The 109,938-nt window shown below is 54.5% G+C and overlaps 9 protein-coding genes and 1 long non-coding RNA gene across 17 annotated transcripts; 5 read left to right on the forward strand and 5 right to left on the reverse strand.

Moving 5' to 3' along the window:
* Positions 1-402: 402 nt before the first annotated feature.
* BLCAP (BLCAP apoptosis inducing factor) lies at positions 403-8,054 on the reverse strand. 2 transcript variants are annotated; one of them, XM_064391041.1, is made up of 2 exons: positions 7,830-8,054; positions 403-2,021 (listed from the first exon to the last, which is right to left on the reverse strand). In XM_064391041.1, the coding sequence occupies exon 2, from the start codon at positions 1,934-1,936 to the stop codon at positions 1,673-1,675; it is 264 nt and encodes an 87-aa protein (XP_064247111.1). In that variant the 5' UTR covers positions 1,937-2,021; positions 7,830-8,054; the 3' UTR covers positions 403-1,672. The 2 variants fall into 2 exon arrangements, with proteins under 2 accessions (XP_064247111.1, XP_064247112.1); XM_064391042.1 differs by lacking the exon at positions 7,830-8,054 and adding an exon at positions 4,653-7,696.
* A 2,614-nt stretch (positions 8,055-10,668) lies between these two features.
* On the reverse strand, positions 10,669-16,795 carry PIGT (phosphatidylinositol glycan anchor biosynthesis class T). Of its 2 annotated transcripts, none has more exons than XM_064391517.1 (12): positions 16,592-16,795; positions 15,366-15,517; positions 14,314-14,441; positions 13,730-13,830; positions 13,487-13,573; positions 13,151-13,238; positions 12,979-13,076; positions 12,519-12,684; positions 12,229-12,429; positions 11,538-11,703; positions 11,337-11,420; positions 10,669-11,210 (listed from the first exon to the last, which is right to left on the reverse strand). In XM_064391517.1, exons 1-12 carry the CDS (start codon positions 16,649-16,651, stop codon positions 10,961-10,963), a joined length of 1,581 nt encoding a protein of 526 aa, XP_064247587.1. In that variant the 5' UTR covers positions 16,652-16,795; the 3' UTR covers positions 10,669-10,960. The 2 variants fall into 2 exon arrangements, with proteins under 2 accessions (XP_064247587.1, XP_064247586.1); XM_064391516.1 differs by having other exon boundaries at positions 15,366-15,543.
* A 1,219-nt stretch (positions 16,796-18,014) lies between these two features.
* DBNDD2 (dysbindin domain containing 2) lies at positions 18,015-25,347 on the reverse strand. Of its 2 annotated transcripts, none has more exons than XM_064391595.1 (4): positions 25,189-25,347; positions 19,954-20,109; positions 19,370-19,513; positions 18,015-18,605 (listed from the first exon to the last, which is right to left on the reverse strand). In XM_064391595.1, exons 1-4 carry the CDS (start codon positions 25,235-25,237, stop codon positions 18,397-18,399), a joined length of 558 nt encoding a protein of 185 aa, XP_064247665.1. In that variant the 5' UTR covers positions 25,238-25,347; the 3' UTR covers positions 18,015-18,396. The 2 variants fall into 2 exon arrangements, with proteins under 2 accessions (XP_064247665.1, XP_064247666.1); XM_064391596.1 differs by lacking the exon at positions 25,189-25,347 and adding an exon at positions 24,643-24,792.
* Positions 25,348-28,794: 3,447 nt separating this feature from the next.
* On the forward strand, positions 28,795-34,996 carry LOC135282054 (neuritin-like). The gene is made up of 3 exons (XM_064391545.1): positions 28,795-28,960; positions 29,359-29,506; positions 32,057-34,996. The coding sequence occupies exons 1-3, from the start codon at positions 28,918-28,920 to the stop codon at positions 32,280-32,282; spliced, it is 417 nt and encodes a 138-aa protein (XP_064247615.1). The 5' UTR covers positions 28,795-28,917; the 3' UTR covers positions 32,283-34,996.
* A 1,102-nt stretch (positions 34,997-36,098) lies between these two features.
* SYS1 (SYS1 golgi trafficking protein) lies at positions 36,099-38,573 on the reverse strand. Of its 2 annotated transcripts, XM_064391543.1 has the most exons (3): positions 38,377-38,571; positions 37,699-37,766; positions 36,261-37,139 (listed from the first exon to the last, which is right to left on the reverse strand). In XM_064391543.1, exons 1-3 carry the CDS (start codon positions 38,536-38,538, stop codon positions 36,899-36,901), a joined length of 471 nt encoding a protein of 156 aa, XP_064247613.1. In that variant the 5' UTR covers positions 38,539-38,571; the 3' UTR covers positions 36,261-36,898. The 2 variants fall into 2 exon arrangements, with proteins under 2 accessions (XP_064247614.1, XP_064247613.1); XM_064391544.1 differs by lacking the exon at positions 37,699-37,766 and having other exon boundaries at positions 36,099-37,139; positions 38,377-38,573.
* Positions 38,574-45,106: 6,533 nt separating this feature from the next.
* Positions 45,107-61,979, forward strand: SDC4 (syndecan 4). 4 transcript variants are annotated; one of them, XM_064391473.1, is made up of 5 exons: positions 45,107-45,266; positions 58,366-58,507; positions 59,372-59,424; positions 59,651-59,834; positions 61,041-61,979. In XM_064391473.1, the coding sequence occupies exons 1-5, from the start codon at positions 45,192-45,194 to the stop codon at positions 61,190-61,192; spliced, it is 606 nt and encodes a 201-aa protein (XP_064247543.1). In that variant the 5' UTR covers positions 45,107-45,191; the 3' UTR covers positions 61,193-61,979. The 4 variants fall into 4 exon arrangements, with proteins under 4 accessions (XP_064247543.1, XP_064247540.1, XP_064247542.1 ...); XM_064391470.1 differs by lacking the exon at positions 45,107-45,266 and adding an exon at positions 46,917-47,075; XM_064391472.1 differs by lacking the exon at positions 45,107-45,266 and adding an exon at positions 47,118-47,216.
* A 4,124-nt stretch (positions 61,980-66,103) lies between these two features.
* LOC135281837 (uncharacterized) lies at positions 66,104-69,810 on the forward strand. The gene is made up of 3 exons (XR_010348299.1): positions 66,104-66,242; positions 68,131-68,192; positions 69,472-69,810. It is a non-coding gene; the product is annotated as an uncharacterized LOC135281837 (long non-coding RNA).
* Positions 69,811-72,872: 3,062 nt separating this feature from the next.
* Positions 72,873-93,390, reverse strand: RBPJL (recombination signal binding protein for immunoglobulin kappa J region like). The gene is made up of 12 exons (XM_064391942.1): positions 93,346-93,390; positions 85,546-86,063; positions 79,574-79,699; positions 77,619-77,689; positions 77,262-77,377; positions 76,260-76,434; positions 75,783-75,920; positions 75,245-75,354; positions 74,529-74,669; positions 74,063-74,218; positions 73,777-73,880; positions 72,873-73,367 (listed from the first exon to the last, which is right to left on the reverse strand). Exons 1-12 carry the CDS (start codon positions 93,388-93,390, stop codon positions 73,094-73,096), a joined length of 1,974 nt encoding a protein of 657 aa, XP_064248012.1. The 3' UTR covers positions 72,873-73,093.
* Positions 85,504-101,122, forward strand: MATN4 (matrilin 4). The gene is made up of 11 exons (XM_064391603.1): positions 85,504-85,661; positions 94,809-94,925; positions 95,833-96,402; positions 96,728-96,850; positions 97,284-97,406; positions 97,507-97,629; positions 97,765-97,887; positions 98,344-98,757; positions 99,073-99,225; positions 100,038-100,142; positions 100,309-101,122. Exons 2-11 carry the CDS (start codon positions 94,853-94,855, stop codon positions 100,365-100,367), a joined length of 1,866 nt encoding a protein of 621 aa, XP_064247673.1. The 5' UTR covers positions 85,504-85,661; positions 94,809-94,852; the 3' UTR covers positions 100,368-101,122.
* Positions 101,123-106,396: 5,274 nt separating this feature from the next.
* On the forward strand, positions 106,397-107,521 carry LOC135282332 (caltrin-like protein 2). The gene is made up of 3 exons (XM_064391978.1): positions 106,397-106,471; positions 106,936-107,097; positions 107,253-107,521. Exons 1-3 carry the CDS (start codon positions 106,408-106,410, stop codon positions 107,255-107,257), a joined length of 231 nt encoding a protein of 76 aa, XP_064248048.1. The 5' UTR covers positions 106,397-106,407; the 3' UTR covers positions 107,258-107,521.
* The last annotated feature ends 2,417 nt before the right edge of the window (positions 107,522-109,938 follow it).

Consider the following 109,938-nt stretch of genomic DNA (forward strand, 5'->3'; position numbering starts at 1 on the left):
GGAACAGGCTGGGGTGAAGTGGTGTCATGGGATGGGCTTACAGCACCCAGCAGACACTTTTACTGTCACTGGGGATCAGCAGCTTCCAGGACACAGCTCGGGGGTTTCATTTCCTAAGCAGCAAGAAAAAGGGGAATCTGTCACAGAAGTGCAGGCACACACAACACAGGAGGTGCTCTGCTTGTGAGATGAGGCTGTTTGGGAACTGCCAGTCTGGCTCCCAGTCAGCCTAAACAGTCAAGAAGAGTCAGTAATGGGAGCTACAGGGCAAACAGGCTCTGCCTCTTGCTGGGGACTGCTGGGGCTGCTGTGCTGGGAACAGAACAATGCAGGGACACGTGACTGCTGGGCTAAGGCATCCACAATGAGCAGCCAATGCATCATGCTGGGCAGGAGGCCATAGACCAAAGTTTATAAAGCTTTATTAAACATTTTGAACAGCTGTGCAATGAACAAACAATACTCTGGAAGTTTCACAACCTCATAGCTTGAACTGCCTCAGGACAGCAACAGCCACTTCTGCTGCTCTCCACCAGAAGACTGAAGGAAAGACAAACAGATGGCAAAGGGGAGGGAAACCTTCAAAGTTTAGAGGTAAGTGTTTTGTGTTAACCTCTAAAGCTTCTTACAAACCAACCTCTGCCCCAGGCTGTAGGCCTGACCCACCATCACCTTGGATTTTTGACATCCTTCTGCCAGGGAAACTGGAGACACCAGGCATTTTTCCAGCTTCTGCCCTTCTCTAGTCAGTAGCACCAGCACCTTCTGTCACCTCTGGCCCAAAAACATTATCTCTGAAAATGGCTGAAGCATTTACTGCTTCAAGCCATCCCTCCCCCTCATGGATCCTCTCCTGCCCTGCCCACACTCAGCCTTTCTGGCTAGCATGAGTTTTGTATAAAGTTCACAGTGGCTTCCAAAACCAAAAGTGTCTTGCAGCATGCTGGTTCCTTCTCCCAACAGTCAATACCTTGGTAAACCCAGGATATGTAGAAGGAGGAGAAGAGAGAGTCTCTACTGCCTGTCAGGCTTTATAAAAGCAGCAGCATAACTGAGGCTTTCAGGCTGGGATCTCGGAGCAAAGAGTTCAGAAAGCACTCGGGCAGTGCACACATCTCTTTGGCAGGCTGAGCAGGAGGAGATGACTCAACTGCCTCTGGCTCCAGCAGCTTTTGGCCAAGTCCATTTGTGAGCTGTTGCACTCACCCTTGATCAGCAAGGTGGGAAGGCTGGCTCCCCACAAAGAGAGACTGAGAGAATGTTGTAGCTATTCAAGCAGGATCAGTGGGCCAAGAGCCCTGAGTTAGACCACCATGGCCTAATGCAGACAAGTGACACACAACTCCAGCACCCCCAGCTGGGCAGGGGCCAGCAGCTCAGGCTTCCAGCAGTTCTCAGCTGAGAGGGCTGGTGTCTGCTCCCGGTGATACGGGAAAGAAAGAAAAGACTTCTGCTTCTAAAAAAGCAGGTGGTGCTGCCAGAGTTCACACAGTAAACGAGTCGAATTTCACAGGCAGAGTGGGAAGAATTTGCCACTCCAGTCCACGCACAGTTACAGGAAATAGGTTGTCCTTACTCCAGTCCCACACCCAACACCCAGCTCCTCCCCAGCCCCACCCCTTTTTTAAAAAGCAAAACAAGAGCCCTCATCAGACTGGAAGATTATGATTTTCTAGGTGCCCACTATGCTGGGATCATGAGCTGATTCCGGCAACTGGGATCCTGTGCAGTGATACAAGAAGCAGTTCCCCCAGCAGCTGTAGCAAATGAGGAATAGAGCTGCCAGGAAGACCAAGGCACAAATTGTGCAAGGTTTCCGTTCCAGGAGAAAACTGAGCAGGTAGAATCCCATGAACATCGAGTGACTGAACCACAATGCTGGGTTGAGGGGCTTGGGTATGAGCAGGACAGGTAGCAACCACTGAAGGCAGTACATCGTGGCTGGCTGGGGCCTCGCTGGCAGTAGCAGTCAGATGTGCTCCAGAACAGGCTCCAGCAACTCCTCCGGAGGGCAGGCTGCTCTGTAGGGAGGAGGAAATGTCAGACTCTCAGAGAAATGCAAGGAAAATAATCAACTGACATGCTTCTAAAGCTTCATTTACTCCCAAGCATCATACGCTGATGGTTGAACTCCCAGTACTGAATTCTGATGTGTCTTGGAGCTGCTGGAAAGCTTTCTGAACCACTCCTCTGGGGACAGGATCAGCTAATGATGGTATAGAAGCATATCCTGTGTGCTCTGTCCCTCAAGCTAACAAGTGAGACCTTTTAGCACAGTGCAGGAACAGAAAGGGAGAGGTGGAAATGGGAAACAAGCTGCCACAGCCTTCCCTACACACATTGATCCGAGACAGTGCAAAGGCTTGAGTGATGATATGAAGAAATGCAGTTGAAGGGTAATCATTATTGGGTGCTACAGAGAAGTGTTAAGGGAGCATTTGTGTAAGGAATTGCTCTGCACACAAACAATGAGGTCTCCCAGCAGGACAGCACCAGACCAGCTACACATCAAGCTACCTAGGAAAGCCCTAGCAGTGTCCAGGCTGTAAAACAAAGGGGAGGACAGTCCCTGCTTGAAGATTTATAATCCTTGCCAAACAGCTGAAGTCAGATAAGAGAAAGTATGTGAATAGATCAAACAGGGGGACAGGCTCAAAATGGCAATTTTCATAAGTGCTGTAAACACAGGATTTCCTCACTTGGATTATTATAAAACCCTCTGGAAATTGAGCTTTAAGGGCTTTCCTAGGCAGGGATGGCAACACGCTACAAGTCCAGAAAACCTGCTCCTACCTTTAGCAATGACATTAAGTGTGTGCTTTTGTTTTTTCCTTTGGAGCACTAGAAATCCCTTCAAGAATTTCAAATGGCTTTAAAAACAATAAACGCCTCACCCCCACCTAGAAGAGTCTGGTGGGGACAGCTCCTTGCAGCAAGCCTTGGATGTGCAATTACTCAATGGAGCAGTGCTCCCTCAGAAGGATGAAGGGCTCAGGCGAGCTGTTAGGATTACAGCTGGGGGGTGGGAAGGTTAGTAGGATGAAGGAGTGAGAATGTAAACAAACAGCACATTCCACCGGCTCCTGTTGGCAGGAGAAGGGATTTCCTGGCAAAGGGAGGGAGAATGAGGGATTGCAGAGAAAAGCCAAGAGAAAACCACAGGAGGTTCTCTTCCAAAAGAACACTGAGGTCAGACTTGTCTCGCAGGTAGCAATGGGCTCTGCTGCCAGCAGCAGGAAATGCTGCCATCCTGAGCAGCACCATCTATTTTACTTTAATATTAGCAGGAAAATGCAGGCCAACATCTCCACCAGCACAAACATTATGTGGGGAATACATTGTGCTGGTGCTCCTGCAAGGGAGTGTTCTCCAGCAGAGAGAGCAGCTGGAGCTCAATGAGTAAAACTAAGCTACAGCTCAGTAGCCAAAGAGTAAGGAAAAAGCTATTTTATGCTGCAATACAGATAAAGCCAAGTCACAGGAATAAAGCTCCAATGTTAGTCCTGTTTTAGGCAGGTCACTCACTCGCATCTTTAAGGGCAAGTCTAGTCCCAAGCCTTCACCCCATCTGTAAACTGGAATTAGCTATTACTCATTTGATAATAAAACATGCTGCCTGCTTGCCTTTGTGAATTGCTCAGATGTCTCTGGAGTAAACAATACCACAGAAATACTAGAGAACTTTTTTCCAAGGGGAAGAATGAAGAGAAAAAAAAATCCAACAACAAATATTTGAATGGGAAGGTAATTAAATCCCATCATCCAACATTTCAGTTCAGATTGCATTGAATACAGCAAAGTTGTACTAAATCAATGATTTACAGCTGCCTTAATCCTCCTGATATGTTCCTTTCTTGAAGTTTCCTGCATTTTTTTTCTCACAACTTCTCCAAACACCGAGCATTAAAAATCAGTGCCTAAACACCATGTTATGTTTTTGCTACATCCAGCACTAAGTTGTATCATCTTGACTTCTGTGGCAATTTGTGCCAGCTGTTCTCAAAACTTTAAAGTACCTACTTTGCTTTGGGTTTTCTGTCTCCAGAGTAAAGAAATGGGTAAAGAATGTGTCTGTTAAGTAGCACAAGGCTGAAACAAAGAACTAGAATTTTTCAGGACTAATGTCACAAATCTCTCAGCTTTAATAGGGCCATATGTCACTATTGAGCCTTTAGCCCCAAACTTTACACCTGACTACAGTTAGAAAAGAATTATAATTTGTGTTGTAGAAACACTTTGTACTTCATGGTCTGGCCTCCTTGCTCCTACAATGCTCTTAACAATAACACTCCAAATACTGAGTTAATTTTAAGTGTCTAAGCTTTACTTGAGCAGCTCCTACAAACACAAAGCCATCTCACAAGTTACTCATTTTTAAATATTAGTATTTGAGGCAAGAACCAGCTGCTTGTAGCAATCAATGCAACCACTGCAGAATAAAGAACCATTTAATAGTAGTTATTCTTACTATGAAGTTTCAATGCCAATGCCCTTCAACCTGCAAACCTCTTGGATTTCTGCCAAATGCAGCCATTCAAACAGCTGCTCTTTGTATCTGTAGTCGGTTTGTTTTTATTCTCACGTGTGCCAACCAGTTAAAGGCTGAGGACCCTTTGCTGTATCCCACAGCTGATCCCAGACCAAGTACTTACTACTGGAGGCTGCTACAGCTCTGCCTTCCTCAGGGGACTCTCCAGGAGTAAGATACGTGCTCTTCACCAGAGATTCTCTGGACAGCTGGCATCGACACTGAGCTCTCTTTACACTCTATTGATCCAAGAGAAACAGCACCTCCTGCTATCAGCTCTTCACTGAGCAGGGAACATTCTCCTTCGTGCCCAGGACATGCAGATCCTTCTGGAAGTCACAACAATATCTGGTTTTGCCTGGTTTCTCAAGCAAGGTGAAATTTGCAAATTAAAGATTCCTACTTTGTTGTCTTTGTCCCCTCCTCACAATCCAAGCCAAAGATTACCACGTTCCAGAGCAAATAATAACCTGTCACCCAACAGGACTGGTTTCACAACTGCATCCTGTTTTCCCTCAACCAGCTGCTCTTGTTCTCCCCTGCCTGACTCACCTCTTGCCTCAGCCAGCGCCGTGTCCCGCTATCCCCAAACTGCTCCTGGTGGCCACTCATGTTTACCTGACAGCTCCTTCCCACTTCCTCCTTTCACCCTCCACAGCTCTTGGAGCCACTTGAACTCACTTCAGACCCTCAGCAGCAGAGCTGCTGATGCTCCCACTGTGGCCCAGCCTGATCTCCACGTGCTGCCAGAGCCAGTTCCTGCAGGCAGAGGAGGCTCCCTGCACACCTCCTTAATAAGCAAGCACCAATACTTTTCCACATGCTTATTAGCTGGCTTCCATTGCACTGCCAGCCTGCCTGCTGTCATCTTCCCTCCCAAAAACATTCAGGTCCTACTGGTGTATGTTTGCGTGGACGATTTTGGGATTCCAATGCAAAGGCAGCAGCAGACCTTTCCCAAGCAGAAACAAAATTTCAATTCTGACAAGTCTAAAGTGAGTAGCACAGTAATGGATCAGACACGTTCTGGAATAAATCCATCTGAGGAGCTAGCAAGCTGTTCCTTCATATTCTACAGACTAACTCAGCAATCAACACACTGAGAGGTCCTACACCATGGGTTTGGCACATCAGTATGTCAATACCCAGTCTGTACCTTTCTCAAGAACGTTTGAATTCTTTACCAGTCCATTTACCCTGGAAGGGGAGAATAATCAGCCAGCTTTCCTTACCACTGAAGGGTAAGCTTGTTCAGACCTCACAAAGGCAGCCTTTAAGGCAGTGCTGTCCACACAGAACTCCCCCAGCAGATGCTACAGAAAGAGTCTCCCAGGCTGAGAGCTGAAAGGTCTGCAATAAAACACTGAGTAACCTTTTTATTGGGGCGTGCTGGTATCATCCTCCCCCTCTGCCAAAAGCTCAAGTCTCTGCTTGTGATGAAAAGCCACACTGGTTAGATTAAAGTCTCTCAAGTTATCCAGTGCACACAAACTGAAGAGGAAGCCTCAGGGATGTGTTTCTTACCTACAATGCTTTTGTTTTAATCAAAAACCCTGTCACAAATTCTAAGTGATGTGTGTGGGCAGTGCCTCACACTGCCAGCGTGTGCTCAAAACCAACTCAAATATCACACAGCACCCAAAACAGCTGCTGAAAAACACACAACATCTAAAGCACTGGGACAAAAAGAGAGGGGAAGAACTATCAAGTGACAAGTTTGAAGAGTTCAGCTAAGAAAAGCAACAGCAGACCAGCTTCCCAGATGCCAACGCTCTGTCGTAAACCCAAGAACCATAACTGCTCAAACTTTAAGACCTATTTGCAGCAGGGATTAACTTCTCTAGGGTTTTTTTTTTAGCCTTGCCACTATTATTTCAATTTTTTTAAAAGCTTTATCTGCTGGTATGACTCAGCTGGAAAGAGTGAGTCTATACTTTTTGGCAAAGGCCTTAGCCTAGTCTTGGATCATGCTCTAGACACTTGATGTAGACTCAGAAATGGTGCAATGTAATCACAACAGTTTCCAAAAAGAGCAACAAATCCTTTACTAACCAAGCCTTGCGGTTAGTATTCTGATTTCTCAAGCTAGACACAAGCCAAAGCAACTCACTTGGTGAAAAGTGGAGGCTCTCTGTTGAGCCACTCTTGTCACCACTTCCAAAGCTGCCCTCTGAGCTTCATCCCTGATGGGGGATGGATGAGGCAGTGCCCACTCCATCTGGAATGCAATGCCCTCACAGCACCAGGGTGAATCCTTCTCCACCCATGAGCATTCAGAGAGCTTGGAATGGGCCTGGAAACCATCAGGACTCAGAGGAACAGAAGCTTAAGTCAGACATCTCTTCTGTGATGGGAAGAGATGTCAGCAGGCACAGCTGACATCTGAAGTATTACCACTTCCATTTGTACTAATTCATTCGTTTTCAGAGGTCCTCATTCCCACCTTCTGCCTTTGTCTAACTGCCACAGATCACAACTTCCAGGCCCATTCCGACTTCCCTGAGAAAAGCAGTTTAAATTTGGATCTCTTCTCTACCTTTTGTGCCTTCAGCAGGCTTCAGAGGTCCAAATACAGCCTGATAAGGGTGAGTTTTCTGCATCTCAGATTAGGAAAAGCAAAAATGCTGTCTGAGCAGCTATGAGGAGTTATGACCTACAGTTTGGAAAGACAAAGGTTACTGCACTATGACAGTATGACAGTACTTGCAAGGTCCATTGAAATGTTTCAGTACCAAGCAAGTATGGGAGAGCTCAGCATGCTGTGGACTGCATTTAAGAGCTTGTTTTTCCTTTTCTCTTGCATGTTTGGGCTATCATGAGCAATGCTCGTATGACAGAACAGCCTGTAAACTCACTCTGTAGCTGGCTCAAAGCATGTCTGGGTGCTCGGGGAGGGTGCCTGGCCGGACACAACAGCGCTGCAGAGAGCTGCATTCACAGCCTATCACCGATATCCCGGCTGGAAGGTGCCCACCAGGCCCATCCCAGGCCAGCCGCCTGCACAAAAGCTTGCCACAGCATTGTGTGCCCTGGGGACAAGCGGGCCGGGTTTCCTTTCAGAAGGCGCTAACGAGAGCCAGCGAGGCTGGCGGCCGAGGCAGAAGGAAGGAAGGGAGGGCACACACACAGCGCTGTTATTTCCATGCTGGCACCGAGCTCGGGGTGGGTTGAAGCCTTTCGCAGAGCTACGAGCGCGGGGCTCCCGGCGGGGGAAACCTTCCCCCTTTCCCCCCCGACCCCGAGGCTCGCAGCGCTGCCCCGCTCCGCCAGCCCCGCCGGCCGGGCCCCGGCCCGTACTCACCGCGCGGCGCCGCCGCCTCACGCCGCCATCCCGGGGCCGCCCTGAGCAGGGAGGGAGAGGCCTCCCGGAGGCGCGGGACGCCCCGCTCGCCGGGGGCGGGCGGCTGTCCCCGGAGCGCTGCCGGCCGCGGGGCGCTGCTGCTCCGCCGGCGGCGCGGGGGCGCGGGCAGCGGCCGCTCCTCAGGCGGGTCCCGGAGCCCCGCGCGGCCGCTGCTGCGCCTGCGCGGACCCTGCGCGGACGGCGCTGCGCCTGCGCGCGGGAGGGCGGCGCTGGGAGCCGGCCTCGGCCGGATCCGCGTTTTGTGAAAAGATTTTTGCCTTTATGGGCTCTTGTGATGAGCCGCGCTCGGGCTGGTCAGCCTGGAGGAGAGGAGGCTCAGGGCGAGACCTCAGCGCTGCTTACAGCTTCCTCACGAGGGGCAGCACCGAGCGCTTGGCTCTCATGAGCAGTGACAGGACCTGAGGGAATGGCCTGAAGCCGTGTCAGGGGAGGGTCAGGCTGGATGGTAGAAAAGGGTTCTCACCCAGAGGGTGCTCGGGCACTGGAACAGGCAGTGGGCACAGCCCCGAGCCTGCCTGAGTTCTAGAAGCGTTTGGACAGTGCTTTCGAGGGCACAGGGTGGGATTGTTGGGGTGTCTGTGCAGGGCCGGGAGCTGGGCTTGAGGATCCTCAGGGATCCCTTCCAACTCAGCATATTCCGTGGTTATTATTCAGTTGTGTTTGCACGCTCCACTGCACCTTGTGCTGTGCTGCCTCAGAGCCAGGGAGCACTGCAGGCCATCCCCCAGCCCCTGCTCCGCTGGATCCCCTTGGGGCTGGGCACAAACCACTGCGGGCCATCCCTGCTTCCCCTGCTCACTGGATCCCCTCAGCACAATGTTCTGGATCGTGTCCAGAGGGACAGGAATATCTCAGTGCAGCCTGTTCCACTCACCCATGCAGTGAAGTTCTTCATGTCCAGGTGGAAATTCCAGTGTTCCTGTTACTTCAGCACCACTGGGGAGAGCCTGGCTCCATCCTCAGAACACCCTCCCTGCAGCTGCTCACAGGCATTGATAAGCTCCCCTCTCAGTCATCTCCAGCCTAAACAGCCCCAGCTCCCTCAGCTTTTCCCTGTAAGAAAGATGCCATCTGCACAGCCCTCTCCTGACTCGCCTTGGGGAGCTCCATGTCTCTCCTGTACTGAGTAACCCAAGGGAAAGAAGAAAAATAGTCCATGAAAAACAAAACAAAAAACCACAAAGACCAACATTTGGCATTTTCACAACCATTTAAAACCAGTTGCAGGGCCACCCACGTTTCCCACAGTTTTCCACTTGGCTGGCCTGTGCATTTTTGATAGTTATGATAAGACCTGCTCTCCCACTGGCCCTACAAGTGAAGTGTATCCAGCCTGGGATAGTTTCCCTCTGCTCTGCCATTATCCTGGGCTGACCTCTTTAAGGGGCGTTTAAAATTCCTGGTTTATGGCACTGCACAGGAATGGCCCTAAAGCCTTTGGCTGATGCCAGCTCTGATGGTTCATAGTAAAAATAACTACTAGATGCCAGCTATGATTCCCATGGCACTCAGGGGACTTTCAGGATCCCACCCAACACCAGCAGCCAGCAGGCTTCACCCAGGGAACTGGGCTGCTCCGAGCTGCTCCAGCACATGCTGCTGGTTACAGCCTGCAGGATTGATACTGGATCCAACTGACACAACTTGAGGTCTGAAAATCCTTTTGCAAACTGCAATGTGGACCCTCATGCCTAAGACTGCTGTGGGAGCTGTGTGCTCTCTTGGGTTTTGGTTGTAGTTCCAGCTTTCTATAAGGAAATGCCATTTTGCACTTGAAGCCTGGCTGGCAGGGCTGTGAGCTCCCAGCCCTGTGGCCCCTTTTTCAGCAGGCAGGAACAGGGGGGATCATCCAAAACTCATATTTCAGCAGGCTCTGCAGGCTGCATGGAGCCATGCAGTGGAGTGGATCTGCAAGGAGCTGCAGAGTAAAAAGCATCTCTGGCATGGAAGGGAAAGGTAATCCCAGGCTAGTGGGAACAGCTTGTTCTGTGCAGGGCAGGAGGCCATGGGGTTTTTATGGCCTTTCTGTTCAAGCAGAAGCTTTTAAAGGACTTCTGGCTGTGCTCTGCTTTGGTTCTGGGGAGTATTTCTTCCAGTGACTTCCCTGTCCTTTGTTTAGCTGGTTGTAAGCAGTGTCTGTTGCAATCACAAAAGCCACATCTGAGATGGAAAGGGCGTAGCCCTGACAGCAGCACCACACTGGCCTCCCACTGCTCTGCGTGAACCACAAGGTGGCCATTTGTATTTTGAGAAAATAACTGAGGAGCACAGTGGTGCCAGTGTTCCTGCATTCCCAGCCCAGGGCTGGCTGCCCCTCAGCACTTGGGGTCTGCTGAGCCAAGGCTCCCCAAAGCTCCAGGGACACTGTGGGTGCGGAGGAGAATCCTGTGCTGTGGCAGAGGGGTGAGTAGGTGGAGGGTTTCACAATCCTGCAAGTAGAAGTTGTGAGCAAGAACAACTTTTTCCTGTGAAAGAAAATAAGTCCTTGCTGTTGGTGAGGGGGCAGACGTGCACTGTGCTCAACAATTAATTTGCAAACTGGCTCCAATGTGGCCAAGTGTGACAGGACACACATATGTGAAACATGGCAACTGTGAAAGGTGAGATGTTAGAGCAGATGAATCCTTCTCTTTTCTGCAGATCAAACCCCCTTGCCTGGTCCTGCCTGCATCAAATCCCAGCTGACCCAGGCAGTGTGCTAGAGTTGGCAGCTCAGTCTTAGAGGGTCAACTCTGCCCATGAGCTGGGAAAGCAAAACCAACCAGGAGCAGCACAGATATACAAAACACTCCAGTTTACTTGCAGCACCATTCCCAGCATGTAAGTTACACCTCTCCCAAACAGAAGTCTTTTACTTTTCCCAGTCCCACAGCAGTGCAGTTCAGTAGTCAATGGGCTTAGAGCCATTTCCCATCTTAGCAATGGAAGTGATCTCTCGGCTTACTGGATCCCAAAGAGATTTTCCAGCAGCAAAACACAACAAGCTGCTTCCAGCAAGACAAGAGGCAGCAGTGCCCTGCTGTCTGTCTCCCCAGAGAGCCCTGCAGGCAGTGCTGGCTGCCCTGGCTCTCTCAGATTGGGGGCACCCCCCTGAATTTCCGGATGACGTTGGCCAGTCGCTTGGCCAGCCCGCCCCGGCTGGGCTCCTCCACGTGGAACGTTCTGGTCAGCAGGTTGTAGAAGGAGCCGTAGCACACGGCCACCACGGTGCAGGTGAGGCAGATGACGTTGTAGGGCATGCTGAAGTCTGGTGTTGGCAGGTTCACCAGCAGCGGCTCCGTGTACAGGCGCACAAAATAGCTGGAGCCATCGGAAGGAAACCTGGAGAGTGGAAGAAGAAAAGGCAAGGTCAGCCTGCACAGAACCAGTGCTTTGTGCTCACCAGAGAGGATGAGAGCAGCCACAGCCCGCAGGCTGTGGCACAGCCCTGCTCCCCAGCACACTCACAGCGAGGTGAAGAGAGGGCTCTGCTCCACATCCATGTCCTTCATTGCAGTGACACTGGGCACCAGGGCACTGAGCACAGATGAACTAAGGGACAAAGAACATGTCAGTGTCAGTCCTGGCAGCAAAGACATCTCCAGAGACCTGGGCAGTAAGCCCTATGCAAAGCCCAGAAATGGATGAGGAGCTGGGGAATGTCATTACCCAACATAAAAGCCGTGATTGGGGTCAGGTGGGTACTCTGTCCACTTCAGTAAGGCCCTCTCAAACTGGATTGTGATCTTGGTGACAGAGTTGGCTGGCAGCTGGATCAGCATTTCCAAGAGGTGAGGCCGTCTCCGGTCCTGGGCTGGCTGGTAGTGGATGTAACCTAACCCCAAAGAGATTTCCACAATGGCACCAGGGAACCTTGTCCAATCTCACACTGCCTGGACATCTCCTATGAGGTGGATGCTCCTACTTCCACTGTCCTGAGAGAGGTTTTCTAACAAGTGAAGATGCAGCCATAGCAAAAAGCATGTGTTAAGGCTAAATTTAGCTGGTCTTTAAAGCTACTGACCCATGACAGTCAGGTATTCATAAGGAAAGGTATAAATACAAAATAAAACCCAATCATCAGCTTTAAATTGAGCTTCCTATGCTACAAAAAATAATTCAAGTTGGTTTAAACCCTTATTGGATTATGAAACACTATCCATGTGCCTCTTATAAAAAAAGCAGACTTAATGGTCTCATCTGCTGTGGGCACTGAACTTAGGGTTAGGAAAACATCCTAAAATGTTTTGTTTCACAATCCAGTTTCACTGGGGCCTGAGGGAGGGACTAAACCATCTTTGGAACGAGCTGCTCATGCCGAGGGAATCGGGTGGCACGTGCTGCTTGGGGGCTCACTCACTGGGCTTGTTTTCCTTCCCCTTGGTGATGATGGTCAGGGTGTGCACGTAGAGCCGCAGGTACCAGGGCACAGTCTCCAGCAGGATCACGGGGAAGGCGCGGTAGGGGTGGGTGTTGTAGATGAGGGTGCAGATCTGCCCGGTCTGCAGCCCGTACCCCCCCACGTAACGCTGAGCGTGGAGGGTGGGAATGGGCATTTCCGCTGTGGAAGAGGAAGGACAGCAGTGGGGTGATTTTCAGCCCTGGAGCCCTGGCCAGTGGTGCAGATGAAGTGAAGCTCTGCTCACTCACAGCTGTCTTGGGGCCGTTTCCACTTCAGCTGCACATTGAGGCTGCGAGATGTGTTGAAGGGCGAGGGGCTCAGCAGGTCATACACAGCGTAGGTTTTCTTGTCTCCCTGGACAATAGCTTCATGTACTGATGTTGGAGGGGGGGACACTTCCAGTAGCTCCTTTTCCTGAGGAAAGCAAATGGACCATGGAAGGAAAAAGTGCCCCTTTTGAAGAAACTGGCAGCACTGGGCAAAGTCCCTCCAGGTAGCCCTGAGCTTTGCCACCCAACAGCCAGCTCTGTGCTCCTGCTAACACCACCAGGCTCAATCCCTCAGCCCTGCTCAGAGCAAGGAAATCACCTCCCTCTGTTAGCCCCTGAGAGGCCAGGCCATGCAGAGGATGGAGGTGAGGATGTTTCAGAGCCACATGAAGTGGCTGAACTGAGGGAGCAGGGGATGCTTTCAGGCCCATGAGCTTACCTTGTTCTTAGGGGAGATGTCAACGTAGACTTTGCTCTGCGAGGCCAGAGGACACGCGTCAGTCAGCGTGCGAGAGAACATCTTGAAGAGGGACCAGTCTGTGGGAAGCAAGGTCAGGTGGCAGGTCAGGTGCTGCAGGCTGGGAGCACTCGAGAACAGCCACCAAGCTTACCTTTCTTTCCTTGGCCACTGGAAAAGAAGTCAAAGACCACAGTGAGGGTCTGTCTGAGCTCCCAGGACACAGCCAGGCAGGAGGCATCCTGGACAAGAAAGAGACAAGCAGCTCTGATCACACCTTCTGCAGGGGGAGGACACCAGGATGGAGCTGGAACTCCAGCAGGACTGCAAGATTTCCACTGGAGTTACCAGAGAAGCAGATGACAGCTGTGTTAGACACAGTGAACCTGTCACAGGGTGGCTGGGCAAACCAGTGTGATACCTTGCAGTGTGACACAGGGGATCTGGATTTTCTCTTGGGGTCAGGGAGGGAGCTGAGCCCAGCACTTACCCTGCAGATGGGGCGGATGTGCACGGCCTGGGAGTGGTAGCTGCTGTGGAACAGGCGCTCAGCCTTCAGCAGCACAGCCAGCCCGGCCTGCAGGGAACAAAGGAGAAACTCAGCCCCTGCCCTTCCTCTGCTCCCACCGAGAGGCAGGCCCTGAGGGAACCTCCCAGTGCGTGCTCCCAGACTGCTGCTGGGAGCCCAGCTCCATCAGGAGTGGCCCAACTGGGCAGCAGGACCTGTCTTTACCTTTGAGCCACATGGCAGCAGCTTCTTCCAAGGGGTGAGGTTCTCTGTGCAGACGACTTCCCGGGGCAGGACAGCGTAACGCAGGAGATGGTGATCTGTCCCTGGCAGGGACAGGGAGGAGAGCAGGCTGGGACAGCTGCAGGCATGAGCTCAGCAGCAGAGCTGCTCCACCCCAGTGTACCCCACATCCCACCACCCTCTCAGGATGCCTGAAATGTCGTGAGCTCCACCAGAAGTAAACCCCACTCTGTTCAGAGTGATTGGAAAGAATGGGTAAGGATACATCCTAGCAGATCTTTTTTGTGAGTGCCTTAAACCCTGTAGTCCTCACTGTTTTGTAAAACACTTTTCATAGAGATATATGAGTACCTGGGAGCATCGGCTATGTATTATTTTTGAGTCTCCCCTGTTTAATTCCAAGCCTTGTTTGTAGGGAGAGGAAATCCTTCCAGGAAGAGGTTAATAGATGCTGTTGTACACATCCAGACCCAGAGTCGTTGCAGGACCTGCACCTGGAATGCTGGCAGTGGCACGGGGCAGAACTAAAGTGAAAAGCAAGAGTGAGAGAGCAGAGCCAGGCTCACCATTGGCTAAACCCAGGGGTTTGAAGGATGCTGTTGGAATCACTGTGTTGGTCGAGTCAATGAAGTTGAGAGAAGCACAGAATATTCCCGAAAGGATGTTACTCAGTTCTTTCCAGGCTTTGTCAACACTGTGTGAGAACAGACACCAGAGATTACTCAGCAGCTCAAATCCTTGAAACAACAAGTGTTAAGTCAGTAACATTTAGAAAATACAGCAGGGTGACCACACTAGGCTACCAAAGCTGCATGGAGTGTGCAGAGAGACTGCTGGGCTGGCACTCCCCAGCTCTCTTGGTATTTTATTCTGACACATCAGATTTGAGGGACACGCAGCAGGGACACACAGCAGGGACTCACAGGCATCACACAGCCAAGGGACATGGCAGTGGGCACAGCTGGTATGTGAGGAGAGAGGCCAGGGCAGCAGGGAGCACACAGCAGGTGATGTGTGTGAATGGGGAAGGGGCTGTGACACCCAGAGCGATGCCTTGGTGCAGCAGACAAGAGATGGGACACTCGCAGGGAGGAGAGAGCTCTGTGAGTCCCCACAGGGCTGCTGCAGCTTGAACAGGGCTGGTGTGCAAGGGACATGGTGGCAGGTATTGGATGGGAGTCAAAGGAAGTGAGTCATGGATGACAGGTAGTACAGCCCCACTGTATCAGCACAGCAAGGGGCCCTGCAATCCCCCCTGAACCCTCATCCCCCGTGCTGTTTACCCCAATGACACACACACCCACTGCTTGGTTAGATCAGTGTTATTTCTCTCTCTGTGCATCATTAAGTGCTTGTCATCACAGAGCCCACAGGGGAATTACTTGGGCCTCTAGTGAACAAGGATTTGCCCTCAGCACCACATCCTGTCCTGTGAACAGACGGACATGTTCTGTGGGTTTTTAGAGCTACTCCTGGGCTCTTCTTCCCAGCAGACATTTTCCAGCCCAGGAGGCCGGCTCACACACCGTGGCTGCCTCAGGACAGACACACAACAGCTCCCGGGAGCAGAGGGCACAGAGGGGACCCGGAGGGACGGATGCATGGCTGCGGTACCTACTCGGTGACCGTGGGCTGGAACCAGACCCAGAGCTCAGCGCCAGCGGGGGCCTGCAGGGGCGGCTGCCCCCAGTAGCGGGTGCGCCAGAAGCCCTGGGTGAGCGCCAGGTGCAGCTCCCGCACGCCCAGCGCCGCCACCAGCCGCCCCAGCGCCTTCGGGAAGAGCCTGTAGTGAGACACTGTGGGCAGCGTTAGTCCTGCCCGCCGTGCCCGCCATCGCACCAGGGCCTGCCCGGCGCGGCACCACCCCACACGGCCTCTGCGCGCGCCATCACACGCGGCGCGCTGGCGTCACCGCCCCGTGACGTCACCACCCCGTGACGTCACCGCCCCGTGACGTCACCGCCCCGTGCCCGCAGCCGCGCCCTGCCCCGCGTCAGAACCCAGAGCATCTCTCTGGATGCCCTGGATGTCTCAAAGCCCTGGCAGGGGCTCGGAGACCCTGGCAGGAAGCCAAAGACACCTGGAAATTGGACCTTAATTCATGGAGCAAATTGCCAGCCTTATATGAAGAACTACAGGCCACAAAAGTTTAAGTAGCACAGTAGTAGGAATCACAGGGTGAAGGAAAAAATTTTAGAGCACTGCACAGGGGGGTTTTATATGTTGTACAGGGGGGATTTAGAATTCTGTGCAGGTCAGGAGTCCCAAAATGGAGGGATTTGGGCGTGCCCTGTCCTTCTTCTTTCTTCTCCTTGGCATCCATGTTCAGGATGATGTTGGCATGTGTGGATTGGTTCATAGGGGAAGTGCACTTGCCAACAAGGGCGAAAAGTATTGGAAATTAAAGGTAAATATCTAATACGTAGTTTTCACTATAAAAGAGACAACCGCCCCGTGGGCGGGAGAGAGTGCCCTTGGCTGTCTTGCTGATCAGACCTCGGCTGGACAGACAGAAAAACTTTGTAGATAAGGAACAATAAACTCAACTGAAGACCAAAAGCAAGAGTCCAGACTCCTTCTTCAAAGCGCGGCCTGCCCAGAACCACCTTTTCCCGTGCTGGGGCAGAGACCACTGACAGCCGACCCCGGCAGCCCCGTCCCTGCTCACCTCACCCCGCTCTGACGTCACTCGCGCCCGTGACGTCATTGCTCGAGGCAAACCATCACAACGCGCGGTCCTCCGCGATAGCCCCGCCCCTGCGCACCGCCTCAACCAATAGCAGCGCTGTCCGCCCCCGCGCCAGCCAATAGCGGCGCGGTCCGCCCCGGCCGGGCCCGCCCTACCTGCGCCCCGCTGCAGGTCCGCGTCCCAGCGCGTGCGGAACTGGAAGGTGGCGGCCACATCGCCGGTGGGCAGCGGGCTCAGCAGCAGCTCCTCCCGCAGCGCGTCCCGCCGCTCCCGCCCCGCGTCCGCCCGCCCGGGCCCGGGCCCTGCCGCCGCCAGCAGCAGCAGCAGCAGCAGCAACGCCGCCGCCATCCCACCGCCCGCCCCGCCCCGCCCCGCGCCGCCCCGCGCCGCTTCCGCTTCCGCTTCCGGCCGCGCCGCCCATGGCGCCGCTTCCGGGGCTGCGGCGGGGACGCTGTGCGCGCCCGGGCTGTCCCGGCCCGGCAGCGAGCGCCGGCGCTCGGCAGAGCCGCAAATACTCCGCGGAACGGACCCGCGGGGCTGACCGCGGCCGGCTCCGGGGCTCCGGGAGGGCCTGAGCGGTCCCGCCGCTCTGACACCGGGCTGCAGGGCCGCCTGGCGCTCGGCTGTTCCCCGCGGGGCTGCCGTGCCCGGGCGCTGCCAGGACCCTGCCTGTCCCCGGTGGCTCTCGTGTCCCTGCCGGGGGGCAGCGCCTGTCCCCGGGTGCGGAGCCCTCCGGGAGCCCCGCTCCCACAGCCGGGGCAGGGAACGCGGCAAGGCAGTGACGGGCCGGTGGAGCTCACAGCATCTCCTGTTCTCCCCGTGGTGATTGGAGTGTGCTGATGATTTGTTCCAGTAGGAAAGAAGCATAAAAATTACAGCAACCTGTGGTTGCCACTTACCAGCTGCTATACCTTGTCGATTACCCACTTGGTAACATCTAAGGTCCTCATGCAAAGTTGGAACTGACAATGTGATTCAGTATTTGTGAAGAATAAGGAGTTACTTTCTATCTCTTTTTCCCCTCTTGCCAAACTGTGCCCTTGGCAGGTGGTTCCAGGTCACGAGCAGCCCAGCCCTGCCCAGCCAGCTGTGGCTCAAGCTACGTCAGGGAGGGGATAGGTTGGATATTAGGAAAAAGTTTTCACCGAAAGAATAATAAAGCACTGGGATGCTCTTCCCAGGGAGGTGGTGGAGTCACCATCTCTGGATGTGTGTAACAAAAGGCTGGACATGGCACTTGGTGCTATGGTCTAGTTGAGGTGTGTTAGGCCATAGGTTGGGCTCCATGATCTTAGAGGTCTCTTCTGACCTCGTTATTCTGTGATTCTGTGATTGTGTCTGTGCTGCCTCTCCCCGCAGAGCCTGAGTGGCTCCCCATGGTGCCCTGCAGCCCTTCCCTGCCCTGTGCTGGGTGTTCCTGCCTGGGCACAGGAGCCAGCCCTGGGCTGTGCAGCAGGAGGCTTCAGCTGCTCCTGCGGGGCACAGTGAGCACCTGGCTCTGCACTGCTCTCCCTGCTGCAGTCCCCCCGAGCCCTCATCCCCCGCGCTGCTTTCCCCAATGACACACACACCCACTGCTTGGTTAGATCAGTGTTATTTCTCTCTGTGCCGTCGTTAAGTGCTTGTCTGGACAGAACCTTTGTCAGTAGGGCGGGGGAACTGGGATCCCAAGGGATGGCTTTCTGGAGGTGTGGGGCTGTGGGATGCCGGGCATGTTGGGGGGTGGGGGAGTGAAGCAGGGAGTGTTAGCAGCAAAGCCTGAAGAGTTAATTTTGGGAGCTTACAGTACCCCTTTCCTTCTCCTTTAGCTGCCAGGAGAACACATGGAGGGAGAGGAGGGGAAAACCATCTCTCCCCTGTGGCAGGGCAGCAGTCCAGGGTGGGGTTAACTGAGCACCAGCAGCTTTCCCGGGCTGGTGAGTCCGTAGGGAGGAGGCTGGGAGCAGGGCAGAGCTGCCTGCTAGCTTCTCACCACCTGCTCTTTGGGACTGTCCTCCTGCAGGTCCTCCTCATCCGACTGCACCACGGGGGTCTCGGCCCCCTCCTCGCTGGTGTCCAGGCTGTTCAGATCCGTGGAGGCAGAGGACGTGGAGGAAATGCGAGACTTGCTCTCAGCTGCGCTGGGCACTGGCAGGGTGATCTCCTCTGGGCACTGCCTGGCATCTGCCCCTGGAGAAGAGGGCAGTGTGAGAATGAAAAAGGCTCTTGGAGGTTTCTTGGTGCCTGAGCTTCATGGATGGCCCCTCCTCAGTGGGCTGTGCATCCCTGACCGCTCCCCGTGTGGCTGCTGCAGCCATTCCCCACCTCACACCCCCGGCTTGGCTCAGGGCACTTGCTGCACATTCCTTCCCCGTTTTTGGCAGTGGAGCCTCTTCCATCTTGCCTGAAACACGGCCCAGAGCCACGCTGTGTGAGGCTGTTGGCTGCAGCAGGCAAGGAGACTTTTGCTTTGACCTCAGTACAGTGTGTGAGAGGGGAGGAATGTGCTGGCACCCCTTGCTTTCCCTGCAGACCCCAGCCCAGCTCCCTGGGTGAGGCTGGAAGTGGAGAGGTTCTGCAGCCTTCCTGCCCAGCACCATGAGCTCTGCAGCATGGAGGGGACCTTGGGAGCTGTGACAAGGCACTGGCTGCTCCAGAGAGGCTTCAGGACAAGAGAATTTGACTCAGACTCTGGAAGGTGCCTGGGCTCTTCTGTCTTCTGCAGCACAAGGAGTTTACAGGGGTCTGTATGTCTGGGCTGAGGAGGTGGATAGGGATGTGGAACAGCCCAGTATGAGGTCCCTCCAACTTCACAGACCCCGCACCAATACCTGCCTCTGGGTGGGTGTGGATCTGCCCACAGGGTGGCTGGGGCTGAGGAATGAGTCAGTGTGGGCACTGGGGGCAGGAAGGGCTTCCAGCCTGGCCCACAGAGGGCTTGGGACTGCACATACCTGGCAGAGACCCAGCAATGCTGCTCTCCTCTGTCCCACAGCCCAGAAACACATCCACAGTGTCCTGGTCTGACAGGTCCAGCACATCCATCTGCTCCAGCATGTCCACGTTCACCTCCATGGAGGAAATGCTGCCTAAGGGGGCTGCAGAGACAGAGGCCAGTGAAAAGGTGAGTGATTGTGCCAGGCAAAGGGCACCATGAGCTCTGTGCAGGCAGGACCCTGAGGTGGGAGACCAGCCTTGCCACAAGGAACTGAATTCTACTTGCTGGTAAGAGGTCCCAGGAAAATCATGTTTCCTTAAAACATCCCTCTGGAAGCCCCTGCTGTGTCACTGCAGTCCTTGTCCCTGCTCCAAAACGCAGCCTGCCCAAAGCCAGACTCTACAGGGCACCAGCCTGGATACCCATGTGCCTTCAGTGGAGGGGTGTGAGTAACCCACAGCACACCCACACAGCCACTGTGGTCCCATCTGGGTTCAGGACATGGGTGTCCTGCTTGACCGGGGATGTGCCACCAATCTCCAACCCCTGTGTCACTGTCCCTGAACCCCCCAGCCCCGTGCTGGTGCCCACAGCACGTACGTCTCCGGTGCTCAATCTGCAGGTGAGACATGGGGAAGAAGAAATCCACATCATGCTGGAAAACCTCCTCAAAGAACTTCTGTCTGTCCCGCAGTTTCAGCTGCTGCTGCTGCATCTGCTCGGCATCCAGGTTCCGCTGGGCCTGCTCCATCTCAGCTGGGGAGAAAGGTGAGGAGAGTTGGAGCAGGCAGGGCAGGCTGAGCCCTTCTGCCTGTCCCAGCTCACACTGCACGGCTGTGCTGCACGGTTGGTGGTTCCCTTCTGCTCTGCTTTACCAGCACACATTGATTTAGTCACCGTGGAGAGATGTGACACACCAGAGCAGCAGCATCACCAGCACCTGCTGTGCTGGAGCCTCAGATCCCTCCCCCGAGGTGCAGGGCAGCTCATCCGCTGTGCTCGCAGCTGCTGAAGGGAATTCTCAAGGGGAAGGGGAGCTGGTGTGAGATCAGCCGCGGTTTGCACACTCTCAAGTTTCAGTTTCCCTGCTACCAAACAGAGGGCTGCCTGTGAATGCTAACAGGGGAACTCCCAGGGTCAAGAGCTGGCCGTAGTGCTCCAGGCTTTCTGGGCTGAAGGATGTACAAGGAATGAAAGGAACAGGCAGCCCTGTCACCCCTGCCCGTGCACAGCCCTGCCTGTCACACCCCCGCCACCACCGTCACTATAAATGCAGCCGCACCCACGCTCCAGGCTCCTGCTCACATCCCCGCTCACAGCCAGCTTGGCTTCTGCCTGCACAAACATTGTCATTCCTGTAATTCCTCAAGCAGTTCACTGCCGGTGCCTGTGTCCCCAGCTCACGGGAGGGAGTGATGGGAGCCCTTGGGTTGTTGAGGAGCTTGTTGCTGCTTCCCCGCTCTTGGTAACTTCCTTTAGGGCTGGGTACCCAAAATAGCAAGGACCCAAGTGGCACAGAGAGGCTGTGGCTGGTGGCCCCAGCTGTTCCCAGGCTGGTGTTTGACCTCAGCCATTCCACATTTCCTTTCTGCTGCACTTGGCCCAACCGGCACAAGGAAAATGTGATTATTGGAGCAGGCAGTGTAATAACCAAGGAAACCAAACAAACATCCTGTGCTCTGCCTGAGCACAACCCAAAGCCTCTGCTCCTCCAGGCTGGGGAGAAGGGAACAGAGGGAGCAGCATCCCCACCCTGTCTGGCAGGAACAGGGGCAGGGACAGCAGGGGAGCTGGCTGCCAGCAGCAGGGAGCAGCACAGGAACCTCACTGGAGAAAGGTGCTGAGCCTGGTGAGATGTCATGGAGAACAATGTCACATCTTCCTGAGAGCTTTTCCAGGGCTTCTCTGCATCCTGTTTCTGGGCATCCTTCAGTGAAACCCCATCATCTGCAGGTGCTGCCCCGAGGGCTGGGCTGTGCTGGCAGCACCACGTGGGGATGCACCGTGACTCAGGGCGACTCACCATGAGCTCTTGGAAGAGGCTCTGGTCCTCTTCTGGCTGCTCAGCGTCTTCCTGCAATGCCTGGGGCAGCAGTCCAGGCTGCCTGAAGGGCTCTTTGCCTTGGTATGTCTGACCAAAGCACTGGTGCCGAGGCTCAGTGCAGGGCCCAGGATGGTGGTGCCAGTGACCCCTTTCCTCCTGGGAAAGCCGACCCACGAGTGGCTGCAGCCTGGTGCTGCTGGGGTACAGCAAAACCCTCCAGCCTCCCTGTGCTCTCTGCAGAGCAGAGTGAGGCCAGGGACAAGGAGGGGGTGATCAAGGCACTGATTATGGAGCTGTGTCCCTTCAGCAGCTGGCTGTCCCAGGCAGAGCTGTGCTCCCCGGCCCAGCTGTGCTGAATCCATGGCAAAGTGCCGCGGTTCACCACGCCGAGGAGAGCCCATCGGGCTGCAGCTGTACGGGGGCTGGGCTCAGGGCAGAGGCTGCGCTGCCTCCAGGATTCAGGGTGGCAGACCAGCTCTCCACGGGACGTCCTGCCAAAGGGACCTCAGTGTGGAGGTGGGGACCAGTGCCCAAATCCTTCTGCAGTGCAAATACAAACAAACCAGAGTGCTCTTGGGTGCTGTCCCGAGTGCAGAGAATGCGGCTGAGCGGGGCTGTTCGTGCTCTCCCGGCATGTGACCGATACTCCACTAAGTGTGCTTGGGGAGGGTGATGACGGCTGCTGGTGGCAGCATTCCTGTGGGCGCCACGGTTTCTCTTGAGGGAGAAATTAGCAGGACCTGTTTATGAACTTGTTTTCGAGCTCTGGTCGGGGAGTTGGGCACGAGCACTGAGATCCCATTATGCAAGGAACGCCGGCAGCGGGAGACAGCAGCTGGGGCTGTGCTTGGCCCGGCCTGACCCGTGACCGCGGTGAGAGTCGGGGACGGAGCCTTCCCCCCTCGCACGGCTCTTCCGGGCCCAGGGCGAGCGAACAGCCCTGCCAGTGTGGCTGCCCTCGGCAAGCCTCACCGCGGAATAAAGGAGCGCGGCGCTCCCTGCCGCGGCCCTTGCATGTGACGGCCGGTCACACTCCGCGGCTGCCAGGCGCGGGGATTGTCTCATCCCGCTGGCATGTCCCCACCGCGGGACACGTTAGCACACACAATGCGGCCCCTGTGCACCGCGGGGGATCTGTCGGTACCTGCTGGTGGCCTGGCTTTCATTGCCATTGTCATGGTTATTGCTCCGGCCCGCCGGCCGCGGGCGGGAGGCTGATCAGCATTCAGAGCCAGGCTCTGCCCCGCTGGCCGGGCCGCCCAGCGCGGCTGCGCCCCGCTGCCTCAGATCCTTCCGGCTCTCACGGCGTGTTCCCAGCGCTGCTCCGACACCAGCCGGGGCCAAACGCTGCTGCAGAGTCTGGGCTGCAGGACAGGGCAGGGATTTCCTCTCACCTGCTGCCAGGCGGATGCCGCAGGGCGGGCTGTGGGCGAGGACGATGCCCCCGGCGGTCCCTCTGCCCTGCCAGGGCACACCAAAGAGCCACCAGCCCTCGCCTTGTGTGGGCTCGTGGCCACGCTGTGGTGGGGAAAGGCGTGGGAGGGTTGGGAGGCAAAACTCCATCAGCTCTCCCATCCACACCTTCGCCAAAGCTTGCCTGGGAGAGGAGCAACCCCTGGATGCAGTTTGGATGGAGCAGGGGTCAGACAGGGCTGGGAGTAGCAGCTCAGGGTGTGTTCGGACCCAGCTGCCTTTCTGCTGGGAGGGAATGTGCTTTTCATCCCTTACAGCCATCGGGATCATGGCACACCCCTCTGTGCCGGTAAATAGGAGGGGTGTGTTTGGGTTGGGAGAAGGATTGTTAGTGAAGGCACAAGGCCAAGAGAGGATGGGAATGGCCTTTTCTTGAGGCCACAGCTCTGCAATATTTTGCAGAGATTTCGAGGGATTTAAAGAAGGTCCTAAAAAAATAATACGGTCTGTGGAAGGGAGCAGCAGGTGCTGGCGAGGTGAGCAGAGTTTAAGTGGGAGGTTGCTCCAAGCATGGGGCAGTTCTCTGATGAATGAAAGGGCTGGAGTAAGCTGGCTTTTGCCTTTCTCCCTGAGCCTTCCTGGAGCCCAAACCCCTGGCTCTGCTCCTCCAGTATGCCCCACTGCCCCCAACTTGCCAGAATGCACCTTCCACCCCCCCAGGTCTGCAAGGAGATGGGTGGGGGGCAGTGCAGCTCCTCAGCTGCCTCAGCATCTTCTGGGAGGCTGTGCAGGGATGGCAAGCCTCTCCCTGTCACCCTGCCCCAGCACAACCCCTGCAGAACAAGGATAACTCCCAAGGGCTTTCAGCTCCTTCAGCCTTGGGAGAAGCGGCTGGCGAGGAGAGCTGGGAATGCCCAGAGAATCACGCATGGTCAGGCCACGCAGAGATGGGATGCTCAGACAGTGGCTGCCTGAGTGTTAATGCCCTGCACAGTTCTCCACACGTCTGACCTCGTGTTGCAGCACAGCAAAAAATAGCTGTAGTCCCGATGAGAGGAAATGCACCGGGCGAGTGCGAGGGAGGCAGTGGTTTTGGCAGGGCTGCTTGCTGAGAAAAGCAGGAGGGGGGACTGGAGAGAAAGGACACGGCACCTCGTAACCCCTGTGTGTGCCGTGGTTTCATCGCCTGCACTCCTCCGAGCGATCTCCAAATCCCCTGCGTCTCAGCACTAAAAATATCCTTCCCTGCCGCCCGGAGCTCTTCCCCGGCAGAGGCTGTGTCATAAGACCCTGCTATTTGCGGGGCCCTGCTTCCTTTCACGCGAGGAGAAGCATGAGAACGGAGCAGCGCGGTGCCCGAGGCACGGCAGGCACAGCCCGGGCACGCTGCCTGGCAGGCTGCTCCTCTGCAAGCCCCGCTGCCCCGGCTGCCGCCCGCCACTGAGTTTGCTGTGCCCGGCATCCTCAGCCCTGCGGGCACGGGGGATCCGCTCCTTCCGGCAGCCACGGCGCTCCGAGGGCTGCCCATGCCGCTCCGAAACAAACCCGCGACCCAACATGTTCCCGAGCTCTGCCGCTTGCCAAGCAGGTGTCCCTCAAACCCCCCCGCTCCCCGAGCATCCCCGTCCCGGGCGCGGAGCTCCCCGGGCCGGCAGCAGGTTGGTGCAGGAGGGGCTGGAGGCTCCGGGGGCGGCATGTGTGGCACAGCCGCTTTGCCCGGGGCATCAGGTGGGCGCTGCGGGGAGGATGGAGGGCATGTGGCACCCTGCCCGCCCGCCCGGTGCGGTGCCCCGCTGCCATCCCGCCCAGCCCGCCCCGCGGCCGGCACTTACCGGGCAGCCGCCGGCTGCGGCTCTGCGCCCCGGGCCCCGACATGCGGCTGCTGCCACCGGGCCGGGCCGGGCCGGGCCGGGCCGGGCCGGGCCGGGCGGGGGACGGGCAGCAGTGCGGGCCCCCCCGCCGCCGCCGCCGCTCTCCCGAGCCGCGCTGCGGGGCGGCGCTCGGCGCGGCGCGGGGCGGAACCGGCGCGCCCATCACCGCGGCACCGCCCGCCGGGGTCCCGCAGCCCGGGGTCCTGCGGCGGGGATGGGGTCTCCCGAGCGCTGGGACAATCAGAAGGTCCCCGTGGAGGGTCCCCACGGAGAGCAGGGGCTCCGTGCGCGGTGCCCGGTTCTCCGCGTTGCCGGGACCCTCGGAGTGTCCCCGGGCAGGGTCCCCGGTCCCGAGAGGTCCCTGCAGAGGGTCCCTCCCCCCACAGCCGCCCAGGCAGAGATCCGTGGTGAGCTGCAGGTGCCCTGCTCCGGCAGGAGCTGTGCAGGAGGCGGGCAGGGGGAGCCGGGGGGAGGCAGGGGCTCTGCCTGGGCACGGAGAGCAGTTACCATTCATGCTTGCTTTTTCTTTCCTTCTCAAAATGCCCAGCTCACGCATTCCCGCGGGAGAGAGAGGACAGCATCATGTATTGATGTGCCCTCCCCATCTCACTCCCGGCCTCGTGGGACCCTTATCCCCGGCAGACCCCACTCTGGGCGCTCTCTCCCACGTTCAGCCCTGCACATCGGGGCCGCTCCTTGGCAGGGCCAAGGACTTGGCCGCCGCCTCCTTCCTGTGTCTCAGCAGGGTGAGTCAGTGCCTCGCCGTGCCCAGCGCCAGCTCTGCCCGGAGCCTGGCCAGTGCCAACCCGGAGTGGGGGACATCCACTGTGCCCTTTGCTGTGGCTGGAAGGGAGTTTCCAGTGTCTGTGGCGTGTCCCGCCTGTCCCGTTCTCAGTGTGTTCCTCTTGCTGTCTGCATAACAAAAGATAACTGAGTATTGTTTGTGTCCCAGCTCTATTTTGGCTACTGTTGCTTTGCTGTCCCCCCCTGTCTCCTGGGACCTCCTGCTGCCGAAAATCGGCTTTGTGCTGGGCACCCGGAGCCTGCACCCCGGGGCTGGCTTCAGCTTTCACGGTGGTTTTCAATTTTGTCCATGTAAATGTTTATCCCCGTCCATAAGCACTCCCAGTCCTTCCTGCCTGGTGTTTGCCCACAGTGTGGGGTGCCAGCACTGCGGTTTGGGGGGACCGGGCTGGTGTAGCACGGTGGGGATTTATGGTCTCTGAGGAGCTGCGTGACCAAATCTCTGCTGGGTACCTGCCGGACAGCCCCGTGTGGCCTCCGGGCAGCACCAGCCCGGGGGCACCGTCCCTCCTGCCCCCCTGGCCGGCCCTGCCAGCGAGGGGCGAGGAGGCAGCGCCGGCAGTTAGCTCAGGTCTCTGCTATGTGACACGTCTGTGTCTTTTGGCAGCAGGCGCTGCTGCGAGGCGTGGGGGCTGTTTGTCTGTCTGTGCGCACACGAGTTTCCGGAGCACCCCAGGGTCCCCAGAGCTCGCTGCATCCCGAACCCCGCCGCGGGGACAGCACATGTGGGTGCTGCCCGTGCAGAGTGACACGTTCCCAGATCCCTCGCTGTCGTGGCCCCTTCATCCTGCCTTGCCGGGAGGGCGTTGGAAAAGCACTGATATCATCGGCACCGAGCCTGACTCATCCTGGCTCTTCAGCACAAGCCGTGCCGCTCAGCGGGGCACACATTTTATTCCAATTAAACCATTACAGGCAAGCCAGCTCTACATAATGATTTTTTTTTTTTTTTTTTTTTTTTTTTTTTTTTTTTTTTACTCCTAGCAAAGCGTGCCTGCCCCGGGCCAAAAGGTGAGAGGGGACAGAAGTGACGCTGGAGTCAGTGGAGAGTCTCCACTTCTGGTACGGAGCCCTAAGAATAAGTCTTGCCAGAAACCTGCAGGGTCTGTCTCGGCTGCCGCAGCGTCCCTGCCTCCCTTGTGCCTCCCGTGCGGGCTCTCGGCACGGTCTGGTGTCAGCAGCCCCCGCCCTTACCGCAAACACCCCGGTCACGAGCCCAGGTGGGAATGTCACCTCTTCTCCCCACGACACGGAGTCCAGCTCCTGCCAAAAGACCCCAGGGGGGGCAGCATCAAAGTGCCCCTGTCATGGTGAGAAAATGTAAGGTGACTTGTTCCTCCTGCCCTTCCTGCTCAGGTTTTTCCCGTTTATTAGAGGTTTGGGAGGTGAGTCAGGGAGCTGCGGGCTGAGGATGGAGCTGGGGAGGAATTGGCAGCTCAGGAAAAGGCAAACCAGTTCCAGGCACAGGTGAATCACTTGCTGGTGAAAATACATCTTATTCTCTGGGAGGCATGCGTGGATGGGGCTGGGAGTGAGCTGCAGCTTAACTCCATCAGAAAATTGTGGAGTCAAGAAAAAAACAAGGCAAGGCAAGGCTGCTTTTCCAGTAAATGAGGAGATACATTGCAAGGGAGCAGCCTGCAGCCGGCAGAGCTCCAGCAACCCGTGGTCCTGTGGCTCCCTTAAAAGGGGCGATTTTAGCCCGGGACAGCGGGGAGACAGAAAAGCCATAAACACCCTCAAAGGAATGTGGCTGCCGAGAAACGAGAATCTCCGCAGGCGAGGCGAGGCGGGGGGAGCCTGGATGGGGTTTGCACCAGCACTCCGTGCCTGGAGGCAGCCAGTTCCTTGGCCATGCCCTGTCCCGGGGGAAGACCCCCTGTCGCAGCGCTAACAGTCCCTGTGTGGTGCTGGGAGAGGCTCCTGCCAAGCCCCGGGGTGTGATGTCCCCACGTCCTCGGGCCCCATGCCATGCAGACATTCCTGCTTGCCAGCTGCTGGCACGAGAGCAGGTAGGGCTGGGAGGTGCTGTGCAGGCAGCAGGACACAGCCTCGGCCAAAGGAGGAGCAGGCAGGGCTGGAAGAGGGTGCCTGTCCCAGAGGAATTTCCTCTTCATCACATCCCACTTCTTTCAGGCAGCTGAGCTATTCTGCACAGACTTTGCTCTCGGTGCCATGGAGCAGCCCTGTGTGTCCTGGGGCATTGTGCAGGTTCTTGGGAACAGCCCTCGGGGCTGGCTTGTCCCTGCAGGTAGCTGTGGGCATGTGGTGACATCTCTGGGCCAGGCTCTCCCCTGCGTGTCCCAGGCTGGCAGCAAATGGAATGTGCCTGGCTGAAATGAACATTCTGCTTGATTTTCTTCCAAGGCTGATGAAGCACATGGCACTCATCTGTAAATAAATCTTTTTAAATGATCTTTTGCAAAGAAATAGTCTTTGGTTTTCACACCCCAGCTCTTTTTGCATTAGATTTGGGTACCTGCAGCTTGCAGAGTTGTAGTTTCCAATTGCTCTGGGTTCCCTGGGCTGGAGGTGTCTGGGTGTGGTGGCACAGCTGCCCCGGGGGTGAGGGTACCCGTGCACAGAGGGGTCCCACTTGTGAGGGTCCTGGTGCTAGTCATGTTCGTGGGCTGGTGCAAAGCAGTGTCCCCAAGAGCAAAGCTGTCACCAGCAAAGAGAGGGGTCTGACATCACCAGCCCCCACAGCAACACCACCAAAGCAGGCAGGAAACTTTCTGTTCCCCTTCCTGCTGGAGCCAAAGGGATTTCTGGAGTGAGAGCTGGGATCAAGCCACAGACATGCAAAATCCCAACTGATGCAGCCTTGGGAATTGCTGAGCCAGGGTCTGGGCAGAAGGTTTGGAGCTGTAGGTGCTGCTGTTTAGTCCTTTGACCCTTCAAACGCTCTGGGTTTTGCTTCCCACCCTTCATTGTGCTCTCCTGTGCTGTTCAAGAGACTCAAGCCAAGCGAAGAGTTCCTCGCCCTGCCCGGAATCCTGCTGCTGGCAGCGGGCACTGTCCCATGTCCCCGACTCGTGTCACACCTGGAGTGGGCAGCAGAGGCTGCGCTGGGCAGGGGGTGGGGGTCTCTGGGGTGAGGATGCCGGTCCCGGGGCGCCGGGGGCGCTGGTTCCTGGAGGTGGAAGCAGAGTGTGGGGAGGTGCAGGGCTGCGGGATCCCGGGGCTGCGGGGAGAGGGGCCGGGGTGCCCCTGGACGCTCGACAGCCTCGGCCCAGCCCCCTCCTTAATTAGCCGCGGCCGAAGCCGCTCATTAGCGGCGACTGGGGACGGGTGCCCTCCCCGCGGAGGCGGGAGGGAGGGGAGCGCTGCCAGCCCCGGTGGTGCGGGCACCGGCACCGGCACCGGCACCGGCACTGGCACAGGCACGGGCACCGGCAGCGGAGCGGGGCTGGAGCCGAGCCCGGCGGAGGGATGGGGCAGCGGCGGGGCCCGGCCGTGCTGCTCCTCGCCCTGGGTGAGGGGATGCCCGGGCGGGGGGAGCGGGCGGGGGGAGCGGGCGGTGTCCGGGGGGAGGCGGCGATGCGGCGATGTATCCCCTTCTTCCCTCCCTCTCTCCGTTCCTCCAGGCGGGGTCCGTGGGGCTCCCGCGGGCTGTCCTCCCCCGGTCGCTGTCCCCCGCCCCGGGCCGGGGTGCCGGTCCCGGGATGGCAGCCCGGGCCGACAGGGCTCGGGTCGCCCCGTGTCCGCCGGGCGCTGGGCAGACCCCGACAGGGCCGGGCACAGCCGGGGGCGGCGGGGGCTCGAGGCTGTCCCGCAGAGAAGGGGCCGCTCGCCCAGCCGGGGCACCCCGGGGCGGGGGTGGGCTCTGTCCCCAGAGGTGCCGGTGCTCACTTTGCCCCCCGGTGCTGGCAGGGCACCTGGCCGGGCTGCTGGCAGCGGGACCTGCCTGCGCCGACGCTTACCGCGGCCTCTCGGACTGCGTCCTCAAGCTGGGGGACAGCATGGCCACGTACGAGGAGGAGGAGGGCATCGAGCTGCAGGGGCTGCGCCGGGTCTGCAGGTGAGTCCGGTGCTGGCCAGCCTGGCTTCTGGCATTGTCCCTGTCCTCCCGAGCCCCGGCGTGCCTGCACACACGCATGTGCTCCACACCTCACTCCGGTTTCAGATTGACCCAGTGAGCTTCTTTTCTCCATCCATCCATCCATCCATCCATCCATCCATCCATCCATCCATCCATCCATCCATCCATCCATCTCCTACCTGTCTCCCACCGGAGTTTGTATCCCTGGTCCTTGGCAGCAGCTGCAGCCCCCAGCACTGGTCCCATCAGTCCCTGCATGCCCGCAGCCAGGAGCGGGGCTGGAGGGACCCGAGCCGCTCTGCACCCCAGGACAATGTCCCCTGGACCCCAGGTTTCAGGCAGTGCTCTGCCCCAGTGCCCAGCGCTGCCGGGAGCAGCCTGCACCGGCCACCACGTGCAGCCCAAGCCAAGCTTTCCCCCTCCCTGTCTACACCCTTCATCCTTCAGGCTTGGATTTGTCCCAGCCCTGGTTTGCCCGAGTTTGTAGTGATTCCCTCAGATATTGGGAAGTTGTTAACTTCAACAGAACTGAAGAAGAGGTGGGCAATGAGGGGTGGTGTTGGGTAGGTTTGGGGAAAGGTTCTCCTAAAAAGCAGATGAGGAGAAGCAGCAAGGTGGATGTAAAATGTTTGCAGAGATAAATGGAGGCAGCTTTGCATCTCCAGAGTGTGCTGTAGGGAATGAACAGGAGTTACGAGGAAATGCAGATAGCAATGAAGGGAAAACCCATGTGCCCGGGGGTGGTGGAAACCTGGCAGAGCAAGGTGGAGGGCTGAGTGCCCTGGGGTCGTGCTTTCTGAGCTGCTGGAAACCACCCTGCAGGCTGTGAGCTGCTCTGTATTCCCCCTTCTCCAGGACACAGCTTGGATCGGGATGAACAGCCTCTCTGGGGCCTGCCAGTGGGTGGGTTGAAATGGGAACTGCTCTGGTTTGGATAGAATTGATAATTTTTTGCTTGTTTGGGGTTTTATTAGTAGAGGCTTCTTGACCCCAGCAGTCAGCTTAGCCCAGCCCATGCTGCTGCTGGAGGAGCGATTCCTTTGCTAAAGCTCATGTGAAACGTGTGAGCTGAGTTTTTCCTGCAGCTCAGAGGCACAAGCCATCCCCAAACAGGTCCTGGGATCTTCCCTGGCAGGAAGCTGATGATGTCCCAGCTTTCTGCCAGGAAATATTTCTGAATTATTTACCTTTGGTGCTCAGCCTTATCCATGGCTGCTTGAAACCATTTCTGGAGCTGGTCCCCTCTCCAGGAGGGTGGGTGAGGGATGGACAGGGAGCCAGCAGCTGCTTGGGGGGCTGGTGGTGTCTCAGCTCGGTGTGCACTGCTGCCCCAGAGCCGGCCTGGCAAGGCACTTGCCAGCAGCCTGAGCAGATGGGGGCTGTGAAGGGTGAAAGGCTGGGAATTGCCACTCCAGCTGAAAGCAGATCCAGGCCAGAGCTGCTGTTCCCCTTCACCTTCCCGAGCTTGTGTTGCCTGAAGACAAGTCAGGTTTAACTCTTACCTGTCAGAGCTGCCTGCTGCTGCTGCAGGTCGGGAGCGAGCGCTGGAGGTTGCCAGGGTTGGCACCAGCTTTTCTCATTATCTGGGGACGTTTCTTCTGCCACAGTGACTCTGTTTAATGAACTCCCTCACAGCTGGCGTTCTGACGTAAGCCCGGGTCCAAGCAAGCAGAGTGCCCAGGTTTGCCTGTGTGCACAAAGTGTCATCTCCAGCACAGTGCACTCAGCCAGCACCGTGCTGTCCTTTACAGGTGCAGTGTCCCCTCTCAGCCAGCTGGACTGCATCCCCTTCCTGACAGGTGACATGTGTGCCTGGTGTGTTGGCAGACACGGGGAAGGTGTCAGAGCAGTTGCTCCTGTCCTCTAGACTCCTGTCTCCAGCTTGCAGGGAGCTGGGCATGGTGCCCAGCCCATGTGGGACAGGACAGCAGAGCAGTCCTGCTTTATTCCTGCAGGATCACGGGTTATCTTTGCCTGTTTCATCTTTTCCCTCTGGTAGTCTCCAAAACCTCTTTCCACTGAACAGCTTCTGCTTGTGAAAGTAATACCCAGCAGATACATGGAGATGATTCTAATGAGAACACAGTGAATAACTCCTCCTGCCCCTGCCCGTACCTCAGGAAAAGCTGAGACAGCCTGTGGGAGTTCTTGTCCTTCTCCGTGCTTTGTGCTCCCATGTGCCCTTGACTCTGCTTGGAGAAAGTGATGAATGAGATGTGCTGGGCCTTTGTTTGCAGCCTGTGTGAGATACTCAGGGAAACATTTGTTGATGGCAAATAATGGATTTTATTGACTTCCAGAGAAAAGGGGGAGGGGGAAAAGGAATAAATAATTTCAGTGTTTTGAGATTTGGAGTTTTAGCCAAGATGCTCTGGCAGATGATGGAGGGGATGAATAGTCTGGGAAACTTGCACAAAACACGAGGCTGTTGCTGCTCAGAGGGCAGGCTGAGGGCAGCAAGGCTCTCCCTGGCATCCCACACTGTGGGAGTGCAAAGGGACTGACAGTGTGGTGTCTCCCTGGCTGCAGGTATTGGGATGAATTCCACACCTGTGCCCTGACAGTGCTCTGGGACTGCCAGAAGGAAGCAGCAGCTGTTTGGGAGATGCTGAGAAGGGAGTCCCGAAAAAACAAATTTCAAGGCAGCTTGTTTGACCTCTGCAGCCCCAGCATGGCCCAAAGCTCTGCCTGGACCCACGTTCCCAACATTTCCATCCTCAGCATCCCCCTCATCGTCACTTGGCTGAACTTATAAACTGCAGCTCTGTGAGTACTCCAACTAAAGTGGTGGCAGTGCGTGGCGTGGCATCTTTCAGATCTATTTTCCAAACCTTTGAGGAATACACTGTGTGGAGCTCAGAAACTCCCAGCTCCATCCTGCGCCTGTGAGACATGGAAGAGCTTGGCAGCATCTCCAGGGTGTTGAAATTTCTCTGTAATTTGGAGTAACTCCTCTCCCCCTTCTGCCTCAAGGCACAGGCACAGATCTGGCTGTTGGGAGATTTGGGAACTTGTAAATACAGGGCACAGGATTTCGGGAGAAATGATAAATTTCTTCTGGAAAATGATGAATGCTGCATACTTCTGCACGCTTTCATGGCAACTGGAAGGAAACCTGTTTACTTTGCTGACTCTTTCCACCAGATCAACTCTCCAGGGTTTTGATTTGGACACTCAAAACAAGATGGGTGTTTTTCCCACTGCTCCATGAGGTGCAGGGGATGGTGTCTGTCCTGTCACAGGCTGAAGGGAAACCTTACTGCCCTGAACTGGCCTTTCTTCTTTGAGGACGTGGTAAAACCCCTGCTGAACAATAATCACAGTTGCATGACTTCTCTTGCACACATCTGAATTCCTGAATTCTGTGTTATGCATAAATCCCTTTTCTATGGACAGAGGTGAAAAATATTTGGGAGGAGAGGGAGTATCAAACTAGGAGGATAAAAGGGATTTATAGCAACTCTTCTGCTTTAAAGCTTTCCCCAAGGTACCTGTAAGCAGCTGTGGGTAGAAGTGTGTAATTCCAGAGTATTAAAGCTTGTTGTAGAGCCAACAGCATGGCAGAAGTTATTTGTCCTGGCTCTTACTCGACAGCAGAGTCTCCTCCTGTCTCCTTTGTGGCTCAGAGTGTTGTCAGTTTTGCAGCCTCAGTACAAGCATGGAAGTATTTGGAACAGAGGTGTTTGCAAGTGGTTTCTGAGTATGTTGGAGAAACACAAGAACATTACTGGTTAGCCCAAGGCAGTCTGTGTTCTAAGGATGCTGGTGGATCTCTGTGCCCTGCCTGGCTGCACAGGGCCATGGGGTGTGTGCTCAGTGTGAGCAGGGGAACCAGGGCCCTGCTAACTCCACAGATCCCACCAGATGCATTCCAGGCACTGGGCAAGCCTCTAGAGCAAAGGATCTTAGTCCTAACACTGGTGTTGAGTCATGCAGCTTTCCTCTGGCATTCACATGTTCTTCCTCTTACTTCACTATCCCTCAACCCCCTGCTCCTGCAGCAGCAGCAGCAGATAATGAAGAAAATGGAGCAAATTCCAAGAAATAAGCCAGGGCAGAGCAGCTGGTGTTCAGACAGCACTTCAGTGCACAAGTTGTTACTTATGTATTCAGTACTCAGCATCTGGGGCACAAAGCCTTAGGGTGAGCAGTGGAGAAAGGTAATTCAGAGCATGGTAAAACCTGGAGTGAACCACTCCGATTCAGCTTCACTTCTTTCTTTGTACTCCACACCAACAGCACTGTTTTTTCTCTGATTCTGTTCCCCCCTCCCCTGTTAACTTTAGTGGCTGGGGAAATCTGAAGCAGGGGAGTCATGTACAACCAAGGCTGGAGTATGAATCCCGTACCTGTTCTTTGTTTAGAACAACTGTTTAATGCCATTAGGAAAAGAAGTAAGCACAGCCCCATAAAATCTCACAACCATTGCCTTCTCTTTGAATTTGGCAATTCCTCTCTTGAAATTTTCTACATTAAAATAGCTTTGGGGAAAGGAAAGGTAAAAGAATCAGATGGGCAAGAAATCTTTTTGCAAAACCATGGATGCACATGGATGATTGTCACTGTCTCTGAGAAGAACAGGTCTTGGGACATATCTTCCCTGGAAGCAAATCCCTCAACTATTGCACACAAAAAAAACCCCAAAGATTCATTAAGAAACAAAGACCATCTGCCACTGTTCTGGTATGGAGCAGCAGATTTTTTTTTTGTAAGCCAAAGGTGCTTCTAAATCTGACTGAAAGCATGTGAGAGAAAACTAGGTCTCACAGTATGGGAGTGATGAGTTTCCTCAATCAGTATTTCATTTTTAGCAGAACTTCCTCTATGACTAGGACAATTAAAGTAGAAGTCCTTAAAAAAAAAAAAAAAAGGTAATACACGGGTTCATTTCTCCTAGGCAGTCAGCAGCCTTTCAGAAAGATTTCTGATCCTACAGCACACTTCATGGTGCTGCAGTGCAGCTCCTGGGATGTCCTGCAGCCTCAGTGTTAAAGCCCCATTTGTCAAGGATTCTTCTCATGGCTTTGCTGTGAGTTTCTCCAGATACAAAGCTGTCCCCAGATTTCTGCCCCCAGGGAAGCTGCTGAAGCTGTTCCAGCATATCTTGTGTATTCAAAAAGAAATGGGTTAAATGTTCCTCAGTCCAAAGTCTCCACCTTTGCTCTTGCAGGGGAACAAAGGTGGCAGCCCTGTTAATACAGACCCACAGCAACTCTGGGAGCAGCTGGAAGAACGTGGCTTTGTCTCCTTGCTCTCAGATTCACTGTAATTAATCCTCACTCCTGCTTGCCTCAAGAACAGCCCTGAACACAGGAGTTCACACCAGGCTTTGGTGTGGTATTAAGCCTTGAAGTAAACCTGCAAGCTTTCCCTGTCCCTGCAGGACTGGGATGTTCTTTCTCAAGAATAGCACCAAGAAGCAGCAGAGGACAAAATGACCCTGCAGGAGTCTTAAAACATGACTAACAGCACGGCAGTTCTCGTCACCCCGAGGCAGCACTGCCCTCTGCTCCACCCCTGACCCAGCCACGGCACACTCCCTGCTCCTTTCTGAGGCAGACACTGGCACCTACTGGAGACCAGTTTGTATCCAGGCTGAGGGGACTGGGAGAAAGGCAAGTGTCCTCGTACGTGAAAAATGAGCAGCTTTTGAGAAGGGCTGGACTGTCTTGCTGCAGGGGCAGCCCTGGGAAGTGACCTCGGGGTGGCCTCCAGGCTGGCTCCTGCCCAGAGAAACATTTCTGTAAACTCTTCCCTCTGAAAGGCTGCTGCTGTTTGAAACTCTGCTTACAGGGGCTTTGGTCAGGAAGGGCTCCTGGTGAAATCCCCCAGTATAAAAAGTGCAGGTTACGTTTGTTTAGACAGAAATCCTCCTCTGGAGACCTGCTGAGTATGTAAAGCAGCAGGATGTCATCCTGCCCCCATTTACAGTGTCTGAGTGGGAGAGCAGGGACTGAAATACAGCTCAGCTGCCCAGTAACAGAACTCTAAAGAGCAGCTTCAGGGAGTTTATCAGTCTGACACCGTCCCACCACTTTTCAACAAACTGAATTAGCAAACTATTTATGCAAATTAAAACTTACAAATATTAACATACAAAGGGAAGTTACTGCTGCAAGATGCTACACAGGAGAAAAATCTGTCTCCAGACCTGGCTTTGCCCTTGTTTGGGGTTACACGTGGCCACCCCTCAGTGGAAACCAGGCAGGGTGTGGGGCTGCTTGCTTGGCCTGTTGGATCTGGAGGAATCACCCAGCTCTGGACCCTCAGCAGTAAGGGGATGTACCTGCCTGGTGAAGTTTATTTGAAGAACCTCTAAATATTCAAGAAATAACAAGTCTCTTGCTTAACATCACCTCTACCAGGCAAGACCTGTTGCTGGACTGCTGAAGCCTGATGGGAAAGCCCATCCAAGGGGGAAGAGCATCATGGCTGCAGGACACTTCTGCAGGATTCCCCAGGGCAGCTCCAGGCTCAGGCTGGACATGTGGAGATCCTGGACTGCTGACACTCCCTCTGAAGTGGGGTTATGCCAGCTGACTTCCCAAGACAGCACTCAATGATGCCTTCCTTTCAGAGCAGAGGTATGAAATGTTTATTGTAGGAAATCTGATGTGCCCCAGACAGTGGGCACCTCACAGCCAAGTGTTTTCTGGCTGCATCCTTCTGTTGCCATGATACAGACACTCTGGTATTTCTTGAAGTGCTCAGCTTCCCAGGAGAGCCGTAACACTCACAGCAACATTATATTTTTATTATTACAAAAGATTTCTTCAGCAAACTGCTGTCTGTCACCTCTATGTATCAAACATGGAAACGGCAAACAAACCCATCTAACGTTACAGGTTATTATTTAGTGTCTCAGCTGGTGATTCAGGTAAGTACAACTATTTTCTTTCTCCCCATCCATTCACTTCCTTGACTCTTTCCCAGGCAAAGCCCAAAGAAGTCACAGATTGGAAGCAGCAGCTCCCAGCCCCACTGCTCACCGTGCCAGCTCCAGCAAGAAGAGCTGACCATTGTGTCACCCGTTCAGGGCACTCCCACATCGTTCAATTCCAAATGCTCCTCACACACCGAGTTTTGCTACCTGGCTTTTAACAGTCTCATGAGCGAAGAGTTTAAGGGCACACTCTCCATCCAGTCATATTAATCCTTTGTGTTAACAAAATAAACATCTGCTCCTCCCCCGCTGTCAGCCGATGCCAGAGGAGACGCTCACACTCATGCAGTCACCGAGGTCCGAAAGAAAAAAAACCATAAAGTCTAAACAGACCTGCTGTGCTTCTCGAGGGGTGGTTCTGAGGCATTGGATGCATTGTGCTGGGAACAATGACCAAACGCAGCGTGTGGCTGCCAGAGGCAGTCAGTCTACACGTTGGACTTGGGGGCGGAGTTGAGGGGGATTTCCCGGAGCTCTATTCTCATGCACAGGTACTCCCCGATGGCCGCCATCAGCGCCGTGCACACGATGTGCACCAGCCACCACGTCAGCGTCGAGGGGAAGCGCGAGTTGTAGATCCAGCAGCCCAGCAGGTGGAAGAAGTGAACGGTGACGGTGAAATCCAGGCACTGCTTCCCTCGGCGGATGAAGTACAGCAAGCCCAGAGCACTGCAAAGCAAAGGCAAGGGGTCACTGAGCTGCACCAGGCCTATGGGAAAGGTGCTGCAGCAAGAGCTATCAGCAGCTGTCAGTGCTCATTATGCAGTGCGTTTAAAACTTCTTCAAATATTTCAAGAATGGGTTGTGTCTGACCTCTCTCCTGGCTGCTGCAGCAAGACTTGCAGGCTTACAGCTTTTTAATTACATGACGGCAGGAAAATTAGATTTTAGTGCTGAGAACAGGCAAGAATTTATAGACTATCTCCTAATACATTAGTGTTTATAGACCAGTGTTTGCTGAGATCCATTAATTCTAACTTTTAGTAAAATCTCCCACAAAAGCACATCTCATTCCCAGCTGGGAAACTGAGGCAGTGAAGTGAAGTGACATTACTTTTCCAGGTTCTAGAAAGTCAGCAGTTCCCCACTGCCCTCGGCAGACATGCTTAAGAAGGCACAGGGGTTTTGGGAGATGTTTGGAGAGAGGCAGTACACCACACTGAATTCTATTACAGCTTAATGGTACGAAAGGACAAGATGCAGGTGCTCCAGCTAGCTGCAGACTTACCAGGTGAGTGCATTGAGGATGAAAGCCATCATGGAGAGCCTCCCCGGCGGGGTTGAGAAGCCTAAAATCTACATGGGACTATTAGTAGGAACCCGCGGCACAGATCACAGCCCGAGTCTCCCGTGGCACAGGGATCAGGATCTACGGGAGGAGCTGGACATGTCTGTCTGTCTGTCTGTCTGGGGGCAGCTACGGGAAAGGGAAAGGTCTGGTTCTGTGCTGAGGGGAACAGCCTAAGCTGGGGGTGGAGGGTGTGCGTGCACAGTGGGGCTGTTCCTAGGGCCAGGGGAGCTGTCTCTATGCCGGAGTACCTCTAAAGGGTGTCTCTATCAGGGGTGTCACCCACAGAGCGAGGTGCTGCCTCTCCACAGGGCCACCACCTGCACAGGGCGACTGTCCCTATGTAAGGGCTACCTCCCACCATGCTCCGAAGGGCAGTCCTAGCCCGGGCACCTCCTGTTCAGAGGGGCGGCTTTGCCTCCACACCGGGGCACCCACACAGGACAGAGGTCAGCACTGGGGGCTGCTACACCGGGGTGCTCCCCGGGCGGGGGCTGTCCCTATCAGCGGGAATGCCCACACGGCAGCGGGCTCCGTCTCCCTCAGGAGAGCCCCAGCAAATCCCCCCGCTCCTCCAGCGGCCTATGCCCGCGGCGGCGTCCCGGGCCGCGCCCTCACCTCGTCGCTGAACATCTGCTGGAGGGAGGGCCCGGTGCTGCCCAGGGTGCCGAGGAGGGCGAGCCAGAGCCCGAGCGAGCTGTAGTATCCCGCCTGCAGCAGCACCATCTGCGCCACGATCAGCGCGGGGTCCCACACGTAGCTGCGGAACTGCGCCGCCATCGCCCGCCCGCCGCCCGCCACGGAAGTGCGGCCGCCGCCGCGCCAGGGCGCCCCCTGGCGGGCGGGAGGACCCGCTGCTGCCCCGAGACCCGCCCGCGGCCCCGGCCCCGCTGGATCCCGATCCTGATCCCGATCCCGCTGGATCCCGGCCCCGCTGGATCCCGATCCTGATCCCGCTGGATCCCGGCCCCGCTGGATCCCGATCCTGATCCCGCTGGATCCCGGCCCCGCTGGATCCCGATCCTGATCCCGATCCCGCTGGATCCCGGCCCCGCTGGATCCCGATCCTGATCCCGATCCCGCTGGATCCCGGCCCCGCTGGATCCCGATCCTGATCCTGATCCCGCTGGATCCCGACCTCGCTGGATCCCGATCCTGATCCTGATCCCGCTGGATCCCGATCCCGACCCCACTGGATCCTGACCCGCTGGATCCCGATCCCGATCCCGCTGGATCCCGACCCCCCTGGATCCCGATCCTGATCCTGATCCCGCTGGATCCCGATCCCGACCCTGCTGGATCCCGACCCCGCTGGATCCCAATCCTGATCCTGATCCCGCTGGATCCCAATCCCGACCCCGCTGGATCCCGACCCCGCTGGATCCCGATCCCGACCCCGCTGGATCCTGATCCCGGCCCCGCTGGATCCCGGCCCCGCTGGATCCCGATCCTGACCCCGCTAGATCCCGATCCTGACCCTGGTCGATCCCGATCCCAACCCCGCCAGATCCCGATCCTGCTGGATCCCGATCCTGACCCCGCCCTGCTCGATCCTGACCCCGCTTATCCCCATCCAGACCCCCGCCCTCTGCCCCGACCCCGCTTGATCCCAATCCCGACCCCGCTCTATCCCGACCCTGCTCAACCCCGATCCCGACCCTGCTTGATCCCAATCCCGACCCCCGCCCACTGCCCCCGAGCCGGCTCCCTCCGTGCCCGGTGTCCGTCCCAGCCCTGTCCCTGCCCCGGGTCGGTGCCTTCAGTAACGTGGATAAAAGCAGCTAACAGACCAGAGCCCCTGGTGCTCCCGTCCCTCTGTGATCCCCTCGGTGTGGTGGCCTCAGCGAGCCGTGTCTGCTTGGCTTCAGGTGTGGGAATTGGCGCTGTGTGAACAGTGAAATTCCCAAGGTTTTGTGGGGCAGCAGAGGATTTTGGAGAAGAGGCTTCCCCCGCTGCTGCCCCTGCCCATCTGCCCTGGTGTCAGTGTGTTCAGTAACTTGGCCGAGCAGCCCTTGCTAAAGACACAAATACCAACCATACAAGAAATTATTGTCCCCGGGTATTTCCTTTCATTTCCAGGCCAGTTCCTGTAGGCGCCGAGGCTGCTGGCAGCTGCTGCCCAGCTGTGCTCATTTCAGCTCTAGGCCATCGGGATGTTGTTCTGAGTCCTGCTGTGCCCTGGCAGCACCTTTCTGTTCCAGGGCTGGGTTGGCTTCTTTTGGGAGGTTTCTTCTGATACGTGCTGATTTCTTCTATGTAGCCTCATGAAATGGCCAGGAGCCAGACACCCTCATCCTCACTGTACCCCTTCTGTGATCAGCTCCTGGCTGCTGGGGCTTGTTGTGAGCCATCCTTGCTTGGCTTCAGGTACAAGAATTGTCACTGACTTAAGAGCAAAATCCCCAAGGCTGTGTGGGACAACTGGAGATAAAATCTTTGCTGGAAAAAGGAGAGGAGGCACCCCCAGGCTGTTTCGGTTTTCACCTGGAAAAGAGGGGAGAAGGAATAAAAAGGGGAATCCAGGTTCTGAGGGAGGTGGTAGGCTCACATCAGTGTGGGTGTGGAATATGCTGGCTATGGGAACACAGATTATGATCTCTGACAGGCTCTCATGACGTTTTTTCCATGCCTCTTATGGGAAGTTCCCTATGCAGCTCTGCTGTATGTTTTCCTTTCCTCATTCTGTGAATTTCTGTGCTGAGCCAGGTTTGACACATTTTGTTCCCTGTTCCCGGCTCATCTCCCAGGAAAGATTGTGCAAGGCAGAGGCACATGTCTGATGGACGTGGGCCACTACTGCTGAGTTCTCACTTAGGCCTTTGGAGAATTTATTTTTGCAGAAGCTCCAGCCTCAGCCAGTGCAGAAATGAACAGGGGAAAATCCCAGCCTTGTCAGTGCTGCCTGCTGCTAACACGTTGCTGGGCATAAATTGTGAGCCCTGACACTTCCTCTGTTGGTAGAAATTGGTTTCCTTTCCTGAAATCTGCTGTGTTTGGCTCTCAGAGACAGGCAAGCCATCACTTAGACATTAATTCTCACTTACCTATTTCTTTTATAGTCCCTCATAGGACTAACTTTCCTTTGCCAGCAAAAATTTTGTCAGTTCAGACAAAGCTGACTAAAACTCCAAGCTAGTGTAAGGTAGGTATCATTGCTGGGTATCTTTCCACAGCCAAATATCTGACTTATCCAAAAGTCCACGCTGTCACACGATACAAGCCGGTGTTTTGGGAGGTGTTGACTTGAATTGCTTTGGAATTTGAGGCTCCTCCCTGCTTGGTTGCTGCCCTTGTGACCGAAGGTGTGGAATAGCCACAGCAGCAGCGGAGCCTGAGGTGTGATTTAGGCTCCCTGCTGCCCTGGACAGGCAGAGTACCCATATGGACAGGGGAGGGCACACAGGCATTTGTGCTGTGACTCAACTGCAGCCCCCTTTGTGAACTTGTTTCCTGTCTGACTTTGTGACAGCGTCTTTCATGGTCATGTTTGTTTGTTCCTGCTCCTGATTTGGCTCTGTCTCCTCTCCAGGCTGCTCCGGCATAGGGGACTGTGTCCTTCTCCTGGAAAAGAGGGTGTTCTCCCCATGGGGCACCTTGCCCCCCTCTCCTGCTCTGAATAAGGCTTAAAGTGGACCTGGAAAGCAAACAGTATTGGGGAATTAAACAGCCGTCTTAATTTCTCTTTTCTTCCGCTTTTGTTTAAACAAAAAGTTGGAGACAGCTGTGGAGGAAGCGTGTTAAAGAGGAAAAGGATGTTGAAACACAAAGACCATGATTTCTAGGGTGCCACAGTGGGTGCTGCTTGCCTGATTTCTGGTTAGAATGTCCTTTTTAAGCAGTGACTGTTCTGTGCGTGCCACCTGCGTGTTGTGAAGAGAGCAGGTGGAAGGAGAAGTGATACGCGCAGGACGCAGCTGATGACTTGAGGGTGTACCCAGATCACATGAAACTATTGTGGCCATTTCTTTATCAGGAGCGTAGGAAAAGAATACCCTATTTAGCTACAGATTCCTTACATAAAAAATAGCTGTCTAGGAGGGTACTGTTTTCCTCCCCAGGAATCACAGCCTAAAACAGGAAGCTGTTTATTTAGGTGGTCGGTGTTTTACCAGCTGCTGTACAAAGGGCAGTGCTGTCTGAATGACCTTTGCTGGGGTCATTTCCCTCTTGACTGGAAGGTAGGAGTTGTGCTAAGGTCACCTTTGCTAAAGGGACAGCAAGGCTAAGAGCACACATTTCCAGAATAATTCAACATTAAGTGGCTCAAACCACGGGATGAGAGTTTTTAGTCACTCCTCTTCCTCCACCCACATGGTGTGCAGGTGTGTTTTTCCAAGGAGTTCAGTGTAGTGAATGGACTTTGGAAATTGGGAGTTTTAAAAACTCTACTTAAGGTTTCTTTTTGCTTGAGAATCCTGCTCTAAGCTATTTTTAAAAATTTGCCTTTAGGAACTGTGCTGAGCTTGGCTGGAGAATCTCTTCCTGATTAGTACAACAGAATTTATGATCGAGTTGTTCAAAGGGCCTTGTGTGTGGTCTTCTCAAGACTATCTAGACATTTCTTGGTGTGCCATGTAAAAGTGTGAGTCCCTTCACCCTCCAAATGTGTTGCATTTGGACACTCCATTCCACTTCCAGCAAGTTTGTGTTGTGTTGGTAACTGACAGCTGTTTATTTTGATTTTCAGCATGAGTGTTAGGTAATCCTTCACCGTTGAGCACTAGGTTAGGAACAATGGTGGCCAGCCTGTTGTTTCTCTGCCAACTGTATTTTTTTTATGTGGAGAATGCAACTGACACACCTGGAATGTGAGAATTCATTGCCCAGAACAAATGTGTTTCTCAACACGCATTTTATTTTGCTTCTGCTTCTCTCCCTTGTGGTGAAGTTTCAGGAAAGGACATTTCAGTGGTGCATTTTTGCTCTCTGGGCCCATTTGTCCTGTTGCTGTCTCAGAGTGTCACATACCCATGGATTTTCTACATTATTCCAGAGAGGACAATGTCAGCGTCTTGAAAGGAAACACTTGAAGGGCAAAATGAAGGCAGATGTTTTATGGCCATGAGTTTAGAATCATATTATGATTTTTTTATGACTGCATTTCCTCTTATTCTCTTGAGATGCAGTCACAGAATGTTTCTGTGTGTATGAGGAAGGGAGGTGGGTCTACACAATGCACTTTAAAAATGTCATCAGTAAAGTTACAGGAATTTGTTTTCAAGGTTGAAAAGTACATTAGGGTTTAGTTTAATTTTCTCTTCTGTTTCCAGAAGCCCAAGATCAGTTTGCATGAAGGATTGTGCATGCAGATGTGAGATGGATGGACAATGTGTGTGGTCCCCAGGCCAGGTAGACTGACTCCTCTCCATCCTATCACAAAGAACTTCCCTGGGAGGGAAAACACTGTCCTGTGCCTGCAAGGGGATTTTTTGGTGGAAGAGGTACGTGTTGAGGGGTGTGATTGCCAGGAGCTCGGCATATTGTGCTTGTCTGGAGAGGAAGTTAACAGGTGAGTGAGCAGTATTTGCAGCCACAATACAGAAAGCTGGTTTTGAAAGCATCTTTGTGGTGGCTGCTTTACCTGGAAGGATGTGTAGAGAGGTCATGGCCACATGCACACAAATACAGGTGGCATTTAGAGGGTTCAGGGGCATGGAGTACTTCTGGCCACCTTGTGCTGCTGAGGCTGTCTGTGTCTGGCAGATGCCATGGTATGGACCACTCTTTGCACATTTGACCCAATCTGTGTGCTCCTGTTCCTCACCATCTACTGCTCCCCACCTCTGCTGAGTGTCCAGAGTTGGACATTTATGGGAGCTGGGCTCCCTGGCTGCACCAGCAGTGATTTTTATCAGTTCCTCTGTGTGACGAAGTCAGGGTAATAAGGAAGGGTAGTAACCCAGCACAAATCCCTCCCTCATGGCCTTGGATGCTGAGGTGAACGAAAGGGTTAGTGACACATGGCTGTCCTGAGCAGAGCAGGTCAGCAAGCTCCCCCACAGCCTGTTCCAGGCTGGCTCCTACCATTACCCACATGTGTGCTGGGTTCAGATCTTAGCTACTTTTTTAAGCCCTGAGCAGTGCTCCTTGTCACTTCGCATTACGCCGCCAGGCTCCACAGCCAGCTCAGCACAGATCCCTCCTGCCAGCGGTCATGTGCCTAGGCACAGTCCTAGCAAACACTGAGGACACATCTGGATCTCAGCTCACACCCTCTGAAGCTGTTTATTCCCAAAGGAACCGGCAGTTGGAAAAGCTGCTTCACCTTAGGGATCTTTTTGGTTGGAGGGGGACAGGGGGAAGGCTACAAATTCTCCCAGGTAATGTTGTAGTGCTGGAGGAGGCTGAGAACCAGACCAGAGGGGAGCTGGCATGCATACCTGGCAGGTGGGATCATGGCACATATGCATTGCTTCCCTGTTAACAAAATATTTTATTCTCTACAAACTAGAGAAAACCTGCTGGAAACCCAAGTGAAACGTTGATGTGGCTGCAGCACGAGCACGGGGCTGTAGTGCTATGGTGTTTTCAGGTGACCCTCGGGTTAAGGGGCTGGAATAGATATTGCCAAGCAAATTCTTATGGTCAGGCAAAATTACTAATATGAGAAGAGAAACGGAAATAGTTAAACTGTGCTGCTGGGTTTTTCCGCCTTCTTTATCAGTGTGGGTTTTTGCGCTCGCCGCTTACTTAGAAGAATGAGGGAGCGGTTTCGTGTTCCATCCCCGAGTGATGCAAGAGCCGCCGGGTAACCGCGGCGGCGACACGCTGCCAGGGACAGGGTTTTCTGTAAATGTGACACCGTCACTTGTGGAATGCTGCAAAAGCGGACGCTGGGTGCCCGCTCCCCCCACTTTCTCTTTTCCTCTTTCTTACCCCCAATTTCCCTTCCTTTTTTTTTCCTTTCCCCCCGTTTTCACTTCTTCTCCCCCTTTCGCTTTCCCTCCCCATTTTCACTTCCCCCTCCCCTTTCCCATCCTTTTCCTGCTTTCGTTTTCTCCTGACCTCTTTCTCCCTCCCTTCCCCACCTTCCCTGCCTTTCCCCCCCTCCCCCCCCTTTTCCTCTCCCTTTCCCCTTTCCCTCCGCTCCCCATAACGCAGTCACGGTGGCTGCCGGCAGCGCGGGGGTCCCGGCCGTGCCCAGCGCCTTGCGGGGCCGGGTCCCTCCGTGTCCCCCCGCGGCGGCTCGGCCATCAGCGTCCCCCGGTGTCATTGGGGGGCAGTTCCCACCCCCGGTGTCGGTGGGGGCAGCTCGCGGTGCTGGCTCCGGGGCATTCCCGGCGAGGCGGGGCGGGGGCAGCTCCGCCCCTGCGCTCGGCCGGCGCTATAAGGGCGGCGGCGGCGGCAGGGCACGGCAGAGCCCGCTCCGCTCGGTCCCGCTGCTGGCTCCGTGTGTCCCGGCACAGCCCAGCCCAGCCCAGCCCAGCCCGGCCATGGCGCTGCCCCGTGTCCCCCTGCGCGCCGCGCTGCTGCTCGGCCTCCTCCTGCGAGCCGCCGCCGCCGAGTCGGTGAGTGCCGCCGGGGCAGGGGAAGGGGAGGGTCTGCCCCGGCTGCCAAGGGCTGCCGGTGCCCGGGTGACCCGCGCGTCTCGGGCCCCGCTCGCTAGCACCCGAGAGCCGGTGCCGCCGCTGCCCCTCGGCGGGGAAAGGCAGGGTGGGCGAAGCGGGCGGGCGGCCATCGGGCCGTTCCCGTGCTTCCTCCGGCCGCTGCTTCCCCCGGCAGATGCCAGGGCAGCGTCTGCCGGTGCCCCGTGTCCCCGCGGCTGTGCCGCTCCTCACGTATCCCGCTCTGCCCCCGCTCAGGGCTCACGGCACTGCCGGGGACCCGGCTACCTGCTGGATGCGAGCTGCTCTCCATTACCGCTTTAATCTTCAGCTTCTGGTCGTGAAAGTCCTTTAACTTTTTTTCCTGTGCGTGTGGGGTGGGTTGGACGCGTTACAGTGCCTGGGTAGGCTCTCCAGCCTTGCCTGAGTTTGGTTGTGCTGGTGCCTGGTGTCTTTCTGTGTCTATCAAACCTTCCTGGCGTCCGCCTGGGAGTGAGAAGTGATGCATTACCGTGGAGGGTTTAAAAATCTCTTAAGCGTACAGTGAGTTTGAACATTTGGATGTTCTTCAAGCCGGCACATGTGGGCTCTTCGTGGTGAAGCAGGGATCTGGGGACTCTGGCTTCCCTGCTGTTTGTTTGTTTTTCTGTGTGACCATCTTGCTGATAGTGCAATCAGGGCAGATTCCTCTGTTAGTGTGAAAGAGCTGCTGAGATTAAGGTAACTGCAGGAGATCAGGGATTCCCAAAGCAGGTTTAATCATCCACACTGGCTTGTTTTGGACTGAAGGCTGGGTGGGCCGATCAGAACTGATAAGGCTCTGCTGCTTTCTGGTAGGGACACAGGGCTGGGGGGTTGCTGATTGTGCAGCAGGAATCTCCCACAGAGAGCATCTGTAGTAATTGTCAGCTACTCTAAAACCAAGCAGCCCAAATCCACTTTACTCTAATCTGGTGTGTTTATCTCTGCCATTAAGCACGTGAATCGGTCCTTTGGGAACTGGCCCAAACTAGTAGGGCAAACCTTTGGGGCAGACAGCATCTGGAAGCTGCACTGACCATGTTTGGTATGAAAAGCAGCTTGGTGTCCCTGGGGACTGGACTGCTCTGCAAGCATCGGGTTTCTGCAAAGACAACAAACTGCACAGATGTGGTCTGTAAATACTTATATAGAACTTACGTGGAATATTTATCCGTGTCTTTTAAGCTACCTACGTTTGAGTGTATACTTGAGAAGTAACACTGGCCTACTATAAAGCCTAATCCAAACAAATTGTTTGGGTTACAGGGGAGGAGACAAGGATGACACACGGTTTGGGAGAGTTCTGCTGGCACTCCTCCCATATATTTTTTTTAATAGCACTGCCAAAACGTGCAGGGCTGCACAGCATGTGGCTCTTGGTTTTTCTGTGCGGGCAGGGTGAAGACAGGTAGCTGTTTCTTAACAAGATGGGGATTGTATTTCTCGTGCTTATGTAAGAGCCTGGATGTTGAGAGTGCTTTGGTGCTCGAATATTTCCCCAAGCCTGTACAAACAAAAGTGCCTTGGCTCTTTTCCCTTTGAGCAGCTTTCTGGTGTAAATGGGATTTCTCCGTGTGAAGCAATCCTGGATGTGTAAGAGGGTGGGGAATGTTACTGAAGTGCCTCAGTGTGACGTTGGAGCTCCGGCTGTGGGTGGGTGGGTTGTGTTACAACAGCCCCGCAGCTTTGTGTGAGAACATTGCCTTCTTCCCTGCTTCCCCTGGGGCCGGAGCTGGTGCCTGCTGTCACCAGGTGGTCCCCAGCCCTCTCCGCTTGAGTGCCTTGGAAAGCAAAGGATGTGCGGGCAGGATGGGCTTCCTGCAGAAGATAATGGACAGAAAGTCACCAGTGCATCCAAGATGTGGGATCGGTGGAGTTAACAAAGGACATGAGGTCTGCCTTGCTTGGGCAGCGTGGCTGAGCTTTCCCTGTGCGTTTAGCCTCCAGCCGTGCCCCTGGCAGCACAGGAGGGAAGCAGGGGGTATTGCCCCATGGTGAGGGTGTTGCTGTGCTGCAGGCTTGGGCTCTGCTCACTCTGTCTGGGCTGCCCGGAGCCCAGCAGGGCTGTAGCAGTGCTAGTGGGCTGCAGGCTTGTCCTGCTTCTGTGCCTTGAACTCTGCAGAAAAAGTCTTCATGCAGCACCACGTCGTGTTTGTGTGTCCTCAGCAGTACAGAGGAACACAGATCCAACCCAGAAGCTGCTGGCAGAGGGTTGCTTAGGGAGAGGTGGGGGAGGCTTCGTGCTGTTTGTGGGCTCTGTTTGCTGGTTTAAAGCAATCATGCTCAGAGGCCTCCTGATTGGCAAAGCTGGTGTCTTGTTGATGATAGCTGTGTTTGGAAAGTAGTGCAGCATTATTAATGTTAAAACCGGTTTGGCTTGTCCTGCTGCCATTGATCCCCGAGGCCTGTTCTTTCTGCTCTTTGCCCAGTTTCTCATCTGTCCCTCCCAATCAAATCAAGACATTGCTATCTGCGTGTTTTACTTTGTTTTACCTTTACTTGCCATGTTCACATTGAGAGCAAATCTCTGCTTTGCTTCAGTCTCCCTAAAACACAGAGCAGCCAAATGACAGTGTCTGAAGCAATGTCCCTTAGCCCTGAAGGGGAAGGAGCTCATGACTTCTGGAAGTCAAACCTATAGTTGTTGGGATGAAATGACTGTAATGTGTAGGAAAAAAACAACTCCTATAGCACCTTGTATTTTCTTGACCTGCATGTGGAGCTCCTGGGGTGAGGTGGGACCGTGCAGGGCTGCTGGGTCCCTCCGCAGCTGAGCACCTTGGATGTGGAGGTTCCCAAGGGTGGGAACAGGCACCCTGCAGCTCTTGGGGCACAGGCAGGGAAACAGCACTGCTGCCCAGCTCTCATCTGTCCCAAGTGCTGCCAGCTCCCGTGCTGGAGAGTGCTTTCAGAGCTTTCCCGCACATCTTACGCAAGAGGCGAATTGGGGCTGGACTTGGTACTTTTCAGAGTTGATACCAGAGGCTCATTCACCCTGGGAAGTAAAGGCTGTTAGCCAACCTCATTGCTCTCTTTCCTGCCCCTCTGGTTGCTCTCTCCCAGGGTGTCAGCACTTTGAGATCCTGCAAAGGCCTGCTTCCAGTCCAGCAACAGGGAACATGCTTTTCCTATGTGTCTTCCCCTCTTCTTCCCTTCCAAGCCTCTGTTAATGGCTGTACTATTGCCTTGAGCTGTTTGAATGGCTTGGGGAGGCCATTTGCTCTCAAATGCCTGAATTAGAGCCTAATGTGACCTTGCCATGATTCTCCTGTAATGCCATACTGCCTTTTCAAAGTGTGTGTGTCCCACTTCCCTCACAAGCTGGAAGCTGCTAACCTGACTTTCCAATTGACCATGGGGGACTGGGGCACACTGGCTTGCTGCTCAGCATGCAGGCTTCAGCACAGCTCCTACAGCTACTTTTCCTTCCCTTTTGACTCCTGGTGCTGGTAAATGCTCTATTAGAAATATCCTGGTTGCTTGAATGCTCTTGACTGCAAGTACCACTAGACTGTGTTGTATTTTGTGTGCAAGTTGTTTTTCCTCAAATGAATGGATTGATGGAGTTAGGTTTAAAGCCTTTTTTTTGATTAGTGATAGTATCTGTACCTGTAAGGGTGGCATGCTAGCTGTGGTTCCACAGTCTGCCATGTAAATTACTTGGGTGGACTTGTAAGATTACTTGATGAAGTTACCGTGGCTCTGTGATCCTGCAGAGCTCCCTAGCTGTCACTTCGGCCAGACTAAACTCAGCATCCATCCTTCAAAACACTTCCTAGCTCTTGAGTTCACATTTATCCTCTTGAGCCTGCTGTTAGGTCTTGCAGCTGCATTCTCCCCCTCTGCTCGGTACATCCTGTTCCTTTATGCCCTGTAACAACAGCCGGGCTGTGCTGCTTTTGCAGCCTCAAAGGAGAAGCTGGTGCAGTTGGGGCACTACAAAACCGAGGGGACAAGCCCTGCACACGCCTGACCTCCGGGCTGCTGCTGAGGAGCATGTGTGCCTGTTTGTTTGAGACTGGCTGGAATGCAAATGCTGGAGATTAAGGATTCAAATGATTTGCACTAGAATGAGACTCTTGTGATGAGACTGGGCTTGATGGCTCTGAATAGACAGGGCAGCCGAGTTAAGGGGTTTCACTTGTACTAAGCCTCTGCTCCGAGGGGCTGTAAAAGATCTGCAGTAATGGGTTAGGGCTGTGCTGCTAGGTTAGTTCAGACTTTTTTGTATTTAAGCCTGTGCCTGGATGTTTGTCCAGTAAATGCTGCTGGTGAGAGGACCAGCTCTGCTGCCCTGACTTGCAGCAGTCATGCTGTGACTCAGGTTTCTGGCACTTGGCTTGGCATCCCAGCTCCCGGGGACACTGCTGTCACCTCTGAGTAACGGCCCTGGCCCCTGACCCACAGCAGTGACTCAGACTTCTGGGGCGGAGGTGGATCTCTTCTTCTGGGGCTGGAAAAGGGGTGACAGGCAAAACTGGTGCTGCTGCTTGGCACCCGGTCTGTGCTGCCCTTGGCACCGAGCTGCTGCCTCCTGTTTAATCTGGTTGTGGCTGTGGTGGGCAGAAAAGCCATTGGGCTCTGCCATGTGACTGCTGCCAGCAGCCGAGTTGGTGCTGGCAGGGACAGATCAGAAAATGGCCCTGTCATGAGGAGCTGTAACTTGCTCTGGCAGCGACGGGGTTCCTTCATTTTCAGGCAGATACTGCTGGAAACAAGAGCTGCATGGGAGACGGGAAAGCAGCAGTATTATCTGAAATGACTGAAAGCATTCAGAGCAAGCTAAAGGAGCATAAAGTCTCAAAAGAGTGGGTTAAATACTTAATCCTGAATCTGGAGAAAATGTCAGCGTAGGAGGGGAAAGCATGCAATACATAGCTGTGTCCCTCTCAGTTTCTGAAGGCTGGCTGACTTGAAAAGTGTGCTTCTTGTAAAAGTCTTTATTTTTGCTGGAAGTATGTGCTCTTGTCAGTTTTAGCCTTAAATCCTTTGAGGCTGAGACTCTGCTTGTGAAATGCCAAGAGGCTGTTGTTAGACAAATTATTGGGATAACTTAAAAATCAAAGCAGTTAATTAAAATCTCAGGGAGACACTCCTTGGGGCAGGAAGGAGACTGGGAAGACCCATAGCACTGTTACCCAAGCAGCTGGTCTTATGTCAACCAAAACCACGGCTGCTTCTTGCTTAAACAAATCCTGTTCTGTCCGGGAAAGCAAAGCCTTCCATGGGAAGGATTTGTCTCTTGATGTTGCTCTGCCTTAGCTGCTGAAGGGAAAAAGGTTCCTCTAAAACTGTGCTGCTGTCCAACTTAAATACAAAGAGATGTGGCCTTGCCCCACTTACCTTGCTGCGAGGCTAACCCTGCCTCCTGCCCTTTAGCTGCTGTACAGTCAAACTAGAGCAATGAAAGGCAATGGTGATGTGTATTAATGGCTGTGAAAGTGCTTGGACGTGCTCTGAAGTGGCCTGCACAGCACAGTAGCCAGAAACCTGTGCAAAAGGCAGAGTGACGGAGATGAGTATGGGTGGAAGGCACCAGGTATGCTGCTGTGCTGGCCTGGAGAGGAGTGAGACACATAGGTGGAGGGACAGATCCTGACTGCTGTGGTGCTAGGAGGGTGGCAGAAGCTGCTTTAGTAGGCTAATGCCTCTCTTTAAAAACAGAGAAGCTCCTACTCTCCTCCAAATAGAAATACAGCCCTTACTGATGTCAGGAGCTTTTGCTTGGAAGATTCTGTTCCCCAGCGAGGTAAATATTTATTGCAATTCCTCAGTGTGCAGTGGAGCAGAGTCTGGAGCCAGGATCTTGCAGGAGACTGTTTATGTGCGGGCTGTTCTTGGCGCTAATTCCAAATTTCCTGAGGCTGAGTACGAGGAGCTGGTCCTGCGTGTTGGCTGCTCACAGACTGGCTCGTCCAGCCGAGCGTGGCTCTGCAGCACCGGGCAAGGAGTGACCAAAACAACGGCTGGGTCCCTCTGCCCTGGCTCTGTGCGTGCCCAGGGAGGGCTGGAAAACTGCTGCTGGTTGCTCACCCTCTGCTCAGAGAGGGGAAGGAGCCTGACTGGGAGTTCAGAGCCCTCGGAGGGAGGAAAATGCTTCTGGAAGTGACAGGTTTCCTGAAGTACAGCTGTATTATCCCGAATAGCACGTGCTGTGTCTGCTGCCTTCTGGGCCCAAGCCAAGCCAGAAGTAGGCAATGTCTTTGTGAAGAAACAAACCAAAAAACCCCCACCAAGCCCCGTGCACTGAAAACCCAGCCTGTGATGCTGCAGCTAGCCAGGAAAATCCCTGCTGTTGAAATGTTTGTTTGTACAAATGCTCACAGGGGTATGGCTGATAGCGTAGCAGCAGCACTCTGCTGTCTGGAGTGCTTTTGTGCCGATAACTTCCCCTGCTGCTGTTCTTTGCTGGCACCTCTGCCAGCAGAGCAGGGCTTCAAATAGCATCACTGTGCTGGCAGAGCTCAGCGGCCTGGGCTGAGCCTAAATCTTTGGGCTACTATTTCTGATTAGATTAAAATGGATCGTGGGAGGGGAGGCGTTTGTAGGGCGCAGCGCTGGGAATCTTGACTGTACAAACAAGCTGAGATTAGCAGCATGGTGAGCCCGATAGGAAGGGCACTCTGTGAAGCTGGGTGTCTGCCTGGCTTAATTTTGCTAACGCTCTGGTGTGGGGGAGCAGAAAGATCCCAAAAGTTCACGTCACAGGTTTGTTGCCAAGTGGAAATTCTGCTTGTGTGCGTGTTCGGGGAAGCATTGGGGTGTAGCTGTATTCTAGGAAAGGGCAGTGAGGGCAGGCTTCTTCCTGGCATGTGGGGGAAGTGTGACATGTGAAATATCTCCAGTTTGAGGTGTCAGCATGAAAAATCATCCTTGATGGAAAAACTGTTTTGCTGGGGAATTTATATCCATTTTTTTCTTCCACAGACAAGGATGCAGTAGAAACATTTATTGTAGACTAAGGCAACTCAGAGTGAGTTGTGAGCTGGAAAAACTGTGAATTCCTTTTTTTATGCTTGAACAGAAATTTTCCATTTTCTGAGCTGAGCTCTGGACAGTGAAGCATATCAACTGCTTACGATTAGGTTTGTAAATACCATAAAAAATATAATCTCTTTATGAACTAGGTGTGTATCATGGCCTGTGACCGGGAGAACCCTTCAGGGGCGTGACATGTCTGTCACAATTGTTTTCCTTTTGAGTCACATGAGAGCTCCTGCTTTTTCCTCCTGTACTTTTCCTCCAAACTTTCTTCATTCGCTTCAGGGCAAGTGATGGTGACACAACCATCTACAATTGTCTGCTGAGCTTTATCTCCATGAGCTGGAGTGGGGAGTGGTCATCTCCTTCCCAGGGTGTGGAGCTGGGGATTGAGTGTGGGGCTGGGGATTGAGTGTTTAGAGCAGCTATTTTGCCACCACTGCAGTAAACATATCCCAGCATGTGCCTGTCTGGCAAAGGACTCGATCTTTATGGCTTTGCTCTTGGCTGATAATCAGGCAAAAGCAGTTAAACAGGAGTTCATTCATTTTTAATCTCTGTCCTCCTGCAGCGTGGCCGGTGTTTGGTGTGGGCTGGAGGGAGCAGGCTGTGTGTCAGCAGGAGCACAGCAGCTCAAAGGTAGCTGAGGCTTGACTTTGTAAGTGCAAGGAAGCCTATTTTGAGCAGTCAGGGCCAGGGAGGATCCATCCCTGCTGCAGGGGACAGAGTGGCCCTGCAGAGCCCGGGATTACGGCGTCACTGTCACGGGGATTATGGCTCCGCTGCCACATGAGCCCCAGAGAGCTGCTCGTGGCCACACGGCTTAAAGAATCACCCAGGGACTGGCCGAGGGGGGAGTGGGACAGGCTGGATGTGCCTTGTGCCCGTGGGCTGAGGGTGAGCACACTGGGAGATGCCGACCTGCTCGGGCAGGCTTCCCTGGGCTCGCCTGGAACAAGGGATGCTCTAACCAGCTGAGCAGTTCCCCAGCCTGCCCGGTGCTTCTGCTGTCTTATTGAGCAAAACCCTTTTTTTCCTACTGAGAACAATTTAAAAAATTCTTTTCCCGTCTTTGAGAGGCACAGGCTGTGCAGTGCCTGCTGTGGGTACTGGAGGTGCTGCCAGCCCTGGGCTGTATCCACTGTGATTTCACCTTTCCTCAGTGCCATGGGATTGCCTTTCTGGGTCACTGTGGTGGGAGTGCTGCGCAGTGGCTGTCAGGGGAGATGGGCAAGGCTGGCTCTGGCCCTGCTCTGCTTGGGAAGTGTGGAGCAAAGGTGGTATTTAACTATGTCTGGAAGCCTCAGGTGATCCTGTCATGCAACTAAATGCAAACATATGCCTGGATGGGAGCTGCTTAACTTTTGTCCCGTGGCACAAAGGCCAGAGCAGGCCGTGTGTGCTGCAAGTTGTGTGGGACAGACTGACCAGGAACGGGTGGCAAAATGATACCTCCAGGCATGGTCACAAGGAGCTGGCACAAGTGGATTTTTTTATTATTTTACTGTGGCTGCTGTGTTAAGGGAGCTAGGTGTGACTTCAGTTGAAATGTTGATATTTGCTTTGCTCTCGGGGCTGAAATGACTTCTGTGTATTTATTCTCCCTTACGTGGAGCTGAAGCATGGAATGAGAGAAGGGAGTGAAGGGTATTTTGTGGGGTAATACAGACCCTTCCCGTACTTGTCTGGAAGGAGCTGCCGCTGCTGGAAACTCATGTTGCTTCTAATAAGGTTTTTTAATGCTTATTCAGATGGGAAGATAGAGCAGTCTTTGGCTGTTGTCACTGCACACCTCCCTCCTCTGGGGATCAGCTGTTTCACCCCGATTTGGCTGTTTCACCCCAATTTCAGCTGCTGTCTCCAGGGCTGTGTGACTCCTCTGCTCTTGGGGGGCTCTTGGGGCATCAAGGGGTGAGCTCACTCCTAACCCTGCCCTTTCAGATGCTTGGTGTGAGCTTTAAAACCTCCCTGGTTTGTGGGCTCCTGCAGGAGCTGTGTGGAAGTGAGCTGTATGGAAATCCCCTCTCTTGGGCTCTGTGGCTTACAGAGCTCTGCATCCTTGCAGCTGCGGGTGTTGTTCAGGACCCTTCCTGGCTGTGTGATAGCTGTGCCTTGTGGTGGTGTGAGGTGACACCTGCCTGTGACAGCACAGGGGCTGGGGAGGCTATTTTGTGTGTTGCTGCAGAGAAATGAGGAGATCTGTACCCAGAGCCTGGGAGCAGCTTAGAGCTGCCTGTCCCTGCAGCCCACGCAGGGTTAACACTCTGCCCTCCTCTGCCACCCCCCAGGCTGGCCCAGCTCCATGTGCCTTTGTCTAGGAAAGGTTGACTTTCACCTTGTTCCTGTTTACTCCCAGGTTTATGTACACAGTGCTGGGGAGGGAGACCAGGAGCAAGCGCTGGGTCTCCACGCCAAAATTATAAACTTGATAAAGGGCTCTGTACACTGTGATTGCCCCAGTCCCTGCAGGTCTGACTCCCTGTGCAGCTTGCTGCCTGTGACCCTTCAAAGGAGCTTTTAATGAACTCTGTGTTTGATCAGGGGCAAGGGACTGCTGTAAAAACCAGTTCCATGTTTGGGAAACTTTGTCTCTGCCCCAAAACACCATTTGGGTTTTTCTGAAAGGGTTTGCAAAGGCTGTGGTGAGGACATGTAGGCTGGGGCAGGTGAGCTGCCTGGCTTTGTTATTTCCCAGAACTTGCCAGCGGCTGGGGAAATTCACACATTGCACAGAAACTTTGCTTGCTGCCTTGATGAATAGCTGATCTTGCTTTGAGAAGAGGTGAGTGGTGTTCTGGGGCTGTGAGGGAAAACCCCAGGAGCATGAAATGGAGTGGGATGGGTTAGGGATGGAGCACAGCAGAGGTGCTGTTCCTGTGCCTCCACTGAGCAAGGAGTGTCTGGCTTCATCCAGTAGTGCAGCCTGTCTCAAAACATAAAGCCTCTGTGCCCAGCTTTTCCAGGAATGGCACTCACAGTTCACGTGCTGGTTGTCTGGCAGGGAACAAACTCTTATTTATTTATATTTGCCACTGGCAGGCAGGAAAAGCTTCTGCTCCCCAGCATGCTGTTTAATCTCCCTTCGTGCTTACTGGGGATAAAGCTGCTTAACATGAGGCAGAAATCCCTGAACTGGACTCCTGCAGGAAGGGTTGATTCCTGTGCAGACCCTCCTGGAGAGGAGCATATATTAACTGTAGGGCTGCAGTCCAGCTGCCAGGCTGCGTGGGGCTGTGCAGTGTCCCAGGCTGTCCTGGCCTGGCTCCAGTGCAGGACAGCAGGTGGTGGAAGGCAGGCTCAGAGCAGCACTGGTGCCCGTGTCCAGCTGGCAGCTGCAGAAGGTGTCGAGCTGGATGTGGCTGGGGTGACTTGGCAAGGGCTGACCATCCTCTTGTGGCCATCTCAGAGCTTTTCCCTCTTGGCCACAGCCTGCAAGCCCAGAGGAGGTACAGGCACCTTCTGTGGTGCCTGTCCACCAGGCAGCAGAGCTGTGTGCTCTTGGAAAGGGATGTACTTTTTTAAACAATACTCCAGGGAGTTCTTTATGTGGCACTTGGGAAGGCCCAGAGCTGTTGCTGGGCAGCCCTGTGAAGGTGCCTGTGTGCCCTGTCACAGGTGTGTGTGTGAGGAATGTGCCTGCTCCAGACCTGCCCTGTGAGCACTGCACTCCAGTGTTAACCCTTCCCAGCCTGCCCGTGCCCAGGCAGGGCTGCTTCCTAGAAGTACATGCCTTTAAACCTGGAGAGTAATTGTGCAGGTGCCCAGCAGCCCTCTGACCTCCCTGCCAGATGAACCTGTAATGTGAGGCCACTGCCCACAAGAAAAGTTTCCTGTGTGGTTTGAGGAGTTCTTGCGGCCTCCAGGAACTTCCCCATCCTTGCTCAAGAGGATGATGAAGAATGAGTTCAGGGAACGCTCCCATATAATCTTATTTATGCTTGTGAGTCAGTAATTTCCTTGTTATGTGCCCTGCTGGTAAACACTGTCTGTCCCGATTTCAGTAGGGATTTTTGATAGCCAGCCCACAGCGTGCACTAATCACTGTGGCTGTGTGCCACCACTCAGCTGTGGCTGGCCTGATCTGATAAGGCCAGTGGGCTGTCCAGCCACCCCAGGGCTTAAACCTGGCTTTTCTTGAGCTGCCCTTGCTTGGACATTACTGGCTGTGACTCATGTGGAGTACGGGGTGAGCTGGCACTGGGTGTGGCTCGGCACAGCGCTTGCCAGCATCAATCCCTGCCTGGTGCAGGGCTTTTTGGGTCTGCAGCAAACGTGCTCCCCAGCCCCAGGAACTGGGTTCTTCCTGCCCCTCCATGGCATGGCCAGAAGCTGCCCTGGGAACAGCTACTGCATGCTGGCAAGCAGTTTCCATTGCAGGGCTGCCTGTGGCTGGGTTTCACATATCTTTAAATGAATTTGCCTTGGAGCAAGTGATCCGTAATGTTAGGAATGCCTGATTCCAGGCTGGGAGAGGATTCCTTCCAAGCTGACTTTGCTCCCAGCCCCCTTCCCAGCATCTAGTGCCAGGCTTGGCATAGCAGGGAGAGTGGGTCTGAGAGGAGAACTGGCCTCAGCACTTCATGCCCTCTGGGCTGTTCATCTGCTTATCCTGTTGCTGGGGAAACCAAAAATGCCTCAATAAGCAAGGAAAAGCACATCCAGTGCCACTGCTCCTGGTGCAAGCTGAGAAACATCTTGTGCCTGTTTGTGGGCAGGGGCATGGGGCTGGGAGCAGGGCTGGGGCTGTGGGCAGAGGAAGCTGACACATGGCTTGTGGCTGGTTGTTTGCCTTGGTGAGGGATCAATAGCGGATGTAATTCACCTCCTCTGGGCTGTGGGATGGGCCACGCCTGGCCAGGTGAGCAGGGGTGACCCCAGCTGCTCAGGGCTCCGTGGTGCTGCCATCCAGCTCCAAGGGTCCCCAGCAGTCTCTGGTCCTCCTCGTCCCAGTGAGGCTCTAGCCTGGAAATCCTCTATTGAGAAAAACCCTCACATGTGCAGGACTGTGGAATGCTCTTGTGGCTAGACAAAACCTTTGTCGAGACTTCCCAGTTGTCCTGTGAGGACAGCAGGGAAGAATGTTGTCAGCTTAGCCCCCAGCTAAGGGACCTGTCCATCTGCATTGTGCCCCTTGCCTCGAGGGAAGGGGCTGAGTCCCCCTCCGTGGTGGTGATTTCATGGCTCTGGAAGCATCTGGAGGCTGTGGGGTGGTGTTGAGCAACCCCAAAGCTCATACCTGTGGTACCCTCACCGGCCTGGCCCCAGGGCTGTGGGGTGAGGAGAAATAGTTCTGGGAAGTTGCATAACTTTGGTGAGGGCAGGAGATTTGGGCTTGTGGCTCCTTGAAGGTCCAAGTGCAAATGAGCTCTGCTGTGCAAATTGCCTTTGTGGCCAAGCAGCTGATAGCTGGGAGGCTCTCCAGCTTTCCTGCTGTAACTGCACTCCTTGGGCCTTTGGATCCTGGAGATATTTTATGGGTTTGTTTGTTTACATGCTTTTAAAGAAGGTGATGCAGGGGAAGCTCTTCCTTCAGGCAAGTCATTATTGATAAGAGTGCTCTTGAACTCAGCCTGTATTGCACTGCAGTTCAGCTTAACTGACAACTTTTAACCCTTGGGTGATAAAATAGGCTTGTTCTCAGTATAAAGAGTGAGGAATTGCTTTGGTGCTGAGCAAAAAAGTGACCTACACCCATCGGGCTTTTTTCCTGGGAATTACAAGTCCTTCCAAACTCTCCCTTATCACAAGCTGAAGGTACTGCTTTTCCAAATGCTTTGCCACAAACTCCTGACCAAGATCCTGTTGTGATATTTTCGCCCTGTGTGTCTGGGTGAACCTTTTCAGTCTGTAGCCCTCAGGAAATTCCCCTCCCAGCCTGGCTCTCACTTCTGTTCTGAGAAATTCTAGGGAAATTCAGCTGATAATCATAATGCTTTTGTGGAGAGGAAGTTCAGCATTTAATATTTTTCTGGTGGAATTGATGTGCTCGGGCTCTGAACCTTCTGCAAAATGCTTCTGGAGAGTTGTTTAATATTTAACGTGTTTCTACCCCTGTTTACAGGTGAGAGAAACTGAAACCATGGATGCTGGATGGCTCGACTACCCTGCCTCTGGGGACTTGCCAGACGATGAGGACATTGGTGAATTCAGGCCTCACTTAACCACTGATGGCTTAGATATAGATGAGACATCTGGGTCAGGAGGTAAGTGGGGAAGTGGAGCTCCCTCAGCTGTCGCTGTGAAATTTCTTTCAGCACCAGCCCTTGAGTGATGGGCTAAATCACAGCCAGAGCTCCAGAGGAACCACAGTGTCAGGTGGAGATGAAAACTGTGACTTGTAGTCACTCAGATGAGAACGGTGAAAGTAGTGGTGCTGTGATGTTGAATCACTCAGGGAGGACAGATGGAGTCCAGCCAAGCTTGTCTTGCTGCAAATGAAAAGGCCTTGTGCTGGCTGGATCTTTTTCCTGTTGAACTCCAAAGAACTGCTGAGAAACTTAAAAAAAAAAATCTGTTGTTGAGGCAGTGTTAAAAGGCTTAAAGTTAATGTCTCAGTTGAGGCCAAACAAGGTAAAGAAGTAACTGGTGTTTAAGTGAACTCTCTGTGACATGCAAAGCTCCCTGCCCAAACCAGTTTCTATAGCTTTGTGTCCCTTTATGTGAACATTTGTTCTCTAAAAGTAAAAGAACAAATGCTGCAATCGGTGCCTGACATGTTTGGGCAGATCTGGAGGGTTGGTGAAGGATCCTTTAGGGATGGGTGGTGGGAGCAGTGCCCTCCATTGGCATTACCTTATAAGCTGTGGCAGACCTGCTCTGCAGGGCCAATGGGTCCAGCTGAAGATCCCTCCCAGTGGAGAGGTGTGTTGGTTTCAAGATTGCATCTCCTGGTCTTGTGCAATCCAAGTCATCCAGTGATAAATAGTACCAGTAGATAAGAGGGAAATGTAGAGGACAAGAGTCCTAGTATGTGCAGGTATTGCAGGAAGTGTCTGAATCCTGTTAAAACAGCATGTAATGAGACAAATTCTTGAGAGCCTTTTTTTTTTTTTTTGCCCCTTCTGCAGACTACCCAGACTCTGAAGATGGCTTGTATCTGACCACCATGGACACCCCTGTGGTAGGTATTGCCCCAGTGTCTCTCTAAACAGCATGTAGCTCCTTTGGTCTGTCTGAAACTTTCTGAACACCCTCCCCCCCTGCAGCAGGACAATCACCTGCATGAGCAGGCACAGTGTACTCGTAATGCACTGAGCAAACTTTTACTCCCTGCACACCCTGCTGCTTTCAGCTGTGGTAGGCTGGGTGCTGCTTGCTGATGGGTGTGGTTTGTCTGTGTTCTGTAGATATCTGACAACTATATCCCTGGAGATACTGGGAGGAAGATAGAAGGTGAGAAGAAAAACACAATGGTGGACAATGAAATCATTCCAGACAAAGCTGTACCTGTGGAAGAGAACCTGTCCAACAAGATCTCCATGGCAAGCACAGCCAACAGCAGCATCTTTGAAAGAACAGAAGTCCTTACAGGTAATGCTCCACCTTGAACTGGTAAATCATTAATACTGAAAATCAAAATGGCTTCTGCTGTTCCCTGTTTCTCTGGGGAGCAGCTCCCTGCTGACAGGGGAATGAGTTGTTTTACCTCTGTGGCTGTAGCAGGGTGGCTTCTGCCTCCCAGTCCTTAACAGCAGAGCCTGCTGTGTCTTTGCTGGGATCAAAACCAGCTTGGTTTTGAGCCTGCCAGCTGGCTCTTGGCTTGACTCATGTGGCAAGCACCCAGATGCTGCTTTGACAGGAGGTGTCTCTGGCCATAGAGCAGTGACATCTTAGACTTTCATTTCAAATACAGGCATTTTCCTTCCAACCTCTGCCCAAGTTCTGCCTTTTCTGAGTTTTGCCAGGAGCCAAGCAACCCCTCTAAGGGATTCCAACACGTGATCAGCTGTAGGAATCTGAGTACCAATGTGCAGAGCAAAGCCAAGTGGCTGCCTTCCCCTAACATGTGGGACAGGTCTGTCCCCAGCATATTGCTGCTTCAGGCACTTGGCCTGATGGTCCAAGTATAAACCCAAGCCCCTTGTGCTGATCTGCAGCCATCCTGCCAGCCAGAGAAGAGACTGGAAGAGTGGATTGCAAAACCATTTAGCAGAGAAGCTCATTTAGTGCAGGCAATAGTGTCACAACAAGGCTTTAGTGAAGCCTTGTGGCTGTGCTTGGTGTGAGGAGAGAGGAAATCTTAGTGGTTTTTTTTGCAGGTTTGTGGGTTTTGGTTGTTGGGGTTTTCTGATTTTTCTTTTTTTTTTTTTCTTTTTTTTTTTTTTTTGAGGGAAGTGGTGTTGGTAATTGGATGTTGATAAATTGAAATACAGAGTCCCCTGGGTGTGCTCACCCAGGTTGTTAACAAAGCATTCAGATTGGAGCTGTACCACTTCCCTGTGGGTTGTGGTGAGGCTTTTTGGGTGGGTTTTTCTTTGTTTTGTCTCTATACAGGGAGAACATCTTTTGTCAACATTTCTTTTTTGGACTAAAGTGGAAGCTTAGCTCCAACTGGTTAATGTGGAACATGGGACTATTCTGTGGTTGGACTGGAAGCAATCCTGGCCTTTCCCAGTAACATCTGCTGTTGCTGAAAGTGCCAGCATGGGCAGTGGCACTGACTCTGGGGGCTGCTGCTCCTGAAGCAGTGGTGGTTTGGCATTGCCCAAGACTTACTGCAGTCTCTTTCCTCCCCAGCTCTCATCGCAGGAGGAGCAGTGGGTCTCCTGTTTGCCATCTTCCTGATCCTGCTGCTGGTCTACCGCATGAAGAAAAAGGACGAGGGCAGTTACGACCTGGGGAAGAAACCCATCTACAAGAAAGCCCCCACAAACGAGTTCTATGCCTAAAGCTCAGCAGCACCTTGTGCCCATCAAGGGACAAGCAGACTGTACTGAAACACTGTGCCCTCAGATGAGATGTGCTGAACAAATGCTTTTTTTATTTTTCGGATTGAATTTCAAAGTGACTTTGAGAAAAAACAAACTTCCTTCGTGACCCTTCCCATCCCACTCAGCTAACAAGGGCCCAATGAAATACAAAGAGTCTGAAAAATAACCTCAGTGTATTTTTTTTTCTAAGTTAGTGTAAAAAAGAATAAAGATGCCAAATTTTCGGCTTGGTTTTATAGAGGGTATATAAACACAAACCAGACTGTATGGAAGCAAACACCATGTGTTTGCCGTGCTGGGATTGGCTGCTTCTATAGAAGATGGCTTTTTTTTATATAAATCTTGCTACTAGATGTCTTGCAGCAGGCTGTTGATGTGAAGCATTTTTGTGGAGAACTATTTATGAATCTCTTACACTACAGATAATGTTGCCTTATCAGGGAGTAAAAGGCCCACAAGGGCTCAGTATCCCTGAATGCCATAAAGGGCCTATGGGAATGTCTTCCCCAGGAGATTTCTGTCTCTTCCTGTTGGCCCCAGGCAAGGGTCATTAGTCCTTGAAATCAGGACAGCCAGTTGTGTTTGGCTATGGCAACACCCCTTCCTTGCCTTCAGTCTCTTACCTTTTTTTAAGGGTTGCTTGTAGGATTTTTTTATAACAAAATTTTAAAGAAAATAGCCTAATGTTTATATAAAGTTTGTAGAAATTGTTTTGAAATAATAAAAAAATAATCTACTTTTTTAATTTCCTCAGATTTATTTTTTCAATCCCTTTGTGTTTCCTTTGGCCGGGCATTTCTCTAGAGATGCTGTTTTATATAATTCATATTCTAAACTGAAGCAGAGTTAGCTACAGAGTGTTACAGGTTTCTTCTAGTTCTACAGCAGCTACTATAGAGGGTAAAGATATTTATGGTTTTCTCATAACTTTTCTAGGATTTTTTAAAATAGAATTATTTATAGTTTCTAAAATGGCTGCTTTCTCATTTGGTAACTTTTATCCTTTTTATGTAAAACACTAATATAATGAGTCTCTGTGAAAACTATTTAAGCTTTATTCTGTGAATTTCAATTACAAATTCAAGGCAATAACTTCTGTATGCAAAGTTGGATGCATAAATATGATTGAAGTAGGGAAAAGACAGGAGTAATTCTAGGCTGTAATATATTACAATCAGTCCTATAGAGCTATATATTATATATTTTACTGAGATATATACAGATGAGAACGAAAAGGCTGGAGTTAATTCTTCAGCAGCCTTATGGTGTGGTGTGTCAGAGGCTTTTGATCTTGTTTGTGCTGCTGTTTGTCCAATGTCTTGTGTAGAGCACCAGGGGCTTGGTGAGGAGCCCGGGGGCTCCGTGGCTGTGTGCTGGGAGCAGCTGTGGCCAGGGTGTGCTGGGTTGGATGCACAGAGCCAGAGCAGAGATCCCCACCTCCAGCTGCCCTTGGAAGCCTGCAGGGTGGAGGTGACAGCTTTCTGTCCCTGTGGTGCTGTGCCAAGCCCTGCCTCAGGGAAGGCTGGCTCTGAGCTCTGCCTGGGTGGCATCTCCTGAGCTTTCACTGGGGCAGGCTCTGGACTCCCCTGCATCTTTCTGCATCCCCTGTGCATGGCTCCTGCCTCCATGAGGGTGGGACCGGCCCCCCAGAGCAAAGGGTGGTGTGTGTCTGGTGCCACGTGTCAGGAAGGTGTGACAGAACCAAGCTGGGTCCTCCTGCATCCCTGAGTGATGTTGTGTGACACAAAAATCTGTGTGTGGGTCCCCAAACAGAGCCCCTGAGCAGGCAGCACTAACCCAGGCAGTTCCAAGGCTGGTTGGAAATCCTCATGGCTCCTGAACCCTCCTTCCTGAGGCTTTGCTGTGGGCTTGAGGCCAGATCCAGAGAGGTGATAGAAAAAACGTGTCCCCTTCTCGGGTTGAGGCAGGAACGAGTGTTGAGACATGGGGGCAGAGCAGAGATCCTCCCCGGGTGTCTCACTGGCTCCCAGCACCCGTGTGCTCAGGGAAACTGGGCTCTGGGAGGCTCTCAAAGCTGCACAGAGTTCACAGCAGGCTGGAAAGGAGAGGGAGGGCTGTACTGCCTGTGGACAGCACCACCAGGCAGGCAGGAGCTGTGGCTGCTTCTCGGGGTATTCAGATTCTCTTGTGTAATTGCTCTTGGGGATTTTCCACTGTTACTGGTTTCGTTGTTTTATTTTTGTTTTTTTGGTTTGTTTTTTTTTTTTTTCCCCTCAAATAAATGGTACTTTCTAAAACTGGCTTTTTGGACTGTTTTTGATCTGAAATTACTTTTGGGAGCTGGATAACTGGGAGCTAATGTTTGTGTAACTATTTGGTTACTGGAGGGGAGGCAGGCTGGGAGTGGCGCGGTGGCCTGCAGCTCAAAGGGGCTTTGTCAGCAGCTCCTGAGCTGCCTGCAGTGCCTCACCCACGCGTGATCCCCAGAGGACCAGCAGCCCTGGGTCTCTGGAGCTGCTCAGCTCCTCCTGACAAGTGAAGCAGGGCCAGCACAGTGCCATGGGGTGAGTGTCCTGCCTTGTGATAGTTCTGTGATGAGAGTGTCCCCTTGTAACCAGGAGGGGCAGAGGGAGGTAGAAAGCACATCCCCTGTGCCTGTCCCCTGAAATGAAAGCACTGCACTGGGTGTTTTGCTTAATCACGTTGCAAGCCAGCCCTGTTTACCCCATGCAGGCCTTCCAAGGGGTGCAGAGCTGATCAGCTGCTCTGAGCAAGGCCACAGTGACTCCGTGCTGTTTGGGGTTAAACAGCTGCACTTTCAGGCAAGCTCTGGAGGAAGCTGCTGTTTGTCCAAGCCCCCCTGCTCTGTCAGCCTGGTGCTCTCAATGGACAGACCCACCTCTCTCCCCAGGGAGAGCAGGGGCTGAGGCTCCTCACAACTGCTGTATTTAAATGGATTATCATCCTCGAGAAAATCTAATTCCCTTCTCCCTGGTGGGAATTCCTGCTCCAGGTGCCTTGGATTAGCACGGAGAGAGGAAACAAATTGGGACTGGCACACAGGCTCCCTCAGGGTGAGGGAGCAGCACGTGCTCTTCTGCTCCTTGGTGCCTGCTCCGTGCCAGGTGTGCTCTCAAAGGTCCCCTGAGAGTCTCCTAAGAGAAGCAGAGCCGTGTGCTCCCAGGGGAGCTGCTGTTTGTCAGCACATCGCTGACGTACCCTGCCAGCTCCATGTTCTCCTGCCTCTGACAGCTTCTTGGAAGTGCTGCTTGGAACAACCTATGTTTGTCACTTTTTATTTTTCCTTTTCCCTTTCTTTCTCTCCTGGGCTTCGTCTCTTGGTTGCAAGAATGCTGTGTACTTTCCAAAACTGCCCTCGCTCAGCGTAAAAGTGCCTTGTTTTTGCAAAGCAATCTGGACGGGTAGCCTGCAAATCCCCAGAGCACGAGGCTGGCTGCCTGCCTGTCCTTGCAGAGCCCCAGTTCCTGAGGTGGATTTGTCACCATTCCCTCCATCTGCCTTTCTGCCCTTCTAGCTAGCCTGCCTGTACCTGCTCGTGTGCTGAGAGGCACCAATGCCATGAGAATTCCTGGTCTTCATCTCTGACCTCATAGATATGGCACTTCTTGTTTTTCTTCTTAGTGCTGCTCTGGTTTTAAAACCAAAAGGCTGAGATCTTCTTTATCTGGCTTGAAAATAGCTGGAACCCTCCCAGGTACTGATGTGATCGAGCAGCCAGGGAAGGTCTGTCATTCCCAAATGCTCCCTGAATGAGGGACATGGAGGAGCTGGAAAATTTGGTGTAACCTTGCTGACCCCCTTTGCTTTATGGCTTCCAGGGGGGTTTGAGGTGATTGTGGGTGTTTGGGTCCCTTGTTTTGCAGGGTGAGCTGAGGCACTGGGCTGTGTGCTGAAGGTGCCAAAACGGCTCACAGCAGTGATTGTGGTGCCTGTCCCCAGCCTTGAGCCTGCAGGGTCTGGGAGGGCACAATTCCTGCACTCTGGAGCTGTGAGCATCCCATGAGCCTCCCCCAGCCCCCTGGGTACCCGGTCAGGCTCCCAGCTGGGCTCCCTTGGCTGCCGGCAGGGTCAGGTGAGCCCAGGGGATCCAGCCCTGGGTACAGCCCTCCTCTGCCCTGGGGCTGCAGTGGGGCTCACTGGGCTCCCAGTTAGCTGGGACGGTGTGGGAGGTAACAGAGCAGGGTGTCCTTGGGGCTGGGGTCTGCCAGGTGAAAACTTCCTTCCCCTGGTATCACTGGAGTGACCTTTGCTGTAGGGATGTTCTCATACTTGGGGCTAAAACCTGTCAGTTCCTCCTCCCCGTCCTCTGTCCCACCTTGCTTGGTGCCAGTCCTGGTGCAGGTGGCGATGCCCAAAGTTCTGGTCCCTTAGGGTGCCCAAGGGACTCTTGAAGGGCTGTGTTTCACAGAATCAGAGTATGACTTGCTTTGAAAGGCACCTCAAAGTCTGATCCTCCCTCACCGCTGCCAGGGGCAGGAACAACCACTAGACCAGGATGCTTAGGGCCCTATCCACCACGGCTCTGAACACTTCCAGGATTGGAAAAACCGTAATTTCCTGGCAGAGCACCGCGACATCCCCACAGCTTCCCCCCGTTATCCCGGCTCCCGCCGTTACTCTGGTTCCACCCTGTTATCCTGCATCCCCCCCCCCATCCCTATTCCCCCCTTTATCCCGGTTCCCCCCGTTATCCCTGTTCCCCCCGTTATCCCAATTCCCCCGTTATCCCGGTTCCCCCGTTATCCCTATCTCCTCCGTTATCCCTGCTCCCCCGTTATCCCGGCCCCTCCCGGCTCGTCCCGCTCCCCGCGTGTCTGCTGCCCCCTGCTGGGCACGGCACGGCACGGCACGGCACGGCACGGCACGGCACGGCACGGCACGGCACGGCACGGCCCCGCTGCCCCGGCTCTGCCCGGCTCCCGCTGGCTCCCACCTCCAAGGGGATCTTTGGGGCCCGTCCCTGCTGGTTACAGGCTGCTGTAGGACTGCGCCCTGCGGTCTCAGTAATGGTGGTGAATCCTGCTGGGTGCGGAGTTTGTCTTTTTTCCTTTGCTTTTTTTCCCCTTTCCCCCCTTCTTCACCCCTTTTTTTCCTCCTCCTGCCTTCCCCCCTGCCCCGTTCTGCCCGTGGGGTTTGCCATGGGCAGGGGTGGATATGAGTCCCATGGATGACCCCATGGATGACCCCATGGATGTCCCCATGGATGTCCCCGGGGATGTCCCCAAGGCTCTGGAAGGTCTGGGTGCTGGGGGTGTCCCCAGTGCCAGGGGCACCCGCTGACCTGTGAGCCCTGCCCCTGAGGGCCCTGCCAGCCCTGGGCAGGGCGGTGGCTTGGGGCATTTTGCCCACTATTGGAGGGAGAAGACCTGGTTTTTAACCACAGGCTGGTTATTTTGGGGAAGAGGGGGGTGCGGAGGTGCTCTGGCTGCTCGAGGCACACGGAGGGGAACAATGGAGCCACTGTGTCAGAAAGGGCCAGCGAGGGGCTTTCAGCACGTTCCTATTCCGCTCTCAGGTATAATTACACGGGAACAAAGAGCCCTTCAAAGCCACCCTGCTCCCCCAGCCCAGCGGGGGCTGTGGGCACACACGGGGTGCGAGGGGACGGTGACCATGCATGCCCACAAAAGCAGCCCAGCGGGGCTGGTGACACCGGGCAGGGGCTTGGGGACAAACCCTGGGGGCATCCCCAGCTCCCTTGGGAGCATCCCCAGCTCCCTTGGGAGCCACAGCTGCGGTGGGGAGGAGGCTCCTCTCCCAGGGCCACACTCCTGGTGAGCACCCCAAGGCAGAAAGCAAAGAGCAAACCTCACCCTGCCTCTTGGCACCCACCCTCCTATTGCTATTCTGTTAGATATTAGGTTTATGGAGTGCCTTTCCTTCTGCCTGTGGCCAAATCTGCTGCAGGGGTGGGGGGTACCAGAGGGACAGCTGGGGCTTCACCCCTAAGCTGTCCCAGCCCAAACCAGGCAGGATTTAGCAGGATATGGGGCACGGGGTTCTTGCAGGCAGCACCACAACACAGCTGGGTGCCCCTGTGCTCCATGCAGGTACTGCACAGTCCTGCCTGCTCCTCACAGTGCTCTGAGCAAAGCCATGCCAGGGTCCTGCCAAGCCCCACAGCCCTGGGGCTGTGCATGAGCACCCAGGGGTGCTGCTCAGCTCATCCATTGGAGCTCCACCGACGCCAAATCCCCCCTGGCCTCACGGGGAGGGAGCTGTGTCCAGTCCTTTCCTTCTCAGTGCTGATCTGTTACTGCCTGCCTGGTCTGCATCCTAATTACTGCAGCAGTGCATGGAAATCAGGGCTGTGTTTTCAAGCCTAGCTGTTTATTTAAGCTGTTTAAAAAGCTACTTTCCTTCCCTAGTGGCTCCTGAGAAAACTATCCATGTGTTTCTTTTGAGAGCAGGATGAAAGGAGATTGCCAGTGCCCTCCGTCTGCCCCCCTCCCTGGATCCCCAAAGCCCCCAGCCGTGCTGCAGCGTGGGGCTGAGCACAGGGAGCCTGCCCAGCACTGACCCCCACCCCTAATCAGGGATCAAACCCCAGCTCCAGCCCTGGGGCACTGGCCCAGCACTGCAGCCCTGGGGGACACTGCTGGCCTCTGGGCTTGGGCCTTCCCTGACTTGCAGGGAGTCCAGAACTTGACAGGAATTAGCTTGTTTTCAGCTTGCTTTTAGGAAAGGAAAAAAACCAAAACCACTGACAAAAAGGAAGCCTAATTTTCCACAGGCTTTTTGGCTGCATGGGCAGGGCTGAGTGCCCAGGGCTGTGGGCACAGGAGCGTGGCAGTCTCTGCCCCTGAACTGCCCATCTCGGGCTAATCACACCCACCCTGGCACTGCTGGTGACATGGGCACCCACGGGAGCCCCGGGCTCACTCTGTCCTTGATGCTGTTTGGGTTTATTTCAGAGCCTGGCCAGCAGGGCCCCACGCCTGAGCAGTTCCTGATGCGCTTGGAGCCTCTTGAGCAGGTAATTGTAATTCCTCAGCAAGCCAGCTTGGCTTATTTTGGCCCCAGCGTAGTTTTGCATCCTGAGGCCCAGCTGGGTAATTTATAGCTCTGTCAGAAGAAGGATAAAAGCAGCACAGGGTTTCTGGGCACTGTGCAAATCTACGGCCCTGTGTGCTGGGGCCAGGAGTGCCCTTGGTGGGATGCTCAGGGACCCCACTGGGGTGTGTGGGTAGTGCTGGGACCAGGCTTGGCAGGAGAGGGATTTTATGGCTTGTGATGCAGTAACTGGCCCCTTGGCTCAGTCTGGCTGGCTGAGTCCCTTTTGTGCACTGCATCAACCCTTGGGGGCAGTTTCAAGAAAAGGTTTCTCCCTGCTCCTTTCCCCTGGCTATGGGCAGAGCAGCATCCCCACATCCCCTGAGGGCCAGGGATGCAGGTATCCACGCTGAGCAGTGTGGGCTGTGGGCCCCTGGCCCTGCTGGAGGCTGTGCCTGGGGCGTGGGGCAGGGACAGCCCCAGGAAAAGGGCTCAGGGGAGACAGGCTGCTCTCAGCGGGTGCCTGCTGCTCATCCCGGTGCAGATTCCCTGGGGATGCTGGCCTGCACTCTGTGCTGCTCCACAGGGAGCTGGCAGAATTGCCACACTCCACTCAGGGAGGGCACCAAGTCACAGCACAGCAGAGGGACCTGCCCTGGGGCTGTCCTTGCCGAGGCCAACACCTCTGGTACAGAACAGCCCCACTTTCACAGCCCCTGGCCAGCTCCCCGTTCGCCCACCCCTTCACTCAGAGGTTGCAAAACCCCACTTTAATCAGAGTTTTTCTGGTTTGTTGTTACAAATTGCCCTACAAGGGAGCCAGCCCAGCTGCCACCTCAGTGCCAAGAGTGTGTCACCAGCTCGGTGTGGCTGGGTGAGCAGGGAAGGGACATTGCCCACCCTCCACGTGTCCCACAGCTGCCCTCCCCTTTCTGAAAAACACTCAACCAAGCCGTGGGAAAACCTGCTGTGTGATTGGGGCACAATGCAGCGCAGTGGCTGTTTGGAAAGCAGCCAAAGCCTTTGACTGGGACAGAAGATGAGCCCCGGCGGTGGCCAGAGGTGCCCAGTGTGTGCCGGGCACACGGGCAGGCAGTGCCATCTCCGGGCTGGGGCTGGGCTGGCTTCACTAGATGGCAGCAGCTTCTTCCAAAACAGCCCGGGCGGGGAGGGAGACACCCAGCACGGGCCGAGCGCTCCTCTGGGATGTTGTGTCATAGCGGGAAAGCCAGGATTTCACTTTCTTCTTGATGTTTTTAAAGGTAATGCTCTCCTCTGGGACCTGAAGTGGCTGCTTGATGTGGTGGGGCTGCTGGCAGCCCCGGCTGCACCCCGGACAGTGAGAGAGGGGATCCCCATCCCTCCAAGCCTCACCATCGCCTGGAGATGCTCCTGCCACGCTGTTGCCACATTTCTCTTCACAGAGAAAAGCAAGGCACCATTCTTCCCAAGGATTTCTGAGATTCACGTTCTCTGAACCTCAGAGGAAGGGAAAACACAATGCTTGTCACCTGCTGTGCCTGTGTTGTGCCAAAGCAGAATGCAATATGGAGACTGTGTACCCAAAGTGGGGAAGTTTTATTTCCTTGGCCTATTAGAGCCAAGTGTGTGTGTGTGTCTGTGTATCTGTGTGTGTGTGTGTGTGTGTGTGTGTGTGTGTGTGTCTGTGTCTGTGTGTCTGTGTGTGTGTGTGTGTGTGTGTCTGTGTCTGTGTGTGTGTGTCTGTGTGTGTCTGTGTGTCTGTGTGTGTATCTGTGTGAGTGTGTGTGTGTGTCTGTGTCTGTGTGTGTGTGTGTGTGTGTGTGTGTCTGTGTCTGTGTGTGTGTGTCTGTGTGTCTGTGTGTGTGTGTGTCTGTGTGTGTCTGTGTGTCTGTGTGTCTGTGTGTGTATCTGTGTGAGTGTGTGTGTGTGTCTGTGTCTGTGTGTGTGTGTGTGTGTGTGTGTGTCTGTGTCTGTGTGTGTGTGTGTGTCTGTGTGTCTGTGTGTGTGTGTGTATGTGTGTGTGTGTGTGTGTGTGTGTCTGTGTCTGTGTGTGTGTGTGTCTGTGTGTGTGTCTGTGTCTGTGTGTGTGTGTGTGTCTGTGTGTCTGTGTGTGTGTGTGTCTGTGTCTGTGTGTCTGTGTGTGTGTGTGTGTCTGTGTCTGTGTGTGTCTGTGTGTGTGTGTGTGTCAGAATGTCAGCTGACAGTCACGGGAGTACCAGAGATGAGTGCAGGTCTGTGCAGTTGTGTGCAGAGTGAGAGCTTGGCAGATTCAGTTTAGATGCAATGTATGTAATACAGTATAATAAAGTAATTAATTAGCCTTCTGATAAGATGGAGTAAGCTGCATCATTCTCCCCCCTTTCTCTGGGGCACCCTTGCTTCAATACCACATGGATTATCCCGTGCATTCCTAAAGCACTTTCCTCAATCCCAGCTCTTGGAGCCACGTACAGGTTTTCTCACGCTCGATTTTATTCCCACCCGTGTTTCTGGTGCCTGGGGGACAGGCAGAAGCTGCAGGCGGAGCTCGGGAGCGCAGAACAGAGCTGTCAGACGCGTTTCCTCCCCGACACACGCTGGGTTACTGTGGGATCCGGCAGGGACAGGCGAGCGAGAACACGCAATGGCTGGCTGGCGCCTGTCCGAGACATTTGTGTTAATCAGCGATTATGCAAATAAACAGCTCTGCCACGCTCCCGGCGTGGAGCATATGCTCCTGTGGCAGGCAAGTGTCCCCTCCGGGAGCGCACAGCTCCTCGCTCCCAGGGTGGGACCGGCTGTGGAAAGCAGATTAAAGGCAGCCTGTGGGGCAAGGCAGGAGCCCCGGGAGCCCCCCCAGCCCGCCGCTGCCACCTCTCCCCTTTCCCCATGTGGCTTGAATTACCGCGGCTGTTTGCTTAATCCATCAGGCTCCAAGAATGAGCCACTCAGTGCTTTGGCCTCTCCATCCAGCAAAGTGCTGCAAACATAACAAGGCAGGCTTGTTCCAAGCCCCTGAAGTCAAGAAGTGCTCCTCTTGCCCTTTGGTGCTAAATATAACCCAGGGTGCTTTCCATTCATAAATGTGAATTATGCCCTGGCCTCTGAGGGAGGAGAGCGGGTTGAGGAGCTGAGGGCTCTGGGCACTGCTGATGCAGGCAGCAACCAAAAGGCTTCAGCCCATCCTCTCACAGCCCTGCAGCTCCTCACTGAGCAGATGGGGGAGGAAATGCTTTTGGGGGAAATGTGGGGCATCCTCTGTTTGGGTTGATTAAAGTATTTTCTTGCATCTCACCCTCAGGTGTGTTAGGGCTGGGGTGGATTTTCTGGGGAGGTGAGTGCAGGGCATGGTAAGTGTGGGCTGAGAGGGTGACCCAGCAGCAGCAGCAGCACAGGGGGAGCCCCCACTGCCCCCAAACCTAAGCTATTCCAGGATTTTCCAGAAATCAGAGCAGTAGAGCCTTGTACCACTGCTCCCAACACCTAATGAGCTCATCAGGACTTTGCCACCCGGAGGAACTTGCTTTTGGGTCCCTTGTGGATCTCCATGTGATCACCCTTCTTCTGTCCTCCAACCTTTTCCTCCAGCAGCCTTGGCTGTTGGCACGTGCTGTAACATTCTCCCAGTTTTCCCACAGCAGCTCCAGATGCAGAGATGTGTCTGCCTACAGCTTTGTACCCCCAGTGAGGTTCCTGTTTTGGGGAAGAAGGAACCCCATATCCTGGTGGAGTTTAGGGAGGTGCTGTTCCCTGGTTAGGCTGCTGGGGACCCAAGCTCTTGCGTTGCCAGGGACAGGGACAAGCTGCAGAGGGAAGGGCCAAGACTCCAGGCATGCCTGAGCATCTCCCTGCGGGGTGGTGTGAGGCTGTAAGTCCTCTGCAGCCCCAAATTCAGCACCTGGAGCCACAGTGAGGCATGGGGCGCACACAACAAGGCTGAGGATGGACTGCACGCAGGGCAGTGCTGCATTTGAAACATTCCAGATCACGGAAAACATGGAGGCAAGCCTGGTGCTGCCCATGTGTGCATCCTGGGGTGCTGCAGGCCGTGGGGGGCTGTGCTTCCCCTGCTCCCCTGCCCCGAGGTCAGGGTGGGTTGATTGCCACTGCAGTCTGGCTGCTGGGTTGCTTCAAACCCCAGCTCAGGACTGCCAAACCAGAAGGTTTCCAGGTACACCCTGGGCCTTTGGATGCCACGGAGATCTAAATAAAGCCTTTAACGCCCACTCTGCAAAATGCTCGTGTCCAGCTCCAGGAAAGCTGGCTGCTTTTTATGGCATCTAAATCAGCAGTTTGCTGCTGATGCCAGCAGTGTGTCTAATTGTGTAAAACAACAGAGCTTGGCAGAGCCAGGCCAGCTAGGGAGGAGCTGGGTTTCACACTGAAGTTTTTTCTCTCTTTTTCCCTTTTTCTTCTTAAATAACCCCATTTGGGCCTCCAATAAAAAACCAAAACATCTGGTGCTGGGTATTTGGCTGCTGGGAAGCAGCTCCTGCTGAGCTGAAAAGCATAGCAGCGATGCAGGGATTCCTGGTATGGATCAGTAACACTTAAGGTCGCATTTGGGCATTATTCCTGTCCCTCCTGGACTTTGAATGTATGGCCTGAGGACACCGAGGGAGCTGTCATGCTCTATGCCAGCACACAGGTAAATCATGCAAGTGAGTAAAAAGGCAATTGAATCAGTGAAGAGTCCTTCAAGCCTGATTTATTGATGCTCTCATGTGAGATCTCAGCAGTGTGAGATGCTGCTGTGAGAGACAGATAAATCAGTAAACCACAGGAGCATGGTGGGTGTTCAACGTGTGGGGAGAACCCTTTGGCAGGGCCACCCCAAGCCCTGGATGAGCCCCCCAGCATGGCTCAGGGCTGTTCCCCTTCCCTAGGCCAGCAGTGAGGCCAAGCCTGTGCCTGCCCAGCCTGCTAGGTCTGCATGAAGAGGTGGAAGTTGGTCCTGGTAAACTCCTGGTGGATGCTGTCGAGTAACTTGTCTGAGTCCTGGGGAACATCTGAGAGGACCTGCTGCCCTGGGATGCAGCTCTGCTCTGGGGTGTAGGTGAATGTGAAGGAGCTGGAGTAGATGAGGCCATCGTCCCTGATCAGCAGGAGTGGGACCGTGATGGGGTAGCGCAGCCACCGCCAGTCGCTGCCGAAGGCAGAGACGTCAGGGACGACACACACGAGGGACTTGGGGCTCCTGGCAACAGCGCAGGACAGGAAAATGTGCATTAACTGGGGAAGGTCCTATGCAGGAGCAGCCAGCAGTGAGTGACTGCACTTCTCCTCCATCCTGGAGCTCAGTGTGAAGCCTCCAGCCAGTTCCCTCTCTCCTCCCAGTCTTTCATTCCCCTCTGCCAGGGCTGCTTGGTTGTTTGCAGTTCCCTGAATCCCTGCTGTCCCCCACCCATGGCTATGCCCAGACTGCAGCCAGGGCAGAGAGCAGGCACCAGACTCATTCCTGCCTTTTCTTGCAGTGCTGTGCTTGCTCCTGCAGGATGGGCAGTGCAGGTGTCCCCCAGGTCTGCAGCCACATCCCACACCTGCCCAGCACAGCCCACACCTGCCTGCTGTTCCCTGCCTTCTGCCAGTTCCCCTGTCCATGTTACCTGTACATCGTCTCTGCTTCCACATCTCCGAACCAGACCTTGAGGTGTGCATGGAAGTACTCCCCCTGCACCTCCAGCATGGCCACGTCCCCACCACCTGTGAGCTGCGAGGGGCAGAGAGCGTGGCAGGCTGTGTGGGTTATGAAGCCACACTCCTCCCACAGGATGCTCGCCTGTGCATCTCATTCCCACTTGAGAATGGGAGGTGCTGGGGGGGTGCAAGGGCTCAGGGGCAGGAGGCCCGAGGCAGGCAGGTGACAGAGGGGACAGCCCAGGCTGTGGCTACCTGCAGGGCAGCGATGAGCGGCACGGGGCTGACGGGCTCGCGGACGCACGCCAGGCTCTCGCTGAAGGTGTACTCCACCGTCTCCGTGCTGATGATGGTCCAGCACGAGCCGTCGTTCAGCAGCTCCCTGTTGGCCTCCTTGGGGCAGGGAGATGCCTGTGGAGAGTGTCAGAGCTCCAAACACGCTGCAGGGGAGGTGGTGGGGAGTGGGGTGGGATGGCTGGCTTCTGCCCTCAGTGTCTTGGTTCCAGCAAGTGACTGCTTTGCTCATGGGGAAAGGGGGATTGTGATTCCTTTCCAAAGACCTCAGTTCCAGTGTCCCCACTAAAGCTTTGCCATAATTATTGTCTTAGTTTGGATGCAAGACCCCTCCCAGTGATACTCTCCCCAGCCTGACACAACACAGGAGCTTGCAGAGCTGGCAGCAAGCACCCTGGGCTCCTCAGCTGCCCCTGCACTGCCATACCTGGAACTGGATCACCTTGTCTGTGGAGAGACACAGGTACATGCGGTCACTGCCTTGCAGCTGGAAGGCGCACTTGTGGAGCTGGGAGATGGGCTCATCCACGTCCAGCATGGCATACTGCTTCATCACCTTCCGGATGATCTGCGGGCGGCAGTGTCCCCAGCATGGATCCTAGCATGGATCCCGGCATGGATCCCAGCATGGATCCCTGGCATGGATACTCAGCACGGATCCCTGGCAGGGGTCCCGGCATGCATCCCCAGCACAGATCCTGGCATGGATCCCCAGCATGGTTCCTCAGCATGGATTCCTAGGACAGATCTCCGGCACTGCCCCGCCACACGGATCCCAGCACGGATCCCAGCACGGATCCCAGCACAGATCCCAACACGGATCCCAGCATGGGTCCCTGGCACGGATCCCCAGCATGGATCCCATCCCCAGCATGGATTCCCGGCACAGATCCTCAGCACAGATCCCAGTACAGATCCCCAGCATGGATTCCCGGCACGGATCCCAGCACAGATCCCAGCACGGATCCCCAGCATGGATCCCATCCCCAGCACGGATCCCGGCACGGATCCCAGCACGGATCCCGGCACGGATCCCGGCACGGATCCCAGCACGGATCCCAGCACGGATCCCGGCACGGCCCCGCCGCTCGGCGCCGTGGTGCGGCCGGGTCCGTGCGCTGCCAGCCGCAGGTCGGAGCTTACCAGGGGCGGCAGGGTGACGCCGGTGGCCGTGCAGACCAGCTGGACCACGGAGCCGTAGCGGATGTACCCTTCCCGCAGCGGGAACTCGCTGCGGGCGCAGCGCTCCTCGGCTGCCCGGGGAGAGAGGCAGGGTCACCGCCCGGGCAGCGGGTTAACCTCGCCAGCACAGCCCTGCCCCTCTCCCGCTGCTGTCCCACTGCTTGGAGAGAGCATCATTCCCTGGGAGCCCAGCCCGGGACTGCAGGATGGGGATGCACTACCTTGCAGGGCAGGAATACTGTTGGGCTCTGGCCTCTTCCAGGCAATCCCTTGCTTGGATTTGAAAACCTCCAGACCGGTACAGCCCTGGTCACAGCCCCTGTGCCCTCAAAGCCAGTGGGAAACATCCAGAGACACGCCAGGAATGCCCGGCAGAGGTGAGACTGAGCAGATTCCTGTACCCCCAGGCTAATTCCCATGCCTTTTGCCCCCAAGAACTGGCTTTGCAGGGCTGGAGGCCCGGGGCATGGTGGCATCATTGTCCCCCGAGGGTCCTCACCCAGGTGGAGGGTGAAGGCTGCCCACTGCCTGGCGCTGGCGATGAAGGCTCCTCCCTCCACAGCCAGGTAGCGGGTGCTGACGGTCTGGGAGCGCAGCCGGTTGAAGAGGGACACTTTGGAGCCTGAGGAGATGCAGACTGGGGAGAGGTGGCTGGGTTAGTGCTTGCAGGAATGAACGATGGCTCTGCCAAGCCCAGTGAGGACAAGCCCTGGCTCCTGGGGTACCCAGCAGCCAACACCCTCCCACTGCCCTCTCCTCTGTGTGAGGGAGCAGAGGACCGTAGTGTGGGGACCACACTGGCATCAGGGCATCACCCCCCGTGCTGGGTGAACCATTTGGGAATGAGACATCACTGTGTCAGAAACACCCTCTGTTGGGAGTTCCCACGGGCTTTGGGTCCAGCCTGGCCAAGCTCTGAGCAGAGAGCATCCCCTGCTGGGCTGGCACCCACCTCCCTCCCCAGAGAGCCACTCACGGTCCGTGTTCTTCAGGGACTGCTTCTTCTGCGAGGGCTTGGAGATGACCTTGATGAGCTTGCTGTGGAAGGTGCCGATCTCCTGCCCGTTGCTGAAGAAGAGCTTCAGGACCAGGCGGAAGTGCTTGCGCTTGTCCGTGTCCGAGATGTACAGAGCCTTGGCACAGCTGAACCCCTGCCAGGGCACAGAGGGGCTGCCAGCAGCTCCAGCCCAGCCCCGCCAGCCCTCCTCACCCTCCTCACCACCCCACAAGGACATAAAGGCGCCCTTTCAATGAGCCCCGGGTTCATTTAAAGGGAGAAACCAGCAGAGATGTTATTACAGGTGGAATGAAGAGCTGGGGATCAGCAGAGGCTTTATTTACACTGGGGGCAGAGTATTCCTCATGGAAATGAATGTTCATGTGTGATTTATCCCACATAACATGAGAAATCACCCTGGGTTTATGGTTTCCCTCATCCTGGCCGATATGCTGTGCTTTAGCAGCAGGGCAAGCACTGTGGACAAAGGCTCTTTCTGTGAGGCTCCTGGCCTGCTCAGAGCCCCTGCTCTTCAGGGACCCCAGATAATGCTTTTTCTCCTTTTTTTCCCCTCCAATCAAAAGATGCCAGAGCTCTGCTGAAGGATTTGAACTTTGGGATCAACTGGGGCATTTTTTTTAAGCTTTGTCCACAAATGAAGGAGCAGGCTTTTACTTTGTGACAAGCAGCAGTGCTGCTCAGGAGAAGGAACCAGGGAAGAGGAAGCTGTGCAGATTTTGGCAGCCACAGGGCTGTTGACCTGAAAAGATGGTTCCAGAGAAAGACGGGGATCTTTGGGCTGCCTGGATTGCTGCACATGCCACAACAGGCTGGCAGAGTGGGAGTGGGGAGTTATGGCTAGGAAGAAAGAGCTGTGACATCCTGAGGATGGGGAGGCTGTGACATCCCAGGGTGTGGGGTGCTGCTGGTGACAGCCCAGCCCCTGCAGGAGGGAATCCCCACAGCCCCAGGGAGCTTTACCTTCGCATCTGGCTGCTCCTCAAAGCTCAGCTTCTGGGTCTCCATCAGGCTGCTGCCCATGCTGTCCAGCCCCATGTACCCACACACCCGAAATCCAGCCTCTCCCAGGTCCCTGGCTGGGAGAGACAAGGACAGGCACCTTCCAGCCCCTGCACAGCCTCAGCTTCTCCAGGAGCACAGCATGACCAAGCCCCAGCCCTCCCAGGCTCTGGATTTCAGGGGGCTCAGGCTTGATCAGGAAAGGAGTTTGGGGGGCCAAAACCAACATCAACAGACTCACTGTCCCCTTTGCAGAGGCAGAGGGCAGCTCTCCATGGTGCAGGAAGGGAGGGAGGAGAGGTCCAGGGCTCTGCTCACCTTTTATCTGCTCCTGCTTTAATTTCCATCCCGGCCCGCTCAGGTAAACACAGGGTGGGGGGCAGAAAAACCTGCAGAGACCAGAGGGCATTTTCTCACTGCCCTTCAGCACCCTGAAAAGGTGCTCAGGAGTGGCTGCATGGCTGTGCTGAGAGCAGAGACCTTCTCTGGGGATCACCAGCACTGGGGGCACCCCTGCAGCCCAGGAGGAACGTGGAGCTCAGCCAGGGGCTGGGGACCCTCTGCCCTGCACCTCCTCAGGGCCTGGTTCCAGCCTCAGCAGCTGCCACGTCTGGTGGTGCCACTGTGGCCACGATCCCACCAGTGACAGCATGGCCCTGGGATGGGAGGACAGGGAGCCTGGCACCCCCAGCTCCCCCAAAACAGGGAGCCATCAGAGCCTGGCCCTGCCTCACTGCCATGTGGGAGTTTCAGCAGGCTGGGAACAGAGTTTGCATTCACAATCAGTTCTGCAGCCCAGTGCAAATAAATCTATAGCCAGGAGTTTGGAAGCCCATTTTCCTGTGTTTTATTTGGGTTTCCACTGTCTTTGCACTCGTGTGAATGGTGTAAATTCATCCTCTATTGATACTGGGTAAAGCACTAGCAGAGAAAAAACCAGTGCAGGGGGTTGGAGATTTTGGAGCCCTGGAGGTCCAAGTTTATTTAAACAACTCATCCACAGCACAGGCCCCTGACTCCCATTATTAAGGAAAATGGCAGCAGCACCTTCAAACTTTAACCTGGGAGTTCTGTGCAGGTTTTTCTCTCCCTTTTCAGACCTGGCATCTGATTTTCACACTCATCCCTTGCACAGGGTCAGGAGCAGAGGGAAGAGGCTGTGATGAGAGGGCTCTCTCCTGGCTGGGAGACTCAGTCCTGAAATAAATTTTTACCTGGACGAGCAGCCCCAGGCAGGAAACTGGATGTGGTGAGAACTTTGTAGGCACAGCCAGCCCATCCCAGAGCTGTCCCCTGGGGTCGCTGGGGTCTGGGTGGTGCCACCTTGGAGGCTGAGCTGGTTGCCTCACAGCTGTTCCATGCTCGCTAATGAGGGAGCAGTATTTATATCCCAAGGATTAATGGGGGATTAATTACATTGCAGTGCCGCAGCCTGACGTCACTGCCAGGGAGTGGCAATTTTGGACATTCAAGCCAGAACCTCAAGGTGTTCAGTGTGGGAAGGATTTTCAAAAATAGCAGCTTTTTGGAGACCACTGGCATTGATGGAAACGGCCCAGTCCCTGCTGTGGCTGTGCAGATTTTAAGATGAGAGTTAGAGGGCAGTTAAAACTTTAGCTTTTCCTTCTTGGGGGTAGAGATTTGAACAGAATCTTGACTTCTTTACTTTGTCTTTCTTTAATGCTCCATGCAAAGAACCTGCCCACTGGGGATGTCTAATGGATGGATGCAGGGTGGAGGTAATCCTTTCCTGTGTTATTCAATTCATGGGACCAAACAATGGCTTTGGATGCAGAGATATTATGAGTGAATGCAGAGGGGATAATTTGCTTCACCAGTTTAGATCTGTGAAATCCAGCAAGGCTGAAATCAAGCTTTAGGTAGCTGGGTTTAGAAGTGGCTATCAGGGAAGCTGGGGCTATCTCCTGTGGCAGCAGCTCTCTGGCCACAGAGAAACACACAACTTTACCACACATCATTCTGGGAAAGGGTGTGAGATCAGAGAAAAGAATGAGAAACAGTTCTTATCTTAACTCGCTGTGCCTGGTGTTGTGAACATGTAGAATGTGTTATGGAGATTGGTTTACCAAGGGGTGGTTTCTTAATTAGCCAGTGGTGATGGTGTTTGGATTCAGAATCAATCAGGTCAACGTGTAGTGAACTAGGGTATAAAAGCACGGGTTTCTTAACAAGAAATAATCAGTCTTGTGTGATAGATGGAGACTATGTAACTTATTGCCTGGTCCTGGCCCGTTGTGCTGACAGTCTCCCACCTTTTCTCGTTGCCGTAGGACTTCTGTGCCACTTTGGCGTGCAGGATCAGCACGGTCTGGTCTGCTGGCAGCTGCAGGTACCTCCTCACGCTGTCCTGGAGCACGCTGGCTTGGTACGGGCTGGGTCTACGAGACACAATTTCCCTGGCACTGCGGCACCAGAGCCAGCTCCTGCCCAGCCCTGCAGGGGCAAGGAGCTCCCTCCATGCCCAGCCTGGTGGGGAAGGTGGAAAGGCTTTCCCATCAGAAGGAGCTGCAGCTCAGCTGCTCTGAGAATGGGGCTGGCACTGAAAAACAGAAAGTTTGGACAATGGAGTAACTGCTTCATCAGTTTGCCACCGAACACACACAGGGCATTTCTAAGACTTCCAGCCCCATGCAATGGTGGCTGTGCTCTAACTGATTATTAATATTTTTTTGCTGTTGCTGTATGGGTTTGGGTGAGCTGGGAAGAGATGCTGCTGAGCTGTGAGTGCAGCTGGGGAGCTGCCATGCGAGGTGGAGCAGCTCACTCACCTCTGTGAGGGATGCTGGGTGAAAATAGCTGCATTTTTCTCTGAAAATAGGGAGTAGGTGGTTCTGCTGATTGTTTCTGCTCTATTAACTAGAAGGAGTTCCCAGGCACCTGGCACTGAACTCTGCTAACTCGGTAGGTTGGGTGTTAAGCAGCTGGAGAGAGATGAGGTGGGTTGGAGATGCCCTGCTCTGCCACCTGGGACACGTGTGCAAGGACTGGGGAGTGCAAGGGGAGAGCTCTGGGATGTCAGCTGTGCAAGCCCTCTGTGGTGCACCACTCCCTGAACACCACCAGCTCCTGCCCTGCTGAAAGGCCCTAACCCCCTAAGTGTGGGACAGGAGCATTCCCTGAGATATTCCATGGGATATTTGACTGGATGAGATGAAAGCAGAGGAGAAGGAAGGGGAGATGCCTGTGTGGGAGCCCCTCCTTGGCACATCTGTCAATGTGCTCACTGGGAGCATTGCTGCTGCTGAGGGGACCCAGCCTGGTTAATGACTCTCCTGTCAGAGACGGAGGCAAAGCAGCAGCCAGAGAAGGCTGTGGAGCCCCAGCCACAGTGGAAAACAGGGCACAGTAACTGTGGGAGAGCATCTGGGGGCTGAGGGACAACTTGGAGGAAAAGGGGTGACAATAGGGGCATCAGCCATGGCCACCCAAGGGGGAACTTGAAAGAGATCTGCAGGGGGGGCATCCCCTTTAAACACAGTCTTTCTTCCTCTTAAATGGGCTAGAAATGGAAAAAGTTGAGAGCATAAATGATGAGATGTGTGAAGAGAGGTAAGTCTGGTCCTGCTATCACACTGGACTCAGAGGCCAGAGCAAGCTCCCGGGGAGAGAAGCTGCAAGCAGTCACCCCAAGCAACCTGCTACAAGAGTTTGCCAGCTCTGCTATTCACACTGCAATACTTTAAAAAGGCTGTGCCCTTTACAGCTTTTAGCACCATGTTGCAATTCACTTTAAACACATTTCAGTTCCAGTTTTCCCACCTTTGGATGGAGCTGATGCTCTGCTGTTGTATGAGGAAGAAAAACACATGTCCCATATAAACAGATACATAGCCAGTGTGTTCTCTGAGCAGTGCCATGGGGACCTGACACTGTGCACTGCACAGATGTGCTCTGTTAGGTTACCAGAGGGCCAATATAATCTCCTGCCCTCCTTGTTCCCAGTTCCTTATCCTATATGTGTTAGCTGGATCACTAATAAACATAAATCACCAGAGCCCTGCCAGAATCAGATTTACAGCCAGGGCCAGTGTCAGTTCACCACAGCATTAACTGCTGCTCTGTGCCTGGAAAATGAATGTTTTATGGCCATTCCTGACTGCAGAGCACAGGCTGCCACCAGGTTCTGCTCCTGTGGCAGCCCCGGAGCTGCTGCCAGCACAGGGCTCTGGGCTCAGCCCACAGCACTCATGGCAAAGCACGAGCAGCTCCTTTGCCAGGGCTGTACCTGCTCCCTCCATCGAGGGGCTGGGAGACTCCTGCTCCAGCACTGCAGCACACTGGAGCAGAGCTTTACACCCAGTGTCCCACCAGTGGCTGCTCCAGGGTGGGTCACTCAGCCTTGCTGAAGTTGCACTCCACTTTCTAGCCAATGAAGAGTTTATATCTTTGCACAGCCAAAGAGATCCCATAAGAAAGTTATTTAATCTTTTTCCATAGTGGCAATCTGCAGCTGTTTCACTCCTCTGCTGCCAAGCAATGGTGTGATTTCAGCTTTGATCCGCCTTTGCTATTTTCCCCTTCATATAAAAGCACTATTTCTGAATCTCTCAGCAAAACTCTGGGTTGATTTTGGGTGGTTTTTTTCTTTCTTTTTCTTTCTTTTTTTTTTTTTGGTTGATTCAGTTTTTTTTTCTTTTTTTTCTTTTTTTTTTTTTTTCCCAGAACAATGGGTTATGATTGGGATAAATGTGGAAATGTATCAAAGAAATTGGCCTGACCCTGGATGCCCTTTTACACTAATGCAGTGTTAAATTAACTAACACAGTGTTAAATGAGTACTGAACCTTGCTGGCTCCATTTAGTAGCATTTCACCCTCAGTTTGTCAGAGACAACGGGCACACAGCAGGGAAGAACCAGGCTGGGTGTGTGAATTTTTTCCTGGTGAGTCTCATCGTTCAGTGTGCTGTGTAAAATTAGGAGTACAGCTCTGGGTCCTTGTGTCCCAGCTGCAGTCACATGCTCCATCCCCGTTAGTGTCACCAACGCGGTCACAGTGCCCATCCATGCAGCTTGGGGTCTCCTCTGCCATTAACCCCTTGGCAAAGAGTGGAACAGCCTGGCACGGAGGCCAGGCAGTGGCAGGGAGTGTTCAGGAGCAAACTGCCAAAAGCCGTGGATTGAGACGTGTGCTGACAGCGTGGGCAGCAGCAATGCCTGCCCTGCAGAGCCTCCCACAGCACTGGCTCAGGGCAGGGCCAGGCTTGTGCAGGTATCACTGCTCCCTGCCATCCCTACATAACTCCAGAGGCACGTGAGTCACTGCCTGGAGCTTCTTAAAGAACCTTCTGGAACAATTACCCACGTGCTACTTACTGCTTGAAGGGACAATGTGCATGCCAAAGGCAGTAAACAGATGGGAGCTCTTCAGATTTCATGTCCAGCTGGAGGAACAACTACCTAGAAGCTTGGCTTTCTTTTCTTTGTCCGTTCTCTGCAGCCCTTGCCTTCCAAATTTTGGGGCTAAGCTGTGTCAGTGACGCACTCCTGAACAGTGCTTGCCATTCTGCCCGCAGAGGCGACCACCCAGCATCCATCATCTGGTAGAAATTTCTCTTCAGAGAGTCAAAGGGCTATTGCTGAAGCAGCTCAGTGTGCCCACTTGGCTCCCTCTGGCACCTACAGCCTCCTCAGGGTTACAGAGAATTATTCACTCCTTCTGACATTTATTATATTAAATTATTAAAATGCTTAGGTTGTAGTGCAGTGTTAGTTCAGTGTCATGTTAGCAGCACCACACGGGCTGGGCTCTCACAGCTCTCACTAAAAGCTGCCTTTTCAGAGCCTGAGGTCTTGGCTGGGGCTCAGCTGCTCTCCACACAGTTGGGCATTATGTAGAAAAAGGGGGGGAGCAAGGGGGAGATCCACCACCTTTCTCCTACACTGATTCTGTAAGCCTTTCCCCTTCCCTGCTCCCTGGCACCACTCACCAAGGCTTTTCCTTTGCTTTAGGTCAGGATGTGCCTCGGGAGAGGGTGTGAGTGCATTTGTGGTGCATCTCCAGGGTGGCTCTGCCCTGCTGCTCGAGGTGGCAGAGACCCAGGGTACCCCAGGGGGATTTGCAAGCCCTGGCTGGGTTGCTGTGCCCTCTCCCACGGGAAATGAAGCAGAAAAAGGAGGAGAGCTCTGTGTGCTTTCCACAGGAGACACACAGCTGGACCACCTTGCCCAGGGCTGTTTCATGTGGGCACACAGGGAGCCCAGGCAGGCGCCGGGAGGCTGTGGTGGGGCTGGACCCCACAGCCCCATGGCTGATTTTAGGAGAACTGCTGTTTAACACCACAGCTGAAAATTATCCCTCTCCCTCCCAGCAGCAAGTGTTTAGGGGCATCACTCAGTGCTTTGTCCTGCCTCCAGCAGGGGAATGCTGCTCCCCGTGTGGGACATGCCCTGCTCCACACATCACTCTGTGTGCACACCCTTGGGCAACCACAGCAGGAGAAAAAGTGCTTTACAGGCACTGGGAGAAGCAAGCTGCCCTCTGCCCTGCTGCTTTGCAGTTCAATGAGCTCCACCAGCTCAGCCTGCTGAGGAAGGGATCTGATCTATTTGGTCCCCTGGGAATGAAAGTACCCAACTCTGGAGACCAAAATACAATCCCAGCAGCTATTGTTTAAAAACTAGGTCTTCAAATCACCTCTTTATACAAGAACTGTAACTCACAGTAACAGTGTGCCCAAGTGCAGGTAGCACTGAATTGAAGTGCAGAGACCTCATTTTCTGCTTTTCCCCCCAAAAAAGGAGCTGTGGTTTGCCTCGCTCAGGACACAGCTGCCCTGAGGCTTGCTGGGGACTTGCTGCCACAGAGGGCAACTGTTCTTCCCTCAGTTTGGGGAAACCAAACATCCTAATAAAAAATATCCATTTTAGAGGCCTAGGTTATATTTTGTGCAGATCAGGGGAGAAAACGCCTGCAGTGCTCTTGGGTATGGAGTCAAGGCAATGTTTATGCAAAAGGAAAAGCCATTAGAAATCACAGAAATGAGAAGCCTGCAGTTTCTGGCTTCCCTCATTTTTCAATACCTCCTTTAATCCAGACCAACCCAACCCACAGCCCTTGTATATGCATGGGTATTTATAAATCCTGTATTTTCCTCACTGCACACACAAGTGAAATTCAGCCTTTTCTGGGCCTGGGGGATTTATCGACCACACCAAGGGCAAACAGCGGCCGAGAGCAGGAAGCACGAACAGCCCGTGGCACTGAGCTCTGCAGGGAGCAGGGGCCAGCCAGGGTGGGCACCCCAGCAGCACCAGCACCCCCAAAATGCCCAAGTTTGATAATACAGTGTTGGCATGTCTGCTAGAAAATTCAGACAGTGCGGGTGATTTACTGGAGTCTCCTTTCTCTGCTCCTCGTGTGCAAAGAAGGGAAATGCTGTTAAAGCACCACAACACAGTCCTATAAAGCACTAAAGGTGGTTCCTGACACCACCAGATTGATCTGAGAGGTGGGGGAGTGGGAAGATCTATTCCAGGGTTTGCAAGAAGCCCCTGCTGATGATCTCCAATGCACATCAGTTGACCTTCTTGATGGAAGCTTAACCTGAGGGTCTACACCCCTCTAAGCTTTGCTCTGCAGTTTCCTGGCTCAAACTCACCTCCCCACACTGCAGCCACTACCTGCTGGTGTTCCTAAACTTCCAGGACACTGTAGGTCAAATGGCTATTAAGCTTAGACTCTCCTTTTTCCACGAACTTTTTAGTTTATGGGATTCCCAGGTGCATTCCCCCAGCAGGGGAAGAGACAACAAAAGAGTAAAAAAAAAATTAAGAGAAAGAGAATAATAAAAATATAAAACAAAGAAAAAAAAAGCAAAAGGAGAAGAAATAGATAAAATAAAGAAAAAATTTAAAAGGATAAAAAATAAAAATAAGATAAAAAAATTAAAAATTAAGAAAGAGAAATGAAGCGGTTAAAAAAGAAAAAATAGAGGAAAATAAAGAAAAATGAAAAGAAACCGCTAAAAGCAGCAGGCCCTCCAGGCCGGCCAGCCCAGGGCCGTCCCGGGCCGCGCACCCTTCGGTGCCGGTGCCACCTGCGCGCAGCTCCCGCGGGGCCGGGGCAGGTGGGAGCCCCCGAGTGCCCCCCGGCCCCGGCGGCTGCACCCCCCCGCTCCCGGCGCTGCCCCGGGGCCGGGCCGTGCCCGCCCCGCCGCCCCCCCGCTCCCCCGCCCCGTTAAAGCCGGCGGGGCCCCGGCGCTGCCGCCGCCCCGCAGCGCGTACCTGAGCCAGCAGCGCGGCGGGGAGCGGCTCCGCGGCCGGCACGGCTGAGGCAGGGGCTCCGCGGGCACCGCCGCTCCTGCGGGGAGGACAGGACACGAGGGCGTCAGGAGGCTGCGGTGAGTCCGGTCCCGATCCCTATCCCTGTCCCAGTCCCAGTCCCGGTCTCTATCCCGATCCCGGTCTCTATCCCTATCCCGGTCCCAGTCCCTATCCTGGTGCCGATCCCTGTCCCGATCCCTGTCCCGGTCCCTATCCCGGGGCAGATCCCGATCCCGGTCCCGATCCCTGTCTCTATCCCGATCCCTGTCCCTATCCGGATCTCGGTCTCTATCCCGGTCCCTATCCTGATCCCGATCCCTATCCCGGTCCCGATCCCGGTCCCGGTCCCTGTCCTGGTCTCTATCCCGGTCCCGGCCCGGCCCGGCCCGCGGGGCTGTGCGCGGCGCTGCCGCGGAGGTTGGCAGCCTCCGAGGGGGCTTTTCCTCGGAGCGGGGCTGGCAGGAAGGGGAGCGGCGATCCTGGGCGCCAGGAGCAGAAAGCGAAGCCGGGAGGAGGGGAAGAGCATAACCCTCGCCCCGAAGGATTTTTCCTCCCTTCTGGGGGCTGGAGCCTTCCCCACCCCCGGCCGCACGGGCTGGGCCCCGCGGCGGTGCCGGGGATGTTCCGTGGGGCAGCGGGCACGGTACCCGCGGTGCTGTGAGAGCGATGTGAGCTCTTCCCCTCTCGGGATGGCTCAGGCTGCCTGTCAGGCAGGTCCCTGCTTAAACAACCGGGGATCTCTTAGCAGAGAATAATAAGGTCTGGTACGCCTGGGCAAGGCGTGCTGAGCAGCAGGTAATCGAGATCCCGCAGGAAGATAAGCTCCGAAGTGTACCCTAAGTTTGTTTCTGCACGACTGGAAAATTGCGTCTGTGCATACTCGTTTGCACAGGCAATCACCCACCTTCAGCTTATCATTCCAACTGTTTCACAGGATAAAATTAGCTTTGGGCACTTCTGTTCCAAGCAATTGCATGGGAAAACTTGTTTGGAAAATCAGATTATTGTGCACTCATCGTGTTTGTGTGTTCACCCACTCGAGTGAGCTGAGCAGAGCTGAGCAGATACACGCTGGGGTGGTGTGTGCTCTGCTGGGGGTTTGCCCCCCGTTCTGCAGGGACAGCCTTTGCTGTGGAGCAGAGAGCTGCAGGATCCATTCCGGAGGCAGGCTGCGGAGTGGCTCAGGAGGCTGGCAGGGAAACGGGAGTGTCCCGTGTCAGTGGAAGCCACCGTGCGTGCAGTGGGGCTGAGGGGAGCAGGAGTCCATGGGAGGGACCTGTTCTCAGCCCCAACTCTGAGAAAAGGCACGGGGCTTTGCCTCTTTTGCTTAATCACACTGGATTTTTGCTTCACTTGAACCCAGATTATTTATAAAGTTATTATGAAGTTCTCTCTTTGGGACCCCTCCCTGTGGGACCCTCTGTAGCATCTCTTGATAGTAAAGATTTTTATTTTTTCAAGGCCAGGAGCAATTAATCCCAGGCAGTGAGTGTGCAGGCTCTCAAGAACAAGTAGGAACTGCGTTTCACAAGCAGATTCTTGCAATCTCTGCAGGAATTCATTAGATTGCTGTTGATATCAGCAAAAAGCTGTGTGTGGGGAAATCTCTAGATCTCAGCCCTGATATTTGCCACCAGAATATGGATAAATTCAGTCTCATCCAAAATGCAAACTTCCCTCTGGAAACCACGACAGATCTTGGTGTCTGCAGTAAAACAACACTTTTCATTGAAGAGGCTGGGTATTGCTGCATCCAATGGGAAAAAGCCGTTGTTGATTTTTGTGGAAGTTGTAACTTTCATTTGTTGTTGAAGAATTAAAGAAACCATATGTGCTCAGTACAAGATGGGCTCGGGGGCTGCCCTGGTTGGTGGCTGTAGCAAACAGAGGAGCTGTGGCCAACAAGGCAGCCCGTTGTAGCAGTCTGTGGTCACAGAAAATGTTTGTGCTCCCATTGCTCATAACATAGCGTTTCCCTTGAGGTTGGCATTAGGGGTTAAAGGTTTTCAAGAGAAGTCTTTGTTTAAACATCTTTAAAGTTTCCAATAGGGGCCCCTTTGTTCGCTCTGGAGCAGTGTGCCTGCCTTGTTAAAAACTCAGCACTCATAAAATGCCATTTACAAATGCCTGATGAATAGGGCTGAAACATGGAGGGGAGATAAGTAGCGTTTGTACCTACACACACACACACACGGGGCTTACAGACAAGCCCTACTGTGAGCGAATAAATGGGACCTAGAAAAAACACCAAAAAAGAAAAATAGATGGAGTGGTGCTTATAAAGAAACGTAAAAAAGTCAGCTACTCCCCCTGCACCACTTGGGCCCTTTCATGCCAGATGTCTCCTCCAGCCGAGCCAGGAGGCTGAGTGGCTCCTGACACTTGTCATTATCTCTTAGTGATCATGTTTTCTCCACTTTGGGCCCAAACAGTAGCAAACTGAGCACTTGGGCTCCATCAGGAGCTCGTGCAGCTGCCATGAGGGCTGCACTGGTCTGCTGGGCAAGGGGACCCTGACTCAGTGCTCTCTGTTACCTGCTGTGGGCTGGTGAGCGTCGCTCCCCTGTAGGTACTCACACCACACCTTTGGGTGCCTGGTGATGTTTTCAGCTCTTACAAGGCTTTGGTTCTCTCCTGTCTTGGCTAAATAGAAAGGATTTAAAACCATCTCTGTTAAAGCAGGAGAGGGTAGAGGTGTGTGCTCAGGAGACCTAGAGACAGGTTCACAGTGATGGCAGCATTTCCATGTGGGATGCTCCAGACTGAGTCTTATCCTGTGTCTGAATCTTTCTTGGTTCTCACACAGCTTGTCCTTCCTGGTGTTTTTACTGGAGTCAGAATCCATCTTCCCCACCAATATTCTGTCTTTGCCTATCTGCAAATTCTGATCCCCTCACCTTGGAAGCCCCTGCTTGCACATGAGTCCATCCCTGGTCCCTCAGGTGCCCCTCAGGGACATCCATGGGGCTCAGCTGCTGTCCCTTGCAGAGAGGTGGCAGTACCTCGGTTTCTCTCCAGACTTCAGCTTTTCTGTCTCTGGGCTGTGTTGTGCTTTGCCAGTGTGTAAGTTCAGGAGTCCTGTAGTCTGTGGACCACAGGAGTGCACGATCTGTGGCAGGAGCCAGTGGGAGCAGGTCTGCTGACAGCAGATATAACCAATCCCCTGCACAAGAGTCTCTGTCTGGGCTGGAAAATTAGGCAAGCTCCACATGGAAAAACACTGCCTTTGGGAATGCACAGCTCGTACACCTGCAGCTGGACTTGGAGGGCTTCCCCAAAGTGTCAGCTGCTCTTCAGCATGGCCAGGAGGGAGGCCACAGCCACTGTGCTGCTGGTGACACTCTCCTCTGATGCATCTCCTAAGGGGTCCCAGGACAGCAGATCTCCTGCTGCCAGAGGACTTGGAACCTGTGAATTTAGGTGTGAGACATTTCCTGTGCTACCTTTGAGGTTCTCCCTGTGAAAAGTATCTACACAAAGCTTGCATTTCTGTTCTGAGGAGGGACAGAAAGTCCCCGCGTGCCTTTCTGCAGCCGCCAAACGTTCCTCACTTTCTGCTTTTTCAATTAAACACATAGCAGGATGGGTAGGATAAAGGGGGGAGGCACAAGAATATTCTCCTGGCGTGTTTTCTTATGCCAACACATTGAGTCACATCTCTAGTGTGAGAAATATGATATAAAGACTTAGGGAAGGAGGTCAGGCAATGGATCTGTGATTGCTGGGCTGGAATAGCAGGCGGTCTCTGTGGTTGTCTGTGCCATGTAAACTTCCTGGAGGTCAGCTGGGGATAGTGGTCCCAGCAGATCTGGGAGACAGATGTCCTGCTAGTAACTATCAATCTCATACCAGCTCTGCTGCATCAGGAGCTTAGCTGACAAATTCTGCACCAGCCCAGTAGCTAATCTGGGCCATGACTTTTCCTTTGCGGTTGAACATGCATATTTCTGGGGGAAAAAAATGCTAACACCTTCCTCCCAAAACAAGAACTTAGGCAATGGATTGCTGCGTCAGTTTCTGGATGGCCAGGACATCCTTCTCTCCAAAATTTGAAGTCTCTTGGCCCAGCTCAACTGTCCTCCAAGGACCTGTTTGCAGAATAGAGTTTGCTTTTTAAAGAGAGTCAGTAAGGTGGATCGCCCTGTTGATCACTCTTCATCAAAATCAGAGTACTCCAGTTTTGTTGAAAATAGCAGTTAGGAGATGGGCTGAGTTTGCCTGCTGTGCAGCTCAGGGGACAAGTGTAGCCTAAAGGTCTTGAATGGGACAGAGAGGAACAGAGAAATGGCAGCAGCATCCTGAAACAGGAGCCATCTCTGACATGATTAGTGGAACAAGGAGATTTGGCAGATGTGTTTTCCTCTTGGCTAGATCTTTAACATTTTAATTTGCAAGTGAATGTGGCTTTTATCTGTGGCAGCTGTTGCTGAAGCAGCCCAGGTACAGCTTGTTTCAGTGCAGGGCTGTCTGGGCAAGAGGCTTTCCTGCCAGGTGAGTGGCAGAGCACTGGGAGGTCTTTTAGAGATAGATTGAGGCAGAGAAAGACCCCGTGTGCTGTTGTGGAGAGCATCTAGGAGAGGATGATCTGTCCATTGCTACACCCAGCATTTCCTTCCCAAGGGGACTTCAAATGTCATGGCACAGTAAAACCTGCCAGGACTTGAATCCTTGAGCTGTGAGTCAAAGACATCTGTTACTGCAAAAGGACCTGGGCAAGAAATGTCTTCCTCCTGCCCTCCCTGTGAATACACAGGAATGGGGCCCATAAAATGGGGAAAAGGCTTTTGTGGGGAGCAAGCAGAGCAAAAGAGAAGTTCCTTCTGCATCCAGCAAGGCTTTCCTGTTACAGCACTCCTGCTGATTTGCTCCTGTTGGGTTTGGAGCCTTGATGTGCTGTTGGAGAAATACAGCCTTGTTTTTCAAACAACGTGTCCTTCCAGGTGGCACCTGGCCCAGTAAAGCTGCCATGGAGTTGTAACCAGAGAGCTCTGTGATGTCCTGGAAAGAGTCTGCTCTGCTTCTCCCACATGTGTTTGGGAAAAACCAAGGACACATCAGTCCTTGAATGGGGGGAAAACCCCTTTTGGGCTGGAAATTCTTGCCATTTCCATGGTCTTGATGTGCTTGTGGTCCCTGAGTCTTCCTTGGTCTAAAAACTGCATTGCTGTCCTCTCTGATTTGCCTTTTGTCACCCAGCTGCTGGGGGGCGGGGATGAGCACTGAGATTTTGGAGCTGTGGTTGAGTGTAAGGTCAGTGCTGCCTGTAAAATGGTCCTGAGGGTGGATTCAGTGCTTGTGGGCAGCAGAGGTAGCACTGAGAGCTGGGCATCTGCAAGCAGAGAGCACCTTGAGATTGGGGATTGTGCTGAGAGAAGCCAACCTTTGGGCAGCTCTCCAGGGGAGGGTGGATCCAGCTCCAGGCTCTCCCAGGCCTCATTCTTTCACACTGCTTGCAGGTCTTGCAAATACAATGTGCCAGCAATTCATCCATGTCTCTACAACAGATTTTGGCATGAGAGATGCCTCCAGGATGATGTAAGTTGTCTGCATCTCTCCAGGTAGCTCTGGTTGCTTCATTGTCCCCTGGGGCAATGTGCACTTCAGTCTTCCCCCGTTGGTCCCACATGCATTTTTGTCAGCCTTTCTCTCAGGCATGGACAAGAAGGTTGATGACTTGCTGTCCTGCTGGGGACATCACAATTTTTCTCCCATCCTCCAGATTGAGGGTGCTCTTGCTGTCTTGCTGCTGTTGTCCTGGCAGAACTCAGGTGTCCTAAGCAAAAGGGCTCAGGGCTGGCACTCCTGGCCATATTTTGATTGGGTTTTTTGACACTTTCATCAAATAACACTGGTGGAACTGAATTTCTCACAACTGCCTGGTTGGGTCTCTGCAAAGGAAAGCTCTGCAGAGCAAAGGAGGGTGCATGGAGAGGCAGATGAGGAAGGTGAATCTCACCAACATTGTGTCTAGGGCTGCTCTACCATTGCCCAAGGCTTCCAGCACAGAAATAGGTGCTGTTAGCACGTGTGGCATCAGTGCCCTGCACCCTGCCATGTGTGCCTGGAGCTGCTGTGTATGCCTCCTCCTGGTCCTGCTGTGTGTGCCTCCTCCTTGCACAGCCCTGTTGCATGAGATAGCTCTCTGGCCTGGCTGGTGCTTGCTCAGAGGCTCCCAGCTCTTCCCCACTCCTTGCAGCTCATGGTGATCCCTTGTCCTGGCTTCTTGCAGGGTCTGGAGCCAGCATGGCTCCATAGCCTTGGTCCACAACCTGCTCTCCTCCTTGTGACACTGCTGCCAGGGCTTTTCCTGGGCTGTGAATGCACTGCCACCTCTCCTTTCCCATCTGCTTCATCCCCTCTGCAGCTCAGAGAGCCCCCATCCCATAACAGCAAGGAGGGCAGGGAGCTGGCAGCATTCCTCACCCTGCCCCTGCCATGCCCTGTCCTGTGGCCCTGCCCAAGGCAGGCTGCACCCAGGTCCAACCTGCCACCCTCTGCACGAACCAGAAGGGGAATATTCAGAGTATTTCTGTTAACCTGTAGCCAGGAGAGAGCTGCCAAGGAGGCCACGCTGAAACCTGAGGCGGCTGTTTTTCCTGAGACTCAGCATTTGGCAGGGAGAGCAGGCGGACAAGTGGTGGAGCAGGGAGGGATGCAATTGCCAGGGGAGGTGCCCAGGGAAGGTGTGCTGGCTTACCTGTTTGTCTCTGGGGGTCCATCTCCATGTCCTCCTTGGCTGAGATCCCGTGTGGAGTGAAGAGGAGGTGACCCTTCTGTCCTTACATGTGGCTCTCCCCTTGGTCACCCTGCTTGCACCGCGCACTGAGCATCTCCTTCAGCAGTGAAGAGCAAGAGCTGTTTCTCCACAGAAACGCCAGGAATGGTCCCAGTGCCCTCTCAGCTCATCTGCAGGGCTCGGCTGAGCCGGCCCAGGCAGCAGCACTCCCCTTGCCTGGATCTTTTTCCTTTATAGCTCGCTGTTATCTCAAGGTCTGCGGCGGTGCCGCCGGCGCTGTTTGCCTTGCCCTGCAGCACCTGCCTGCCAGCCGCTCGCTTCCCACCACGGCCCTCCCACCCCTGCACGGCCCAGGAGGGGGTGCTGGGCACCCCTCGGGGGGAGCAGTCCCTCTGCAGGGGTGCAAGCCAGCCCCAGCGAGGTGAGGGTACAGGGAGGTTGCCAAGTGTGGGATGGTGGGGAGGTACTGGGGGACATCTGTCCCATCATCTTTGCTTCCCCATCCCTTTGCTGCTGGGCATTGAATTGAATCAGGGACCAGGACTCTGTCCCAGCCTGCTGCCAGGACAGAATATGACTGAGCTGCCATGCCCTGCCCTGTCCAGGCAGCCTCAGCCCTTCCAGCTGTGGGGAGAGCCAAGACTTCATCCAAAAGCTGAGATGATGTTAAATATAGATCAGTCGTGAACTGGTTTTCTCCTTCTTGGTTTCTGGCCCAGCAGCTCATTCCTCCCTCTGGGCTGGCTTTGAAACTCTCTGGATGCTGTGAGACACAGGCTCCATAGCAGCCTGCCACTGCAGGGAGGTGTGGGGAGAAGAGAGCTGCAGAAATGTTCTAGGTGGCACAGCTGTCCCAAAAATATTCAGTGGTTTGTGAGTGCTTTCTCCCAGGAAAGAAGCAGCACTGGAAAAAGAATCTAATAAATAAATGGGGAAACAAAGCTGGGGGAGGAGCCCTGTTTGCCTCTCTGCTTGCTTGTGGTGAGGGGCACAGGTGTCTGAGCAATCCACGAAGCAAAGCTCACCTCTGCCCCCTGGAAAAGACCTGCCAGGCTGCTGTCCGTGCTCATCCCCTCGGCCAGAGCGATCCCACGGGTCCTGCATAGCTCTGCAGGAGCCCCTGGCACTGCTGTGGAGTCACTGTGCCCCACGCTGGCCCCGGGCTGCTCCCGGGCTGGTGGGGTCCCCCCTCCAGGGGAAGGCCACGTCTCTCACTTGGAGATGAGTGTTCTGGATCCCAGTATCCTCCAGTACCCCTTTTCCATCCTCCTGATTCTCTAATGTAGTTTTCCAGGTGTGAACACTGAGTCTCGAGACAGTTTTAAGATGCAGCTGTGAAACCTATTATCAGTGTCCCTGCTATCAAAGACATGGTGTTCAGGGCTGCACGTAACCACTGAGCAATTAAACAGCAACCCTGGTGATGAATTACAGCTGAGACCTCCTGGGGCTAAATAAATACTGGCTGATAACTACCGATAAAATGAATTTTTGTGTGTTTTTTCTTAAAAGCACCCTTCCAGTATTTGAGCCCAGTCCTGGCACTGCATATGTCCTGGGGAGAGTCACATTATCTGTGGCATTTCCATCCCTAGCACCTTGAGTTTCCAACCAGAGCTGCAATAAAAATAAACTAAAGAAATCCACATCCCTGCAGGAGCCAGGAAAGACAAGGCAAGCAAAGACAACACAGAGGTGGGCAGGGAGGGAGAGAAGTGAGAAGCTGAGGTTTTGGGTAACAAGTTTAAATATCTTTTCCCCCACTGATCCCACCCTAAAGACATAAAAATACTGTTGAAGTGCAGAGTATCTGTTGGAAAAACCTTTAGGACAGGGAGAGGTGCAGAGTGGTGGGGAGCCCGAGGTGATGTGAAGGAGAGCAGCAGCTGGCAGGGCTTCACCCAGCACCTGCCCAGGGGGAGAGGTGTGAGCCCACTGCACAGGCACCCTTGCACCCTCTGCCTGCAGAGGCTTCTGCTGTCCCAGGCAGTTTGGAAACAGGCAGAGAATGGAACTTCTTGGAAAAATGATCTTTGCCAGTGACTTTGAGAGACTTCTGAGCAGGTGTTGTCTGTGCTGGGGGAGTATTAGGAGGGCTGGTGCTCTGCATCCCTGCGTGCAGCTTTCCCACTCTCCACTGGCTGCAGAGAACAGCCACACAGTCAGGGAAAAAGCATTTGGCTGAACATCCCATCTGCCTGGTTTGCAAGTGAAAATAAGGCTTGTCCAATGGCCAGCTCCACCCAGAGCAGAAAATCAGACCCTTTGGCAGAGTGTTGCTACTGTAATGAAATTGAGCTGTGCTGAGACTGCCAGTCCTTGGAACAGGAAAGATTCCATGTGCATTCAGAGAAGTTTGGGGATGGATCTGTCAAAACTGCTGCTGTTCAGGGTTTTTGGCAGTGCCTGGGGACCCCACCACAGGAGAATGTTGCCCTGTGGCTGAGCTCACCCTCAGCACTGATCGCACCTTGTCTTCTCCCCGCAGCACATCCTTCCAGCACGGGAACTGTGTGCCCTCCCAGAGCCATCATGAAGCTCCTGCCTGCTGCCCCTCTCCTCCTGCTTCTCCTGACAACACTGGAAGCCAGACCAAAACCTGCAGGTGAGTCCTGGCTGGTGGGGAGTGCACGGAGGGGAGAGAAGTGAGGACACAGGGCGGTGGAGCCCTCGGAGCACAGTTTGCTGTGTGACGTGGGGGGACACGATGCCTCTTCTTTGGGAGCATCCCCAGGAGGATGGAGGATCCCCCCAGCAGTGGGACACAAACTTCCTGACCCCAGCATGGTGGCTCTGGTGCTGCTTGCCCTGGGCACCTCCTCAGCTGTGACACAGCCCTGCCCAGGGCTTGTCACCCTCCAGGCTGTGGCTGTGACCTTGGCAGAAGGCACAGCTATAAGGGAAGTCTCCTCCTTGCTTGACTCTCCAGGTACAGGGGACAAAGCAAACCCAGAGATTCCAGCCTCTCTCCTCCCAGGACAGAGAGATCAAAATCAATTTTGGTTTAAAACAGTGAAGGCACAAAGTAGAGAAAGGAGCGGATATGTCTCAGAGAGTTTCAGAGCAACTGAGATTTTCATCATCCCAAAGGCACTGAAAGCATTTCCTTATGATTAGGGCCCAATTCTCCCAGCAAAATAAGTTCACTGGCATTTCACTTGCTCAGTCGTCTCCCAGTTTGTCCTGGAGGCTGCATCCTTATGCTCAAGAGAAGCTCTTTGGCTCAATCTCTGCCAAGTGCATGCCCTTAGCTTTGCTTTTCACTGTCTCATTTTCTCCCCTTGAAAAACCACAACCCACAGCCAGGGGATGTCTCCCCAGCCTGTTGGCCCTGCTTCTGCTCTGCCACCACCTTCTGTGGATTCACTGGGCAGTGAAAGGTGCTGGTCTGTGGGGGCTGCCCAACCCTGCTCTCTCCATCCCTCACGAGCAACCCCCAGCCAGCAGGCAGAGATCTCTCTGCTCCTTGGGGACAGCCACAGTACTGAGCCTCCTCTTTGCCTTCTCCTCAGCGCTGAAGTGCAGGACGGGTCCCCTGGACATCGTGTTTGTGATCGACAGCTCGCGCAGCGTGCGCCCCTTCGAGTTCGAGACCATGCGGCGCTTCATGATGGACATCATTGGCAGCCTGGACGTGGGCCCCAACGCCACTCGGGTGGGCGTCATCCAGTACTCCAGCCAGGTGCAGAACATCTTCTCCCTCAAGACCTTCTTCACGCGGGCAGAGATGGAGAGGGCCATCAACAGCATCGTGCCACTGGCCCAGGGCACCATGACGGGCCTGGCCATCCAGTACGCCATGAACGTGGCCTTCACCACGCAGGAGGGCGCGCGCCCCCTGCACAAGAGGATCCCCCGCATCGCCGTCGTGGTGACGGACGGGCGGCCCCAGGACCGTGTCACCGAGGTGGCCACGCAGGCCCGCAACGCCGGCATCGAGATCTACGCCGTGGGAATCCAGCGGGCCGACATGAGCTCGCTGCGGGCCATGGCCTCCCCGCCGCTGGAGGAGCACGTCTTCCTGGTGGAGTCCTTCGAGCTCATCCAGCAGTTTGCCAAGCAGTTCCAGGACAAGCTTTGTGGTGGGTGAGAGCTGCTGCTGCTGAGTGGCAGGGGGGGCACTGGTGTCTGCTCCTCACCCGGGCCAGACCTTCAGAGGGGTGTTTGGGGTGGCTGCCCCTGGCAGAAGCAGGGTGGAGGGGGAAGCAACCCCAGTGAGGCACCAGGACAGGGCACTGCACAGTGCCTGTGTGTGGAAATCAGTGGGGCAGTGCTGGGGCTGGCAGGGCTGGGGCTGCGTGGGTTGTCACACTGGCCTCTGCTGCAGGGACAGGGCATATGCCAGAGGAGGGTGTTCATGTGTCTGGCGTGCCTGTGGGCCACTCTCATGCCCGTTCTGTCTTGCAGGGGTGGACATGTGCGTGGAGCGGGAGCACGGCTGCCAGCACAGCTGCGTCAGCACCCCTGGCTCCTTCTACTGCGAGTGCAACCCAGGCTACAGGCTCAATGCGGATGGAAAGACCTGCTCCCGTAAAAACCCTTTTTATTTTCTGAGCTTTCATAGGGAGCTTGTAGTTATGGGTCCCATGGAGGGAAGCTGGCACACAGCAGAGGATTCAGGGAGGCCAGCAGCAGCCTGGGTGCTCTGTTCACTGGGCCCACTGCCTCCCGGGTCTGTAATGCCCGCAGACATTCAGCATTGCTAACTCCTGGCCACCTCTCTGAGACGGGACACCCGTGACTTAGGTGGGCACAGCCAGCTGCCTGTCAGCTGAGGGGGTGCAGGCAGTGAGTACCAGAGGGCTCACACCCCAAAGTGCTCAGTGTTTTCCCCTGGATTTTAGTGCAAAGCCGTGTTAGTTGGTCTGACCAGCACAGCAGGTTCTTGTTTCACGGTGCTGGGAGCAGTGAGGGTGAGGGGAGGCTGGCTCGGGAGGGTGATGGGTGTCCCGTTGCCCCGCAGCCATCGATGCGTGTGCGGACGGGAGGCACGGCTGCCAGCACCACTGCGTCAGCGTGCGCGGCTCCTACTCCTGCCGCTGCCGCCCGGGTTACCAGCTCAGCCACAACAAGAGGAGCTGCACCAGTAAGTGACTGGCTCCCTCCCCGACCCTTCTTCGTTTGCTTCCCGTTCTCTCTCTCTTCTTGTCTTTTCCCCTCTGCCATCTCTCTCCTTGTGTCCGCAGTGATTGATTACTGCAGCTTCGGGAACCACAGCTGCCAGCACGAGTGTGTGAGCATCCCCAACGGGCACTACTGCCGCTGCCACAGCGGCTTCACGCTCCAGCCCGACAGCAAGTCCTGCAGGGGTAGGTCCCGCCATGCTGCATGGCACAGGCTGTGTCTATAGCACGTGCCTTTATGTCCTGCCCAGCCTCCAGGGAAGGGCTGTTCCCAGAGCCTCCTGAATGGGGATAACACCATGCTCTCGGCTTGTCTTCCAGCCACTGACCTCTGCAACGGGGTGGATCACGGCTGTGAGTTCAAGTGTGTGAGCACGGAGGGCTCCTACCACTGCGTGTGCCCCGAGGGCCAGCAGCTCCAGGCTGATGGCAAGACATGCAGCAGTGAGTACTGGGACACTGGGACATTGGGACACTGCCCTTGACATTCTCCTTATCTGGGCTCTGTGCTCCTGGAGAGAGCTCACCTGAAACTGGGCTGCAGGCTCTGTCCCCACTTGGGACTCTAAGCTAGGCTGGAAGAGGGTGGAGAGCTGGCTGTGGTTGAGGGAACACCCTGGCTGCTGTTGGGATGGATGCTCAGAGACATGGCCCAGAAGATGCAACGGCTTTAAGGAAAACTTTGGGAAAAGAGAAACCTAGGCAAGACTTTCATGGGGTGTTGGGATATCAGTGGAGGTTTTTGGGCTGAGTCCCTTTGGCATAGTCTGCTGTCCTTCCCAGCTGCAGCTCCAGGGTGTTCCCACAGTGTGCTGGAGCCCCAGAGCTCAGCCCCAGCCCTTCACTCTGACCGTGGCCATGGCCAGGCTGCTCCTCTGTCACCTTCCCCTGTCCCTGCAGAGTGTGGAGCTGGGCACGTCGACCTTGTGATGGTGATCGACGGCTCCAAGAGCGTGCGGCCCCAGAACTTCGAGCTGGTGAAGCAGTTTGTGAACCGCATCGTGGACCTGCTGGAGGTGTCCCCCCAGGGCACGCGGGTGGGACTGGTGCAGTACTCCAGCCGTGTGCGCACCGAGTTCCCCCTCAACAAGTACCACAGCGCCGATGAGATCAAGAAGGCGGTGATGGACGTGGAGTACATGGAGAAAGGCACCATGACAGGCCTGGCCCTCAAGCACATGGTGGAGCACAGCTTCTCTGAGCTGGAGGGTGCCAGGCCTCTCTCCCACAACATCCCCAGAATCGGGCTGGTCTTCACAGATGGACGCTCCCAGGATGACATCTCCGAATGGGCCAGGAGAGCAAAGGAGTCAGGTGCAGGAGGGGTTGGGAGACCCAAATTGCAGTGTTTTGGGCATCCTGGGATGGTTCTTTGGTGTGGCTGTCTCAGGGAAAAGCTGAAAAATCCCATGGCAGACGTGTTCTGTTGTGGCCACAGGGTGCTCTGAGCAGCATCCTTCATGCAGCAGCCCCCACCACCACAGCGCTGCCACACCCCTGCCTTTCCTTCCCAAATTCCTGCTGTATCTTTGGGAAGCCCAGAGAAAATCCTGCCTCCTTGCCTTTGCTCCCTCTGGGCTTGCTGCAGGGTGGTCAGCACAGTGCTCAGGTTCTGTCCTTGCCACGCAGGGATTGTCATGTTTGCCGTGGGTGTTGGAAAAGCTGTGGAAGAAGAGCTGAGAGCCATCGCCTCCGAGCCAGTGGAGCAGCACTTCTCCTATTCTGCAGACTTCACCACCATGACCCACCTTGTGGAGAACTTCTCCCTGAACATCTGCCCAGGTGGGTGCTCTGGCCACACCAGGGGACTTGACCCCAAGCCAGGGAAGGCCCTTCTGTCCCCACAGAGCCAGCGGGGTGGTTTGTGTGTCTGCCACCCTGTGTCAAGTACCCCAAGGCTGAGCTGGGCTGGTGTGAGCCCAGACTGTCACAGGATCTCTCCAGGCTCTTGTGGGTGTAGATGTGGGTCTCTGGGAGGGATTTGGAAGAGGAGAAGGTGAAGCTGGTGGAATTAATTAAAAAGCAGGGGGGGGTTAATACAAAAGTATTAATGTGATCAAACACCCCTGTGCCATTGCATGGGCAGAATTTGGGAGTGCCACCCTGCCTTGTGGGATGCTCTGAAGGTGGCCTGTGCACCTTGTTCAGACCCGTGCACCTTGTTCAGACCCATGCACCTTGTTCAGACCCGTGCACCTTGTTCAGACCTGTGCTTCTGCTGCTGCAGGGTTACCGTGAGGGTCTCCCTGCCCTGGGACAGGCTGGGGCTCCCCAGTGCCTTTGAGACCCCCACAGGGCTGCAGACACAGAGCCAATGTGCGCCCTGCCACTCCAGCTTGAAGGCAAAGTGAAGCTCAGCACTGGCTGTCCTTGGCACACTGTCACCACATGTGTGACAGCTCTGTGGGATGCCTGGCAGAGCTTGCTGGATCAGCAGGGCAGCCTGACAGAGAGCAGAGAGGCTGAAATAAGGGGGGAAAATGGTGGGGAGAGCCCTGGTGGGTGGCTGCAGGGACAAGGGACCTGTCTGGGAGCAAGGGAGAGCGGGCACTGTGGGGCCATGGTGTGACAGCAGCCAAACCCCCCTGTCACAGAGGAGGGCAAAGGGGAGACGGAGATCCGCAGCCCGTGCGAGTGCGAGGCGCTGGTGCAGTTCCAGACCAACACCGTGGCCATCCTGCAGAGCCTGACCGAGAAAAATATCCTTTGGGGTGACGCCTGGGCTTGTCAGGGTGCTGAGGACAGAGCACACACGGGGGAGGTGGGATAGGTAGATGGGAGAGGGGAAATTTTAGGCTCTTTTAAGGGGATAAAGCCTTTGCCCAGTAGACTGTCTGGCTCAGAGAGGTTCCTTAGCTTATTCACTTGCTCAGATGACAGCCAGACTTGAGGACCTGGAAAAGCAGATTGCCAACAAGAAGTGATCCTGACAGAGGGCTGCAGTGCTCGGCGGGGCACGGGATGGATGTACAGTAGCTACATGACTTTGTTATTGCTAGGTTATTGTAAAGCATCAGTGTTTGTTCTTGTATTGCAAAATCCCCAGGGGGCTGTATTTAAAAAACTCAAAAATCCTAAAAACACACAAAAAGGAACTTGAGCAAAGCCCCTGCTGCAAAGCCAAGGGGTTCAGTTGTCATTCCTTGGCAGGTCTGGGATGAGGGGGAGCAGTGATGTTGGCAGGCTGGTCATTGGACAGACGTGGCACCTGGTGTCCCCAGAGTGACTGGGATGGCACAGTCCCCCTGGACCCTGGCAGACAGCTTTGCAAGAGAAAAAAACCTACAGTGGTGTCACCTTGAGAGCTTCTGGTGTCTCAGCAGCTGCTGCCAAGTGGTGGGGCAAGGACAGCTGGGTGGAGCAGGCAGCACAGGGGATGCCTGATGCCCAGCTGGCCCCAGTGTGGTGCCCAGGAGGGATCCCATGGGAAGATGGGCGGCAGGAATTCTTAGATCCCCTTGCCCTGGTTTGGCAGAGTAGTTTGGAAATTGGCATTAATCTTGTTTGGTTTTATAATCATATAGCAAATTGGTAATTATTCTTTCTATCAGTATCTATGTGTGTGTATATATATATATATATATGTATATTTAATTCTGAGAGCAGGGTAGTGCTGTTTTTAAACTCTTGTTTTATATAAAGGAATTTCTGTCCTGACAATAAACACCCTGAAGATTTGTATGACATGTCCCTTTCCTTTCAGCTGGGCTGCAGGGTGACTGATGTACCTCTGTGTCAGAGTGGAGTCTCTGGCTTTTGCAGCAGCTCCTGTCCCCAGCATCCAGAAATCCTTTGGGGAAATCTTTGTTCTGTGGCACCCCAGGGTGCCCATGGGCAGGGCTTGCTTTGGAGCCCGTGCCAGCAGGAGCACAGGGAGCTGAGCTGGGCACGGAACCACAGCCTGGGCAAGGTGCCCACGGAGCTATTCTGGAGTGGATGCTGAGGGACACCCAGGATCTGCTCCTGTGGATCCCTGCAGACTCACCAAGAGCCCCCCCCGACAGCAGGACTCTGCTCGGGGCAGGCTCCACTCTCTTGATTTCATCCCTCAGCACAAGAGTGCCTTTAGTTCCTTTCAGGGGATAGCACAAAATTCCCCTCTGCTCCCCATGGAGCTGCAGCCCCCCAGGACCCAGCCCTGCCTCCAGCTCTGGGGTCCTGAGCACGGGAAGGACCTGGAGCTGTTGGAGGGAGTGCAGAGGAGGTCAGGGGGTGCTGCAAGGGCTGGAGCCCCTCTGCTGTGAGGAAAGGCTGGAGGAGCTGGGGATGCTCAGCCTGGAGAAGAGAGGCCATGGAGGGGCCTCCCTGCAGCCAGGAAGGACTTGAAGGGTCCCTTAGGAAAGATGGGGACAGAGTGTTCAACAGGGTCTGTGGTGGCAGGAGACGGGAGGATGACTTTCAGCTGCAGGAGGGTGATTTGTGTTAAAATGAAGGTGTTTTTTTTCACTGAGGATGGTGAGGCACACACCCAGGCTGTGCCAGAAGCTGTGGATGCTCCACCCAGGGGAACATCTGTGGCCAGGGGGAGAGGACTCTCTCTGGCCTGGTGGGAGGTAGCTCAGGTTGGAATAAGATGATCTTCAGGGTCCATTCCAGGGCAAACCAATCAGGGTGGTCACCATCACACACAGCAAAGTGGGTGTTACTGCGCTCAACAGGAAATGCTTTTCAGAACCAAACCTTTGCAGACAGCAGACTGCTGGACTGCAGCAAACAACCATTGGTTGACTCCCCATCTGCACAAGCCTGCACCCTGCTCTGAAAGTATCTCTGTCACCAAGTCCTGGACACTGTCAGGGACTGAATGGTCAGTCCTGAACGGTTCCTGCTGCCTGCATCTTGCCACCCGTGCCTGCAGGATGCCCACTTCTGTCCCAATGAAGGTACAGTGCCATTCCATGGAGGTGGACACCCCCAAACTGCCTGGGTGGGCTGGAGCTCTGTGGGCTTGGTGTGGGACAGGGACCCTGCTCTGAGGTTTTGCTCCCCATGCAGGCTGTCACTGACACTGAGGAGGAGATGGAAATCGATGTGAAGGTTGATAGAGGAGAGAGTATGGCTGTAGAGGTTGAAGAGAATGGAGATGAAGAAATGGAGGTGGATGTGGAAGAGGAAGTGGAGGAAGACATGGAAGTGGATGTGGAGATAGAGGAAGACATGGAAGTGGATGTGGAGGAGGAGATGGTGGAGGAGATGGAAGTGGAAGTGGAGGATTCTGTTGAAGACATGGAAGTGGATGAGAAAGGTGAGGAGGAGGACCTTGGGGTGGTCTTGGGATGAGGATGGAGCCCAGCAGCAGCACAGGCAGGTGCTGGCCGTGCCCTGCCCACAGGCAGGCTGGGTCCCTGCTGCCAGGCTGGGGCTGGGCTGGGTGGCCCCGCTCAGGGACACGGTGCCCAGGGCTCCCTGGGTTCTGGTGGCACAAGCAGCAGCCCAGGCTGCCCTGTGCTTGCTTTGGGCCACGCTTTGGGTGCCACTGGCAGGGGCCCTGCCCTCAGCCCCAGCCAGGCTCCGTGCTGGCAGCAGAGCCCTGCTGTGCCAGCGTGTGCCAGCCTGGGGGCACAGGGAACAGCCCTCTGTGCCCGACTGGAGTGACCTTGGCACTTGCTTTTCTTCCAGGACCCCTGGAGATGCCGGGCAGGGATGCCATCCTTCTGGATATGTATAGAGTGTTCTTCAGTAGTCTTCTGTATATATGTTTCAGAGAGTGCTGTTGTCTTTTGTAAATATGTTTCCATATATAATTGTTACATAGGTTCTTATGTAAATATGTTTTATAGTTTGTTTTCTTTATAGGAATTATTACAATGTAAATTCATAAGCTAGATGTGTCTCTTGTGTCTCTTACTAAACTATTTTTTTTTTTAAACCTGCTCTCTGGCGGTTTGAGTGGTGTCTCGTGTCAGATTTCCTCTGAAGTATACGAACCTTGTGGTTTCCTCCTCCAGATTGCCCAGTTTCAGGGAACGTGTCACCCCAGGTGTTTGGGTAAGCTAGTATGGGGGTACCTGTGCACAGAGCAGGTCCCACTTAGAGGTCTGTACACACTTTGTGTGTGTAAAGGCAGCTCCCACAGGGCCCTTTCCCGTGGGATTCCATCTGGGGGCAGGGCCGAGCCTGTGTGGTCCTGCAGAGCCTCATCAGTGACACTTCACTAGGTGGCACTAGACACCAGCGCTGCGAGCGTGAGGCCGGGCTGCGGGCACCCCGAGCCGGCCCAGGACTGAGGGGAGCTCCGGCAGGGATGGATGGATGGATGGATGATGGATGGATGGGGGATGGATGATGGATGGATGATGGATGGGGGATGGATGATGGATGGAGGGATGGATGGATGATGGATGGATGACGGATGGATGGATGATGGATGGATGATGGATGGATGGATGGATGGATGGATGGATGATGGATGGATGGATGGATGGATGATGGATGGATGATGGATGGATGGATGGATGGATGGATGATGGATGGATGGATGGATGGATGGATGATGGATGGATGGATGGATGGATGGATGGATGGATGGATGGATGGATGATGGATGGATGGGGGATGGATGATGGATGGATGGATGATGGATGGATGGAGGGATGGATGGATGGATGGATGGATGGATGGATGGATGGATGGATGGATGGATGGATGATGGATGGATGGGGGATGGATGATGGATGGATGGATGATGGATGGATGGAGGGATGGATGGATGGATGATGGATGGATGGATGGATGGATGGATGGATGGAGGGATGGATGGATGGATGGATGGATGGATGGATGGATGGATGGAGTTCATCATCAGGCTGAAAGGTCTGCATCACCTGGTGGGGCACAAGCTGTTCCTGGGGGGCTTATCCCCCTGGGTAAGGTTGGGGGATGAGGGTCTACTGGTCTCCCTCCTATCCCTTCCCAGGGAATACAGACTGCAGAGCCTTGCTCTGGCTGGGAGGATGCAGCATCTGCCACAACACCCTCAAGCATTGCACAAGTGGGGCCTTGCAGCTTCGGGAGGAGGGACACTTTATGGAGAAGAGCGTGAGCCATGTGAGATGGGAACTGCTCTGGGGAGTGCTGGGGCAGTGGGTGCTGCGCAGGTAACAGAATGCAACACGAGGACTGCAGGCAGTCCTGTGCCCAAAAACGCTGGGTCCTGGTTATTTCATGTGAGTTTGTAACAAAAATAATTCACACTTTCCCCCCTGCTGTGAATAAAGCACTCTAGAATGTTCTTCAAGTGAATTTGTTTCCCTCCCTCATCCCTTCCATCTTCTCTGCAGCTTAATCCACGCCTTGGTCCTTGATATTTTCTCCTCCCTTGGAGGCATAGGGCCAAACACCACCTTAGCCAGATTTTGGCACCAGCTGGGAGCACAGCAATGCCCTCTCCAGCCCCAGCAGCAGCTGAATGGCAATGGATTGCTTAGAAATTATTCCAGTGCTTGTATTCCTCATTAGAAGTGCTACACTGCTGGTGCACAGGCCAGAAAATCTTTCTGATTTGGCTATATCATCTGCACGTTATTTAATAAATGACTTCACAAAGAGGTAAATGCAACCACAGAGTCAACAGGGAAATGAGACAATAATTAACAGATACCAGGTTAGTTGGGGCCAAGTTAACAGGGCCTGTTATGACTTGAGAATGGAAGTCTGAGCAGGAAAGGGCACAGTGAGACACCCACCATGCCCTGGATGGAAAGTGGCAGATCCAGGGGCTGAATCAGTGCAGTTCTGGGGGGCTCAGGGGCTGCACAGAGCAGTAGAGGTGACACTGGGCTTTTGTACAGAGCAGTAGAGGTGACACTGGGCTTTTGCTGCTCTTTGCCCCTGCCTGGTTGTGAGATCAGGGGTTGCCCTTGGCAGGACTGGGGAGGTTGGCTCTGGGAGCCTTTCCCTACCCAGGCATTCCCAGAGCATGTTTCCAGGACAGCTTGGGCTCCTGCCAGCCACAGAAGTCCCACAGAAATTTTTCAGGAACCCCTTACACAAGCTGAGTGGAACATTGACCAATTGGTGGGAAGTGGAGTAACTTCCCATTGCCCAAGGGCACCTAAAGAAAACAGATTTACCTGGAGGCCAGGCCAGGGTTACAATTTCCTTAGGAGGGAGGAATGGGTGGTGGGACCTTTGCCATCCAAACAAGGAATATAGCCCCTCATCCCTACAGCCATCAAGAGCTGGGCTCAGTCAAGCTGTCCTTGTGCTGCATCATGGCTGATGACAGGTCTGTGGGCAGTGGGTTATCCTACCCCAGAGGGATCAGCCGCTTTCTTCCAGCACCAGCCTGCTTCCTACATGGCAGAAGCCACCAGAGAAGATACTGGGGCTCAGGTGGGCCCCCACAGAGCTTGAGAAAGACTCACCTTGGGCTAAGCCAAAGCTGTTTTCCCTACACCAACTCCCAGTGAGACAGGAGTAAGGAGGATTTGGGGCTGGGGCAAGGTACCCCTGGGAAGAAAAAAAACAAAAACAACCAAACTTGAAGAAGGATCGTTCCTGGGAAGGCACAGGCAGCCTCGTGCTGATTTGGATCATGCTGTTGGGTTTGGTTTGCAGGATCATGTGCAAGCAAAGTGCAGAGGGAAACCCAGATCTGCAGAGGAGAACACAGGCACCACAAGGGTTACTCCTGAAAAAGGATACCTGGAGAAGATACCTGCCAGGAGAAAGCAGCTCCACTGCCTGCCAGGGTGGACAATGCCCTGGCATAATCCATTTGGCTTGTCCCTCAGCCCCAGGTGTGGCTGCAGGGGTCAGTTGTGCAACGCAAAAGCTGCTTTTTGAGCAACCAAACAATCACATCGGAACCTTGCGCAAAAGGCTTTTCTGGAAACGCAACGCAATGGGCAGAGGAAAGAGGCACAAACACTGCCCAGCCCCGCTCCCCACCCCGTCCTCCCCAAGGGTTTAAATGTGGGTGTCCCCCACCCCTCACACTCGCACTCCTCGGGACACGGCAGCATGAAGGCGGTGGCCGCCCTGCTCCTGGTGGGGATGCTCGTCCTCTGGGCAGAGCTGCCCACAGGTAGGAGATGCCCAGGGAGAAGGCACGGGGAGGAAAAGCTCAGGGGCTGCGAAGGAGAAAACTTTACATGAATAATGGGGGAAGGGAAGGGAAGGGAAGGGAAGGGAAGGGAAGGGAAGGGAAGGGAAGGGAAGGGAAGGGAAGGGAAGGGAAGGGAAGGGAAGGGAAGGGAAGGGAAGGGAAGGGAAGGGAAGGGAAGGGAAGGGAAGGGAAGGGAAGGGAAGGGAAGGGAAGGGAAGGGAAGGGAAGGGAAGGGAAGGGAAGGGAAGGGAAGGGAAGGGAAGGGAAGGCAAGGCAAGGCAAGGCAAGGCAAGGCAAGGCAAGGCAAGGCAAGGCAAGGCAAGGCAAGGCAAGGCAAGGCAAGGCAAGGCAAGGCAAGGCAAGGCAAGGCAAGGCAAGGCAAGAGGGCTGTTTGTCCTGCCCATGCCCTCGCTGCCTGGAGCCAGCCAGCCCCTCTCCCGCAGGCAGCGCCTGGTCCTGCCCGCCCGTGCGCTTCACCTGCGCTCTGCACAACCCTCCGAACCAGTGCTTCGTGGACCGGCACTGCCCCCGCGGCAAGAAGTGCTGCCGCTCCTTCTGCGGGAGGAAATGCCTCTCCAGGCCGCCCGCCATCCCCGTCTCCTACGGTAGGAGCTCAGCCCGCTGCTCACGGCGGCGGAGCGCGGCTGCTGCTCCGGGCTGGGCCCGCTGCCAGAGCCCCGCCGGGCTCGGGGCTCACTGGGCACAAACTGCGCTGGCCCGAACACCACACACAACCTGTTTCTTTCTCTCCCTTTCCCAGTGTGAGCTCCAGGCTTCCAGGATAGGCTGAGGCTCATCTCAGCACTGCCATGCCAGCTCAGCTCCAGGAGGATCACTCTGTGGCAGCGGCTGCACTCTGCTCTGTGCCATCCCCTTCCCTTCTCCCTCGGCTCCCTCGCTGCTCTTTTAGCAAATAAAAGAGGATTTTCCCAAGGGTGTTTGTGATGTGTGACTCCTTTCCTCACCTCCTCTCTCCATCCTGCACACAGTCCCACTGCTGCGTTCACCCCAGAATTCCTGCTGGGGCAAGAGGATGAAAGCAGCCTGGCCTCACCCCTGCAGTGTGGGTAGGGGCTGGCTTGGGGGACAAAATCCATCCAGAGGCACACAGCCTCCAGAGGGAGAGAGCAGTGGGAAGGGACTGGAAGAAAACGTGCCCGGCTGCTTTAGGAAGGCTGCAAGGGGCCCTGGAGAGCAGCGTGTCCTCCAGGCCCTCCCAGCTGGACAGGGCTGTGGAAGGGACTGGCCCTGCCTGCCCAGGCACACACCGAAGGCAGAGCCTCCCTGGGAATGCCCTACTTGGGGCTCATCAGGAGAGCAGAGGAGGGGGTTACACACACCCAAACCCCAAGTGGTGCTCAGCCCCTCACTCAGCCTGAACTGGTGGGGAAAATTCAGCTGAAGGATCTGGGAAAGCCTCAAGCCAGGGCAACAAAACCTCAGCTCCAAGGGCTTACTCTGATTTTTGTACAAAACTTCAGGAAGTGCCAAGGAACACCAGCAGAAGAGAGCGTGCACAGCCTGAGGGTCCTGCTGGCCCCTGTGCCGTGGCAGAAGCAGGCACTGCCAGCACCCACTGCAGGGCAGAGCATCGCCCAGCCTAATGCCCAACGGGGCCCTGCCAGCCCTGCCCAGCCCTGCTGCTGCCAGGCTTGCTGAGAGTGCCCCAGACCCGACTGGGGGAGGAGGTTGTGTGCCTGCACACCCCGAGGGAACTGACGGGAGCTGGGCCAATGACCCCCAGGGCCAGGCACGGGCAAAGCAATCTGCGACAGCACCGGCTGGCCAGATTTTACACCACGCACAAACACAGCCGGGTGAAGGCTCTGGCTGTGGCATTGACACCTTGCATGTTCCATTGGAGATACTGGAAGATTTCTGGCTGAAACTGGGGAGAGCATCTGCTGGAGAGAGTCCTTCTATGTGCATGTTTATGTAGCTGACCGCTTCTCTGTGGAGCATCTGGAAGAAAGCAAAGCTCAGAAATTCCTGTGTGAGGAGGACGAAGTCCTATGGTGAGAAAAAAAACAACTCTTTGCTTAGCCTGGCCACGGGAGGGAGGGGGGAACCAGGCTGGAAGGCTGAGAACGCCCGGCGGTTAGGCATGGACACGTAATGCACCAGGAGTTCATCAGCCAAACTCAGTGTGAGAACAGACACTGCTTCTGCCCGGCACAGGTCCTTGTAGCGGAAATTCCCAGGCAGCAGTCCAGACCTCTGCTCAGGGAGAACTGTGCCACACAAGCTGGGAGAGGCTGAGCCCAGCACTTCCGCAGCCACCCCCGCATCCCGCACGGGCTGGGGCAGCCGGGGCAGAGCAGCCCGACTGCAGCTCCCGGGGCCATCAGCCACAGCTCCCAGCCCTCCTCCTCCTCCATCAGCACCAGCTATTATCAGCTATTAAGCAGGCATTTCCATACAGCTGGCTAATTTGATAATGCTGCAATTATCTTGGTTTGTTAACAAGATTAAATTGCTAATTGGTTTGATTAAGCACAGAGCTGCAGGCGTGGGGTGCCTCTCAGCTGGCCCTGCATAACCTTATGGATGCCGTGCCCAGGGCAGCAGCTCCTCTGCAGGCACGAGGAAATGGCAGGAAGGGCTCATCCTCCCCAAACCTGCTGCCTGAGGCCTCCAGATCTCCCTGTGAGAGGTGCCTCTACCTGCTCTGAGACAGCTTTGCTCATGTCACCACTGTCACCCAGCTGCTGGCCCAGAAAGGCAGCAGGAGGTGCTTTGGGCCAGAGGATGCTCTGGGGACATCAAGTCTGTCTCAGTCCTGCTGCTTTCTGTTCTGGAGCCCTGCAAGTCAGAAATCCCAGAGGCAATGCACCAACTGTGCCTCCACCTGCAGCTGTGTCAACAAATCCTCTGCCTGTCTCTTCCCAGGCACAGGTCCCTGCCTCCTGGGCACAGATTTCCAGCTATCACCAGCTCTGCCGGGGAGCCTGGGCAGCTTCCAGCACTGGATTAGGCTCACCTCTACCCCCTCCATGGAGCAGCACCCACCTGGGAGGAGCTGGGCAGTGCACCAGAACACACACAGGTCAGGATCACTGGTTGTGACAAGCTCCTGGCAGTGTGCATTGGCTGAAATCCTTTGATTCAGCCCTCTGGGGAGGGAGGGAATTTTCCTCTTTGTCCTAGGTAGGTGCCAGCAAGACAAGAGGAAAAGCAGTGAGTGCTGTGCCAGAGATTCTTCCCACATCAGCTGTTTGCCCAAGGCCAGAGCAGCCTGGAGAGGAAGGTGTTCATTTTCTCTGCCTGGGGTCTCAGGACTCACTACTTCTCCTGGGACAGGCCCAGCAGGTCTGGTGCTGGGAATGTGGACAAAGGCTGCACTGAAGGGCCCAGCTTGGAGTGAGAATCATCCATCATGGCATGTCACAGCAGCAGCAGCACTGCAGGGCAGGCTGCAGGTCTGCTCACTCCATCTTCCCTCAAAG

This window comes from Passer domesticus, chromosome 16 (genome assembly GCF_036417665.1).
Source record: "Passer domesticus isolate bPasDom1 chromosome 16, bPasDom1.hap1, whole genome shotgun sequence".
Taxonomy (NCBI): Eukaryota; Metazoa; Chordata; class Aves; order Passeriformes; family Passeridae; genus Passer; species Passer domesticus.

Bases quoted from the DNA above. Each gene is read 5' to 3' on its own strand.
- BLCAP (XM_064391041.1), bottom strand. From the start codon at position 1,936: ATGTACTGCCTTCAGTGGTTGCTACCTGTCCTGCTCATACCCAAGCCC.
- PIGT (XM_064391516.1), bottom strand. From the start codon at position 16,784: ATGGCGGCGGCGTTGCTGCTGCTGCTGCTGCTGCTGGCGGCGGCAGGG. The intron at 13,239-13,486 runs GTAAGTGCTGGG...TTTCTTGTCCAG, and splicing joins ACATCCGCCCCATCTGCAGG to GATGCCTCCTGCCTGGCTGT. The intron at 11,704-12,228 runs GTGAGTGAGCCC...CTTTGGGGTTAG, and splicing joins GGGGAAGGAAAACAAGCCCA to GTTACATCCACTACCAGCCA.
- DBNDD2 (XM_064391595.1), bottom strand. From the start codon at position 25,237: ATGCGTGAGCTGGGCATTTTGAGAAGGAAAGAAAAAGCAAGCATGAAT. The intron at 20,110-25,188 runs GTAACTGCTCTC...CTTTCTCCCCAG, and splicing joins AGAAAAAGCAAGCATGAATG to CTGAGATGGAGCAGGCCCAG. The intron at 19,514-19,953 runs GTACGTGCTGTG...CTGTCTCTGCAG, and splicing joins GCAGATTGAGCACCGGAGAC to CCCCCTTAGGCAGCATTTCC.
- LOC135282054 (XM_064391545.1), top strand. From the start codon at position 28,918: ATGGGGCAGCGGCGGGGCCCGGCCGTGCTGCTCCTCGCCCTGG. The intron at 28,961-29,358 runs GTGAGGGGATGC...CGGTGCTGGCAG, and splicing joins CGTGCTGCTCCTCGCCCTGG to GGCACCTGGCCGGGCTGCTG. The intron at 29,507-32,056 runs GTGAGTCCGGTG...CCCTGGCTGCAG, and splicing joins GGGCTGCGCCGGGTCTGCAG to GTATTGGGATGAATTCCACA.
- SYS1 (XM_064391543.1), bottom strand. From the start codon at position 38,538: ATGGCGGCGCAGTTCCGCAGCTACGTGTGGGACCCCGCGCTGATCGTG. The intron at 37,767-38,376 runs GTGAGGGCGCGG...AGTCCCATGTAG, and splicing joins AGCAGATGTTCAGCGACGAG to ATTTTAGGCTTCTCAACCCC. The intron at 37,140-37,698 runs GTAAGTCTGCAG...TTTGCTTTGCAG, and splicing joins ATCCTCAATGCACTCACCTG to TGCTCTGGGCTTGCTGTACT.
- SDC4 (XM_064391470.1), top strand. From the start codon at position 46,932: ATGTTACTGAAGTGCCTCAGTGTGACGTTGGAGCTCCGGCTGTGGGTG. The intron at 47,076-58,365 runs GTGGTCCCCAGC...CCCTGTTTACAG, and splicing joins CTGGTGCCTGCTGTCACCAG to GTGAGAGAAACTGAAACCAT. The intron at 59,425-59,650 runs GTAGGTATTGCC...TGTGTTCTGTAG, and splicing joins CCACCATGGACACCCCTGTG to ATATCTGACAACTATATCCC.
- RBPJL (XM_064391942.1), bottom strand. From the start codon at position 93,390: ATGAGCACGGACAGCAGCCTGGCAGGTCTTTTCCAGGGGGCAGAG. The intron at 86,064-93,345 runs GTGAGCTTTGCT...CCTGGCGCCCAG, and splicing joins GTCTTTTCCAGGGGGCAGAG to GATCGCCGCTCCCCTTCCTG. The intron at 74,670-75,244 runs GTAAGCTCCGAC...TGCCGCCCGCAG, and splicing joins GCGTCACCCTGCCGCCCCTG to ATCATCCGGAAGGTGATGAA.
- MATN4 (XM_064391603.1), top strand. From the start codon at position 94,853: ATGAAGCTCCTGCCTGCTGCCCCTCTCCTCCTGCTTCTCCTGACAACA. The intron at 97,407-97,506 runs GTAAGTGACTGG...TTGTGTCCGCAG, and splicing joins CAACAAGAGGAGCTGCACCA to TGATTGATTACTGCAGCTTC. The intron at 100,143-100,308 runs ATATCCTTTGGG...TAGCTTATTCAC, and splicing joins GCAGAGCCTGACCGAGAAAA to TTGCTCAGATGACAGCCAGA.
- LOC135282332 (XM_064391978.1), top strand. From the start codon at position 106,408: ATGAAGGCGGTGGCCGCCCTGCTCCTGGTGGGGATGCTCGTCCTCTGG. The intron at 106,472-106,935 runs GTAGGAGATGCC...CCTCTCCCGCAG, and splicing joins CTGGGCAGAGCTGCCCACAG to GCAGCGCCTGGTCCTGCCCG.